The following is a 121,896-nucleotide window of genomic DNA, read 5'->3' as shown; positions in this document are numbered from 1 at the left end:
GGTCACGTGCATACTGTCCTGTCCCACTTACACAAACATGCACACACTACACACAAACATATAAACACACAGATGCATGACCACCACATTTGAAATATGCAGTAGGTAAAAGTGTGTGCACACAAGTACACACCTGTGGTTTCAGGCCAGCAGACACAGAACTCTTTAGTCTTCGAGCTGTCTGTCCCACTTAAAGTGAGCGCTGCTTGTGAAGAGGACCTGACAGACAGAGAAAACACACACACACACTGCGATGAGTACACTGCCGGAGCAGAAGACCTGACTAAGCTGAATTTCCCCCTGCTCCCCTTTCCTATTTTCCATCTGCCTCAGCGTAGGAGAACCTGTGGGGAAAAATAATGCCCACCATACACACTCTTCACTTTCTTTACTCTCGCTGTGACACTCTTTACGCACACACACACAGTGCTAATCCGCTCCGTCAATCTCTACAGTTTCCCTCTGCTTTCTATTCACCGATTTCTTTCCATGCAGCCTCTCAGTATTCTATCCTCACTCGTTGTCCCAATTTCCTCAAATCTAGCCTCATCTCTTTTTGGTACCCTATCTCCTCCATCTCTTCTCCTCACACCCTCCATCCCATTGTCGTTTCTGTGGTGCTGTGTGGTTGACCAACAGCCAGGGAGAGACAAGTGCAGGAGTGCCGGCCAAACTTGCCTGCCTCTCCGCCCAAATTACATGGGACAGTCCCAATTACCCTGTGGCCAACCAAAGCATTTCCTGGGTTAGCGTTGGTGACGCGTGCCCCCCCTTTGCTGTGGTTACAGGGGGTGTCATTAGCCGCTTGTTTTACTGCAACCCCAAGAACGTGCCCGCCGGCCGCATCCACGCCATGGGAAGCAGGACTGCAATGTTCCAATAACTTTGCAGAGGCTGATGGATGACAAATGGAAGAACGTTAGGGGTAATGCTGGAGCTTGTAGTAAATTCCTGCTGGCCAAGAGGGAGATGCAAAGGGAACATTGCAGGGAAAATAAGAAATTCTAGACAAGCTGCTGTGACTTCTGGGAAGCAGATAAGTGTGAGCTGTAATGTTTTGTGGGACTGAAAACACTGGGCTCGAATAACATCCCATACTATTCAAGGTGTAAAGCACAGATGTGGAGGGAATAAATAATATATTCTTAGAAGTGGGTTTTCACAGGAATGCTGGAAGTCGGAAATGTGACCAAACAGGTTGCAATAAATCATGCAGCTGTAAGAGATACAAATTATGCAAATAGAGAGGAGAAAATTTAGAAATGAGGAAAAGTCATGTTTTAGGCTTTATACCATGATCTTCATGCACACATACACTGTCTATGTATACATAAATGTGTGTGCAGGTCCATGAGTGAAGGAGTATGTAGACAACTGGTGAAAAATAACTAAGTAATATTTATTTACTAAGTGCAATTTTGGCATACTTTGCTTGAATATTTCCATTTGATGTTACTTTTATAATACAATTACTCCACTGCTCCTTAGTGGAGAATATTTTACTTTTTAACCATCTACATTTATTTGACATTCTATTTACTACTTGGCTATTACGTTTTTATTAAAATACCACCAGCTTATAAAAATATCATGCATTGTGATAGATTTAAGAGCCCAAAAGTTCATAAAGTAGAACAAATGAGCTTCACCTCAAAGCATTAAAATGCTAAATAATAAATATGATGATAATATACTTAAAAGGGCCCATTTCGCATAATCAGGGCTTTTCCTTTTGATATGTTTTGTTCATTTTCCTAATAAAACTTTTGTGCTTTTACTAAAGTAAAACTGCAGGACTTTCACTTGTAAGGGAGTATTTTAACATTGTAGTGTTACTTTGATTTGTGTACTTCTTCCACCACTGCATGTAACATAGCACAGTTTACATTATGTCATAGCAAACATCAAAAACATAAACCAAATTTCCATATATATATATTTTTAATTAGAACCAAACAAAGGAAAGTGAGAGTAGGGGAAGGAAAGAAAAAAAGAGAGAAAGAGATGGATCTCATGGAGGAAAGTAGGCAAACGGAGAAAGGAAAGAGTAAGCGACTGACGCACAGAGCGGGATGAGGGTTTGGAGGGGGTGTCTGGCGAGAGGCAGAGTGACGTAATGGATGAGAGGAGAGAGGGATTAGCTGAGTGACAGAGATGAAGGGATGCTCTCTGGTGTCACCCGTCCTCACTCTCACTCCGTCCATCATTCATCGGGAGCATCATGGGGCTCCAGAGTGTGTGGCAGCTGTGCACAAGTATGTGTAATCAATTTGTTTGCATACATTTCAAAGTCTGTTTATGCACATGTGTATTGTATGTATTAATATTCCCTCTGTCAATCTGTCAATAATAACATGCACCATGTGTCTGTGTACAAAGTTTGTTATATGTGTGTATGCCGTTAGTGTGTGTTTTGTATGTGTGTAGAGTGCGTCTACATGCAATGTGTCTACTTCTAGTTGCCCATCTGGTGCTGCTATGCTGTGCTGCTCAGCCAGCTCTCTAATAGCTCCAATAAGCTTGTGGTTTGCTGCTTCATACACACATGCTCACATACACACACGTACATATACACAGATATGTACACACTGGCGCATGAATACACACAAATACTTACAGTTAACACAAACCTTTACACACATGCTGCTCTCGCTGTTATTCTTCTTCCAAGAGAAAGAGGCCGAAAAATGACCATTTATTTACTTTGAGCTCTGGGGCTGCGGCAATACAGCCTGCCAGTACCAGAAAAAAAAGAGAGAAAGAGTCAAAGAGCGAAACAGAGGAGGGAGTAGGAAGGCAAAAGGTAGGCGAACAATAGAAGAGGACAGAGGGAGAAGCGGTGGACGAACAAGAAAAGAATGAGCCAGAAGGAGCTGCAGGTTGAGAGAGAGGGAGTTTGCTGGTGGATGTGGCGTAGTGAGCTGTGGTTTGGTTGGCTGTAGCGTTTGGTTGTGTTACAGTCTGGTTGTGGCTTATGTGGGTTGGGCTGAAAGAAGCAGGGAAACAAACCCGGGCAAGAAAGTAGCTGAATTCACTCTGAGCACTTGAAAACACACATTACAAGCGCTTAATGAACGTATCTTACAAGTGATTTCCGTTCATGTTGAGGGTATGCAAGTGTCTAGATGAGACAAATTAAGGTTCATCTCATACATTTCAAATATTGTGAGCCATATTTATGTTTGTCAAGTTCTTCTGGAGGGACGGAGCACTCTGCCCTGCCTGCTCCTGCTGGGGCTCTGTTCAGTAGCAGAGTGTCTTTCCAGCTAGCAGGGCTACACTGGGTCCAATTCCAACAAACTTATTTACATTCAGGGGGAAAATATGCCTTTTCAAATGTGCCTTACAAGTCATTTCTAGCCAGAGAAATATTTCTACGCATGTAAACAGGACAAATTGTCAACTTAACTTTGACGCGATTCCCCCTGGATGTGGTGGATTATGCTCAGATTCAAAGCCAGGTTGTTCCAGTTTATCCAACAAAACAGGTCTCTCTTCAACTAGATGTTTATTTGAATGCCCCTGGGAAAAGCCAGGTGTTGCCAGTGTACACAGGCCTAATGTGGTTTGGGGAGTTTACCTTAGAGTGCAGACTACAGGTGCTTGTAGGAGTGTGCTGCAGAGCTCAGAAGATAAGATGTGGTAGATGGGATGAGAGCATGTGTCCCACGACCCCTGAGCAATGTGGTCGTGAAAATGCAGACAGATAGTGTGACAGACTGACAGACGCAGGCATACGCACACACACACACACACACACACACACACACACACACACATGCATACGCATACATATACTGCCTGCCTACTCTGAAGGCCAAGGTTGCCACAGTTACCTGCTCTCTTTTTCTGTTCCCTCTTCCGCTCTTTTTCATCCCTCTCTCTCCCTCCCTCATCTTCTGTTAATCTGTTCCAGAGCATTGTGATCACATGGAAAAAAACATAGCAAGTGCACATATTTCCCCCTTAGCCAAGAGTGAAAAAAACACACACACACTGGGGTGGGGTGTGGGGGTGTGTGTGTGGGTGGGGGGGGGGGAGCGAAATAAACTGTTTATTCAAAGGCAGCGCTGAGCCCTTTTGTTGTGGTGGGGACCTGTCTTTTATTAGCAGCCTGAAAAGCCTTCAAAGGCTGGAAAGACAGAGGACATGCCAACAGACGAGTGTATACAAGGCAGAGGAGAGGAGGGGAAGGGGGCGATGGGAAAGAAAGGGGGGACGATGAAGGGGACAGGGCAAAAAGGTTTAGTAAGAGGCAAACGAATACAGTCTGGGGACATGAATGGGTAGAAAGGTCTCGGGGTGGGGCGGTGGAGGAGGTGATGGAGGGTTAAGAACTTGAGACTGTGCCACTGGCAGTGAGGACTCAGAGCGAAGGCCAGTGCAGAAGGAAAAGGGGGGTGCTGGGACACTTCCAGATGGACCATAATATGGGGAAACTGTTCAGAACTGTTCTCATATGTTTGCAGCTTTTTACACTGGCAGGACACAGAGGCTTGTAACTGATTTTGTCAGTGTGTGTGCATGTGTGTCTGTAGGGGAGGTTAAGAGGAGAATTATGTTTTATATCAGATCTTGATACTTTAAAAAAAGTTCTGTCAAAGATTATTTGGCATGTGTGTGTGTATGTGTGTGTCTGTCTGTACCTAAATCTGCACACAGTTATGAGTGTGTGTTTGTCAGCGTGCTGTGTGGTAAGTGTTTGTGTGCATAAACGTGTGAGGGAGATGGATGTATTTGGGGATAGCTTGGAGAGGCAAAGGAGACATTCCCTCATTGCGTAACTTCAGCTCTCTTATCTCTTCTTTCAAAGCAGACTGTCAATGCTGCGTTCCCCCCCCCTCCCTCTTTCTGGATCAAGTCACACACAACCTTTTTGCTTTCCTCCCCTCTCATCCTGCTTTCCATCTCTTCTCCTAAGTATTCAAGCTGTTTGTCTACTTTGGAAAAGTGCTGTTAAAGTGATGTGGCCACTATGATTCAACCTTAAAGCAGTGTGTGTGTGTGTGAGTGTGTGTGTGTGTGTATGCACTCAAAATATGTTGATGGTATGAACCGTACGTGTATGTATGTGCATAATGCGTGCAATCTATTTTAGTGTTTGTGTGTTGTGTGTATGCATGCGCTCGCCTGTGCACGTTGACCGCTCTTGAAGCTGAATCAAAGTGCTCTGCTTTCAATAAGAGTCACAATCAGCAAAGTGGCAGCAAGTAATGACATCACTGCAGCTGGGTCCCCAGCTGGAGCACAGAAAGGACTTTGGTAAGTCTGTGTGTGTGTGTGTGTGTGTGTGTGTGTGTGTGTGTGTGTTTGTAGACATATGTGTGTAACAGAGTCAAAGACCAGTGTACACATAGTTTATTTGTAATATGCATATTTCATGCAGCAAAATGCAAGCAGGTCTGCGCCAATGTAGAACCTTTCCTCACAGCGGTCATGAGTGTGTGTGTGTTTGTGTGTAGATGGTGGCTGAGAACGTAAGAGAGATTTCCAACCTCAGTCGTCCCCATCAGTCTCTCTGCACATTCTGTGCCTTGTTTCTATTGGAGCAGACAGTGCTGCGGTGAGAAAAACAACAGGAATTTCATCTGTCATTGATTAAGCCCATTAACGGTGGTGTCTGATGTCTTTTACACTCATTCCACACACACCAACATGCAGCTGCACTCACAAACACACACACCCTGACTCCCCCTACACTGCACCGCTACCAAGACTACCATACAGTAATGGACACACCATGGAATAGCATCAAGATCCACACCATTACTGTGTGTGTGTGTGTGTGTGTGTGTGTGTGTGTGTGTGTGTGTGTGTGTGTGTGTGTGTGTGTGTGTGTGTGTGATGTGTGTGTTTGTGTTGGGTGTGAATGGATTTTCACACGCTAAGTCATGCAAGCCGGAAAATACTGATCATAAACTTCCAACCAGCATGAGCAACCAACAACCCCACAGAGAGCCACACACACACACACACACACACACACACACACATGCGACTGGACGCACAAGCCACTGACGCGGTTTACGCACACACATACGCACACACACACACACACACACACACACACACACACATTGTAAACTATGCTCATGTGAACAAACCATGCTTTCAAACACACACACACATACAACACAGCCACTGAAAACACACTGCTACTGAGCATACCGCGCAACCAGACACTCACTAAACTCACTAAACAAATGTCTGATGTTGTCATTCTGGTATTTACCACTCCACCACTGTCATTTTATAAGCCAGCCTCACTGCTTTGAATGTGCAAGCATTGTGATTTTAGCTGCCTGCTGAAAGTGTAGCTCACATTATGTGACAGTTATTGGTTGAAAACAGAGCTGAAGTGCTACAGTTCCACTACATCAACGTGGTTTACGTCTCTGTCACTGCAGAATAAAAACAAGTAAAACACTTGTGTGCAAGAGATTCACCTGAATACTTGAAGTGTTGATTTAGACATTGTAATTTTCATCACAGAAGACATAATCTAGACTGTTCTATGCGGTCTCTACACAACCCCAAAGCCAGTTTCACCATATTGTGAAAACACCTCTCTGCAACCACTCTGCATCATATAATCTTAAAATTCAAATGATTCTGCTGCATACCAAAAGAACATGGTTTTACAAAGAAAACACTTACTAGCTATTTCCTGCATTTCGCTGGATCTAAAGGTGCAGCCAAAAAAATGTCATCTTGGGTTTAAATCTTTCATTCAGAACTGTAAATGTTGAAAACGTATGAAATACATTCTTTACAGTGCCAGAGAATGGGGCTACATGTAGTTTTTCAATAAAATCACTTCTAAAAAAAAATCACTTTTTTTACTGCATATTTGTCAACGGGCTGTAACATTATATAAAAATGAACCACACGCCTGCTTTCTCTGTCTCTGCATCCTATGTGATGAAATCGGGTCAGATATTTTGAATGCGCGCCCCTGAGCCTTTTGCCTACTCATTCTGAGCTGTACGCGCAGCAACAACACCGCAGCTAAAGATAAAAAATAAGAAAACAGGTTTATGTGCTGAAGCCCACCAGGCCAAGAGAATCAGATCAACGTCAGGTGAAAACACAGTCAGCATCATAAAGGCTTGAGGCAGGCAGAGACCTCTGCTTTGTTTTGGCACTGACACAGTGGCTAACGTTATCCGGTGTAAAATACTATAATTGTATTGCCTTCCACATTACTTCACCAGCTAATGCGACCCCTATTACTATCCTGTGTACGGTAGTATGTGAAAGTGTTGATTTTAGCCTGCAAGAAAGGATGTAATGGTACAAAGCAAATGTGGAGTGATATGTTTAACGTTATACTAGCTAGTAGTGATGCAAGGCAGGGGCAGACAGCTAACATAAACACGCATCTGTCGCTGTTTACTTCGTAATGTTCCATTTAGATTTATTGTGGTTTTACCAATACTCAGGCACACAGCTTCTCCATCGTCTCAGTCACTGTAACTTACGTGAACCCCATAATATACAATAAAAAACGTAAACATACTTTATTTGTCACATACATGTAGCGAAATTCATCCTCTGCATTTATCCCATCCCTGAAGGGAGCAGGGGGTGAGTGGAGAACCTACCTAACATGTTTTTGATGGTGGGAGAGACCGGAGCACATCCACACAAACATCATGCAATCTCCACACAGAAAGGCTGGGACGACCGGGGAAGGACCTTGAGGGCTCTGTGAGCAGCCGGTCAGCCTTGCGAGCTACTCCCGCCGGTTGGTGCGAGCTTCCTCCGCCACCACTTGCGGAGCTCCTCAACTCTGAAAACGTTTAAGCACATTTTTGATCCTCCATCAATTTTCGTAACACTGCCAGTATTAGAAATCTACACAGTTGATTTCTGAAAACTTCTCAGAAGTGGATTTAGTGAAATGAAACCTACAGAAATTGTAAAATATAAAACTTTCTGTTGCTGGCCTCTTTCTGGCACGCGCAATGATGATACAGTTAATGGTGACGATTCTCTCTGACCAATCAGTGATCTGTAGTGTTGTCACGTCTCATTTTAGCATCACCTCAGCTCGATTGGAACCTCAACGGAGGTGATATGAAATAAAGTACGAGATAACAGGTACAGGTACAACTTTTCTCCAATGGAAAACCAAAAAAGGCTAGTAGAGCTGAGGCGAGTCGAGCTGGTATCATGCAGTGGAAAAGGGACAATAATGATACAGGACAACACCACGGTGGAAGACCTATTCACTACAGTAATGTTACTTACGGTGATGTAACTGTTAACTGTTACGGTAATTAAACTGTTCTAAAGTGTGGCAACAACCTCTTTTATACATTTTATGCAAGCATGACATGCAAGCTAACGCTGACATATCATATCGGCCAAATGCAGTCCTTGCAACCTTGTCATCATGCAAGGAGCATGGATTAGTTCAGCAACAAACTGATAAAAATATTACTGTAACGTTGCAGTGGGAGTTTACCTGAGTTTCCAGCAAGTTGTGTGAAACTGTGTGTCCGTCTCTGTGTCGGAATCCGCTCGCTAATTAGTTTGTTTAATCTACTTAGATTTAAGAGTATCAGGATTCATGAGGTTAATCAAAAAGAGAAATAACATTTATCAGAATCAGAGTAAAACCAAAAAACGGTACATTGAAATTGAAATACAATGGTACGTAAATGTTAAATATACAGATGGGTGACATATTATAGAGGAAAAACAACATGACATGTCTTAAATACTGAGACACTACAACCCACCAAAACACTTTCAATGCCCATTGGCCACGGGTGTTTTGTTGTGTTGAGATAGTGAACCATGAAGCCCATAGCATATGATTCACATCATTTTCATGTTCATCAATCCATTCAGTGACCCCTCGTGCCCTCTGTGGAACCAACCGTTATCTTTCTCCATCCAGGTTTCTTTAACTTGTCCCTCGTCTGGATATGGAAAATGTCAGTTATCAGTTTTATAGGAATGTTCATAAAACTATGAGGCTTGAGTAAAAGAGTAGCTTCTTAATTGCTGTGCAGCATTTGAAAATGTGTGGGAATATTTTTTTGGCTTTGCTCAATACAAAGGAATTTAGATGAAGATAATTCATTTGTATATAACTTGAGTTTCCCTGCTCTTTTCAATTTTCACTGTTTTATCCAATATGTAGTTGTTTGGGTATTTATAGTCTCTGAAGTTTCCTTTCACTTCGGTCAGCGCAGTTCTCACCAGATCATTTGGGTCCAAAATAGTTCCCTCGTCATAAAAACACATTTTCCTCCAACCAAGCTGAATACAGGCTATTGAGCTGAAGAGAATAATTTAACCAAATGGTTGTCTACCAGCTGTCACTACTTGATTCATTCATTTTTTTATATTGCAGAAGCGAAATGGAGTTATGACTTTCTGGATATAAAAATAGAGCTTTCAAAACTCGTGAATTTATCATGACTGCAATTTAATCATCCAACAATACAACTCTGAGTTTCGAGCCGGTCAAAGCCAAAAATGATTATCTGTATCATAAAATATGCACGTATATGCAAAGCTCAAGCTAGTCAGTCAAAAAGTAGAATAGAATTCAATAGGGTAAAACAGAGCTGAACACAAAGGATACGGCAGCACAGCAGAAAAAGAGAGGAGAGTGAAGCCAACAGCAGAGACCTGGGGGAACAGAGCAGTGATGAGGGACGGCTACCAGAGACACCCAGCAACTCACATGGGTGTGCACAGCAACCCACACACACCAGTGCACATGGGCCATAAAGACACACATGATTATACACATAGATACACAGGCCAGAAATGGGCGAGCGTGCAAACACACACACACCAGGCCACACTTACAAGTAACGACACACGTCCCACATACGACACACCTGTAGTGCACATGCCTGCACGTCTTTGTTTCAACACACATTGAACACATAAACTCATGCTTGTTATCACGGATCCTTTCTTATCTGCTTGTTTCCTCTCATCTTTTCTCCCCATGCTTCCATCTCTCAGTCCTTCTTTTTCTTCATCAAATTCCAGAGATCGGTCTCATTCCATATTTCCATCACAGGAGACAGCCCCACGGCCCTGCCGCTCTCCATAACTCCAAAGGTCTGTCCAACACACCAGTCCGACTCCAGGATCCTGTCATGTGCTATAAGTTAGCTCTTTCCAGAACGCTTTACTTTCCCTCTGACTGTCACTTCCCATATATCACTGTCATTCAGCTCATCCGTTGGGGGTCTGGGAAAAGGGCTGTGGGTGACTGGCCAGAGGTGTCATCAGATTTCTGTCTCCGCTCATAACACACAGGCTACACACACACACACACACACACACACACACACACACACGCACAAAACAAACAATCACACATATCTAAACTAAGTCTGAATTACAAAGGGCAGAATGGAAAGGCAGGTGGGTTTACATGGAGTGAGAGGTTGAGGAAGGGAGAAAGTGATAGAAGCCAACGGAGAGTGTGAGCGAGGGGAAAGAGCGTGAGAGGAAGCGAAAGAATGAGAAGAAAAGGGAGAATAAAACAACAGGCAAAGTGGAAGAGAAAAGGAGAGAGAGAAAGCCTCCGGAGTGCTTTTTCGCTCCAACGGGACAAAAGGTTACAGCATGACGGGGGTAGGTGTCAGGTGATGTGTGACAAGTCCAAATTAAAGATGACATAATGGCGGGGGCCCGGATGGGGTCCAAACTGGGGGCTGACTGAGACTAAGGGTGGGGGCAGACTATGGCAACCAAGTTGATCTGGGCCATGCAGGGCTGGGCTAGGCTGGGGCTGGGCAGCAGGGGGCTACCCTGCAGGCTCCTCCATATGGAACGCGTTAGTCTAGCGATTGCTAATGAAATGCAGGCTGACGTCAGGCAGACACCCACCCATTGTTTTGCTGCTTAATTTGTTATAATATTTGTCTTACAAATGAGGATTTTGCCAGGACAGAGGTAGAATGAGGGGCTACAGTCGCAGATGAACAGAGGTGGGCAAAGGGTATTACAGTGAGAGCCTGATGTTAAGGCGGCAAATGGGTTTGAGCATTCGCAATAGCGGTAGAGTGCAGCTATGGGACTTAGCATAAGTGCTAACACAAGAAGGGCCAAGGCCTCAGCTGTGTGGGAGGTATAGTGACCGGAGGACTAACATGGGTGTGTGAGCAGGAAAGGGAGGGATGGCTGTAAGAGGCTGTGAGTACGTGTTAATTGCATATGGAAGTTTTTAGCATAAATAAACATTTGTGTATTACTCACAACAATTTGTTTTAGGAATGCATCATTCAGGCTACTCTTGCAGTTGCCTGCCTGTTTTATGCATCCTCATTCACATTCTTTTAGTAAGTGTTATTTATTATAATTCTCTCTCTCTCGCTCCCCTCCTCTCCTTCAAGTCCATTCACCCAGTTTCCAACACAAGAAAACCCTTCCTAAAATAGGCTCAGTGGAGCAAGTTTAAGAATGCTTTTGTTATTCCAAAAGGAGTTGTGCTGTAATTGACCACCACCTGGGCATCTGGCAGAAGTCACAGCGAGCCGGAGAGAAGGGGATGCAAAGGGAGAGGAAGTGCTGCGGATGGAAAGAATGAAAGAAACGACAAAACAGAGATGAACAAATGGAGACTGAGGACAGAAAAGAAAGGAGGAGAGATTAATGGGGGAGATGAATGATGGAAAGTGTGTGTGCTATGCCCCTCTCTCTCTCTCTCTTTCTGTCTCTCGCTCTGACATGTCAATTCAAAGGCGCTTTATTGGCATGAGTAATGATGGGAGGTGTTGCCAGGGTAATTACATAGCACATTAAAGGGTTTCATAAACATTACAGTTCCTCCTCTGCCCGGTGGCAAGGCTAAAGAGGCTAGAGGGGAAAAAAATTAATGAGAGAAATGGACACAGTGAGAAGGAGAAGAAGCCGCACAAAGGAGAGTGAAGAGGAGGATGGAAGAGTAAAGGGCACTTACTGGAGAGTAGGGGGAAGAGATGAACAGGAAAGATGACAGGAGTGAAGGTTGCCATGATCTTGGATTCCATTGCTAAGCACATGAACATGAAACAGGAAGAAAGAAAGAAAAACAACAACATCATGCCGGGATCAGCGTCCAACACAAGCCACAGCTGCAATTCACATCACTATGCATGGGCAGCACACTCTCTCTCTCTTTCGCACACACACACATACGCACACTGCAGCCGTGAAACACACACTTACCCAACGTTGTGCATACCCTTGTTTGCATATACTCGTAACCATTCACACTATAGCCACAAACCCCACACACTCTGCTCTGCACAGTCTGTCACTGAGGGTTATGACACTCTCACTCAACCAAACACACACAACCACAAGGACCGTAATTAAACAAACACACGCCCAGTCACTGAGCGTTGCATATTTATGTACAACCTCACTGGTCGAAAGCAATTAACTTCTTCATCTTCTTCTTCTACTCGACATCCTCATATCTCACACTAAACAGCCCCTGCCAATCAGCATCATACATCCTGCAGTAGCCTAAATGTTTGTCACTCAGGCATTTGTGTGTTTACCCCCTAGTGTTGTAGCAACTTATCTTTAGTTTTGTGCATCAAATGTTAAATCAATTGTTCAAATGGTCCCTGTTGTTGTTGAAATGGATTTCTGTCCTTGTTTTAATTTTATTTGGGATATTCAGAAGGGCTGAATAGTTGGCCCCTGCGTGGGGTTCTGTCATGAGTTCCTGGTGCTGCTGATATATGATCCAGGTGCATAAAGATGGCGCCTTCCAAGTTTGATTTCTTTATGGGTTTTTTTTTTTTACCACTTCATCGTTGCAAAGTGTCCAAATTTCAACAGGCGGTCTTGCCAGTTGGCACAGAGGTGAAGATGAGACAGTCTAGCTGCTGGATTGCATTTGTTGTTGGATTTAAGTTCAGTTTTATGTGGTTGTTTAATCTGAGAGGCACAGATGTTTTGTATTATTAGACATTTTGGCAAACCTCATCCACAACAATGACAATAAACTCTTGAAGCCACTGAAAAACTTCCATAATACCAATGGTACCATGTCTCCTGCTAAGAAGGCAGGTGTAGCCCAAAGAACACGACTACCTGGGCACAATTCACGCTGCAAAACTAGGCATTGGCCTCAGAATGACAAGCTAGATTGCATGAATAAATTACTCTGACACGAGTCCAATGCAGCATCAAACCCTCCAACTTGAAAGTGTCAAAGTAAAGTTATTCCAGTGCTTCACTGGGCTATGTATAGAGACAACAGCTGAAATGGATTCTGGGACGGAGGAAAGCAAACGTTCATATTCACGGGATTAATCTTGCTAAGCGAGAGAAGGGGGCAGGCTGTGAGCCACCAACATCGTCACTAATAAAAACAATATTTTGCTTTTCTCTTCATCTCAACTGCGCCTCACTATCGCACAAACGGCTCTCCACTAATTAATTCCTGCTCTTACTTAGTTGCAGCTGTCGATTCTCTCATCTCGCAGACGCGGACAAGTGGCGAACAGGTTCTCATTTCAAAACCCGGCACACTGTACACATTCTTTGAGTTCGCATGGGGCGCCTTGTCATCAAAGGGCCTTTATTAAGTGTCTCATACATTTACACATTGGGGAACAGTTTAAACTTGGCTCGTGATTAACGGAGTAGATATATCTATCCCAGAAACCAATGTTAGGCTGACATCTCAACATCTGATGTGAAGTTTAAGGGCCCATGTCTACAGGTATTAATCAAAGCCACAAGCCTCTCTCGCTCCAGAGATCCCACATATACACAGGCCTGCTTCCCCGGTCCCTCCGCCCATCCAAACATATACAGCCCATACCTCATAGGCAAAGCTAATTGGACACAATCCACTGCACTTGACATATCTGAGAACTGCAAATCTGCACAGTGTCACCCGAATGATGGATTGCATTTATACTGTTCAAAGTTTTCACAGTGTCAAACACTTCAGAGTACACAGCAGTGGGATGATATCGCTCGTCTGCCAACTTGTCTTTAACCGCATCAAAACTATATTGAATATTATTAAACCCGACTCTTCTCCCACACCTCCGCGCACACACACACACGACTGTCATAATGAGTCGACAACTGGCCTGCAGCTCAGAACGCTCCGAGCTCTGCGTTAGGTTCCACTCCAGTCACCCGTGACATAGAGTCCAGCACACCATGCCTCTCCTCCATGATGACCTTGGGGTCAGGCCAGAATGCCCTCATATAATGAGAGTGCTGTTTGGGGATTTGTTGGACTGTGATAGAGAAAGGGCAAGCACGCGCAATGCACCCTGGGTCTTTGTCTGGGTGTTGAAGGTATTGACGGGCGCTGATCGATGTTAATTGCTAGACAGAATGGCCATATTGACCAGGCTCCCTGGATGAAGAAGCCTGCAGGCCCAGTCAAAGAGAGAGAGAGAGAGAGATACACATAAAAAAAGCTGCTGGGCCCAGACCTACAGCAGCTACAGGGCCCTGACACACACACACACACGGGTCTCATTCACTTTAATGAGTCGAGAGAGGAGCACAAAGGCATAACGTCCATCAATGCCAAGTCTATTCAATACAACAGAGGGGATATGCAAAAAATAGGTGTCCTGGTGTGTGCCTCTTTGTGTGTGTTTGTGCACATGTGAGTACATGCACATGTGCATTTCTGAATAATGTGTGTGGCAAAGTTGGTCTGCTTGAAAGTAAGATGGTTTTTGAGTGTGGAGAAAAGGGAAGGGGACATTTGTGTACGTGAGGATGTGTGTGCACACAAGTTTGTGTGTGTGTCTTAGCTGAGGATCAATAGGCAGGAGCTGCAGAGGCAAAGACATGGGCAATCAATATGCTGGCTGCAAACAGAGGGAGGGCTAGAGCGAGCAGATAAAAAAAACAGCCGGGGAGATAAAAGAGATAGATAGGGAGGACAGAAAATGAATGGGAAAGAGTGATGTGACAGACGGAGAGAGGAAGAGGATGCCTGGCTGGTTTCAAATCTTTTCGCCCCTAACTTTGTAAATGCAGGTAATGCTTTGGTTGCATGAAATCCCACCTTTCTGCAAGTTGAGACACCTGTCAAACATCTGTAACCTTCATCAACTTCACAGCAGGAGCAAGCTGTAAGTCATTTTAAGACTTGCTTGCATGTGTTAAGTGAGGAACAAATCACAGTTGCAATTGAGGTATGAATGTTTGAGCAACAATATGTTATTAAAAACTGTCTATGGCTCCAGATGTGAATGGGGCTTAATTTAAGTCCTTTTATTTCCTTTTTGTTTTTCAACCAAAACGTATGTTCACACGGCTCAGCCAGATACACTAACTCTTGTTTCAAGGAGGAATCTTAGTGTAACAGATATTTTACAGATTTACAACTGGATTATTATCTCAGCATCCTTTTGGAAAATCTACTAACTAACTATCTAAATCTTCTACTTTTGTGTAAAGGATGTGAACAGAGTTGGGCTCATCTGCCTGCTATTTGTTACTCTACCATTGTACCGAGATGTGCTACATTCCCTGTTCTGAACTCTTCCATCTGGGTTTAGGATTACCAGACAGGCCCATACCTCATCACCAGAATGTGGTTCAAATCCTTCTCCACAACATTTACACTTGTGTCCCTTGCAGCAGTATGGTGAGCAGCGAAAAAGCACCGAGACACAGGTGCAAAGACAGAGAGAGCCAGTAGTAGGAAAGAAGGCCAGAGGCTTGTCTATGGAGCATGACTGGAAAGGCATTCAACCACAGTACCTCTACCCAGCCCAGCTCAACCCTGTCCAGTTGCAGAAGTGTGTGTGTGTGTGTGTGTGTGTGTGTGTGTGTGTGTGATTTGAAAGTACAATGTTGAAAAGAATAAGCCTACAACTGGAGCCAAGATAACTGTCCCTGATGTTTGAGGCCAACCCCCTCCCACTTCTATTACACACACACGTACTTTCTTTCCCTCTATTCTCTCTCTGTGCGCTGGTGTGTGTGTGTGTGTGAATGAAAGGTATGGCAGGAGTGTTGTGTTGGCTTGGCTGACCGTCTGCGGTTGTGCGGCGGTGAGAGGGAGTTTTGGGAGCGCAGAGCGGGCGTTGCTGCCGAAATCCCTGAGAAATGTTCGTTTTGGATCCGTGTCCGTGCTTACATACCGCCCTCCCGACTGTCTCTCATTCTCCGTTTCATTTTTCCCTCTTAAGGTTTAACTTAAAAGTTATGAAATGGGGAGTCAAAATACATCACTTGAAAGCGCGGCGACTCTGAAGTGCGTGCGTGTGTGTGTGTGTGCCTGTGCCTGTGCGCACTGCCCTCCACTCTCCATCATAATTTTGGGGCCACTGAGGCTGCAGGGATGAGTTTATCTTCAGGGGAGATAATGGTGGGCAAGAAGTCCGCTTGGTTTTAAGAAAGATGTTCACTTGACTGACGCAGGTGTCTTTGTTTTATGATATTTTCAGTTCAAAACTGAAAACGATTTTGCCACTTTCGGTCAGAGGCATTTTAAAGAGCCCAGTTCATTTGTTCTGAAATGCACATTAAACTCGTATTTTCTGGAAACGACTGAATTCCTCCCGACAACATGACATCATTCAAATTGTTTCCAATGCATTTTACTTGATTCCGGAATTTGCACAAACAAAATATGAGTTGAAACAAAGAAGATCCACGCAGATAACAGTCCAAAAAAAGTTGTTTTGCATTGTGCACACAAGTGACATTATCTTTTTTCAGATCGGAACACTTGTTAAAATTGTTTTTTTTTTGCAGTGTAAGTTGGGTCGGAATCGCATAGCGACTGACTAATCCCATTTTGATCCAATAAGTGTGCATGTGCGTGTGTGTGAGGCAGAGAGAGGGGGGTGGAGGGGGGGAGAGAGAGAGAGAGAGAGAGGTGGGAGGGAGTGAAGAGAGGAGGGAGGATTGATCCGCGTCTGTTAAAATCTTGTTCTGGTTTTTCTTGGAGTGAGGTCTGTGCCTGCCGACGCGCCTCTCCTGTGCAGCCCCCCTCAAGAAGAGCTTTTTATGGAATTTCTGAAAGGGAGAAGGATCTGCAGAACACCAGTGAAGTGGATAAAAAAAACGCACGGCTTTTTGCTTTTTCTCCTCTAGTGTCTGAATGAAGCAGGGAGGCAAATTTAAGGTGAAGAGGGACGGTGCAGGTTCTGGACAGTGAGTCGATCTGTCATTGTGCTTTGGGGTAAACACGTTTCCAGAGCGCCCGTTTTAACTTTTATTTCTTCTGAAACTGGCAAGCTCGACTCCTCTACTCTTGCAGCGGGGAGTTCGTTTTTCTCGGAACGAGGCGACTTTCGTGTTTTCCCCCCTTCAGAGAAACTGCTTAAACTTTCTACGTTTAAAAAAATAAATAAAAAGATCGGATTGCATTTTCCCCCTTCAAACATTTTGGAGGTGATGTCATCGTGCTGTGTTTTGGCTGGTATTGTGTCGAGAGGGTGCAGGGAGGACTACTGCAGGCAGGCGGTAACCAGCGGCTGAGGCGAGCGGGGAAGTCCGGAAAATCAGGTGCAAAGTGCGGCTGTTATTTCCTCACTGTGTCGCGGGTGGCTGAGTCCGCCACCCAGTCACAGCTGTTCCCATCCTCTCCAGTCACCCCTCCCTCCCCCGTCTTTCTTTCCCCTTTATTATCCCCTCCCATTCTCATTCAGCACTCTCCATATACCCCTCTGAGCTGGACCGCTCCGGGACCTTATCACCCTCCCCGTCGGACACAGTTGGTCGGTGTCACCTGAGCCACAGACCCGTTGAGCCAGCGTTGGGGCGCAGTCATGACCGAGGCCGCCCTGCATTACCCTGCGCCCGCAGAGCCCCCGTCTCCAGCCCGCCGTTTGCTCCATCAGCCAGCCCAGGTAGCCCACCTCAAACAGCTCCTGACCCTGCTCTGCTGGGACTAAACCTGCCTCCTGCTCCAGTCTGTGCCGGAACAAACACTGCACCACTTACTTTTAACATCTCACCTAGTACAAAATTCATTTTGGAGACCAGAAGCTTGCTGTCGCGCTGAAACGTTACGCATTGGATTACGCAGAATATTACGCACGCACCACATCTATCCACAGGGCCGAGCATCACTCTGAGGGTCAACAAGGTCGTTTGGAGTTGGTTATCTGTGACGCGTGAGCGCGCTTTCACCTGTTCCTCTCCTTGTCGGGGACGCGCAGCCTTAAAAGCCCCCCCCCCACACACACACGCCCATCCGTCTCTCCACCAGTCTGGACAGCTGTTAGAGGTTGCCCGGCGGTCACAGTGGCACAGTTACCCCGGCCTCATACCCCACATTGTCCGCGACCGCACATTTACCCACGCCGGGGGAACCGGGGCACACCGCCGCCGATGCCAACGGGAGTGTCCGTTGACTCTTTGACTCTGCACAACATCCCACAGAAGGAACTCTCCAGAATATCGGACTGGCTCAGACCAAGCGAGGAGACTGTCTCTGGGCCAAGTTCCATAGTGGAGGGGGGAAGCAATGTGGCCCCTTCTTTCCACGCTGACCGTCTTGTAAGTCCCTTTTATCACTTTATCATGTATCATCTTATCTTTTTCTGCAGTTGTTTAAACTAGTTTTATGACAGGCCTAGGTACAGCTGAAGATAATGGAGAGGAAGTGGCAGTGTCTAAAATTACATCACTCCTCATCAGTCCACATAGAAAACATGCCATGGAAGGGCCCTGTTTTGATTGGCTGACAGTTCAGGGTCACTGGGTCAGAGTCAGGGCCCTGTTACTCATAAAACCTGCCATAAACATCTCCATCACCATCTGCACTTACTTCAGAGATGGCCAAGCAAGCTTAGAAAAGGCCATTTTCCCATCGCCAAGAAAATGCTTTTTCCCCCCCTATTGAAAATATTTCAGAAGTTGAGTCAAATAACACCGGCTTTATCTAGTGGGATAGGAAAATGATAAAGTGCCAAGAGCAAATCTAAGGGAGGAGGATGCAGACTCAGGGGGCTTGAGTTTGCCCATTCGAGGTGTGTCTTGTTAAAAGCCAAGGCATTTATTTTTCTTTCTTTGTGTCGGCTGTACTTCTCCCAGATGGCAGTCATCTCCAGATACTTCTCATTCCTCACACAACCTGGGCAGGGTGTGTGCTGCTGATGGTGTCTGCCTGACTTTCTCTCTCTTCGTCTGTGTCTCCCTCACACTCTCTCCACTTACCCACCTAACTGCCTACATCTGTCTTCTTGTCTTGCTTATACCCCATTTTTCCACAGATACTTGCTCAGATAAAAAGTATGAATTTATAACTGATGAATGATGGCGCCCCTGGCAGTATCCGAGGAGGAGCAGTCTAACTGTTTAGTCTGCTGGTTTTAGATTTGGTCTTTCAGAGCCAATTGTCTCTCCATTCATTTCCCTCTTGCCTATCAGTTTTACCACAGCCACCTCACTTCATCCATGCTGTTTTACCAACATGATCATACTGGAAGTCTTTAGCTAGTGAGAAAAGCCAAGGCTCTTTACTGCAACCTGTTACTGCTCATCTGAAGCCACAGCTCGAGGCCCTCTGCTTCCCTAACCATTGCTTCGCCATGAGCCCTATTACTGCTGATACCATTCACACGCCCACTGGCCTAACCACTATTCTTCACCGAGGGCCCACTGCTGAACATCTGAAACTCTTGCATCGCCCCGAAGCCCACTACTCCAGTGTTGGCCTACCACGCTAACCACTGCTACACACAGCTGAAACCGCCGCACTGTGCTGAGTCCCACCAGGCTGACCGCTCTCACTCCACGCTGCTGCCCAGTCCTCGGTGCTGAGGCCTGCTAGTCTAACCGCAGCCTCCATATGGTAGATCTGCTGGGACGCAGGTTTATGATGTCAGACCCTTGCTTTTTTTGGCAGCCGGCCAAAGCGCACCGGGCTTTCCCTCTCTCCATACCTCCTTCTGTCTTTACTCTCCCCAACTTTTACTCGGCACTCTCTTATTCTCTCGTTTTCTCATCCCTCCCCCACCCCACGGCTGATCCTGTCTCCCTCTTCCCTCTCTCCTTCTCTTTCTCTCTGTGGCTGGCATAATATGGAGTGTCTGTGGTTTTTGTGGGAGCGGGGGAATCCAGTGCTGAGGCACTTTTCCTGCAGTGTCCTCGGCGGCAGTGCAGCTGTGGTGTTTTAACAGCTGAGAGTCCTCACAATGCACAGGCGCTCAGGTTTTTTCGTCTGTGCAGGCAAAATGTGAGGGCCAACACTCTAGTGCATTGCCTGGGATATCTGCATCTATTAGAGCAACTCAGAAATGTTGAGAAAGAGGGGAGAAGGGAAGCAAGATGGTATATCTGTGTATGTTAGTCATGAGGCAGTGACATGTGTTACGACGTGCATGAGTTGAACGCCTCCTCCTCTTTCATTCCCATTATTTATCTTTTTGTCTACTTCTCACGCCAGACCACACTCTGTGGTTACACTACTGTCTCTCATTTTGCCACTTTTTCCTCCTCCTTCTTTTGAGATGTAACATTAGTCTTTTTGACCCTCTCTCTTCCTTCTCACATCTGTGCATCTGCACATTCTTTCTGATTTTATCTATCACTTCTTTTATTATCTGTCAGCCTTCTCTTGCTTAATCTCCCCTCTATTTATTCTTACATCACCTTCCTCTGTCCTGCCCTCTCCCTATCCCTTTGTGTACTTTTCAGTCTACCTCTCTCTCCTCCTCACTATCGCCTTCTCTCAGCAGCACGTATGTCTTTTCTTTGGCCCAGCTGTCAGCTGCCTGCCCCTCCTGTACACACACATACACTCTGCACATCTGTGTGCTTGCCCATGGCAGTGTGGAGGAGTCACCCTGCTAACCCCAAACATAAAGGAAGATAGGAGGCAGGGAATGATAGGAGAAAGGTAGAGTGGACAGAGCGACGGGGAGGGAGAGATAAGGTAGAGGAAAGATAGGGAGGACAACAAGTCAGAGAAAGAGAGTGCAGCAGAGACAGAGAGAGAAAAAGAAAAGGCATGTAGAGAGATAGCAAAAGATGAGGTGGGGAAAGACAAAATTCGTAGAATTGCTTTTCAACCCACACAGTTGGTTCTGAACTTCATCAAGTCTTCAGCCACTAATTCGGAGCAGTTCAAGGACTGCCAGAATAGATTTTGCGCAACACAATCACTCCCTTACTAAAGCTGTAAATAACATTTGATACATCCAAGGTCAAGGTCTAAACTTCAATTAAGCTATGTGATGAAGTGAGAAGAATTTTAATTGTAACTGTAACCAGCTGCTTCAATCATAACTGCCTCAAAATGCCCAGATAGTCAGAAGGATAAGTAAGAAATAAATAATCCATAAACGTTATATCTTCATACAGACAATGCACAGTACTTCTACATGCTACTTCACCACAGCTACTCCTCATCAGTTGATTCGACCATAAATCATCTTTCCTCACGTTTTAGTAGCTCATGTTCTCACTTATTCATAGCATCTCTAAATGTAACCACAGTCAGCTGCTGTCCAAAGCCACATCATAGCGGAGTGTACACCTGTAGTCCAGCCCCAGCTGTCTACATACACCGAGCAGCCAAATAAGCCAGCCCTTTCCCTTAGATGTCCAAACCAAAACATGTTCTAGTCGTCTCGGCATGTTTGCCATTTCGCCACGGTCCAATCAGGTCATTTGGAGGCCAGATTTTGGTGTGGCGAAAGTCACAAACGGGTCAGAAAGTGGGTTTGGACAGAAGGCTGGTAGCGTAACAATAAATACTGTTCTGGGTGTTGTCTGTCTGCCGATCCCTGGACATCTGCCTGTCTGTATGTCAAGTCGCCGTGCCAGCCACACACCCAGCAGTGTGAGTAATCACCCAATAAGGAAAAGAGATGTTGAACAGAAAGAACGGCAGAGAAGAAAGAGATGGAAATGATGGTGTGACGCATGACTCTTCCAACATTCAGTGTTGCTTACATATTTCTAAACTCATCTGTTTCTACTTTTTCAAAGATGTATCCAGATGTTGCTGGTGATGTGCAATCCATTACAGGTGAGAGTCTGCATGCATGACAAAGGGGGATCATACAGTATAAAAGACAAGTTGTATATTGTTAGTAAGTGCAGTTTTTCAAGCATGTTCATGACTCTCTGTGTCTGTATGTGTGTGCCAACCACTGGGTGTGTGTCTGCCTCGGTGTGTGTGTTCCCAGCAGGTACTTGGTGTGGATGGGGTCAACTTCAGTGTGCATGTGGAGAACCAGACGCAGGTGCGAGACACCATGAGTCGGCGACACCACCGGGTGTACCAGCTCTACAGCCGCACCAGTGGTAAACATGTCCAGGTGCTGGGACGCAGAATCAGCGCTCGAGGAGAAGATGGAGACAAATATGGTAAGACACACACACACAGTGGAACACGGGCACAATCGTTGGATGCTTACTTGCAAGCACATGCACATTCACACCAACTAACGGCTGCAAGTACAAAGACTTGAAGGTTGACCAAGTGCATGCATGAACGGATACAGAATGCAACTGTGCAGGCACACTCACAAAAGCCTCCCCAGGCTTTGGCAGAGGGGCAGTGGAGCTTGTCTTGGGAGTACAAAGACCTCATCGACTGGCTGCTGACTCAATGATTCACAAGAGAGCAAAAGAAAGAGAGAGAGACAGAGAGAGAGAAGGTGTTAGAGAAAAAAAGTGTGAGTTAGCGGGAGAAGCCTGGCAGGTAGAGTGTCGGACCGAGTGTTAGAAACTCATCTCCTTCATCGATCCCTCCATTGATTTCTCATCCTCCCTGTTGTCTCCTCTGGATTTAAAACAGCAGGCTTCTCCTGCCTCCCTCCCTTCCTGCATCCTCTAACATCCCCCCCTGTCCATCCCCCACTACCTCCTCCTCTCCACCTTTCTCCGCCTATAATGATGTCTTAAACCATGCACAGAATCAATGGGCAGAAGAAAGACAAGCAGTAATGCTAGAGTTCATATTCCTGTATACTCCAGCGGTGGCTCATATTGTACATTCCGTCCATTCACAAACATGTCAGGTTGCTAACACGCCACTTCAAGCCATAGATGGGACCATAGATGCAAAAGCCTGTGTGTTTATTGACAAATACCACTCCTAAGCTGAACAATCCACCCAAAACTGACCAATAATAGCGATAAGGTATTGCACAGGGGAATCAAGAGCAGAGAGAGAAGAAATCAAGCAAAGAAGGGGCGGATGCATGAAGGCATAAACATGAAGCAAAAGAGCAGAAGGGAAACGAGAGGAGAGTTGGGGGAAGAGAGAGGAAGAGGGCAAGAGGGAGGGAGGTATTGATTTCTCTTGACCCCTTTGTTGACTAAGGTCATGTAGGAACCATTTTAGGGATTTATTTTTAAACAGGCACAAGGGCTCTCTGAAGATGTGTAGTTGGTGAAGCGATACTGCCTGGAAGGGTGAACATGCATGCATCTGCACACACACAAATACACAGAGGTACACGTGCAAACGCATACACACCTTAAAACAACAGTATCGCAGACACTCAGTCTGAGTGTTCTCCTGCTCTTCTCGGCCCCCCGTGCTCCGTCTACTCTTGGCTGTTATCTTTTTTACGAGGCCCATTTGTGGTCAGCAGTCTCACATCCATGTGTGTGACTGGGCTTATCTGACAACCATCTGTCCAGCCAGAGACATTTACATCTGCCTGTGATTTATCTGCACATTTAACAGCGACTATGAAACCTAAAAGTGTGACTCAATGTGAAGGCCTTATCTGGTTTAAAGCCAAATCTGATTTAATGGTGGATGGTAATCTGTGCAATTGGTGTCACACTACTTGGCAGTGGGTTTGTTCGTGTAAGCTTGAATGTGGTTCTTTGCTGCGGCAAGTGATCTCACACAACAAGAAAATAAGTGAGCTTTAAATACGGGTTACCTTTATCTTTCTCCATCTAATATTTACGTGATACAACCAGGCAGTAACCTCAGGAGCTGTAAAATGAAACCAGCATCGGCTGTTCCTCGAATGGCCACTTGAGGCTAGTTTCAAAAGCGAGTCAATCCCCATAGACCTCCATGTTAAAATGCCAAATTTTACAGCAGAAATAAACATGTTTACAGCCTGGTACATAAACAGTTTTGGTCTCTATAGCTAATGTCTCCCTTCATGACATATAACTTACCTGTTTATATGATATATGGCTAACTGCAGCAACCAGGCTTGATTCAGCCCCCCGTAGCTCCACTTTGCCCATTTTGGATTAGCCGCCCACATTGCATCACTTTTCAGAAACGGAGACAATGTTTTATACATTACAACATCACTTTTAGTTATTTAGCTGACGCTTTGATCCAAAGCGACATGTCCGAGGTCGCACGCTTCTGGAGTAACGGTGGGTTAAGTGTCTTGCTCAGGGACTGGGAATCGAACCCAGATCTCTCACACCAAAGCGACACAATGGTGGATGGGTCATAGTGGGAATCAGACCCGGATCTCTCACACCAAAGGCATCACTGTCCCATCCTCACCCCACAGTCTATGGATACAACCTAATAAACCTGTGGAATCCAGTAACTGTATTTCTCTGCATTGCCTGTGGCTCTAATGTCTGTCTGCCCCCTCTGTCTGTCCCTTCACAAGCCCAGCTTGTAGTGGAGGCCGATACCTTTGGTAGCCAGGTGAGAATCCGAGGAAAAGAAACCAATTTCTACCTGTGCATGAACCGTCGCGGCAAGCTGGTAGGAAAGGTGAGACTTTTTTCTTTTAGAGACATGTTTGTGAAAAAAATCTTAGTATCTTACAGTTTCCTGACCAGCCTCTCTTTGTTTTTCCCAATGTGTGTGTTTGTGTGTGTGTGGGTACCTGGGGTTTCTCTGCTCTCTCAGAAGGCCAGTAATCGAAGTGCTGACTGTGTCTTTGTGGAAAAGGTCCTGGAAAACCACTACACAGCTCTGATGTCAGCGCGCTACACAGACTGGTATGTGGGCTTCACTAAAAGAGGACGTCCACGCCGTGGACCCCACACACTCCCCAACCAGCAGGACGTACACTTCATGAAGCGCTTCCCGCCTGGGGAGCAGCCCGACCTCACCACACCCTTCCGCTTCACCACCGTCAGCAAGCGGGGCAAGAGGGTGCGCGCTACCGGGCCCCGCTAGCAGTGGCTAACGCTAGCACCCACTGTCTTCTCATCCAAAGCCTTGACCTGAGCCTGCCAATGGCTAACCCAGTCATCTCTTCTGTCGCACACGACTGAACACCTCCCCTTGTTGGGACAAACATTGACCAGAAACTTGATGAATCATTCATGGGGTTTAGCTTTACACCTACTAATTTGCCACTACAGCCTCTTAGTTAGTGATAATTCCTCTCAGTTTTAGTTCCCTTACTGGACCAACTGGACCTGGTCTGCTTCCCTTCATAGGCCAGAAATACTGACAGGAAACCTGACGTGCAGCCAGAGTCCCAGGCTCCACGAAGGCCTTTATTCCCACAACCACAAAAACCACAAGGCCTTCATGTCTCCTGTTCTGGACCAGCTGGACAATGTCAAGTGTGGGATTACAACTGGACCATACAGAGAGAGAACAAGGGTGGGAAAGACTGACTGAACAAGAAAGTGGGTGCTCAGCCTATGGATAAAGGGAAAACAGGAAGGAGAAGACAGGAAAGCGGCGGAGAGGACAAAGGGATAGAGTGATCTACACAGATCAAACGGACCAATAATGGATTGTTGACATGTGACGCACTTATTTGTCTCACTGCTAAAACTAGAACTTTGAGACTGTTGGATGAGTGGAAGGACGGATGACAAAAGGATGAATGAGGGAATGATCGAGTGGGTGACTTACCGAATAATTGGATACAAGAGTGTGTGTGTTTGTGTGTGAGGGTGAGTGCACCAACAACCGTGAGTGAAGCTGGATCACGAGGGACTCTGGAAAGGGAACATCCAGTCCCTGCATGAACCCGTGGCAACTCACCGCAGGGACTGTAGCTTCAGGAACTAGAATGTATAAAAACCAAGCTGCACCAAAAACAGCCAGCCAATCACAGCAAACCAAACCAACGACCGACCAAAGACAACTGGAGACCTTCTTCATGACTCTTCCCCGTGTCTGGCACCCCCACCCCCAACCTACCCCCTCCTGAGGACACTACACCCTTAGCTTATAGGTGCAGAGGGTGATGAGCGCAGGGGCGAGCATGGCGGGGAGGGTGCCTTGTCGATTAGCATTGCTATAGAAACGACCCAGGGGATGATGTTCCCGTGCGATACCGTGGATACAGAATGCTGCTACCAGGACATTCAGTGGAACAAACCAAAGTCTCATGCATACACAGGAGAAAAAATATTAAAGGGAACAATTTATTGAAAGTTATATATATTATATATAAAAGAAGACAGAAACCATAAATAAGCAATCTTACTATGATGGTTACTATAATTATTACGATAAAATTATTTCATTTATTTATTACAGCTCTGTGTGCAGCAGTCTTTCTCGACTCAGTAAACCTTACAGAAACATTTCCTGTGTCTCTCTGTGTCTTTAAACTGCTTCTTCACATGCTCCCTTTTCTGTCTAGGAATATATTGTAGGAAGAGATTCAAGTTCACCGAGGCTCCAGATGTTAGGTCGGGTGGCTTTAGTGCTCAGTTATATGACGAAAAATTTATTGGCAACAATTTGGATAATTAACAATGATTTATGTCGTGTTTTAAGCGAAAAAAAGACTAACATTTCCTTGTTCAAGCCAGTCTAATTTGAGTGTTCTATGGTTTTCCCTTTTATATCACTTCAAATTGCTTTGGATGTTGGATTGTTGGCTAAACAAAACAAGCCATCTTAAGACATTTCCTTGCAATCTGAAGACATTTATGCAGTAGCATTGGGCATTATGATGATATATACCATGATACAATATAAATTTGTCAACCATCAGAGATTGTGCCATACCGTTTTTCGAGATATCTATTCCCCTGGTTGCAATTTTGCAATGAATCACTAAATTGTGACTAAATTAATGCTAATAAGCATTCCCAATATTCTTTGGCATTTTATAGATGAAAAGAAAATGGATCAATTGAAAAACTAGATTAATCACTAATGAAACATAGTTAGATACAGCCCTTGCTGGCTTCAACATTATTAGAAAAGTACATAATACATTGGACAATATGCAAGTATCAATAACTGTCATGCAATTTAAAGAACTTCACTCTCTTCCCCTTGCCAGGTATGAGAGCCACTGAAAAACTATTTCTTTAAAATTTTATTCATAATTCACAATTCATCATACAAACTGGGAAAAGGTCCCTGGGAGACCCCTGCAAAACAGAAGATAGATAGGTGCAAGGACTTAAAGACTGCTAAAGAATGGATGCTGTAGTTTTCTTGTCAGTATAGGTTGAAGTAAATGGTCACTGAAGCTCAACTCCGAGACATTTAATTGCTTTAAAATATACAAATCTAAGATAACCCGCCTCATCAGGAACCTTGAAATTGCCTAAAAAACTGCTGAGCTCTAACTGTTGTGCAAAAATCAAGTCACCTTCACATTGTAAAGTTTTACCCTGAATACACAGCATGGAGGATCAGACAGAACAGTAGAAGGAAAACATGCAGTAATGAGATAGTTTCATAGCTACTTATCCTCTCATCCATCCTGCTCTTACCCCCCCCCCCCCCCTCCCTCCCCTTCTTTTCCTATCCTAGCAGGAGGTCACTGAAGAGATGTCGCTGCCAAATGACCCAATCATGCCGGCAGACACAAACAGCTGACTCAGGGGGAAAAAAAGGGTTGTACTGGAGGATTCCTATTGCAAGGCAGCAGGAATCTGTGCTGGAGGGGGGTGGTATAAGGAGACAGTGGGGTGGAAGGGAAACGGGGTGTGGGGGTGGGATCAAGAAGAGCGAGTAGGGGGTGCTGGGGTAAGTTGTTCATTTCTGGAACGTTGCTCCAGTTCCACTCGGGAATGATGGAAATATTCTGCGTAGCCAAACCCAGAGTGGAAGGTGTATGGTAATCATGTCGGGGAAGGAATGCCAAATATGTGCGTGAGAACGAAGCTGTGACCTGAGAGCTGCAGGAATTATGGGCCAAAATCCCACAGACCCAGAGGAAGCACACACACCCATATCCAACACATACAGACATCATATACTAATGGTGCTCCACCAAGCACAAATCCATCCCACATAACTTATTCCCAGAATTTGAAACATTTTACTACACTAAACTAAACCCAGAAAATTTAGAAAACCAACCCTCTCAGCAGGCAACTCCCCTCCTCCTAGTCGAGTGAATACACATTGTACAATAACCAGACGGATGTATTATAGAGCTCAACAACCCTGGCCAGATCTTTGTTATAAAAGGTGCCACTTTAAGCATCTCAAACATACATTTCTCCTTCAAAGTACAAGACTGAGTATGTGATCTACTGTAACAGGTTATTCAGACTTCAAACTTGACTACCAAAGAGTCAGAGCTCATAAACAGATCACACTGTGGGAGATAGCTGAGTTTATACTCCCACCTGGTGGCCATCCTGAACACACTGATCATTTCACTACACAGTAGTGTTTAAACTAACATTTGTTTCAAGTTAAATGGCTTCGGGTCAAAATAGTAAAAAAGTAACAATTATGAAAGTAAGTTTCTGCACACTGGAAAGTCTTACTGACAGGTGTGTAGAATCAAAACTGTTGACAGTGAATTTCTAACGCATATAAAATAGTTACAAATTAAATAAACTTGACTTGGATAATGTGACTTAGAGGATGAAAAGTGGCCATTAGTTATTTCCTTTTTTTTTTCTCCTTACGACTTTTGACAATGTTCTGTTCTGCATGCTTTCACTTATACAAGGTGGGTATTGTCTTTATTAACCTCTACATTTACCAAATTACCCAAAGAAGGTCTACAAGTACAAGTGATTTTTTGTGTTTTCCAGACAAATATGTAGAAAGTAAAATAATAGTAAAAAAAAAAAAAAAAAAAAAAGATTTCTGAACTACCTCCGAAAGTGCTGCGAACCATAAGATTGCCACAACAAATGCACCTACTTGTCACCCATAGATCATCATTTACATTTAACTGCAGCAACAGGATTAAGTTCCGCTACGAGGATCTTCACTGAGTTCTAAACCTTTATGACAACACACATTCCATCAGTTCTTTACAATTGTTCTCTAACTGATTGGAACTCAGTGAGCGTGTTTACATGGAGGACTAGTATCTTGACTTATGATCTGGTTATGGGAGGTTTTTTTTTTTTTTTTTTTTTTATAAATACCATGTCCTGGTTTTGAGAAACCTGATTCTAGAAACCAGGATAGTATTTGCTGGTACGAATAATGGTGGCTGAGAGGGTGAGAAATCAAGACATGGTCGTACACAGATATGGCAAAAACCTGGGTACTGTTAGAATCACATGCACAGGAATAAGGATAACCATGTTTATCGTGTTCCATGTAAACGCATCATCTCAAATAAGATCAAAATCGGGATACTACAACACATGTAAACACAGTTTGTGAAGCGTGAATGTTCTTTCTGGACCTTGGGAACAGCAGCTTGACCAAATAAAACAAAACAAAATAATCTTTACTCACGGTATTCTCTCCTAGTTTTTTCACTTGCAGATGGAGTTTGGTCAGTTGACTTGCTGACTTTTGCATCGGTCAACTGAGAAAACTCCACTCAGGAAGACCACAAGACGCTGTGATCTCCAGAAAAACAAACAAACAAAAAAAAAATAATTGGGTCTTGAGTTAAGATTTCAAACAATTTTCTTCAGTGTTTTCTGTGAAGAGACAAAATTACAAATAAATATCCAAGTTGTTTGATGCCTTACGGCCACTGGTTCCCTGCTGTTTGTAAAAAAAACCAGACTAAAGGCCTACCGAGGGTTTTATCTACATGGCAGATAAAGTCATAGCAAATCCACCCACACATACAGACAAGAACAGACAGACAATTAGACAATCATTCATGTTATAGTTGGCTCAACACTCCACCACTGTCAAGTACTTTATTCACAATAAGGTCATTTTCTTCTTTAAAAAATCATTTTTAATATACAACACAATTTTTGACAAGACAACTCCGTTTACAGCTAAATTTGAGCTCTTGAGTTCCAGCTTCTCTCATAACCAAAGCAAGCACGTAGATGACGGGTGGGAGAGAAGGATGGAGTGAAAGGGACAGATGAACAAGGGTCAAAGTTAGAAGAAAGAATGAGGAAAAAGACAGTGTGTGTGTGTGTGTGTGTGTGTGTGTGTGTGTGTGTGTGTGTGTGTGTGTGTGTGTGTGTGTGTGTGTGTGTGTGTGTGAGAGAGAGAGAGAGAGAGAGAGAGAGAGAGAGAGAGAGAGAGAGAGAGAACTACGCTTAGTATGATTTTTGTACTAAGAACCAAAATACTCAAATAAAATGAGAAAATAACAGTAATAAAAAACAGTAAGAAAGTAAGAGTTAAAGAGAAAAAAAAGCAGGTGTACCAGGATGCTGTATCCAAGGCAACCTCACATGCATGTCTGTCTGACGCTTCTGCTCTGTTCTGCCGTTTGACAAGTCCACATACACAAACGCACGCTCACGCAAACTTGAGCGTGAGCGCACCCCGTATTCCAAGCGAGTGTGCATCTCTGGGGTTAGAGGGGAGAGGGGGGGCGAGTGGGGGTGGAGAGAGAGAGACCGGGAGGTGTGAGAGGGAGCAGGGTAGTTTCTCCCTCGTTCACTCCCTCCATCTCCCATCCTTCCCTCCTTTCCTAGAGCTGAGTAAAGAGTCTGTCTCCCGCATCACAGCTCCGGTCATCCTCTGTCCAACTGTGCCACTGTGTATGTGTGTGTGTGTTTGTGTGTGCGCATGTGTGTGTGTGTGTAACATATATATAAATATATATCTATAAGCGATTCCATATCTGCTGAAACCTGGTTTGGCAGGGGTTAAAAACTGAGGAGCAGAAGCTGCTTGAAGTTTGTATCAAGGGGACAAAAGGGAGCTTGTGACTTACATATTGTCTAAGTTAATACTGTCATTAGTGTACTTTACAAAACATAAATTAGTAGTAGAAGGTGGACTTCTTGGGAGAGTTGCATTGGTTCTGTAGTAGGGAATCCTCATCAGTGTTGACCTGTGTGGGTGTGTGTGCATGTGTGTGCGCATGTCACGGTACTGGCAGGCAATGGGCACAAGTTCAAGAGTCTGTCAGAACGGGCAGGGAGGTGGAGAGGGCAGGGTGGCAGGTGGACAGAGATGACGAGGAAGAAGGAGAAGAGATGGGCTTCCTTTCCATGATGGACACACCCATCAGCCAATCAGCCCTGGGTTCTTCCAAAATATGGTGCCGTGGATGGCGCCACCTGGGGGTAAAAAAAGTCTGCAATCACACAAGGTTCTGATCAGCTGTACTGACTGAACAGAATTCTTTGAACTATGCGCACGACCTTATGTGTGAAGAAACATTTTTACAGAATCGGCCTTATTAAGTGTCAGTGTGTGTGAGATTGTACCTGCTATCTAGAAATGTAAGTGTAGGTGCGGGAGGGAGACCGTCCCTCTGACTGGCCATTGGTCGAGACGTTCAGGAAGTCCCAGATCAGAATGGTGTCGTCGTGAGAACTGCTGATGATCTGAAACTCATCAAACTGGAGACGGAACACGCGGCCAGAGTGCTCCTGAAAACACAATGAAATAATGCTATGCTATCAAGTCCACCATGAGCAAGCAGATGGCATTGGTCAATGTTCAGTGTGGTTTACAGCATTTGTCAATATGGGTAGACTAAACATTAGAATCCTCCAATATAATGCAGTACAATTCACAGCAACATGACCAATCATAATAAACTCAAAGCTGCACCTCAAAACTGTTTCAACAAAATTATGTCAGATTATGATCATAAAGGTAAGTTTATTGCAGGACTGTTGTATTAGCATTACTTTTAGCTAACTGTACCTAAAAATCTTTAATGTTTTTCAAAGTTGCAAGCAAGATAGACATTAGAAGTGAAATTAACTACTAGTTTTGAGTTTTTTATTTTACAATCCTATCCAGAATTGAAGAGTGCTAATAAGGAACTGTAGTTTGAGACACTTGTCACCTGGCTGACTGATGGAGCTCATTCACAACAGGCAAAAATCAGTGATACTCACCACTAGAGTGCGCAGACATAATGTGCTGGCGGGGGCTCGTGGGTCCAGGGCTGCCTGCAGGTCCCACACCTTGATCTTGCTGCAGGGAGAAACATGAGACGTCAGAAACAGAATGTGTCTTTGTGCACAAAGCTGTGTGTGTGCGCGCGGGAGACTGACCCGTCGTAGGCACCGCTGACAATCCTTTTGTTGTCGAAGCGAATACAGCGCACCAGCTCCTCGTGACCTTCCAGCACTCGCAAACATGCCCCGCACTCTATGTCCCATAACCTGGAGAAAGAGAAGCCTTAGCAAACACATGGCAGGATACAGTCCCTACACTGATTGTTTAGTTTTCACAGTAAGTATTATTTGAAACAGTGACATGTGTGTCATGAAATTGAACACTCAAAGACCGATTGGTCTTATGTGTATCTTAAATAAAAGGTCAATCTTCTTCTATAATTTGAAATACAAATATTATATAATATGCATTATAAGTCATACACCTTTAATCTCACTCACGTACCGGATTGTGTTGTCAGATGAGCCGCTGACCACCAGACGATCTCTGTACTGTAGACAGGCAATGCCCCGCTTATGACCATTTAGAGTGCGCACAAACTCACAGGTGCTGGTGCTCCATACCTACAGGGGAAACACGGAAAGCTTTTTAAAACAATGGCCTGTATTAATTCAAATGAGTAGAACAACCAATTTCAAACTTAGACACTCACTTGTAAGGTTTAAAACTATACAAGTTTGACATTTCTAGGTTAACTCGTACCTAAATACAACTTTCTAATGTCCACCTTTATTCTATTTTTCATACTGCAAGTTAGTCAATTTCTTTCTAGGCAGGCTTCTAATCAGAGTCTCTGGTTTGTACTCATGAATGGCTGCTACCTTGATGGTGCGGTCCCCTGAGGCGGACACGATGTATTTGTCGTCGAAGTCGACCACGTTGACGGCGGCCCGGTGTCCCACAAGGACCCGACGTAGGCTGATGTCAGTTGGGGAGGCCATGTCCCATACGGCAATTGAACGGTCCTTGGAGCAGGTGACCATCAGGCCGTTGGCAAAACGCAGGTGAAGAACTGCCTCGTTATGGTGGATCAGTGTGTTCAGTACCTCCCCCGTCGTCACCTCCCACACCCTGCGGAGGAGAGGGATGGAGGGACATGTGTAGGGACAGATGACAGGGTGGTCGAATGATGGGGTCAAAAGGTGACAGAGAGAGGAAAAGAAGAGGCGGAATGGGGCAGGAAGAACAACAGGATCGTGGAATGACAGAAGGGGTGTGAGACAAAGAAGGAAGAAATGACAAAGGGGTGAGAAAAGTGGAAAAGGACAGGAGGAAGAAGTGAGTGGTAAGAAGGTTGAAGATGGAGAGCGGAAAAGACATGTAATGGGAGCAGAGGAAAAAGTAAAACAATGAGACATGAAAGAGAATTATGTTTATTAGTTTTACAATAGAGAGTAACTGCAGAGTTCACACATGTGTGCAGCTATGAAGAACATGTTACTGAAGTGCACCGCCATTAGGAGTCAAATACAGAACACAGTGGAAAAGCTGACAACCAAAGCCTACAAACAAAGTGCCTGTCAAGCGGTTGCTAAGGAAGCGAAGTCACATTTTCCTTGGATACCGCCCAAAGAGTACGGCTGAAGTGTGAAGTAATAAGAGAATTAATGTTGAGCTTCTGTGTGCAGTAGCCAAGCAAGTGTCAACACACACACACACACACACACACACGCCAGGTCTTTAAATATCTGCAATAAAACACATTACACTATCTCTAGTACTGATAGTAAAAAAGCTTTAGATTTACTACCATTTGATATATTTAGGAGGGCTCTTTTTTATAAAGTTCTATCTTATTGAAATTAATTTTATATTCCAAATGTTCATTGCTTAAACTTTACCTGTTAGATACCAGAGATGTTTTTAGCATGAGATATTTTGCATAATGAAATGATTAAACACAACAGCCAATGTTTCAGGTTGTAAGAAAATGTCAGTGCATTTTGCTGTGTGCGTGGATGAATTATTCCTAATTTCTAGGGATGCAACGAAATAAAAATTCTTGACCGAAACCAAAACCGAATATAATGAAAAACTTTACCGAATAAGATTTTTTTTTTTCAACATTCTTTTCCATTTATTTTGCCAATTTTTTATTGTTGCATAAATTCAATAGTCAAAATGTGCTTTTTCCTCAGTGTTTTCCCACAGGATTTGGAAAGACTATGGTGGGTAGATCCGAGGCCTGAGAGGATCCAATAAAGTAAGTTACATGTTCCCATTTACTTTTAATGGACACATAATATGTTTTATACTTCCTGTGAATATAATCCAATTAATCTTATTTCCATACTGTATAGCCACCTTATTTTGAAAACCGGATGTTGCCACATGTGTATCCTCGTGCTAAATTCATCAAGTCCGACCCAATTTGATAAATAATGTTTGTGGTTCTCACGTCGCGCAACGTGAAGACTTCATGACCTCTCTTCAGGTAGGACTCTCATTCGGCAACACTTGTCTTTGTAAAGAGAGAAAATGACAGGATAAAGTCGCTAACCTGCCAGCTCGCACTGGGCCGTTTGGTCCAGTGGATTTACCATAAAGGCTTGAATATGGGTGCACTCCAAATTTAGGTGCGTCTCGCCTTCTCAGAAATGAGTGACAAACACTCAAAGCGGGTCAGACCGTTTGTTGTCTTTTCTCAGAAGTCAGCCACAGATGGGAGTGGATGTGAGAGGAGACAATTCAGCAGAAAAGTGTCTGCCAACGGGGAATTGTTGCATCTGGCTCTTTTAAAATTCTTACAGACTGCTCACATGTCAACATAATTGTTTGGTAAAATTTATTCAGTTCTTTGACTTACTAGGCCGAACACCGAAAGTGCTTTTTTTTTGCTATTTGCGGACGATTAATTTCGGTTGCCAAACATTCGGTGCATCCCTATTATTTTCTACAGATGCACTCTATTTCGACAATCTGGCTACTTCAATAAAAGAGGGGGAAAAATTTAAACCAATTCAAATCAAAAGACTCCACCTATTAGATGGGAAATATTAAGGATCTGTTAAAACAGATGGTCATGGATGTGTTAAGTTCCAGTTTGTATAAAAACCTCTATATTAAAAAACAGTCAAGTTAATTGCCCAGGTAAAGAAATACTGTATGTTCAACTTATTAGTCAAACTAAATGGCACTAAAATCAACAATTTATTATTGATATGTATGATTTTATCATTTAAGTATCTCTCTCTGTATCTGACTAAACCTGGTCTCCACTATGAAGCACTCCCTTCAGTTGGAGAACCCACGATGCCCAAGCTCAAGCTTTTATAGATCAACTATCCGGTTTGGTCCGAACATCTTCACCGCTGATGTTGTTGTCTTAGTGAGGAATCAACCCAAAAACAATAGGAAGATGAACATTAGTTTTCACCTGTAACCTGACTGCTATAAAAAAAAATTTAGCATAGCTGTCCATTTCTGAGGATAAGAAATATTGTATCTTTACAAGCCTATGTGCTTATTGTCTCATTACGTTGCCAAAATTAACCAAAGATTGACATGGTGTTCAAACTGAAAAAGCTTAATAAATAGATACATTTTTGGATATTTTTATCCAAATATTCTGTCTAATTAACACTGACACGTCTTTGAGTCGTTCCTTCTCTAACAAGATGAGTGTCGTACCTGACAGTTGAGTCTGAAGACCCAGTGACGATGACCCGCTCATCATACTGCAGACACAACACTGAGCCTGTGTGACCGGTCAGTATCTTCAGACATTCCAGAGACTGCTTATCCCAGATCTATGGAGGAGAGAGGACCGGAATAGGAGGAAGAGAAGGAAGGACGACGAGGGAAGCAGAGGGAGAGGGTGATATCGACAGAGGAGGACAGAGGAAAGGGAAAAATAAGTGGTTGCAGATTTGGGTCATGCTAAGAATGGCCTATTCTCATAGCAGTGTTCACGCTACATTTCCCCACTGCTTTGCTGAGCTGTGTCTGTACGTAAGAGCCATTCAGCTCTTCACTTGGTGTGCGTCAGCCTCCTCAAGAACAATAACAAGACAAATCCGCTCTTCTCCTCCCCTCCTCTTCATCATCTCCTTCTCTTTTCCCAAGCCAGACAGATAAGTGGAAAACACAACGGGTCTGGAGCTGAGCCCTTTTATCCTATAATTCACTTGTGTTTCGTCTCCATGTGTGCTGGTTTAGGTCCACGCCATAGACAATGAGATGATAAGCCATACTGAGCCAGAAGAAAATATTCAATTCATAAATACATAAACCAAGGTTGGAAGAAAACAACCACACACACACAGCATGCATGTCTTTCTCACAGTCAACACTTTTGACGTTCTCCGCTGCTGGTGCAGATGTTAATTACTTCTACATGTCAGTATGGGCTGGTAGAGCAGACCGACACATGTCTACCGCATGTTTTTACTGCCTGAAGAGCCCAACGTGTTACAAGTAAGAGTGTAGTAATATTCCAGTCTTCACAGCTATAACAGTCATAAAAGCTGAAAAGTACCAGGTACAATTCTAGCTTATGTACTTTTGGTTTTATCATTTTTCACACAGACTAAAAGCTGAGACTACACTGTCCTTAAGAAAGATGGACTTAGTGGTAGGGCAATTGCATTTTGTAGAAAAAAGATGCAGTTATCATAGATAATCCATGTGGTGTGGTGACCAAAACAGGAACTCACTACTTTGCAAACATAAAAAAAATAAATGTAGTTACACACTTATATAATGTCCAGTTGAGTATGACATGAAATCAATGCTAAAACAAATACATCCAACACACCTAGTAGCCACTAAACATGTGGAAATACAAAACAAAAATGTTGTTAAAATTAATATTCTGTAAACATGTTTTCTCACTAAATCCTGATGAGTTTCTCAGCCTGCTGCTAGATTGTGGTACAGAACAGGTGCCATCAGCTGTAATTCTAGGCAATGACTTTTTGTTTCAAGGAACTGTCAGTGCACTGCCCGTTCATATGCCGTCCCCTTAAAACAGTGATGACAGGAGTGATCTGACATTAGAACATATGGAAATTACAGCAGCCTTTCATTCATTTGTAAATCAAAGTACCTGCTAACGTGTCCACAATACAAATCTCTGGAGTAGTTAGACAAAGAGCCAGTGGGTGGCAAAGATGACAGTAAAGTGGGCCAAGTCATAATTTCACAGACTTCAGACTGTCCTTGATGTTCAACGCGCACGTACCTTGATGGAATTGTCTCTAAGGCCACTGATGATCTTGTCATCGTCGTACTGGAGACAGTAAACCCCTTTACTATTTTCTGAGCGACACTGAATCCTCTGCAAGTTGTGTCTGCCACATCGCCAATTAGCCTCAATAGTCTGGAGGTAAGAGGTAGGAACAATGACAAAGAAAAACACAAAGAATGAAGAAGGCTACTAAAGAGAGACAGAAAAGCACTGCAGTTCAACATAGAGGAGATGGAGACTAATATGTAACGTTATTAAAAGGGAAAAGAACCAGATTTAGTGACATCTACCGAGGTGGGAAGTGGCCATGAGATTACGGTAATCAGAACACCACAAAGAAAATTAATTTCACTTTATTAATTAGCTGTAATCAACATTTTCTACTTCAGTGTAGCAACATTTACAAACCAGTCTTTATAAAAAAAAGTGTGAATAAACTTGCTTCATATTGAAACAAGACTATCAGATCAGCCAATGGGATATGTAGTCAATAAGCCATTTCCCACGTGTCAAATGCGCAGGTCAGTAATGTACATAGTCTAAAAGAAAATAAATGTATTATATCAGTTATATCAGTTTCAGACGAGCTGCTCCATGGTTTATAGAGTTTTTGAGATACTATAATACAGTCCCTGCAGACGGCAAAGTGGCAAAATCTACAGAAACCCTGTTCAGTTAACAATAAAATCCATCTCGCTGTCTCTTACCTCTATGTCTTGGATGATCTTGGGATAAAGGGAGTGATAGTAGGAGTTGGGTGGGACTTCTGACGTGCGGTTCTTGAACAGATATTTCTCCCTGGGGGAAGAACAATGTCATCTGTTTAGTAACCACTGGAATTCCCCCCCCCCTTTAACCTACAACACTGGCACTCAAGACCAACCAATTGTAACCTCACTTCCTCCTCCTCTTCCTTTCATCTATCCCAAATTAAAAGCCAAAACACTGTGCACAAGTTTACCTCAAAAGCCATCCTCTTAATTTCTTCCTGACTGTGCTTTTTAGATCTTAAAAGGTAAACAAAAGTAAGACTGCTTACCCTGTATGTGTGTGTATGTGTAAATTGATCCATATACATTCTCACCACTGGTGTCTCTCGGACAGGCCTTTCCAGAGCGGGTCGGTGCGGACCATGCGTTCGATGAGCTTCTTCCACAGCATACCCTCAGAGATGACCCTCTGCCACTCCTTACAAACGAGCTCTGCCGAGCATAGTGAGCGTGCATCCAAAAAAGACAGGATGTTCTCTGCTATGTGATCCAAGCCTTGGGCTGGAGGGGAGGAAGAGAAAGGGCTGAGTGAGTGCATGCTGCAAAATTAATGGGATTTCATCTTGTCGATTTATCTGTGCCTGGGGATCATTATTTTTATTTTTTCTTCTTCAAAAGAATTCCGTATTCATTTCAAATATTTTTTTTAAAAATGGCTGTAAAAAGTCAGATAAAGAAAGTCAATAACAAAAATTTTAGTGAATTTTTAAGAAATACTTTCTTTAGTTTAATCTTTTTGGATGCAAGGCTTAAATCATCATCACAAAATAATCTTTTTTAATAAGCTTTTCATAAAACCAGGACATTTCTGGGAAATCGGTAAAAATGAAATGATGAGTCTTATGTGTGCTTTAGTGGTTAGTCAAAGGCTCACACTCAAGTGTTTGCTGCTGAATGTTGCATTTAAAATCTGTATTTGTACCTGGCAGCGCAGTGATGAAGTCCCTCTGCAGCATGGGTTTGAGGTAGGAGTTGATGTGGCCGTGCTGGTAGTGGCACATACGGGAGATCAGGCGCTCGACAAACTCCACCTGGTCGGCCTCCGACCACTGGTCAAACAGGGCGATGCAGTGTTCCTTCTCCTTCTCGTAGTTCCCCTCTGACGGACGCTTGCGGGACCCCACAACAGGACCATTACTAAGCTGTAACGATCAGTCCGACATGATTTATTAAATATTTAAAATATTTATTTTGTTAGAGTGAGAGTATTTTGACAGATTTATATAAAGCAAGTCAGTCATGTTGTGGCACTCTTCTAGTCTTCGGGTGTTTCATAGGAACTCATTTCAGATGTATTTCACATTTTCTTGGGCAGCATCATATCATCATGTGACGAGAATGAAGAGAAAACGTGGCGTCACCTCTAGAGAGTGTCGCCTGTAGACTGCCATAAAAATGCTTAGATTCAGGCTAGCATAAAATATGGAAAAGATCGTTTCAATTAAAATCTATAAACACAATATCACCTCATTTACTTTCAAATTTTTCCCCATTACTGAAATCAGTGTGTTAGATTAAAATAGGGACTGACTTTTGGAGTTACAAGTGGAGGCTCTTACTGTTGCAGAATGAACAAAGTTAAAAAAAACTATTTTCATTGCAAAGGGTTAAAGCTTGTTAAACCACTAGAAGCCTGCATTGGTGGGTGTATATGTGTGGGAAAAGGAAGAAACAGTTTAAAATAATTGTTGTCAACAGCATTTGTCAACATCAAGATGAGGTTTTTAACTTGAATACAGCTGCCAAGGGAACAGGATATCAATTACAAATATTCTGGTGCTACAGTATATTGTGAATCCAAAATAAATCGTTTTTAACATTGTTAAAATAGTGCTGAATATCTGGAAAAATTGTACACATTTTCAATGACTATAAAGTCTGTAAAAACATTATCTGCAATATTATTAACATATATATAAGATTTAAAGTATAAAATTCATACATTATGGATGCATAGCATATACACAGCTGAAATACTGTAAACTTAAATAACCTCGGTTGCAGATCAAGTTTTTTTTCAACCAAGCTGTGGTTATGGATACACACACACACACACACACACACACCTTGAGAACTGTGTTCTTCTTTGGCGACAGATCATCCACGTGGTTCTGTGACTCCATCCCTGATGTGTTCTGTAGAAAAAGAACAAAACAAAGAGACAGTGTGGGTTAGCGGTTTACTGTCTTTGCATCTGTGTTAAGGCACTGTGAGAGCCAGGGCAGCGGTGTGGACAGCGCTGGACACAAAGAGTGCCACAAACACAGCCAAGGAAGGGTAACCATCATGACTTCAGAGGCGTGCACGCACAAACATCCGTGCATACACACACACACACACACGAAGTTTTTTTTTAAAAACAACAACAGAGCACTGCAACAAAAGGAATCCATTTGCTTGCTTGTCTGTGATGTGGGCTAAATAGTCTGGACAGGAAATTAAACTGCAGCATCTTGGGTATGTCACAGACAGCAGCTCAGGCACAAATGTAATGAAACTAAAATCAGATAGAGGTCTTACAGCATATAGAGAGGACAGGAAAAAAACTGAGGTAACCAGATCCCACCCATTTATAGCATGATCCAAGTATTAGAATAATTTGAGTCCTTTACAAGTGCATTGCAAACAAGCTAGAGAGACCTGGGTCAACAAGTGCATGGTACAAATCACTTATTGACAGTTGCAGAGTGAGAGGCTGACCATTTTAGCTTATATAAATAACATAATAAACACTCATACCTAAATGGTAAATAGCAGGTTCTTTATAGACGGTCAGGCAGCAATATTATAATCTTACATTCATTATTACACACATACAAAACCAACACGGAGACCTTCTATCCTCTTAGCGGGCTCAGTGATTACTGGTTTTAGTTGTGACTGAGGATACACTGGGCCTATTGATGTTAAGAGACCCTCTTGAACCAACGTGTGCATAGTGTAAAATTAACATTGTCATCAAACTAGCATATTCCTCTCTAGACTCACAGCACACACTGCAACACCCCCAGAAATAAGAATAATAAAAGTAAAACCTTGTCAGAGCATTAACTACATGTGAACCACACCAAAAGGGACTTATGCATCATTATTATTTCCAGGTTAATTTGTCTAAACAATGTATATTCCCTGTTCCCAGATAAGTTAAACTAAACTGGGGGAAATGGGACAAGCGAGACCTTTACCTGGTAGACAGTCAATGCTATCATGTATCTGTGTAGGTGAAGACTGAGCCTTGGTCACAGTCTTTGAAAACGGCTATGTTGGCGAAAAAGCTAGAATAGAGGGCTGTATGTCAATATATTTTCACAGCTTATCTGTTCTCTCCAGAGGCTGTAAAGAGTTGCTATTGGTGGACCGGACCTGGGGCCTATCTTAAAAACAGGATTACTGAAGTTCTCTAGTAAAAGTAAAAAACAAAAGCTAGAAGCCTCTCAATAGCTGTTCCAGGTTTTCAAAACCAAAAGAGATGTTGTCTGCCAGTGGCTGGTCATAATACAACAAACAAACAAACAAACAAAAGGTTAGGTACCAACACCGAAGCAGACAGGACAAAAAGCCAGAATGGGCTTGCTGGTGTTGATGATCATGCAGAGCAGAAGAAGAGAAGGAAGGATAAATAAAAACAGACAGACCAGGTTTAGCCAGGCAGGCAGGCAAGCAAGCATGTAGCCTCTCAGAGCTTGAAGGAAGACCCCCCACCTCGGCCCTCACACCTCCAGGTAGAAGGGGAGAAAAATGTTACTCCTCAGTGCGGGGTTATTCTCTGGTACCCCCTACATCCTTCCTCCACTCACACCAAAGTACTTAGGAAATAATGTACTGTTGAAACTCATCTAATGGAAAAGTGTAGTTTTCTTTACACGGCAGTCACTGTTTGACTTTTTAAGAATCCTGGGGCCTAATTTAGATGCAAGAACTGATATGACATGATTACAAGGAAGTCAATTACAGTTTTTAAAGCTAAAATTCAGTTTCAAGCAGAGAGAGTTTGAGGACGCACCAGAGAAGAACCTCAGAGCAGTGTGCTTCAAACAGGGAGGAAAGGACAACAGAAGGTGAGGAGGTAGGAGGGTGAGGGGGTGAGTGGGCACTGTCCGCACCAAGGTGGTATGAGAGTCGTGTGGAGTGGGCGAAGAAAAGTGAAAGGTGTGGAGATGGCAAGGGAGGAAGGGAAGGGAGAGGAGGAGCAGCAGAATTAAGAGGAGAGAGGCAGAACCTGGTTGTGAGCCCGGGTGGAGGGGATGCTCTGCAGGCACCTGAGTGCACACAAACTCTCAGCCACCGAGGAGCAGCCCAGCCAGAGAGAGCGAGGCACAGAGCACTGTGTGAAAGAGAGAGAGGAAGGGAGGAAGGGAGGAGGAGAACGAAGTGGACAGGGTGAGGGAGGAAGAGAAAGGTAAGAGTGAGAGACCAGATATGGGAAGTAAAGGAAAAGTAGAGGGGGGGGGGGGGGGGCAGTGATGATGATGGGTGTTTATGAGGGTAGTTGGGAGGAGGAAACCAAAGGAGATGAGTGAATGGATGGATCGATGAATGGACAGATGGGCGGAAGAGGTGAGGAGTTGGTGAGGAACGGGGACAGTGTGGAAAAGTGTAAGAATACAAAAATTATGGGAAAAAATAAATAAACAAGGTTTGTTTGATATTGAGAAGAGGTGGGTGTGTTTAACCATTAAAAGGTGAGGAGAGAAGAACAGGGGGAGGAGGTGGGGGACAGTGAGGGGGAAAAACCAGTATTAGAGCTACACACACATTGGCACAGTGAGCGCAGGAACACACACTCCTTCACGCACAAGATACAGACTGATAAACATACACACAGAAGCATTATTAGACATGAACTGGGTGGGGATAGGTAGAAGAGAGGGAGGGGCAATGGGATTAATCGTCAATTATTGTCACTCTTTGTTTTGACAGAAACCCCACCCGCTGTTCTGCCATCCCCACTCTCATGAGTGGTTAGTGAATAACACTGGGACAAAAAATAAAAACAAAGTAAATACACAGACACAACCCAGACGAATTTTTTTTGTGTGTGTAGACCTGTAATATTACAGTCCCCATCCCCTGCACTAAAATATAATATCCATCCATTTTAATGTGGTCATTCTTCAATGCTAAGAAATAGAGAACTTATAATTCAAAATTCAACTCAGATAAATTGCTTTTCATTCTATATCAACACTAATAATCTGTCTTCAACATTGATTTTTTTTTTATTCTGTGAACGTGTAATAAGTTGCAACATTTCTGGGTTTTTTTATGTATTTAAAACACCAAAATAAAGATAAATCAATCAATCAATGAACGATTTGAAAAGCAGCTCTTACATTTTATTAATGTTTTCTGTCTTCACATTGTGATTTTAATCGGGTTGAATGTTGTAAACTTTTAGCCTGGTGACTTTCTGGCTTCATTAGTCATCTATAGTGGCATTTCACTTCTCTCAACGATGGCTATTCACGGTGTATACACATCTGTAGTGTTTCCGGATACGACACTTTTGGCAAAAAGCACAAACTGCTCACTCAGGTACGCATGTGTGTGTCTCAGAATGTGTTTCATCCAAATAATTTACTAAACAGTCCAGAATCTTACTTTCTAGGCCTAACTACCTTTGTCAATAGCAAGTATGGCGATACAATTGATTTGTTGTTGGACAAACTGGGGGCTGTGAGGCATTTCAGATACGGATGAATACCTGCCAAACTGAATATAAACTTTAATCCATCCACGTGTAAGTTTATTGACAAAACACATTGGTTCCTTATCTTAATTGACGTCTTCCCTGCGGCCACTTTGACCCCTGTAATGTTAAAGTTAGCTATTAGTAAGCTAACGTTAGCCTGTGTGGCTACCTTAACGAGATAGCTAATCATTTGACAAGAAAACTAACGTTACGTTACTTGTTGACCAAACGCGATAGTCTATACAGGAAAACGACATTATAGCGATATTTGTTCCTGGTTAACAAACTAGCACCCACATCAATTAATTGTTTGTATGGCAATGGCTGTCAAGTATCCCTAGCCTTTTTAGCATGCTAGCTGTTAAGCTAATTGCTACCTCGCTAATCGTGGTAACGCTATGTGAATGAAATGGCAATACACTTCCTTCTACGCACTTTAAAAATATAAACAGTCAAGCGGCACTCTGTTGATTTTAGCTACGTCCCGCTGTGTAATGGAATCTGTCTGATTGTTCCACACATCAATCACAATGTAGATTGTCTAAACATGAACTAGATAATATAACATACCCGTAAATTTACGTGGTTCATCGCCTTCTAGCCTGTGTTAGCTGGATGGCTAAGTATCAGGCAGGGCCCTGTTAAAGTGGCGCAGCGTCACCGCAGTGAGCGCTACCCCCAGAACCCTCAGCTGTCTTCGGCCGACGGCTGAACACAAACCTTTTAATTTCCCCGTTGTTTACCGATCCTAACCAAAACAACATGTGTTTTACATTTACCAGATGTTGACGTACAGGTCTAGTTTATGAATCCGACCAGTATGCGGGGCATTCTTAGCCAAATGTATCGATAATTTCAGGCCCTCCCTCTGATTTCTGGCCCCCCCTCCTCCTTTCTCCACCACCTCTCCCGACAAGCCGCTTCAGCCTATTCCTGCCGTCGAATCGAGCCTCGCCGCTTCCCCCCAATACAGGAGCGATACTGAACACTTCGGATGTTCAGGATGCCATAATGACAAGGATCTTACCATCAGCTCCACCGTTTTGTCCTCCATCTCCGGCTCCATGTAGGCGATCCCCCCCGAAACTCGCTCTGAAAATGGAAACCCAGCCCTGCGTCGGCGGCCCGCAAATGCAGAGACGTCATTCACTTTGCTCAACCACACAGCTTTGGTAGGGCAGTGTCAAAAGGGTGGGTGGGGGGATGGGAACGCCCATGCAAAAGACAAAAACGCGCGGATTGGACGGATTTTGTCAAAAGGGGAGTGTTTTTACGGTTTTGCCTTTTATTGATTGGCTAACCGTGCTACCAAGGCTTCCCCGGTGACTCCCACAAACAAAAGGGCAAATGGATGAAGATGCTGTTGCTATCCTAAAGAGGAATACACTAAGGCAAAATCAGTCATCCGCATAGCTTTGCTATGAGATGCTGCAGGATGTTGGCTATTTCAATATGTCGTGTGTGATTAAAGGCAATCGTATTTTAAATCCAGCGCAATAAAATAGAAACAAATTGTGACGAAACGATATATGGTTGTGTTACTGTAGCTTTGTGACAACAGGCTTACATTGTTTCAGCACATTTCCATCTTATTGCATATTTTTGTAAACACACACACGATGATGCTGCATGGTTAAAATGAATGCAAGGAGAGGGGTAATGTGGCATGTTATACCAGGGGCCTCTTGCAAAAAGCAGGGTCACAGAGTTTACTGGACAACATTGCACAGTAAAGCCTGAAGTGCATGATCGTGGACTGATGTAAGAAGACCTGTTCCAGGCTTTATTCAGCAAAGTAATACAGATTACTCGGTAAACAAGGCACTCGGGGCACAACTTCTGTTTCTGTCATACTTTACCTTGGTTCACCTTTGTTGATGCTTTCCTGCAAATCACAAAGGCACTTAATAAGGTTGACAGCAAACTTTTGAATCACTCACATCCTCAAGTCGCAGAACTTAATATTATCTTCCCAGGACAGGTTTTAATGCTGTAATTGGCAGGATGTATTGTTTCTTTTTGTTGTTTTTCTTCATAAAAGCTCCTGTGAATCCTTCTAAAGAAATCATTTTTTAAAAGAAAGAATGGATGTGTTTGGTGTATTTAGACAAAGGCCAACCTTTAACAGCTCCAGTGGTAGTTGTTTTCCACCATTTCTCCATGAAGGATTATGAATGGAAACATACTTCTTTTTTAGCTTATTTCCCTAAAATAAAAGCTTTTTTAAATTTCTAAATGACCAACACATCACATTTAAAATTGCATCCGCAGGATTGCACTGACAAATTTAGAGTTTAAACGGATTTCTGAATAGATGAAGCTGTCAGATTAATTTACAAATGTTACAGGTGGAATTAGTGTAACTGGGATTCAGATTCTTTAAATGAACACATCTTATATCAAGGGGGACACTAACGTATACCTACATCAAAAAGATTTGATACCTTTAAAATTTCAACATGAAGAGTTTGATCTTGATGAACCAATTAGACACCGAATCCCCTCAAAGCAGTCATGCATACTTATCACTCACACAGGACTGTCACAACATATTCATTTAAAGTCAGGAAATCAGAGAAACGGTCAGCCTTTCCAGGAACAGAACACGCACAGCACAGGATTGAGACCACAGCAGATGAGGAGGTAGCAATGGTTTTCAGCAGTTCAAATTTAATACTTTGTCCCCCTTTCTCTACAGAAACCCAGGTAAAAAAAATCCCCCACTCTCATAAAATACAACAGCAGCAGTTACCAGTAAAAAAATGAAATGCAAAAAAAAAAAAAAAAAAAAGGAGAGAGAAAGCATAGAAGGGAGGAGAGAGAGGGTAATGACATGATGAGGCAAGAAAGGAAAATATATTTTCTATATGTGAGGAGCGAGTCCAAAGTTCATCTTCAGACCGGGCTAGGGGCAGCGAGGAATCTGGGAACTTGCTGTTGTGTTCGTTCAAAATGGAGGGGAGGGAAAAAAAAAAAAAAAAAAATAAGAACAAACATGAGTCAAGTCCAATCCAACTAGGGGAAGGAACCAGCACTCTAAGGCAGGGATTTATTCAGGAAGGGCTTTCTCCCTCTCTGGATGAAAGAAAATCTCACTCCTCTTCAGCTTGTGTGATGTACTTTGTCATGTGTACAGATGAAATGTATGTGCAAGTTTGTGTATGCAACAGGTAAATTGGAAGGTGTGTCTGTCATATATATATGGTCAACACGGTTGCACCTCTCACTTGCTGCAAGAGAGGTGGCATTTTTCTTTCCTTATTTCTTCATTCATTCCTTTGCTTTTCTTTTTTTCTCCCAATATCAGTCCCCGACTACCTAGTAGTCATCCAAATCAAAGAACTCATCGTCCTCTCCTTGGTACTCCATGCCCTGGAAATCCACCCTGTACCGCAAGATGCCTGAGGAACACAGAGATGATAGATTAACAAGGGAAATGTGATGGCTGGCCGGCTTATGTCATGTTTGGTTAGATCGTTGCAGCATTAAAGGAAGAATTTGTATTAGGATAAGGATTAGGATATAATCCCCATTAGCTATGGGGGTGGGAGTATTTGTATTTTTAAAAAAAAAAAAAAAAACATGAATTCCTGAAATCCTCGTGCTGCATGTGCTACTTACTGAATTTTAAAACCAACGACATGACGTTTACTTTTAGGTTGAGGAGGAAATGTACAGGAACTAAAATATATATATTTGTTCATTTTACTAAAGCTGTATGGCCTGTCATCACTAGCTCTACATTTTAGATTACAAAGGATTTGCATGCTTGAATACTTTGATTGATCATGACACTATTGTTCAAAGTTATGACACAGAGCGATTGGCAAGATGAATCACACACAAAGCGTTCAAACACTTGGAAGGGATAATGTGAATCTCCATTGACCACAAAGGGATTTCTATTGTCTGCCTGTCCTTAAAAGGAGGACAATGCAGTGCAAATACAGCACAGAAACCTGGGGAATTCTGGGTGCTTTTGATTTGCCTTCACGATGCCTAATTTCTTTACCTCCCATTCAACCACGTGTCTCAGAAACTCAGTAGGGTGACCAAAGGACAGGAGGTAAGAGAATCAAGGAAACAAAGAACAGAACTGGAACAGTCTGTCCCTCTACTGTATCAAAATCCATATCAAGTGGCACAATAACAAGTAATATATCTAGTTAAAGTGCAGGCGTATATTACTTTACTCTAGGGTTACTTTAGGGTTATGTGTCAACAACAGGTTATTTCTAAAAGTAGAGCTGGACGATATAACCAAAAATGTTATCACGATAAAGTATAAGTTTGATATCTTTCGTTATCGATATTTATCACAATAAGTATCAGATCGTTATCTCTTTCAAATTTAAAGGCTGATTTCTGCTCCTGAGTGAACATTGGCTGATGGTTAATTGTGGTTTAAACTTTTCTTTATGGTCAACACTTGAGGCCAAACAGTGGATCACAAATCTGAGGTAGAACATTCAAAACATTTATGATAAAATCTTTGTCAACAAATATGCACAAGTAAAATTAAGTAAAAGCTATTTTGAGTCCTTTTCCTTCAACAAAATAAACATCTTAATAAAAAATGTCCTAATTTGTGTATGATTCCAGTGAATAAAAAACACTTATTGTTTCTTGAACATTTGTTATATTGTTATTGGAAAAAATTATATTGCGATAATTACTGTTTTTGTTTTATTGTCCAGCCCAGTCTGAAATGGCATCTTTTAAGCCGAATTATTCACAGCTATAAACTACTATGTATAGTTTACAGCCTGCAGTTCATGGAGATAAGCCAATGATTATTATTAACCTGTGATATTCTTGCTTCATATCACCATGGCTATCAATTCTAAACTTAGTTATTGCTGATGTTAGCATAACATTTAATTAGGCATAGCATCTTGCATGTGGTGTCTACAGCGTGGCTTACAACAAATTTCCTGAAAAGACACTCTTGTTTTTATTGTGACTAAGCTGTTGTGTGTCCGATAACGGAGAGGCTGATTTCGCTTCCTACACTATTCCAGGTTGCAAAGGAAAAGAGGGGGTAGAGAAGGAATAAGGAAAGCCTTTCTAAAGTACCCTCCATATTTTGACTATTGACACTTCCGCACTGTGGATATTTGGACACTTGAATCTGCCTCTAGTTGAGGAGCAGTACATCTAATCATTAAACAAAAGAGCTATACATATCCTCCATTCTTCCTAACTTGATGTTGTACAAACACACAATTCCAGTGTCTGTGTCATTCCAGTGTTGTCAAGTGTGCTCACCCCCGATGCCTCCAAAGCCCTTGACAAACTGGGACCCTTCCTGGCTCTTGTCTGTGACTATCTCCAGCGTGGCTCCAAATTTCTTGTAGTTGTTGGCAAACCATTCCAGGAGTGGCATGCTCTCAATCAGCTCATGTTCCTGCCCCGTCTAGAAAACACAATCAGAGTCAGGAACACATGGCATGATGGGTAATAGGTCTAACTTAAATCCCAGGGATCTGTCCTTTCTTTGCAGTGCTCACCTCCTTGTCTGTGAAATGAGACTTGTCTTTCTCCTGCTCTGGCGTTAAGTACAAAGTCTTCTCATCTAAAAAAACAAATATCAGAAGGAGAGCCAGGAATATTATAGCATCATAGCATATTTATTGCTTTGTTTCTCAGCAGTGGTAGATGTGATATTTGTGTACCGTTCTCTGCTCCGTTGCTCTCTGCCCCATGCACACGTAGAATGTAACGCATGGTGTCTAAGTTCTCGTACACTATGAGGATCTCCACTGCTCCCATCTCCAGGGCTTTGAGTGTGTCTTCCACTCCGAAACAGTACTTCCCCGTGTCCTGACTGATCTCATCAAAGTACCGCCCTACAGAGAACCAGGACAACCATTAGGAAATTCTCTTCAACAAAAGCTTTTGCTTCCTTTAGCCTTTGTTGGTGACACCTAACAACTGTCAATAAGAAGACTCACCTATGAGCTTCTTCTCCTGAATGAACTTGACATTAGAGAGAACCTCTGCTGAGAGCTCAATAGCCTGGTTGAAACCATTCTCTCCTCCGTACGAGATGTCCACCAGCTTCAGAACCTTGGCCTGTAACCTCTGTAGCAGACAAACACACACGTTTTACACTATAGAGATCACAGATGACATCAAGTGACATAATTAGCAGCATACCTATTATGAAAAGTCATTTCACTTTTTCCTCCAAACTGGCAGCTTAAGATACAAATATTTTCAATAAGGTCCCCAAGATCATGGTAAAGGCTATCAACAGAAATATGCTGACAACAATGACACATTATGCTGCAGGTTGTTCCCTACTAGAGCTATGGCAGGCCATCTGTGCAATCTGTGGAAAGCTCACTTAAAAGCTACCAGTGTTAAGATTGCTATTGCTCGAGGGTTAGTGCACCCCAAGAACTGCCGACCCAGTCTGGTAAATGCAGATCATTTTGAAACATGCTTGTTGTTTTTGTTGTTGCTCACATAAGTATTCTGTCCATTAACCAATATTTAATACTACATATTTTATATTTTGTCTTGTATTGCTTATAATGCGTCGGGATGTATTGTGGTAGTAGTAGTTAAACGAGACAAGAGCAAATTGCATGAAATGTCACAGCCTTAATTATTTTGCAATGTAAAGAGGGTTTTAAGAGGGTTGAGGGAGGTACTTTTCATTATGATATGGCTGTATACAGAACATAAAGAGTCTAAAAGACAGACAATTTCTAATAAAACGCTAGAAGTGCAAAAAACACCCAGTTAACCACTTTTTGTTTGCCAGCAATACAAAGATAATTTGGCAGATCTTTACCTAATGGATGCAGAAACTATACTAGTCTTTACACTAACCTAGATTAATAGTATATAGTATTTTTCTAAATCACAATATTAAAAGCTAGGGTAGGCAATGTATTTCAGAAGCATTTGTTATATTTGTTTTATTCCTCTTTACATCTCGACAGGAATCAATAAATCAAATGCTCCCACACACACAAAAAAAAGAAAAAAGGTGGCTGTCACAGGACTGTATGAATAAAATGGTTGGCTGGCCTACCGACTTGCACGCACTCTGCCCCGTGCATTCATTGCGCACGAAAATGTGTATTAAGACTTGTGCAGACTACACAACTTTCTGCGTCAGCAGATCGATGTGCTGTTCACACTGCACAACTTGCCATCTTGAGACACGAGTCTTGAAGTCGTTGTGGCGTTCACGCTACGTGACTGATCGGTGACAGGCATTTGGCATGCTAAATATCTGGCAGACGATGTGTCATAAATGTGTCGGGGAGACGTTTTGATGCGTCGTTGTGTAGTTCACACATAACGACTGGCGACCGCCGATCAACCGCTGATTTTCCCCCAATCACAGACCCAACGGTCACCGAGGTTGCCGACCCTCAAATCGGGATTAAAACTGTGTAGTGTGAACAAGACTTTAGGGGAGTTGCTTTGAAAGGAGGCCTGATTTTTTCAGTTTCAGTCAATTGTTTCAGTTCTTTCAAAGTCTGGCTGTCTCTTGCTTGTCTCTCCAAGCTGCCTATACTAGCTTTACGGTTATACGGTTAATTGAGTTTCTTAACCTAACATCTTAGTTCATTTAATTTTGTATCTGTTTGTATATGATGTGCATTTGTGCCTTTAAAAAAAAAAGAGAGGAACAAATCAATGTCGTTTTCGGGTATCTCTTCCCCACAGTTACCAGAGTGTTGTGTATGTGTAAGAAGTTAAACTGAGATTCTACTAAATTGCTTAGTAGTCCAGTTTCTGTATGATTTGTAAAGACATTAACATTAATCAATTACTGATATATTACACAAATACACACATTACATAGTAAATACTGAATTGGTACTGCTCTTTATCAGAAAACACACAAAGACTTACTGGGTCGAACATGTCAGACTGGCTGAGCTCAGTCTTGAAGTCGGCAGAGCCAGCTAATACCATTCCAGCCACATTAACTTTGTCGTTGGACACAAAGAGCTGGACGGCCGTCTCAGCCACTTTTCTCACATAGTTGTGTCTCTTCTCCATTCTCAGACGAGCAAAACGCAGAGCAGACTGCCCACCTCTGCCTGAAACAAAGATCGACAAGAGACACAATGTTTAGAATGTTTCTATATGGGAAAAGCTAAGGTCCACAAACTAAGAGTGATTTTTAATCCATTCTCTAACGATCTCTGCTTTGTATTTGAATATTTCAAAAGTTCAGTGTTGAGCAAGCTTTGTGGGTCAGTACCGTGCTTCTTGGGTAGGTCCACAGTGAACTTGTGTAGCACCTCTCTGGTGTTGCCCTGCAGTGTGCCAAACAGTGCCCCACTACCGTCGATCACAATAAAGCCAAACTTACTGTCATCAGAGAGCAGGGCTGTCAATGCCTGTGGTTGGGGGCGGGTGAAGAATGGATGATAAGAAAGTGACAGAAAGCAAGTATAATACAGATAAGAAAAGTTTCTTTACAAAAAAAAAAGTCAAATGCTGACACAGAAAGCCAGCAAAGGCTCTCACCTCGGTGTGGAACTTGTTGTCGCAGAGGTACAGGGAGGTGTTGATTGGCTTAAAAGGCTCAAAGTCGATGTTGACTTTCTTCTCCTTGCCTTCCTCTGTCACAATGGTGCCACAATACACGACCAAACCATTGGGTGGCACTGGAAAGAGAGAAAGGTCAGCGGACAGAAGATTAGACTTATATACTGAATTACCTATATTAGGTTTTTGTTCAGATGGATGAACAACATACAGTTTCTTGAACAGAAGTGATCACCATCAAGCTTTCTCAAAATATACCACTGTACATGTAGCTGAAAGGCCGTGATATTCTGTGTTAAAATGTCCAATGTGTTTCTCCTGGATTGTTTTTCTATTATAATCTAAAATGATTACGATGACCTGTGCACTGACACAGTACCATTGGGTAATACACACCCTTCTCCCATGCTTATGAGCTACCTACTTCGCAATTGAATGCTATAACCACCCTATCCTCTGCAAGTTAAATATTAAATAATCAGAAAAAATAATATTACTTGCTGTTCACAAGCTGCAAAGAGGTGCATAATAGACCAAACATACACATTTTAAAATGTATAAAACTAACATGCTGAGAAAGATGTTGAACAATTACATGTATATAATTTCCTGTTCAACCTAGACCTAATGTAACTGAAAACCTGTTTATGTTTATAAATGTAGACTTAACTGTCCACAAGCTTAACTGTCCAGATGCAACCTTCTATTACAGATGATTATTTAACAGCTTCTGTCACCACCACTTAAATTATATCTTTGCATCAGCAGCATCTGACTAAATGTCAATTCAACACTAAGATCTGACCATCTATCTGGCCTTTATGGGAACATGAGGGTAATTTTTGAGCAAGAGTTATACAGATATAAATGATTTCTCTCCAACTGCCCCCGAAAAACAAAATCCCACATGAAAGTCAGCAAGGTTTTATTTGGACTTTTATTGTAGCACATACCCTTGTTGTAGAGTTTTAGTCTTTGCTGTACAGAAGTGATGGCCCCGAGTACAGAGAGCCTGTTGACTCGGCTCTTGATGTTGGAAGCAGTGCCAAACTCATCGGCCAACATTTTGGCCACTCTGGATATCTGGTCCTTGGGGGGGATGATCAATGAGATCATACTGGTGCCATTACTATAGATAGAGAGAGGATTTAACGTAAGTACTTACATAAATGCATACGTACACACTTGATGCTATGGGATGCAGTGATTAACTACACACTAAAAACATGAGACCTTTACTACTACTACTACTACTACTACTACTAGAGTATGACAGGCTAGACACCACAACAACTAAATTCTTATCTATTTCAAAATGACAATGACATGATAGGAGTTCTCCACGTTAACACAACTTTGGTTATTTCAGACAGCAACTTCCCCTTTTCATTTTATTACCTTCAAGAGAACTCCACCTGTTACCCTCATGCTAATTTGTAAACACACAACACTCCCTTGCAAAATATCACCTTGACAAAGTCTGAATGGTTGAGGGACAGATGGGGTGGGTTTACAGTTACACAGCATACAATCTCTGCCCTTGAAGCAGAGGACTGAGTTTCACTTCCACTGCTCCACTCTCTCTCTCCATTCACTAACTATCAAGAGACAAAGCATACCAGCACAGGCTGACACTGCACAGCCACACACACAGGCAGGTAGGTAGCTGTAGCTGGATGAATATAGGGCAAATGGTCAACTGTGTGTAACATGGCAGGCGGTAGAGCACAGGACAGCAAATTCTGCGCAGCACTAGACAGCAGGCTGTCGCAGAACAAGCTACAAGCCAGTGTAGCAACACCCACATTTCACACGTCGTGTTTGATAATTCATGAAGGCCACAGTGTCCGTACCGGCATGCAACTGATTTCTTTTCAACTGACCATTTTATAGCAGGCAAAGCCTTCATGTAACGCTGAGCAGCTCGACTGTCATGAGGTAATTATCTGACTTAGTGAACTCTTTGGGGAATAAAGAAGCCCTGTCATATAATCTCCATGTAAAAAAAAGGCCAGAGATACGTCGTTTTAAGTTGTTGATGAGTCTAACGAAGCATGTGGAAGTCCAACTGTAAGCTAGCCGGCCTTCATTTCTCATCAACGTGCTTTCTAGTTAAAGACACACAGCGGCCTCTTTCCTGAGATGACGTCTATTAGCGGGTCTCATTAGCAACACAGCTAACATTACTGTTACTAGCTTTATACCGTTTGTGGGACTTGGGGAGTCATTCTTTTCAATGTCACACATAACACATATACGCAGACAAACCAAAACACACATCACTCTAAATTAACAAAATGTTTCCAACCTAGAGACAGACTGAATGCGACAGCAGTTGGCGCTTAGCAAATAGCAAGCTAGCAGCAAAGCTATGGTAAGCTAAGTTAGCTATGCTAAGCTAACCACTCCCAAATTCGGCCCCAATTATCCGATCTCCAGCTGTTGCGGCGGTCAACATTCACACCATCATCCGAAGCCATACACTTTAGTACAGCTGGCCCGGCCACTGTATCGACACACATCTCAAATCGATCACTCACCCACGGGCAGCTTCCAAACTTTTGATCAGCTTCTTGATTTTCCATATCTCCACGTTCCTGTCCGCCGCGCTGGGGTCGTCCGCCATCTTTCTGCTGTAATCGCTTCAGCACCTGAAAAGACGTGAAAAGGGAAGAAGAAAAACATATGCGGTGAACCAGCTAGTAACCAGCTTGGCAGATATACACCGTCTTATTTGTCTGACAAAATACTCGGTCTAACTAGCTGGAGTAGGTACCTCTCCAAACTAGTGGCGCGGTGTCCGTAAGGGACCTGACCAGTACTGGCAGGTGGACTAACCGTGGGGGAAAGACCCTTCCCGGGATGTCTCTGTCAGTACAGCGCGCGGAGAATAACAGGCCTACAATCTGCCAGGCCCTAGCGTCCACCCTGTTCTTATCTAATACGACCTACTTTCCCCGCTTTTCTAGCGATCAACGGTCAGCTTTTCAGTCGTTTAATATACACTGGTATAAATGGAAACGGTACGGTACCTGCCTCGGACAACGCCGCTCCGCTCCGCTATCTGTCCGCTGCGCTACGTCGAGTCGGTGGTCGGAGGAGTGACGTTGCCTTCCCGACCGGTTTCTCTCTCCTCCACACGCCGCGCGTGGTGCTATCGATGGGGCTCACATGTAGGAGGTGGTTAGAATTGTGGCGTTCACTTCCTGGAAACCGCCTAGAAACCAATGATAGTTCTCGGCTAGTACGTCAATCATAACTACCTAAACAACGATTGGACAGAAACTGACAACGTCAACGAGGCTGGGTGGGCGTCCGGAACTGGGGATCATGGGATTTGTAGTTAGCCCACTGTGACTCAAAGACTTCAGTTGAACTAACGGACATTTGTTTTTTACCGTTGCTTTTGCTAGCGTTTGTACGTTTAGCCAAGTACTTTATAACCTAACATTACGTAGGCCTATTAGGCTACAATGTTGTTAGCATACTCCTTAACTTCCCATAAGTAGCATTTGTGAGACTTTGAAAACATGTTTGCCTGATAAATTCTATCAGTGGCTTATCCACATGTTTAACTCTTAAATTACATTATTATAATCCTTAGGTTATGTCAGAAAATTAAAAGTACAAGGGAGATTTATTTGTCACATTACAACAGGTTGTAAAGTGAAATTGAGTTTGTAACTCCCATCTACATAGCAGACAATATACAGTAATACAATAGCAATCATAAAATGGTGGACAGAAATAAACTATATTCAGTGGAGCAGTGCTGAGGATGAATTTGAGTTTAAAAGTCTGATAGCTTGGGGGGAAAGCTGCTCTGCAGTCTAGTGATGCAGCAGCAGAAACCTCTCTTCCCAGAATGCAGCAGGAGTGAACAGGCTGTGGCTGGGGTGGGTACTCTTCTTTAATCAGTGTTAATATAATTATTATCCAGTATTTGTATCTTAAAATAAAAGCTTTAAAATAATTTTGACTTGTAATAGGGAGAATGGTGTCCCGGTCATTGGCCCTACGGGCGACTGGTATCAGAAAAACTTTATTGCACTATGTAACATTGGAATCCCGGGCAGGAAGTCTATCACAACAACGGTGCAATGCTTTACAACACTATGTCACACACCAACACAACTTTCACCAAGCGTTCTTTGGATGAAGCTAGCTCAGAATTCTCAGTAGGCTAGGAATGTCAGAGTCTGCGAAGTGACCGAAGAATATAGGAAGAAAATAGGAGAGGGTGACAGAAAAGAGTAAAAATTGTACTGGCTTTTTCTCCTTGGCATGAGCTAAAGCAGAAAGGATGCAGGACAGATGCTGAGCTGGCATTCTTGCTGTAGTAAGTAATAGGCTAACCTATTAGCTGGTTTGCTACGTCTTGCATTGTGGTGCTAGCTTGTTTGTCTGTGTTAGCATAGTTGTCGCCTCGAGCAAAATCAGCCAGATGTTTCAGATTGAGCTTTGTTGGCTAGCTCGCCACCCAGGTGGTGGGGAGCGGCACTGGTGTCATGCTGGGGCCAGGAAAGTGGGCCACCTTACCGTGCTCAGCAGTCTCTACGGAAATAACTGTTAGCTAATGGCAGAGGTGAAAAGACCAAAGAGGACATTGATGAGGGAAGTTAAGAAGAGAAAAAGATAGTGACCAAGCAAGAGGTTGCCAGACATTGGCGAGAGCTTTTTGAAATGAAAGGCTGCAAGATTGGTGCTGGCGTTCTTTGTGTACACATATGGATTATTAAGTAATATTGCTGTCTTGTATTGTTGCTTGATGTTTGGCTGTGTTAGCAAAGTATTTGACTTGTTAGTTTTTGATGATAAGTAATATAATCAAAACAAATGCAAGTGTATAGCTGTCCTTATTTATTACAGCAGAGAATTATACTCTGAAACGATAAGGGTGTCAAATCACACCAAATCTTAAAGAACCATATCATATAACAAACAACATTAATCCCTCTTGCTGAGGTGCTTAAAGGATAGGCAATATTTTTCTGCCCACGCCTTATTGAGTTGCTTTGCGAAATACTGATAACTTTAGTTTAGAAACCAATCACTTAAGCTTCACTGGACTAAAACACTGTCCAGCGGGAGAAACATTTGGCTTTCAGAAACAGCAGTGTGTAAACTGAGGGAAGGAGGCTAGTGACTCAGTTTCCTGAAATATTCAGCACTATTGTCTCATGACAATTCAAGAAAAATAACTTTGTAAAGGTCCAGTGTGTAATATTTCAGAGGATCTATAGACAGAAATGCAATATAAGATCCATTGCTATGTTTTCAGTGGTGTGTAAAGACCTTACATAATAAACCATTATGTTTTTATTACCTTAGAATGAGCCATTTAAATATCTACATAACCGCGGGTCCCCTCTTCCATGGACGTCGCCACGTTGCATCGTCATGTTTCTACACTAGCTGAAAAAGGACAAACAGCGCTACAGAGCACGTTTCGTCACTACGTTCTTCTTGTTCTACTTCTGGTAGAATTCAGGTAGTGCAGACACTCATCAGTACGCTGAATACGTATGTTCAAAGAAGAAGTAGTAGTAATGATGTACAGTAGGGGTAGGCAAATAAGTTTTGCATCGGAGCAATATTTTCAACCATTAGATGGTAGATGAGAATATAAGAGATAATATTTACCTGCATTGACATGTTGTTCAGTTAGCTCAGTTGGTAAAACACAGGTATGTCAAGCAAGCTACAGACTCTTTTAATGTCGTTCAGAATTTTTCAAAGTAAGAGCTCAGTTCAGCTCCAAATACTGCATTACAGTAAACATGCTTCTCATGCTTTTATTTTTAGGCAAAACCACTAAAGAGGAGGTGATTATGTTAGTAACTATTGCTGCCATGAAAGATCTATTTCAGCACCACAATCAAAGTATTAATTTACATTTTTGATGCTATCAAAGCACCAAAATCTGGCCACGGGCCAGATATTATTGCTGGCGGGCAGTTTTGGCGATGATCCATAATCACAGATAGAGTTAATGTGTTTCCCTTGTAAATGTTTGTCTAAAGTTTATCTAATGTGTGGTTTATAATGACAATGTTACACACTCTTGGTGTACATTTTCCATGTTATCTGTCAGTGGGCAAGTTGCATTAACATATGGTTTTACTGAATAATTAAGTAAATTAGGGATGCACAATTAATCCCAATTGCGATGTCATCATGTGCGATTACATAACCGCAAAAAGTGTGCAATTTAATAAAACAGAAAAGGTGTGTGAGACACTCTTCTGTGTGTGCACTGCAGTCTGCTCATTTGCTCTGCCCACACTGAGCTCTCGCATGTGCCCCTAACAACAGATAAGCCAACGTGCAATGAGCAAAATGTTTTATGAGCAGTGTGCTAGTAACTTTTAAGACAACGACCTACGTAACCCCCGCCACCAATCGTTCAAAACATAGTTGGTCTCGTCATCGGAGCATTTACATTTACTCATTTGGCAGACGCTTTTATCCAAAGCGACTTACATCTGAGATGAAACAACATACAAGCATCAACAAAGCATCAAATATAGCTTGAGATCTACAACTGACAATACATACTAGTAAGAGCAGCAATAAATACTAGTAAGAGCTAATAGCACATATCGCATCAATGGCGTAAATACCTAGGGAAAGAAGTTAGAGTTAACGAAAAATGTGCTATCAATACAAGATAATTGTAAGGGGATAGAAAAAGAAGAGCACAGGAAGTGCATGTTAGAGGTTAGGAGTTAGAGGTGTTATAAGAGGAAGTGTTCTCGGAAGAGATGAGTTTTCAAGAGCTTCTTGAAGTGGCTCTGAGATCAGTACGGAGCCCACGGATGGTATCAGTTAGCCATGGGTGGGACTGGTTTCGGGCGAGAAAGCTTGATGGATAGAGGAAACAGGCTATCCAGGCAGAAGCTTAGTGTAGAGCACAGAGACTGTGCGGCATCATTGACCTCGAGTGAGGAAAATGTGATGAGGGGAGGTGGAGCGGAAGCTACCACTGAGACAAAGTGAGTGGGAGACAGGTTGCGGAGGTTATGGCAGTGTGAAACAAACGGTGCTAGAACAATGGGCTGTTCCTGTAGGCATACCATGAACTGAATGAAATAGTGGTCCGACATATATAGCGGTGTGACTGTTAGGCACTCGTGGCACAGTTTTGGACAAGAACGAGGTCAAGCACCATGGCAGCTTTGTGTGTCGGGGTGCTGAGAACCCGTGTTAGATCAAAGGACTGAATCAGAGACAGGAAGTCTGCTGAGTTTGATTTGTCTAAGTCAATGTTCATGTCACAGAGGACAAGTAAGAGACAGTCATGCTCTGGGATTGAAGAAAGCAGTGTGTCTAGCTCGTCCACAAAGTTACCCACTTGTCCTGGTGGACGGTATATGACAATCACCACATAGACCTTTACCGGAGCGGACACCAAGACAGCATGATATTCGAAGGAGGCATATTGGTTCGGGGGTCGCAGCTGTGTGAATTTCAATTTGTTGGAAATTAAAAGCCCAGTCCCACCTCCCCTCCCAGATGGTTGGGGAGTGTGGACAACGCAGCGGGGTTAGCAGTGTTTTCTGATTTGATCCAGGTCTCAGTGAGTGCCAGTAGCCCAAGAGATAATGTGTTGGCATAAGCAGTGATAAAGTCAGCTTTGTTGACTGCAGACGACTGGCAGTTCCATGACCCAACAGAGAAGTAGAGGGTGGTGTCTGTTTTAAAGGCTAGAGGAGTGCCTTATTTCTGTGCCTAATGGCATGATACCTCCTGCTTGCACCGCAGACAACAGGAATAGTATGGAAGCACATGTCCTGACTGTAGTTACAGCCAGCAGTGATGCAGGTGTGCTTAGGAAAGTAAAAGCTACTCTTGTAGGTGCTCAGTAGACTCGCTGGTCTTTACTCAAGTTGGTCTTCACACAAAGAGCAGATGCTTCAGTGGTAGGTTACACTGAAATAATATGAGTCTAATTGCATACAGGTGTTGTGCATTAAGACTAATTGCACCCAGCTGAGATCGCCCTCAGCTAAAGTAGTAAGACAGAAGAAAACAGGGAGAAGATACAGAAGGTTTGGGTTTGGCTCGCTGGCCAATGTTTGCTGTATCGGTGCCTTTTGTTGTTCAACATGTTACTTTTCACAGAGTCGACATGCTTGTCAGTCACTTTTTGTCAACTGACCAATCACAGCCTGGATGGGTTGATGTGCTACAGCAAATCATTAAATGGTGAACAATATGATTATTGACAAGTTAGTACTTAGCATTAACAAATTAGAGACCAATATAGAGCCTTTTGCTTGCAAGGATACAAGGATTAAATTTTAAAAAACAACCCACAAAAATTAAACCGCTATAACTGGTTTTAATACTCAACAAGTGGTAAAAAAGTATACTATAATTTGAAATCCTAATGAATGTAGTATGTAATATTTATTGTTATACTAACTAAACTATTAACTTAACATTATACTCTCTATATAATACACTCATGTACCGTTCCTCCTCCAGGTTGTGGATAGAGAGTCTGCTTTAGATAGATGAACACTGACCTGGTGCCAGTCTGCCAATAATTCCTCCTCCGTAGAGCAAAACGCTCCCCTTGTTCTGTTTTACATCTGTTTTATTTGTTATTGTTATAAATATTGTTTAACTTTGTTCAAGGAGAGAAATACACATTTCAAAATGTCAGTATTTCGCGCATTCCTTGATAATCAAGCAAGTAGACTCATAGTACCATTTGTTCCATTATAATAGAATCGCAATTGCAATATTGTCCACAATAATCGCAATATGACTTTTTCTCCAAATTGTGCAGCCCTAAAGTAAATATAATTTCTTAATAAATATACCTTAAGAAACCTAATTTCTTGACTGGCTACTCTCTGCTGTCTCAGAAGACACACCTTTTGTGCTGTGTTCACAATCCTTACCGCTAGATGCCATGAAATCTTACACACTGAACCTTTAAAGTACAATTTATTATTGCTTACAGGATGTTCTTCCTAAAACCACCAGTACCCACCTACAGTACACGTTTGTCAGGTTGTCACTTACTTTAGAGGAAATAAAGAACATAGGAGAAAGGGAAACTGTTTTTTATATGATAAATGATCAAATATTAGTGAGATGTCAGCTAATGATGATCAACTGTGTGACACAGATGTCCCCAAAAGTAAATCCTTTTGTCATCAACATAATAAACATTTCCATTATTTTCAGTACCAGTTCACTTCTTCATCAACCTGGCAACTGCCACATTTTGTGATGTAACAGGTGTCTTGAATGTTACAATATGGGTGCTTTCCTTTGTATATCCAAGTCAGCAGGGTTCAGCCATCCTTTTAGCCTGAGTGTTGCAACAATGTGGCTTTCAAACTGCTGAGTGGGCTATTTCAACCCAGAGAAAGGTCAGCTGTCCAATTAGTGTGACTGGCACAAAAGAAAAATGAAATCTGTGAGATGTTTCAAGCCAGGTGGCTCAGTAATCTAATTATCTTCTGGTGTTGAGGTGGATGATAAAGGTGCAAATTATTGGTTGAGATGCTGGATGAGCTATGTGTAAGCCTAAGATTACAGAGTGAATACAGTGTAAGTACAGTGTGGTCTTATAGGTCACTCTGCAACACAGCAATTAACTGCTGAAATATATCAGTTTCATCTTTTTTTTTCTCTAAGATTTGTTATGTCCTCAATAACATTTGTTACTTTCTACAGGAGTAAAAAACATATGTACCCTATATATACATGTGAAGGAGGCAGTGAGAGCCTAAATCAGATGCAAAAATGGTAGGGACAGAAGCATCCCCTGCATTTTCCTTTTACACGGAGCAGTGAAATTACATTAGAGCATTCACACATTTAGACCACTAGATGGCAGCATCGGTTAAAGCACAAATGAATGCCTTCTACACTGTCTCTCTTGTTTTTATTAGTTGATTTTTTGTACACACACTTTTGCTGATTTATTTTGTTTACTTGATGGGCTGTATGAAATGAATCCATACAGTTCATTAGACACACACACCCACACTCACTGTTTTTTTGTTTTGTTTTTTTATTATTATTTTTACTTAAACACACACACACACACACACACACACACACACACACACACACACACACACACACACACACACACACACACACACGTGTTTCCTGTTTTATTTATTTTATTTTATTTATTTAACTGTATGAATTGTTCCTTTGTATTTTCCCTAAAGCTTTGGCAATACTGTTCTAGTAACATTCATGCCAAAAAAAAAAAGTATAATATCCCTGGAGCTTCTTGTTTTTTGTATTGCTCGATGGGACACTCAAAAGGTCTTGTCTTGTTGGGTATAATTGTACCATGCAGTTTGTTAGACTTAGGCCGCCATATGCTGTATAGTCAATGTCTTAATAGAGTTGTGTTTGTTTCTCTAAGAACAAACATCTGTTTGTGCAAGAAGCAACAAGCCCAAGAATCATCCCTGTGGTATTACCCATCTCTGGTGAAATGGGGGAATGGAGAAGGTAGGTGGAGCTTCTGTCTGGATTTGGCAGTCACTGGATGGCTACATCATCAAGAAAAAGTGATATAGCAGTTTGTGCAACTGACTCCCTCCAACATTGTCCAGCACAGGTATGAGCACCAATTCATCACCATCTGTCGACCATCAGAGCTGTTATGATCTGTCGCTTGGAAATGGATGGCCCTCGCTGTGCGGTGCACAGGAGCTGTCCTGGCCAGGGCCACTACTCCTCATTTCACCTGGTCATCACACATGAGCATTCAGATGAGCAGAGAAGGTTGACAGGTTGTTGAATCCTCAGCATTCTAGGTAAATAAGTAACTGCATTTGTTATCGTAGCAGTAAGCAATACAATCAGCATAAAGGGCTATATCAGGGGTTTCAATCCCCCTTTTTTGGCCTGTGGCCCAGATAATCTCACAATCCCAGCAGTTAGTCAGATGTAAAATTGTTGCATAAATCTGATTAAGTTATAATTTACTATTTCTGTTTTCAAGGGATTTGATAAAGCTTCATACAGACATTGAACAAAATATTTCAAACCTTCGTAGTGTTTTTAAATTAAAAATCTAGCAGATAAGTCAGCGAATCAACACGGATCGCCTTATCATAAAAAGTTATAAAAAAGGTTTCCCATGATCACACCTTAATTGCTGCTTTATTGTTTTTTGATGCACCCATACATTTCAGATGTTTCATGCTTTTATCTTGATGCTTTTAAATTTTGTCAGTTTTCATACTCTTGAGCAGAACAATATTTTGTTTAAACTGTTTTTGTAATAAAAAATACAAAAAAACTTTAACTTCTTGAGACTACTTACACACTCAAACCGGTAACTAAATTAAATTGTTACTAAATACTGGTATTTATTGGGTAAATCTATTAGGTGAAGCCTAAATGTGAAGAATGCTGAACTCTCTTAAAAGAATCAGTCTGAGAACATTGTGGCTTTATTTATGTAAATTTAAAGCATAGCGGATGACTTGCACTCAACTTCATCACTTATGATTCATGTGTATGTAATGGTTACTTTACTCCCATATAGCCAACTGCATGAAGTACTACATGTGTATCAAGACAGACCTTTCATACTCTATGCAGGGCATGATGTCATAGCAGAAGTGGCTAACAGTCTGCTTTGTCATAGTGACCAGGCCAAAAGAAGGAAGCGCTCTGTGTGTGTGTGTGTTTGGTGTACATACTGTAGGTATGCACGTGGGAGCGTTATAGAGAGCGTGGCCTGAAACAGATGCCACCAGGTTCACGGGGCTCTGTTTTCCCATCTGTGGCCATCTGCTTAAGTAGAGATGAGGGGAGAGAGGGATGAGTGAAGGTGGAAAGAAGGACTCTCGGGGGTATTCAAGGACATGGTCTTGCTTGTCATCACTAAGAGATTTGAGTAGGGTAAAAAGACAGAGGAAGTGAGGATGCATCCTATCAGACACTTCCAGAAAGAAGCAGGCAGTTACATAATCAGAGATACATCAACATGTTGATAGGAGGTTGTGAAAGTTTTTGGCTGCCTATCAGAGGGTTAGTCAAAAACAAATGAAAAGACTTAAACATTAAACAAATCAGAGCTCTGTTTCCCTGACTCTTGTAACCAAGCTGTCACTGACAGGTTAAAGCGTTGATGCTTCCCCTCCTATGAAAACATCATCTGCTCCTCAGTGTGTGCAGTGCAGCTCTCAACACAGATGAGGAAACCTTTGAACTCCTCAGAGGGAATTAAGCGGCACATATTCTCTCTGCTGACTAGCTAATCTGTGACTCAGTATGTGTCTGTCTCTCAGGCTCTCTTTCTGTGTCCTCCCCAGTGAAAGAGAGGATCGTAATCGTCAGCACTTCAATAGCTTGCTTATGACTTAAACCAATCTTCTTAGGACGTGCTGTATGGGTATGAGAATGTTCAACTGTTGGTGTCTGCCAGCCATCTGCTGCACCACCGAGTTTTTTTTGGTTCTGGGACAAGTGTAAAGATTTGGGACTGCAGCAGCAGGGGTGTTTGGGTATGTTCTTTTTGGGTTTTTTTGCAACACTCAGTTGACATTCTTTTCACATCCCTGGCTCTCTTACTGCTCTCCACAGAGGCAGAAGGAGATTTACGGATCTCCGTCACAATATTAAGTGGATTAATCAGGAATGGAGAGTTGAGGTTGTCATAAATATAAATGAGGTCTTTTGAGGCATAGGGCAAGACATACTGCATTTCCACATAGTGTAGGCTATTAGGAGTTTATCGGCGCACTGGATTAAGACCAATAACCTCAATTTAGAGGCCAGGACACACAGTCAGTCTTAATGATGCATTGGAAAGGGGTTAAACCCAAAGGTAATATGGACCAGCTGGCCTGCCTACACCACTCACTGACCCAGGGCATAATCCAAATGTCTTTCACGCCTCAGGGAGCAAGGAGTTCAATGTATCTTGGCAGTTTAAGTCAGATTTTAAGGGTTTTTTTAAGCCTTATTTTCTGTTACTGCAATGCGGACTAATATATATTAAAAGAAAAACAGAATTGCTTGAGCAAACAATGTGCTACCTGCCTATGGTAGCCTGGAGAATAATGTTGTATTGCAGTCAAAACATCCAGTTGATAAAAGGATGCCACCTATCACTCCCCAAGGAGAGATTAGCAGATGCTCTCATCAATCTCAGTGCTTTCCCAGAGCCTGATGGTATAACCTGTTTGGCAGCAATCTATATCAGAGAATCAGAATGAACATACATAATTGTACATCCAGAAAAATATATTTTTGTGTATGCAAAAATTTACCAAATGCAGCTGTTCTGGAACATCTGTTGCCTCAACGCCTGTTACATGCATAAACAATGTAGTACGTCATCCGATGTTTGTGCCCCTTTTGGCACAACTAACAAAGATAGTAAAGTAGCAGTAGAGAATCACGTAAGTCATGCTAAATTGTTACAAATGGGTTTGGTGCCGTTTTTAAATAATGAATCTACACCAGAAAAGAGCACCAGTACAGAAACATTTACTGTAGTGGTATCTGTGGACACCAAAGATGCTGAAGTCTTGGTTGTCACTCACCAGGAAAATCAAGTTTTCATAGCAGTGAGGCCAGTACATAGTGGTAATCCATGCCATCGTTGCATGCAGCGCACCCTTAAACCAGGCTGAAATCGTGATATCAGAGCCACTACCATGACAACCTCACAGATAGACTGATAGGGAAAGGATGATGGGATGGTGATGAAACAGGGCAGAAAGATGGTAGAAAATTGATTTTCTTCAAGCTGCATTAATCAAATTACTACAGAAAAGGGCATTATCAGTACAATGGATTTAATACAGTGTATTAAATGAAGACAAAGGCGTGTCTGCTGAGGCAAGCTCACTTTGAGGGATGAAAGGAATGATCAAAAGTCAATGTCATTTGGATGACATACACAGGTCTCAGTGAAATAATTAAAAATAAATAAATAATATATACACATAAAAAACTCTCCTAAATACATTACTCACATTCACCCTAGTATAAATGACAAATTGAGTGGGTTGTATTTCTGCAGGAATGTGCTCAAGTCAATGTATGCAACTGCATGTGTGTGCCTGCTCTGGTGAATGCAAAAGTGTTGCAGTACTGCATGTGTGTCTGCTGCTGGCACACGCAGACTGCTGTTGTTGAAATGAGGACACTGAACAGACAGCATCAGACAGGGAGACTTAAATGTATTCAAACATTGTTGAACTGCCACAGTAAAGCCAAAACATTTTCAGCTCAGAATATCAGCATTTCATTAGAATTTTAAAATAAAAAAAAAAACACACTCACTATGGTTGCATGGAGAGAGACAAAGAAAGGTTTTTGCAAATGTGTCCATTTAGAATTGCATTTGTAAAAGACAGATCTGCTATATGTTTTTGTGTTTTAGGATTATTGTGAATGTTTATGTGGGTGTGCCTATAGCCCCAGACAACTTCTCTTCATAGCCAAAGGGTAAGACAATAGCCAGACAGGATATGGTAGCTCCCGAACGACAACATGCTAAATGGAGTACAGTGAGGATAGAGGTTATGCTCATTTGCTATATTTGTCTATTGGATGAGCAAATCAATATCTCACAGTATAAATACAAAAGAGAAATTGATGAAATTGAATCAGTGAAAGAGGGCCCCCCTGTAACAAATGTCAGTGAAGACTGGTTGAAGGTGAAGACTGAGTGAAGAAGAGAGAGGAAGCCCTACAGGAAGGAAACAAAAGCATGAGATTGATATGGAAGGAAAGGGAGGAGCATAAAATAGAAAGGTGGGCAGTAGTGTTTTTTAAATGACTGTAATTAAAAGTTTGTTGAACTAAAACTCTGCTTGACTTATTGGAGGGGCAGGAACAACCTCACTGACTGAGAATTAGATTTCTTTGTATTCTAGGTTTCGCATCACTAAAGCTGCTATTGTAAAATTTAAATGCAGGCAGTATTGTTTGTGGTGCCATTAATCAATTTATGACAGGCAAAACTATTCATGATTTATGAACTATTTTAGTTGCACACCAGTCTTCTAATAAACATGCAGTATTTTCCTGCTTGAGTAGGGACTGCAGAGCACATTTAACTCTCATCCAAACATTTAAGCCCCCACTCATGTGCCCATGGTGGCGCAAACCCGAAACATTTAGAGCTCAAGGACACTTCAACATGTGGTCAAGAAAAAATAAGGATTGAACCAACCCCTACGATTAGCGGACGACCTGCTGTACCTGCTGAGCCACAGCAGAGCAATTTGACTGACTTCCCAGTGCGCTTAACATGAACTTAAAGTTGGGATAGGCAATTCATTTCAGAAGCATTTTTTGGTATATGTGTTGAAATTCTCTTTACATCCTGACACCAATCAATACATCAAAAATGAAAAAAACATTCGGTATCTGTGGCTGTCTTAGGATTGTAATAATTCATTAATTCTCTCAGAATGCTTGGCTGACCTACCTGCCGGTCTACCAAGGTGCACTCACTGCACATGAAAATGTGTTTTGGGTGAGTAGCGACCAGTTGGATACTTTCACAATCTAGCTGTCTACTGGTAGTTGTCTGTTTCCTACCCTAGCTTTAACAACAAACAAGTTAGTATGGTGCTTTTGATTCTTTAATGAAAATGTAAGATAGCTGTTTATCAGAGATTAAATAGTAGTGCACTTGCACTGCTTTTGATGTTATTATCATAGTAGCCTACAATGGGTTTTACCACTGCTACATTGTTTTTCTAAACTAAGCTAATCTAGTTAGCAATCCTTTTTACGCTCTCAGATTCTTTTCTTGTTTTTGTGCCTCTATTTAAAAAAACAACCACAGTTAAATACTGTTATTTCTGTTTGGATTTAAAGAAAAAGGCCATATGATGCACTGTGACGGCAGCAACAGACTGAAGCAGCAAAAACGAAATTAAATGAATATGTTCACCAAGAACATCATCAAGATAAATGATTAACCTTCTGCATTATGTAAGATGTATGTACAATATGTCTGGCCTCACAGGCTGAGACCAGATGATCTGATCATGACACACAAAGGGAAAACCAAGATGAGGGGAAAATCACTGGACAAATAAAAAGCAGACAGAGAAGTGCAAGTCCAGGGTTGAGAGGTCAGAGAAAGCAATTTCTGTTGGAATATAAAAGAGTATGATCAGTGGTTGTATAGCTGTTGATGTAGTGGGCACAGCAGGGTCACAGACATTTAGGCAAATATTATCAAAGCAAAAACATGGACTAATGGCGAGGTAGAATGACATTTCTCAGATGGCTGCTGGTTCAGCAGTGATGTATACCGGCCAAGTTGAGTCTGAACACATTTTAAAACATCAGAAGTCCTCGCAGGTTCGCAATTATCATTTCAATTGGTAAGACACGTGGTTTCTAAAGAGCCATATAAATATTCAACAATGGCCTCTTCACTGTTTCCGTTTGCCTCGCTCATTCTGTGATGACATCATCCCCGCTACCAAAATCCCCCGATGTGTCCTCTGCTGTATCCGCAGAGAAATAAACACAGACAACAACACATGAGCTTTCAAAGAGGCTGGCTGATTGCCTGTGATTGTTTGGTGTTCCTTATGTTACAGTCCATATATAACCCATCATCTCCTCGAGGGGAAATAGCTATGAGAGTTTGAGCTCAGAGGTACAAAAAAACCAAATAATGTCAATGCAACAACAACAACAAAACATTATAATGACTCTAGGATATTATGTATTCAATTGCATTATAATGTAAAGTCTTTTTTAACCCCAGAATTAGGAAGCATGTCTTTTCTGATTTAATATGCTTTAAGGCCAGTGGAATGATATGTTTTTATTTAACACTGTAATGTGAATGTGTTAATACAGCCAATGTAACAGAATTTGCATCCTGCGGCTGCAACGCCTACGAAGCTTTGTTTAAATTAAAACTTTAAATAAGTCAACTTTGAATCTCTTTCATATGGGACTTGAACTTCAGTCTCCCAAGTGAAAGTCCTGAGTTTACTTAACCCATCCATCCAGTTCACACATGGACATTTTTTATACTACATCACGTGATCTCTTCCTTTACTACCATCCTAGAGTCACCAGATGTCGCAGCCTAACAATAAACGTAAATATGGCTCGTAATATTCTGCTGCATAATCGACATATACGCCCATTTTTTCTGGTGAGGACGGGCTGACTACTCCTAGCACACCAGCTCACACAAGCAGATTAAATTCAAGATATACAGCATGGAGAACCAAAGTAAGCTATGGCTTGCAGAGAAAAGTTTATATATAAAGTCAATAAGACCTAGTTTGCAAGTAATGTTGGAAAAATATTTGCTAACATGTCAGCAAGAAAGTTCATGTACAGTGTGCTGTCTTTGAGGCCCTCTAGTGGTCAAAAATGCTCTGGGGACCTTTAAATACTCAATGATCTCTGTGCCACCCATACATCACTTGATCATGTGCCTCTAAAAGACAGTACACTTGTAACTGTGATGTTCACTATGTTTCAGTATAATGTTTAAAGTGAAGCTCTGCAGGCTGTCTCCAGCAGTCCAGATTACACAGGCAGAAAGATGACAGTCTCCCAGCACGCCACCTGGATGAAAGAGCTAACTCTGAGAAACAGAGATATTTTGCAAAGGGTTGGGCTGGAAAATTCCTGGGTTACAACAGTGGATGGATGTTTTTTTATGCACAGGAAAAGGGATGTCTTGTATTTTTGATTATCATTGATTAGTTAGGGGTAAAGAAGGAGGAGAGAAACAAAAACATGAAAGGGAGGCATGTTTAGCATATTGAAGAAAAAAAAGAGAGAACAGATTCAAACATGCTTCTGTGCATGTCTCCTCCACCTGTGGCCAAAGGTATCACAGCAACCACTTATCACTGTGAAGGCTACAGGACAACAGGACAGCAAGTCACCTTCAATAAGATCTACACAATTACACACACACACACACAACATAGAGCACAAAGCCCATTTTTCAAGCTGTGTATTGTGCGGAAAAGACTGATATGCTCAGTAATAAATGACTGGCCGATGGAATCTTTGTTAAGGATGTCAAATATGTGTGAGTTTATTCCTTTAAATCTAAGAAATAAGAACATTTAATATGTAGTGTGCACGTTTACTGTGGACCAAGTGACTGACAGCTGTCACTCAGGTAAACTGACCTGCGGGCCTTTTACTTTGAGTCTGGATAATATTTTCAGAAAGAAAGATGGTTTTACAAACCCTTTCACAAAACACGTGTTTTAACAACAAACACAAATAAAATACATTTTGATTTTCACTTTCCTTCCCTTTTCCACCTCATGCCCTCCCCATCCTTTCATCAAATTTAAAACATCAACATCTTCAAATGTTCCGTCAACAAAAACCTGTCCATGCATATCTCTTCTGCTTCATTCCTGCCCATCTTGCTGCCTGTCCATCCATGTCGTGCCTCTTTCCCTTTCTCCCACCATTCTCTGTGCATCAGGCTGCAGGAGGCAGCACAACCATTTACATTTTCATCACTTTCACTCCAACTCCTGCCGAGAATGTCCACTGACAATGTCCTATTTTAGGACGGTTTGAGGGTGTGGAAATGAGTGCAAGTTAAATTTTGTACACCACCATGTCTGCAAACCTCACTGTTCAACACACATTCACTGGTACTCCTTTCATTTCTTCCCCTCTTAACTCCAACCTGCATCCCCCCAACTTCATCATTCCCTCTGTCAGACTTCATCAGACTGTCCTTGAATGAGTCACAGGAGTTGAAGATGGGCTTCGTGCACAGCTAAAAACAAGTTACAAGTCTTTCAATCGTGTTTTTATCATCTGAAGAGCACCTGAAAAATTAGGTATTTTCTCCTCGACCTGATCTCGAGAAGGTTATACATGCTTTAATGTCATATCTGTTAGATTATTGTAATTAATTTTATTCAGGTTAAAAGCCAAAAAATATTTAATGCCTTGAGCAGGTATAAAACGCAGTTGCTCTGCTTTTAACAAATACTAGAAGACAAGAACATATCAGCTCTGTTTTATCCTCTCTTCACTGGTTACCAGTAAAGTTTAGAATTGATTGTAAGATTTTACTGATTGCCTTTGCAGCACTTTATGGTTAAGCTCCCAGTTATTCTGCAGAATTGCTTCTCCCCTATGAACCAGAGCGCAGCCTCAAATCCTCAGGCACGGCTCTGACTTACTACTACAGGTAACCGGGCTTTTGCAGTCAGGGCCCTTCAGCTTTATAACTCCCTACCTGAAGACCTGAGGCTTCTTATAAATGATAGTACACTGTTTTATCTCCAACATGTCCATCTGTTTTACCATTGTTTTATCTTACAAGTAAGTCATGGGATAGAAAAATTATGTAGGATGCAATGAAGGTTTGTGCTGTTTCCTTGGATTCTAATGCATTATACCACAGTTTAAAAGTACATTTTTGACACTTAAGGGTATGGGCACAAAAAATGCACTTACAAGACTCAGGGACAAGCTTTTGTACTCCACTGTGTCTGTTGGTCACAATGCCATGTGGGCACCTATTGTGGCTCAATTGTGGCTTGTGCCATGTTCCAGTGATTCAGCTAAATAGAGCCCAGAGTCCAATGTAACAACACTTTACTTTTACATTATTTTGCACTAGACTGTGATCAAATTGAAATAGGAATTTGAATGAAACAGTTTGGTGATTAAAGTTTATTTCACAGGACAGACAGATGTTAACATCACCTAATTCCAACTGAAATGAGCAAGTGACCGATGTTTTATTTTCCATGTGGATTCCTAAGCATACAGAGACGAAAATACACATAAATCTCTATTCTCTCTATCTGGATAAGTTTCCCCTTAGTCATGCCATCACACACAAACACTTATTACCCCCTACCCTCCTTCTGATTGCACATTCAAATGAAATGTTTCCCAATTCAAATACGCAGCTCTGTCAAGTGACTTTTATCTCTCCTCTTTCCCTAAAAACAGATATTTGTCACCACCACACTTGGCATCAAGTGTAAATACAAACAAGATGAACAGTAGAGGGCAGTAACGCAAAATAAATTGCATGCAGTCATTACAGTAAGTAACTCCAGAATTAAAATAAAGAAAACAAACAAACAAAAAAAAGGCACGCACACCCTTGCCACATTTATATAAAAGGTTTCCATTCCAGTGTTGGCTGGTGAGAAGTGGTATCCCAATTCATGGTCTACATATTTACCACCACATCGCATAGATGTTATTGGGAACCACTTATAAATGACAGTGACTTGTCAGGAGACTCCACAAGGAGAAGGGTTAAGTGGGAGAAACTGGTATGAAGTAAGTTATACCCACATACAGAGTAGATGCACCCACGTCCAGTGATGGAGCCAAAGCTGATTTCAGGTCTCTGTTGGCATCAGTGCAGGCTCACGCACACGCACGCTCGCACACACACACACGGAGGGAGATCATCATCAGTAAAAAAACAACAAACTTTCCATTGTCTAATCAAACTCTCCTTTCTCTGTAACGCAGAAAACACACAATCTGTTGCAAAGTCTTGACAGTTACCATAGGAACACAATCGGATAATTATATCTGACCTGCATATCTAGTTTGCGTGCGTGTATGTGAGAGAGTCTCTCCTTTGATCGGCAGCAGTAATTGACAGACAGAGACAACGGCATGTGAAGAAAACACAGGAGTCACTCCAGGAGATGTTACGTGTGTGTGTGTGTGTGTGTGTGTGTGTGTGACGGAGAGTGAGTGTCTGCAACACAATAACAGCTTATTGCCAGCTGGGACCACAAACTGGTCAGTTCAGTCACTGAGGCACAATTCTAGCCATGTATAGTAACAGCAAGTATTGATTATACACGCTAATATTCCCTCTTTTACATTTTCTCTGTTTGTCTGCCTCTGTTGTTCAGACACAAACTTAATTTGTTCACTTTGACACTCCCTCTACTCTTTCCTCCTCTGATTCTCCTGCTGCTCCAATCTCTTTAGACTCCGCACTGTGGCCCACGATGAGTCTCGAAGGAACTCTCTTTTCTGTTTCACTTGGCGTGACCCAAATTGTCTTGGACAGGAACGGCAGTGCTGCCTGTGATGGAAGTCCTTTTGCTGGGCAGTGAGTCAGAAAGCTGGGGCAGAAAACATTTGCACACTGTGGAGGCCCACACACAAAAGGACAAGATACACAGAGACAACATGTCCTGTTAACCGTTTCTTTCAGAAGCACAGCAGGGTCAGGCCGGCTTAAAGATGTCAGAGTCAGACACAGAACTGACATCAAAGTGGCTCCACGGGGAATACATGGAGAACACTTGTACATTCAGAGCACAAGGGGGCTTAATGGTTAATAGGGACCTTCAATAGAGGCCCCTTTGAGGGAAAGCATGAAGTCATCTTGAATGAGACACTGTCTGCCAAGTGGCCCTGTGGGCACTACACTGTGGCTGATCCTGCACTCTTTGAGATGACAGAGCAAAAAAAGAGTTCTGCACACAGAGCCATAAATATATTTGATCAATAACAGAATAAAGTGCAAAACAACTCAGACAGACAGACAGATAGATAAATAGATAGATAGAGCCATACATTTGAAATAAATAATGTACCTTTCTTTTCCTCCTTTAGGAAACCTGAAATTGGACAGGTCACTTACTACAGAGGTAGCTAACAGTTAGGATATGGTTTAATATGTCTTCCTGGGTCAAGGGAATGGTAAACCTGAAGGCTTTGCCATGCTGACAGTAAAGCAGAAGACAAACAGACAGCACACTCCCGCATATGAAAGAGCTTTTATAAAACAGGACAAGAGAGAAATGGTGAGGCGAGCAATTTATCTTTGCAGTCAAGATGTGTAGGTCATCCATCCGCCCTTTATGCACAAGTGTCACCATCAAATATGAGAACGGAGCAGATAAAAGGAGAGGCTAGGATGACATGGAGATGGATAGAGCAATACAGAGAGGATGAGGAAAAATGGGGAAAGTGAAATTTAAACAACTATGGGCACAGAGAATAGTGCTGGGTATCTGATTCCAACTATGCTTACGGATTCTCTCTCTGACAAAATCCTGGATTTAATTCTTGTAATATTATTTGAGTATGAAAAGAAAAACAAAATATGCTGAAAACAGAAAAAAACAACAGTATTTTTCCACAGATTTAAGTTGCCATTAACTTCATCAGTCAAAAATGAAAAAGCAGTTTGTAAAGGTAAACTAAAGGACAATTCAATGCTTTCTCTCTCACTCTCGCAATGCACATGCTGAATGTTCAACTTTTACTTGAGTTGGATGTGCCAGTATTAGCAGAAACTGGGGCATTTCAACTATGACTCATGCAATCGAAAACACTACACCAAACACTACAGCATCTTGCACTGAATGAACTATGACTCAATAAAAAGATGATGAGAGAGGTGGAAAGAGGTGCGGTAGTAGACATGGAGAAAGAGAGAAAGGTCATAGATAGACTGAGCAGTGAGGGTGTTTGCGTGCGTGTGTGAAGGCGCTTGTTTGTGTGTCTCAGGGCTTCACATGAACCCAGGAGGAAGCTGTAGTAAACAGTCAGGCAGGAAGGCGGCGTGTTTCTCATCAAACACACATTATTGATCTGATCCACAAGTCAGATATCAAACACCGGATCATTGCTGGGAATTACCCTGCCTTTCCTTTCTTCTGTCTTCTCTCCATCTCCGAAACGCCTGTGTCTTTCATGCAGTATTTGTTAATTGACAAAGCAAAGGAATCTCAATAGCCATATGTTTGTCACTAGATCACACACACGCTTTTTCGATTTGGTGACTTTTGAAGACACTGCTTTGACTCACATGCATTCCTTGAAGGCTTAAGTAACTGCAACCCAACTCCAATAAAGAAAGAAATAACCAAAACCAGCCATGTTTGTAACTACCCATTCCAAAACAGTCGATTACAAAATATAAATAAAAACTTACCTCACCCGTTCTGCCAGATAGGTATGAGCCAGTTGATCAGGACCTCTTTTAGTTGATTGGTGTCAAACACACAAGAATAATAGTGAATGAGAACTTGAATTACATGACTGCACTGCACACATCATATTGGACAAACGGAACAATTTACCAGACCAGTTCTGATCAAGATAGTTGTCTCCAAACTTTTCTTCCGTTTAAGCTTCTTAAACTTATTTAATAATGTTGAATGTCAAGAGGCACGCACCTGTTCTACAGCACTGACGTGACTGCGAAGGCGGAAAAGCTACGTGTTGGCCGTCAGATGTGTGTAACAGTAAAATAGATCATTGTCGATCCTTCAGATACATGCACAGATGCATTTTTACATATATATGTGCATAAATACAGTAAACACATTCATTTCACAACAGAGAAGGGTGTTTCAGAAAGATAGAGGGGGAGGTTTTCGTCATTTCTAAAATCAAGGACACTACCTGTTTTACCGAGCCTGCATTGGTGGTGACTTGTGTGGACTTTGGATAGCCAAGTATCCCAGAATGCATTTCGCCGCCAAAAAGCGGAAATGACGGACGAGAAAACTCACAAGTGTAACTTATAATACTGCTGTTCTTGTGTCACATATAGTAGTTTTAAGAGTTTTTTTATGCGGGAATACAGTTGTTTACTCCAAATATGTGGTTGATTTCTCAAGACAGAGCTGATTTAAATAATTGCTACGACGTTTTCGGAGATGTGAGGTCCCGCCGCTAACGGTCCGGCCGTCATCAAGTCCGCTGCTGTTCCAATTGCTGAATGACTGACTGCGTGCTCCCGTTCCTGGGAGTTTGTATCCCGAGCCGAACTTGCCAAGTCCGAGCTTTAAAGTACAGAAGTCCAAACTTGGCGAACTCTGTATTGAGAAACAGCTCATGTCTTGCCTTCAGTCAAGCATGGTGGTGGGAGTGTCATGGTCTGGGGCTGCATGAGTGCTGCCGGCACTGGGGAGCTACAGTTCACGTAGGGAACCATGAATGCCAACATGTACTGTGAAATACTGAAGCAGAGCATGATCCCCTCCCTTCAGAGACTGGGCGCAGGGCAATATTCCAACATGATTACTACCCCAAACACACCTCCAAGACGACCACTGCCTTGCTGAAGAAGCTGAGGGTAAAGGTGATGGACTGGCCAAGCAAGTCTTCAGACCTAAACCATATTGAGCATCTCAGGTCTCTAACATCCAACGGCTCCGTGATGTCGTCATGGAGGAGAGGAAGAGGACTCCAGTGGCCTGTGAAGCTCTGAACTCCATGCTCAAGAGGGTTAAATCAGTGCTGGAAAATAATGGTGGCAACACACACACACAATATTGACACTTTGGGCCCAATTTGGACATTTTCACTTAAGGGTGTACTCACTTTTGTTGCCAGCGGTTTAGACATTAATGGCTGTGTGATGTGTTATTTTGAGGGGACAGAACATTTACAATGTTATACAAGCTGTACACCAGTGGTTGGCAATAGGCGGCCCATGGGCCAGAACTGGCTCACCATATTATCTGGCCCACGGCCAGATTGCTTTGATAGCAGAAAGTTTCAAATAAATACATTGATAACAGCTGGTGCTGAAATAGATCTCAGTCATGACAGCTACTCACATAATCACTTCCTCTTAAGTGATTGTGAATACAAAATAAAAGCATTAGAACCATTTTTGCAGCAATGCTTTATGTCGAGTTTGAGCGCGTTTACTTTGAAATGTTCTGAAGGACATTCAAAAGAGTCTCTGGCCTGCTTGGCACACCTTAAAAAGCTTTCAGAAAACATGTTATTGGATTCCCGTGAAATGAAAATAAGCGTCTATAGGTTTATGAATGCGGATCAAACGCCGGGATGCGTACACACACTGCAGCACATTCTTTATTGTGAGCATGTGCAAAAGTGTCCTCATCAATTTGTTTAACAAGGGAGAAAAATAAATAAATCCACAGTGGATTGAGATAGAGTCCCGCACTCTATCGACTGAGCTAAACATACACATGGATATCAGAGGATTTGAATAAAGACAACTCGCCATTACTACAACTGTATGAACCCAAAATGAACATTTTGCTGTGATTAAATAGCAATAAATGGATTAAACTGATGCCGAAATAACTACAACATGATGCAGATTTGTTAAACATATGAATGAATGCTTTGTCAAGTCTGTCAGCAAGACAGCAGGACAACAACTTCTAAAATGTTTGTTTTCTGAATGGAGTTTGGATCGATCAGGGCTATTCTATGCTAACTTGGTCACAGTAAAGTACAATGATAGCTGGAATAAAGTTACAGACACATGTTTTCTGAACTCATCAGGTAGTTCAACTTCCTCGCTTCTTTTCTCCAAGTAATGTCCAGTTTTGTCCGGTTTTTATATAAATATTAAGTGGTAGTCCGACAGAGCTAACAATGCTAACAACAACACTGGAACCGGATGTGCACGGAAGCTAGCAGCTGAGAAGCTCCAGTGAAGATAAATCAACGTTGTAATCCCAAAAACTTAAGTAAAAAGCTAATTTAATAAAAACAGTTAACTCCGAGCTCCTACCGCGAGTAAACAGCGTAGTTGTTGTTAGAGCAGAATCCGACCGACTACGGGTGTTTATTTGTCCAAAGGTTGCAGCGCTGCTCGCTGCTCCTCTCCCCCAAGTTCAGCAGCTCTCAGCCAAACAGCAGATTTTCAATCCCCCACTCTGCCTCTCCACACATCGCTCTGAAACGTCGGTGACGTACGGACAATCTCAACACAGGTAGGCTATCGCGACTCAGCATCAGGCGACTTTCTCGCCTACGCGTCATTATTTCAATGAAACCCCTACCAAGATGTGTCGATATCAAAAGTGACCAGTAGGTGTCAATATGTGAAAATAAAAACACTTCCTTTTGAAATTCTTTTGTGACTCCTCTTGCCTAACTGCTTGGTCCCTCACAATCTCCATTATAAGGAACTTTGGATAAAAGGCACAGCACATCACAGGTGTACCAATGAAGCAGAGTCTGCACACATTTCATGCAGTTATGTAACTCACACTTGAGTCTACACAGAACAAGGTGAGGGAAATATTTGCTGAGACCGGATTGGTCATTTACCTTGATGATGAAAAGATGTGTCCATTAGGCAGCCATGTAGACACAGAGATGCCTAGTGACATTATCTAATTCAGTGCAGTACAAATCTAAAGCAATGCAAAATGCAAGATGGACTACTTCAGATGTAATTTAATAGTATAAATCTCATTTCAGGTAAGTCAGGGGTAAGAAATAGTTTGGACTAGTTGGACGAAAAAAAATCTAATTACACAATCGCTCCAGGAAGAATGAGAGATGAGAAGGGTTATGTAAATTCTGCCTGTGAGGGGCTGCTGACAAGTTTTACTATACACAAACATGGCTTAGCTTTCTCCACACTGTGCTTTCAGTTCCAAAAATTCTAATTCAAGACCATAATTCACACCCTTTCACCTATTTTTAGTGCTTGCTAATGTTAATTAAATTTGTTGACAAAGAACAGTGCTGTTCATGGGACATTGAATGATCTGTTTAGGAAGGGAGAAGGTGACAGAGAAAACCCTGGAGACAGTCACTGTCAGCATGCTGAAACTCTTTTTGTGGATTAATTTTGTATCAATGAAAGACTGTTTTAACACTTACTTATTAAGTAAAAAAAGAGAACAGGAGAGAACAGATTACCCCCCATTTTTCTTTACTCTGTATATATGGCATCTTCCCTAATTGTGTAAAATAAATAAGGTAGCATTGTCCTCTGAGCATGATTCCTTTATCTTTTGTCACAGTGAAAGTGACATGGGCAGAGGACAGTGAGAGCAATGGACAGCACATTAGTGAGGAATGAAGAGGTCGAAGCTTTAATAAAAAAGTCTTTTATTGTAGAAAATAAACATATCCATTTTTATATCTCTGCAGATTCTTAGTCATCCACGTCATCTAAGAAAGGTTAAATCAAGGGTAACTGGACTTGGTTTAAGATACTTGAACTTTAGAAGCTTCTTGGATGAGAGTATTTTCAGCCATGTTTAGCAGCCTTCGATTTAACCTTCCTTGGACAATTTTAAACAAAAAAAAAAAAGAAAAATCAAGGGCTTTACACACTTGGAGATGTAGCCTGAAAGTGAGAAAAAAAAAGTACAGTTACAAAAAGTTTGAGACTGACAGAAAGAAAAACAGAGTAGCTGTGGCCATCAAATCCACACACAGGGCTGGGCATTTCCCATGACCACCAGCTGCTAGTCTGCGCGTCCGGCTTCCTTTCCTGGGCTTCACACTGAGAGAGAAACAGCGGAAGAGACTGAGTAACAACAATAACCAGGGCGGGACTAGATACAGTTACTTATAAGGTTCTTCATTTATATATGCATAATCAACAAGCTGTGCAGCTGTGTGTCTGCAACATCATGTTAGTAGAAAAAAGTCTTAGCAGGGTACATTTTCTGTCAGGGTTTTGGTGTGAATAAATATTGTCTTTTAAACATCCTATGCTTTCCCAGTTTAAACCTGCATTAGGTATTTTTGACTACAAGGGGGCAGAAAGAATCCCAAAACAATCCTTTAATATGTAAAAACAAGGGTACAAATACAAGGGTGTTTCTATCACCAAACTTAAAAAATACTGGATTGGATGATTCTGACGATGTAAAATGTTTTGTTTAAATCACTAATGTTTGTAAACACAGAAGTAAAATAAGCCTTCATTTTAATTGCAATCAATACAAATCAGTCCCTCCAGGATTTCGCGATCGCAGCTATTAACACAAATTCAACAAATCCCAGTGAATTCAGCGCGACTTGCAATTTTGACCATGCACGCAATGCAATCATTGTCAGCTTGTCAGACATTTGTGATACCAACGTCTCACATTTTCCGACAAAAAACCCGAAAAGGAACTGTGAAAAACTGTATCCAGATCTTCTTTACCAAAGCGGGGGTAAACTGTTTTGCAAAGTATTATGGTTGAACATAAAAGGAAATCGAGTGGCAGAATCGCATGGAAGACGCCAGATGAGACACATCACTGAGACACAGGCTGTTGCATCCCGGTCAATTACAATGGCTGAGAGAGTCAAGGTAATGGCAATTTTTTTTTTAGAAAAGCTGCCGCAAAACTCTGGAGGGACTGACAATTGCATAATGCTCCATGACAGTTTATAGTCATAAAAAGCTGTGTTTTGCGACTTAAAATTTACTTTCTACATTTAGTTCCTTTAACATTATAATATATCATGAGCTGATTTTACCTCTGGGTTGGCTGCTTGTCATTGGAGCAGATGGCTGTCTGGTTGTCAAGGGTGACACAAACAACGTGAGGACAGCGCACATTCAGAGAGGTATTTTTCATACCTGATGATGAGATGCCAGAAAAAAAAATATAATCTGATTTACAAAACACACAAACAAAACCAAACCACACATTCATTATTATGCTGCAACTACATGGGGTTAAGGAATCAACTACCTCTTTCAAACTGTGTGTCTGTTTCAACTCTATCTGTGGTGTGTGATATACAGCACAGTAAGCACATGTAAGAGTCAGGATACTGTAAATGTGAAGAGCTGACATGGAGGACCTAATGTAAAACTGCAACCTTTATCTTGAGCTGGTGCCATGTGTTTTCAATTTCCCACCCGTGACAGATTAAGAATAATGAAATGTATGATGTTTCTATAGTATAGGAAATGTAATGACAACTTATTTTGGAACATCAGCGCCACTTTCTTCAGTCTTATGGTGATGTTATTGGTGTGATACTGAAGCACAGCTGGCTGGCGTTCAAGGTGAGAGAGATCAAAGCAGATCACTGACTCTCAGCATTATGTAATTTTACACTAGGCTAACAGCACAAACCCACTTTCAGGTGACAGGCGAAAAATGCAGAAAATAAATGAAGGTTGAAGAGGTTTAAGAGACAGTGGAAGTAAAATAGAGACAGATTAAACAGAGATGTAGCGGTTACAGTTCACACACCCTAGAGTGTAACAGCTACAAGACCAGAGGAAGCTTACAAGTAGGAGGAAGCCAAGCTATGACACTGGATATTAGGGCAGTGGTGTAAACTGTAGAAGGGTGACATTCCCACCACACCACTATGTTTGTGTGGATTGGATGTTGAAATTCCATCGCCCTTGCCTTGTCACATAACTTTCTTCTCTGTTTATACTCTTCAGATCTTTTCCTCTTTGGCTGGTTCCTGGAGTCCAGCACGTTCGAATATGCCAGTGTATAGAACTCTCTCTCCCATTACTCCTGTGCAGGAGCACTAACACCACCTGTTGCTGATTGGCTGGAACATTATTATGTGGCAAGATCCACACCACTTTCTTTGTTTTACATTTACAGAACCAGGGCTGTGTAGAAAAACCGCATCTTTTTTCAGAGCACACACAAAACGAAAAGCTAGTGAACCATGAGGAACTATTCACTGTATTTAACAAAAACTGGAGCAACTAGGGATTAAATGTCTTACTCAGATGGAATCGAACCTGGGTCTCACACACCAAAGGTGTGTGTGTCATCACCACCCCTATAATCACATACTATCTCTTTAATGCATGTGGTGCAGTGATGTTTGTGTCCATTTTTTTAACATGTTACAAACTAGGGCTGGCAATTAAGACTTTCAAAACAAGTTAATTGACTTAAAATGATTATTATGCCGCATCCCATTTCGCAAAAATGGTCTCATTTTGTCTTGTGTTATAAATCCAGCACATCCCTTTCCTTTACAGTGGTCGCTCTCGCTCCTCCCTAGAAGCTAAACCTAAAAAGAGAGCCGCCTTGTCTTAATTAGGGGTCTAATGGGTTGTTTTCTGAGCCACCGCTTGTGTCTGATGTGAACATCAACTAGTTCCTGACCTGATGACACACTCTCACTGCTGTTTACGTGTTAGGTTATTACTGTTAAATCACACTACTAAGTCTGCCAAAGACTCACCCATGATATACATTTTATATTAGTATTATTATCGATTATAATTTTTATCAGATAATCTTTTGCTTTCTCCCCTTTTCTGAATCTCTGAATCTTAACCTTGTTAAATAAATAAAAATGAATCATTAAGCTTTTACACATGCTATTCCTACATCCCAGCTTCACATCACTCAAGCTAGTAGAGTGTCTATTTCTGGTCACTAGGTATTGGGTTACACACAGGGACTCTAAAAAATAGATTACTATTGCAGAAAAAAGATGGAAAAAACGTTAGGAGGTGACAGATGGAAAATGAAACCCACACACATACAATAAAGTTGTCAAAGCTTATTTATGTACAATTGGAGAAACAGATCCATTGGGAAGTAACACTTGGTTATTTCGTTTCTTTATGCTGCATACTGTGTGGGTTGTAGGAAGTCAAAACTTTACACAAGCAAAACTGTGTCACATTTTCTAGAATGCAGCATATGTGGGGAGAGAGGAAAGATGCAGTGGCACTGATAAGAGGAAGAGAAGAAGAAGAACAGGAGATGTCAGGAGAGTAGACAGAGGAAGGGTAACGGAGATGAAAGAAGTGGCTCTGAAGAATGAAAACTACAAGACGGGGGACGGTTTTATCCATTTAAAACTAGCAATTATAGCGCTGGGATCTCTCCAGCACACTCAGTCACCTTGTACTTCCTATATTTCCTCATTCTCCCCTCCACTCTTCACCTTCCTCTTCCAATTCTCTATCTATCCTTCTTCCATTTACTTCTTTTCTTTTTCGTTTCATTAAAAAAAAACCTTCATGACATGGCATAACAGATTTCAGGTAATAGATTTCTCGGCGAAGATGCTAGTGTTACAATTCTGCTCAGAGTTCAATGAAACACGGTCCTGTTGCTGATAAATGAGAAAAAAAGCCAGAGGCAACCATGTGAGTGGGAAATGAGTGTGATGACTCTTCACCAGATGCTTTTTGGTAAATAAGGCTGAAAAGACTTTGAGTGACTCATCTGATCAAAGAGGAGGCAACTCAGCAATACAGGAGAGTGTTGCACAGTATATGTGAGTGTGTGGACTGCCATGGTAAAATGCTTTGGATTGGCAATGGCAATGCTCAGGGTACACCGTGTTACTCTAGTAACATTATGCTTAATTATAAAGTAAAATATTTCCTCTACTTCAGCTGACAAAGTGCAGCATAGTGATGTGTAACTAATTAAAAAGGAAAAACTACACTGACCCCAGTATGTCAAAACTTCTTCATAGAACAGAGTCCGTCAGTCTCTATGTTAGGTTTATGTAACCATTTCCCCATCAGCTTCATAAATTAGATTATGCTGTAGAAACATGAACACAGCGTTATTTTATGACACGTTTTGGGCCTTTCAATAGGAAGCCTGGGTACATATCAAAACAAATGCTGATTTGTCTAATGTAATGTCAATAGTTTTCCATGTGTACTGCAAACATTAATTGTATGAAATCATTACTTAATAAGAAAATAAATTTTTCAAGCACACGCAAGACTGATCTCAGGGCCACGACCAACGTAGAATTGATAAATTAACTTTTTTTGTTGGTGAAATGAGAACAAACATATTTTACCGTCACATTTGAATGTAAATTATTTTGATGAATGCGTGGCACTGAGACAATCAAGCTGTAAGATTATTAAGATGCTGGGTCTAAACTACAAAATTGCTCCATTCAGATATCCTCATCTGCAATGCAGGATTTAATTGGAAAGTTTAATTCAAAAACAAAAGTTTTTTTACCGCAGCACGTAAATGAAGTGAAAAGACAGCATGCTGAATATCAATGAAGGGTTGCTGGACTATCAATGTTTGTTAGGGCATTGCACAGACATCTGCTATACTGAAAGCCTTCATTAGTGTGACTTTCTAATATAGTGCATACAGAAGTTAATTGTAAACAATTATGTATTCATTAACTTAGAATTTGTAGAGTTGTTATTAGTTGTTATGCTGAGGCTTCTACTGCTGTTGTGCTGGCAAAATATAAGTGACAGCTAAAAATTGTGTGTTTGGTGTAATACATTATGTATTTTGGGGTGGCTGCAGCACCACAAATATGGAAGGAGGGACTGGAGATTTATGCAAATGCACACTGAAACTAATTAATCATGGCCAATTAGCTGCAATGGTAGGTGCAATTACATCTGTGATTTAATATCTGCAACAACAAAAAAATTGACGCATTGTTGAAGCCTCGGCAGCCATTAGAAGGATCATCATTGTGGTTATGATAGTATAACTTAATCTGACAGCGGCTCAGGACATTTTACTTGGTAGGTGGTGGTGGGTGGTTGGGTGGGGGGGGCATATGTACGTAACTTTCATAACTGTTACAGGTATATTGCTCACATTTAGGAGGGAAAAAAAAGAGAAGGATAATGATAGAGATGTGAGTAAACATTATAGTACATGATAATGAAAACTACATAAATGAAATGCAGAAAAGAAAAATGCTTGAGATACACTTTATGGGAGTTCTTTGTTCAGCTCCACAAAACTGCAACTCAAACAAAAATATCAGCACCGAAATAACTATTATTTTTTCTGCCTTATTGCTGTCCCTCAGTTGCTTTCTGCTTGATTATGTATTTTTCCTGACATTAAGCAACTCATAGTAGACCCGGTTCGGTGTTTATGTATGATGACTGAATCTGCCAATCATGCACTTTTTATTTATTGGATTTTTTCCAGCAGTAATTTGAATTTCAAACTGTCATCATATTCATCATGGTGTTCTGTAAACAATAGCAAACACAGAAGCAGGCGCTGGCACAGAAAAAGTCGGCACAGTCATGAAATCATAATGTAAAGCAGTATGGACGATTAGTAATAGTTTAGTGCTTTACCTACAAATACTCTTGTTTGTCCCTGACTCAAGGCGTTCCCTAACCTTCATTTCAAGCTCCGTGATGATCCAATCCTCGCTTATAGGTTACAGCAACACTTCAACCCCAGGCTGCTGGCAGAAAACATTATAGCCCAAAACTTTAAAATTTCATCACAAGAAAGGTGTGAAACACCTTTTCCTCCCTCCTGCAGTCATGTACTTCTCTATTTCTTTCACACCTAATGTACCTTCAGACAGAAACTGAGTCTAAAAGAGAAGGATAAGATGAAACACTCTTTGTGAGTCCTCTAGTACTGGACGGAGGCCAGCACTGATTGGGTAATAAAGATAGTCAGAGTGCAAGAGAACAGGCCACTTTGCCAACAAGCCCTTTCAGAGACAAGAAGGTGGCCTCTAATGAATTACTACGGAGCTGGACAAGGGTGAGTGGGGTGTTTTATTACACTATGCATATGTGTATTTTTGTACTATTATCTTCATGAGAGTAAGTTTTAATTTAGTTTCAGATCTTCAAAGTGAGGACAGTTTTGGTGCTGTGAAGTGACTTTGGCCAGTCCTCATTTTTTAGATGTTAGCTCTAAGGTTAAGAAAAAGTGTTGGCAGTGAAAGGTCTTCCTAAGAGTATAATATGGAGGGATTATTTGGTCAGAACTAAACCTAAAGGTCGAAAACTAAAAGTCGAAATCCGAAACTAAAAGTCAAAATCAAAAACTAAAAGTCGAAATCGAAAATGAATTTGGTATTTAGAATTGGGCATTTAGTCATTTAGCCATTTAGGATTGGGGATTTGGTATTTAGGATAGGGCATTTAGTCATTTAGCCATTTAGGATTGAGGATTTGGGGATTTAGGATTGGGAATTTGGGGATTGAGGATTGAGTTGTGTATGCAAATGAGGAGGCATGGCCCAAAGGCTGCAGGGAGGGTTTGGAACAGCTGAGGCGCAGAGGCACTTTATGGACTGCAGGGGGAGCTCTGACTGCCAGCACACTGCCATGAAAACAAGCAGAGGAAGTCAGCAAGGCTGGAGGGAGGACATCCATCCATCCAACCATCATCAACCGCTTATCCTGCGTACAGGGTCGCTAGCATGCATGTTTTTGGACGGTGGGAGGAAGCCGGAGCACCTGGAGAGAACCCACGCAGACACAGGGAGAACATGCAAACTCCACACAGACCGCTAACCACCGCACCACCATGCCGCCGGAGGGAGGACTATCATTTATAATACCATAACTAAAAGTGTACAGTATTTCTGTCCATGTGGCCTCACACACAAAGTGTATTATAAAAAAAGTGAAAGGAATGCTATCCATCTGACAAGAAAGCAGTGGACAGTACAGCAGGTAAGATATGATAACATTACCAAGTTAGCTATATTAGGCTAACTGTTGCTGATATGCATGAGTTACGTTTGTGGTCGGTACATGCAGGTTTTAAATGCGGCTATTAACCCCGCTGAGGGCTGTGTGTATAAACTGTAAAGATAAGGTGTAGAAGCTGTGTTTCTGGGTAATAGCACCATGCTGGCCAGGTGACAGGTGTGTGTTTAGAGTGTTTGTTTGCTCTGAAAAACATAACAGCACAGCTATAAAGTCTCAGCCGGCAGACCTAGTATGGTATCATTACTACACACATATGGATGTAACGTTGAGGCCTGATAGACATCCGCTAATCAGTAACAAAGGACACTACCTGCATCACTGCCGATGTCATTTGACCAGGGAGTGAATGATGATTTATGCGATTGTCATCAGTTTTTTCCTAGTGTTTGTTTTTGCCCCATGCTCAGCTACATCTACACACCTGCACTGGGTTGCACTAGCTCTGTATTATGTGAGGTTAGGTTCATAACACAGGCACCCCCTTACATATTGTTTAGAGTGTCAGTGTACAGTTTCTTCATGTATTGTTTTGTGATACTTTTGCTTTTTGGTATTGTTTAATTATGTATTGTGCTCCAGTGTCCTGTACATAAGCAGGGCATTGTTAAAAAGTAAGTGTTAGATCCCACTTTTACCACAAGAGGAGTATACTGTTAGTGAGTTATGTTAGGAGCAGCCTCAACAAGGCAGTGCAGACCATGCTCATAACAATGTACCGATCTGTTTGTGTATGTTGCAAGCAGACATAATATATGAATGGAACATACACAAGTAAGTAGACGTAAATAGTCCATGCATCATCCGCTTAAGCCTTAATAAGAAATTGTGTCTGTAAAGCCTGTAACATGACTGTACATGCAGCTGTAATAAACAGGAGCTACAATACTAATCTGTATAATGTAGGAGTTGTGCTAAATGTTTTCCTTTATTGGTATACTGTTAGTGAGTTATGTGAGAAGCCTCAACCTAGCAGTGCATTTCTGTAACTTAACGTGAGTCTGAACTGACCATGCTGATAACAATGTTTCGATCTGTTTATGTATGTTGCGGATTTTAGTAAAGATATTCAAAGCCACACTGAGTTTTTATTCAGATGTGCAACAATTACTTCTCTCCTAAGTTAGGGCATAAACTCGACACTAGAGGCTAGTAACTGCTAGTTAGATTTGAACAAAAACAGTAAACAAAATTGGATGCACCATGATTAACGTTGGGTATGGACTAATTGGAGTCCCAAAGTCTTTGAACATCTACAGATAGTCTTCAAAATGCATGTAAAATAGAGTAAATTTGAACCTAGATGAATTTTCAACTGCATATCACCACAGTCTTTATTAACAGATTGGACTGTGACTTTACATTCACAGGTATTTGAGTAAACTGTCGTATCTGTTTGATTCATAATTTCATCTTCAGTTATTGCCACCTGCATTTTGTCCCCATCAGCTAAATAAATCCAATGCAGCATACAGAAGGATATCAGCACTTTATTAAACAATGGATGTGCTTCACTGAATCAAATGTAATAGTGTTGAATCATTAGTCCTTCCTCCACTACAGTTTTTTAAGATAAACAAAATGGTCCGTGTTAGTATGAATTCATATTTCTAGCGCCACTGGATTAAAATGGATACTTCGCTCTTTATTTATTCATTGCCATGGTGAATTGTAGTTTTCTTTTCATTCCCCACGTACTAACTCAGTGAACACAATCAGGGTTGATTGAACTAGTTTTGATCAGCTGTTTAAGAACTGAAAACTCAGTTTCACATCTCAGGCTCAATCAACTCAGAGCTCCTGCCTCATCATCTCTCCTTTGCTTCTTAGTGTTTTCTTTGTGACTAACCTTTTGTTTCTTGTACCTCAGGATCACCGCCTGCTCCTCTGCCTCACGTTTGCCTTCTGCTGGACAGCCAGCCATGCGTCCCCCATTCGCCATTGCCCACGTCATCTTGTCTGACAAACGTCCTTCAGAAACCTTCAGATATCCAACCCTAGTCATCTTTTGTTCATATAAGGTATAGCCATAGACTGGGTATAGCACAACACTTGATCATAGAAACTGTGCAAGTCCATAGGCTGTATGATCATGTATACTAGTTAAGATAAGACTGCACTAAAGGAAATTCAGGTGCAACAGCAGAAATTATATATGGTGAAAATAAAAGACAAGCAGCACCTCCCGTCAGACTGCACCTCTGTGCTATTTAATGCATAATATAATGAGCAAAATAAAACACAGTAATTATAGATCACATAGAAACTCTGCAAGATAAAATACAAGCCTTTCAATGAAGAGTAAATTATGTCTATGTGACAGAAAAAGTCCTGAGTGGATCCAGAGGTTACTGAATCAGCTGTAGCTGTAATTTCCAACTTGTGGTGTGACCCAGTGGACTGGGACTCTGCTGCAGATGGCTGATCCAAAGCTGTAACACCAAGTGGTCCTTCATGTCCAAGTGAAACATCTTGTCTGCATTAGCGGATGTCTATCAGGCCTCAACGTTACATCCATAAGTGTGTAGTAATGATACCATACTAGTTCTGCCGGCTGAGACTTCATAGCTGTGCTGTTATGTTTTTCAGAGCAAACAAACACTCTAAACACACACCTGTCACCTGGCCAGCATGGTGCTATTACCCAGAAACACAGCTTCTACACCTTATCTTTACAGTTTATACACACAGCCCTTAGCGGGGTTAATAGCCGCATTTAAAACCTGCATGTACCGACCACAAACGTAACTCATGCGTATCAGCAACAGTTAGCCTAATATAGCTAACTTGGTAATGTTATCATATCTTACCTGCTGTACTGTCCACTGCTTTCTCGTCAGACAGATAGCATTCCTTTCACTGTTGACTTTGTGTGTGAGGCCACATGGACAGAAATACTGTACACTTTTAGTTATGGTATTATAAATGATAGTCCTCCCTCCAGCCCTGCCCACTTCCTCTGCTTGCTTTCATGTCAGAGCTCCCCCTGCAGTCCATAAAGTGACTCTGCGCCTTTGGGCCATGCCTCCTCATTTGCATACACGACTCAATCCTCAATCCCCAACTCCCCAAATCCCCAAAACCCCAATCCTAAATCCCCAAATCCCGAATCTTAAATACCAAATGCCCTATCCTAAATACCAAATGCCCTATCCTAAATAGCAAATCCCCAATCCTAAATACAAAATGCCCTATCCTAAATACAAATCCCCATCCCCTATCCTAAATACCAAATCCCCAATCCTAAATACCAAATGCCCTATCTTAAATACCAAATCCCCAATCCTAAATGGCTAAATGACTAAATGCCCAATCCTGAATACCAAATTCATTTTCGACTTTGACTTTTAGTTTTTGATTTCGACTTTTTGTTTCGGATTTTGACTTTTAGTTTTCGATTTCGACTTTTAGTTTTAGTTCTGACCAAATAATCCCTCCATAGTATACGTAAGCGGGTACATGTTTCTGTTTGCTCATTGCTCTCTGATGCTTGTTTGCCCAGGTCCTAATAGCAATTAAACCAGTTTAAAATTAAATTATTGAGAACTTCAAAAACTGTTCCCAAATGACACATTACAGACTGCTATTAGAAATATTAGCATTATTTTCAGGCTTTGATAAACATATTAAAAAGGCATTTCTTCTTTCAACTGGGGGGCTACACAGAAAAAAAGAGATGCAGAGAGAACAAACAGATCAGGGAGAGATAAAATCTCTTCGCTTTGTGAATGGGTCAGACTGTTTGGCCTGTGAGAGGCACTGAAGCAAAGGATGACAAAGAGGAACGATGGAGGGATGAAAGCACAGAGCACTGTGGGGAGATAAAGTGATAGAACAAATTTAATATCCAGAAAATTAAGTATTGACGTGGCTACTTTCGTTCTTTCCTGTGGCCACAAAACATGCTCAAGTATTCATGTGGATGAAATCAAGGACTGGGAAAGATAAACAGGCTATTTTCAATTTGATTAAAGAATAAGGCCGAGTAAGAGACTGCAGTTTTTCAGCTATTACTTGTGTTTTGTGGTGCTTTGCAAATGGGCACACTCACTAGAAGCACAATATCAAGTGCAATTTCTACCGAAGTGAATTATCTAATTCATGGGGAAAAAAGATCTGTCGACGTTTTCTCTTCTACAGTATCTCACAAAAGTGAGTACACAACTCACATTTTTGTAAATATTTGATTTGTGAGATGTATATGCCATCTCACTCACCTTTGCAATACGCATTAATATCTGGCATATTAAAGCAGACATGAAGAGCATAAACAGCTTTTACACAGGGATGCCATGTCATTGGTCTCAAGCATTTCACAAAATTCTGCTCCAGCAATGTGTGCTCAAATCAATAGTTCTAGCTCCAAAATAAACTGGACAAAATCTAAAGCAATGCCTTAATCAATAAATTGTCCTCCAGTATTTAGAATCAGCTGGCTGTTTCAACAGATTCCTTCAAGCGTGGTACTAATCTCATAACAGTCAATGAGAAATAACAGCCAACCTTCAACCCACATACAGTATTAATTGTACCATTCAGAGCCTCCTAAATAATTGAAGGAAATTGAATACATTCATATCGTGTCATCTCCATAAAAATCTACAAAAACCTACAGAATCTACTGCCACTCACCCTCTAACCATCAAGAGTACAATCATCTTTGATTTGGCACATAGCCGTACTTTGCCAAGGAGAGCACAGGACTCTCTTTCTAGATCAGACTCATAGGACTTGTCATATTCACTCTCACTGCAAGCAAAAAAGCTACTTGCCACACTACAGAGAGCCTGCTTTGGGTTTTAATAAAATGTCTGATCTCTTTCCAATTGATGGATTTCCTACACAACAAAACCAACCTTTTGGAGTTTTTTTTTTTAATGCGTCAGAGCTTCATATTTCTATTTTGTAAGTGATGGGTTTGAATTTTTTGGCAGCCACATTTTTGCCATATTTCACCTGCGGCCATGAAAACGAAAGACCACAATGCAGAAGATGAAAGACGGGGCCCTGCCAGTCATACATGTCAAGCGTTATCTCGAAATTGTGCCTGAAACTGTTAAGAACGGTGTGTCAAATGTAGCAAATGATCTGTTTTTGGCACACACACACACACACACACACACACACACAAACACTAATGAGAGAAAGCCAGTGTGTGGACTACAGAGCAGTCAAAGGCTAATCACATGACTTTAAAACTAATCCCAAAATCTATCCTCCAAATGAACACAAATAATACCTATTTGCATTTGATAATGCTTAAGATCACTTATCAGATCAACAATTAAGTACACGTTAGTTTGATATTACGCAGTAAGCAGGCTGAACTCAAACATATACACCATCCACCAGCGACCTGAGAGTGCATAAAACCAAGCATGTATTTTAATCACATGAGGTCAGAGAGAAGGACGCAAGGCATCGACCAATCAATCACTACCCTGGGTTTGAGTTAAGCCAAGCAGGGGCTGTTCTATAAAGCAGGAGGCCTGTCAAGGTTGTGTTGATGTGGTGAATGGTTTGGACATTCAAAGGATTCATAAAAAGACATGGCCTAGCCCGTGATTCTGTGTGTGGTACGTGAGCTCAAGACTGATGCTCAATGCATTTGACTGTGTGCTCATGCACGGATGTGAGTGTGTGTGTGTGTGTGGGGGGGGTTCTGTCTTTCTTATCACACAGTCATGTTTAATAACAGCTACACTCTGAATCCCAGAGAGAAAGTACATTGACTTCAGAGAGAAAAAAGCTTAGCTGCTGACAGACAAGGTTGGAGAGCTGCCTTTACCTTTAGTTCAATGACGAAAAATTCATTGACAGAATACAGATGACTGATAGTATGTCGGAGACATCTCATCTGTGTGTTCCTGGCTAAAACGTGGCCTGAGTTGCCTGCATATAACTGGTCTGGCTTTGTCCTTGTAGTAAACTTAATCACTTTCCACTATCACAATTTCATATTATATCCTGTTTATTTCCTGACTATGTTAATAGCACGTACTAACATATGCAAAAATTTTGTTATATTAGTTATGTAGCTCCTCAAATATAATTTCACTTCTTTCATCTTTACATTTCTATCCAATCTCGAGCAATCAAAGCATTAGTTGTGGCTGTGGTGAACACCGCAAAGAGCAAGGGTTTGGTTTCCACTCTGTGTTTTTCTACACATTGAGTGGCATTAGCTTTCTATATTGGAAGGGTGGCTACCAGCTGAAGAGATGCCTGCCCTTGTCATAACAGAGTGCTAACATGACCTTGTTTTATGCATTAAATTACTGGGTTTCCTACAGAGTTTTATAGTGGAGATGAGCCATGTCCTTATCATAAAAATCTAATACACTTTTTAAAAATAAAACCTCAATCTTCAAAAAGAACAGACTTTTTTTTACAGCAGATATCATATTTATTGAGAGCGTCTATTGTTTATGCTTTTATCTAATTCATTGATTATAGGATGAGATACAGTGTCAGGGTGTGGGTGGCTTACTACCTCAGCTTAACAGTTTTGAAGGTTGCATGACTCTTTGTTGTGCAGAGTAAAGGGGATTCCAAAAACCAGACACGGGGTTAGGGCAAAAAACCTCTACCCTCATTCTTGTTTATTTAACAAGAATGAGGGTAGAGGTCCTTGGCGCGTGGTGAGAGAGAGCGGCAGGCAGGCAGGCAGACAGGCAGGCAGGCAGGCAGGCAGGCAGGCAGCGGAATCCAAAAACTCAGAGACAAGTGGACGAGCAGAGCTTCCACAAACAGCGGTCCCCTGGGACAAAAAACAAACATTAGATACAAGACGAGAAAAATACGACCAGAGTGTAGGGCCTGAAGCTGGGTTTACCACACGGGTGAACGGACGATCTGGCGAATACTGGAAGGATGAACCGGGTATAAATCAGCCGTGGTGATTAGTGGATTGGATACCGGTGTGTGGGAAAACACCAGGCAGTCACGCTGCCGCACACCTGCCTGAGGACCTGCAGACACACTCACACAACAGACAGAAAACACACAGGGACGGGGGAAGAGAGAAAGGACAAACTAGGGGCTGGGAAGGGGAATCCCGGATCACCACACTCTCTGCCTGACAGGGTTCTCCAAGTTAAATTTAAGACTTTTTAAGACCTTTATAATACCGCTTACCATACATTTAATACTAACTTTACGGCCATAATGGCAAATGTATGAAGGATATAATGAAAAATCAGTATTGATTTTAAGCCCTAGATTTACCAAGTACTTGAATTTAATAAAACATTTTATTATAATACTCACATTATTTTGTGTGTACTAGTGTGACTTTCTGTCAGCTCTACAGTACTGTTAACTTCATCGCCGATCTCCTTACAGTGCTGTTTTAGCTGCTTTGTACATACTGTTAATTGTTTTTACTGTTCGCTTTTGTATAATGTGTTCATTCCGATAGCCTAATCACCTCTGTGTTTTTAGAAAGTGAGCTAGCTTAGCTAGTCAGCTAGTCTAGCTAGCAACTAAAATAAATTATAATAATGCATTGTCGGATTGAGAATACAGACATTTCATAGGATGCAAACATAATGAAGAATTATGTGTCTATTGTCACTAACAGAGAGTTTGGTCTGCAAATCCACACACTTCACTGATTACAGTTACTCTACACAGACGTGTAGAGTAACAGTATGCTGCATGAGCCTACAGCCAGTGTCTGTTCTCGACTGTTCCTGTCAGTGTTGCCAACTCCTCAGTAAGAAAAGTAGCTATTGGCTGTCCTAAAAGTCGCTAGAGGTCGCTAAATGACATCATCGCCTAATTTGTGTAATTGTCGATGTGCATGCAAGTGCGAGACGCTGTTGGAGAGAGGAATAACGTTGTGAGAGAGACAAAAATTTAGTAAAAAACCTAAATATGTTTAGAACTACAATCATATAGTCACATGGGCAATTCATTTGCCTGCTCTTCTCCTGCTCTGACTGCAGCTGAGAGGGACTGCTGCGTGAGGACTGTGAGTGCCTTGGGACAGGAGAGGGGCCCACGGCAGCTGCTCATTGAGAAGAGTATAAGAACGATACGTGCTTTCACGTGAGAGTCTCCAAAAGTCTCCAATAACACCAGAAAAAGTCGCTAGATTTGTCGCTAGATTTGTCACTAGTTGCGTCCATGAAAAAGAATCGCTAGAGGCAAAGTTTGCAACACTGCTTCCTGTTTCCAAAATGCCTGCTACACACCCTGCACCGATTGGTGAAGGTGAACTTCTCCGTTCTAATGTTAACTTCCCATTTCACCCTTATCTCAGCATCTGTTGCAGTGAGAGCTCACAGAGAGAGACTCTGTAGAGCTGACGGTACTGCTCATAAGCTTGACGCTGCTACCTTCATTTTAAAAGCCAACTAGGCTAGCTGACTGGCTAAGCTAGCTTGATTTCTGAAAACACTGAGGTGATTAGGCTAATCAGAAAATTCAAAACACTATAAACAAAAACGAATAGTAAATACGATTAATAGTATGTACAAAGCTCACTGTGAAAGTGGCTAAAATAAGGATGATACAGCCCTGTAAGGAGATCGGCAGTGAAGTTAACGGTACTGTAGAGGTGACAGGAGGTCAGCTGACGTGCAAGTAGTCAACGGTAACATTACACACAAAAACATTTTATGCATTTGACAGTTATTTATGATGGTATTTACATAATCTTATTAAAGGACAAGAAAAAAATTAAGGCCTTAGTAAACAAAAGTCAACACTTTTAAGGCCTTATTTTGAGAATATTAATTTCAATGCTTTTTTCATACTTTTAGGACCCCACGACTCTGACACACTGCCCTCTGTCTGTGTCCCGCCTCTCCGCTCTCATGCTGCAATATTCTGTATCCTTGATTAACATTATGCTAATGAACATCAGAAAGACACAATGCCAATGGGTCAAAAGATTGATTCTTTGGCACAGATGTAATTCCCCTATTGCTGCTAGAGTTTAACAACGCTAGACACCATGCTTTAAATTCAGCCCTGTGTTAATTAAGGCACAATCAGTGTGACTGGGAAGCCATTCTGGCTGCAGGCTCTATGTTTCCTCAAGAGATAGTGCAGGGCTTTAGGGCTGGCCTCCAAACTCACTGCAGATACACAACTGAATGAAAATATCTGTTTCTTTTCTTTCAGCAGTGTTGCAACTTTTTCTTCCACCTTATTTATCACGCACACAAACACACCTCTCTACTTTCCCATAATCAAATGCATGGCATCCTCGTGGCTTGATTAGAACTTAATTGACTTTATCTCCCTTGAGCAGTCTGCTTGCTCAATTCACAATGCCTTATTGCTTCTTTCCTTCATTTTCTCTGTATTGTTTCAGTGTGTGTGTGTGTCAGTAGACACCGTGTTGCTGATTATGTGGGTAATGTGATGTTGGGGTACGCCTCCATGAAGCAGAGTGATGATAATAATCACTGAGGTCGAGGTCACGGATGTTGATATTGAGTCACTGTTTGTGAATCATTAAAACCAGAGTAGTAAACAAGTGTAATGACGGAAAAACAAGTTACAAACTATCAAGATATAAAAATTAATTTGTCCTCGCTTCATTTAATACTTTGTCCAGTCTGATTTAGACTCTGAGCCTCTAATTGTTATTTACTGTGTTCTTGGTGTCATTGACTTTCTTTAATTTTCTTTTTTCTTATATATTATGACATATCCAGTTCTAAAAGGGAGGAATTTGAGTGATTACACGCAGTATTTTTTTTGATAGATGTTAAGAAGACTTTAGCTCTTTGCTCTCCCTCTGAACAGAAATCTGGGTGGGATTAAATAGTTGCTGTGGTAGATTTGAGCAGTGTTGAGATTTAAGTCAAGAAATGTGTGTGCACATCAGAAATACATTTGTGAACCTTAATGTTTTTCTCACATGGATTTGCCTACATTTATAAACAATAACTATCTTGTGTGAATTGAAAAATATTTATGTGGAGAGAGTCATAAAATAAATGTGCGATTCGATGAAAGGAACTTAACTAGCTTCCTGGATAGTATTGGCTGTTAAATAGTCTTACTTAGAGAATATATAAGCAAGATATACTGACATGGCATCAGATTACGAACAAGTAAAAGTACAGAGTAAATTAAACCGCAGGAGACGCATTACATGTAATACTCATTTTGTCCTCTTGGGGGAGCTCTGGTCCCATGAGGAGACTTGGATAACTTTGATAATTTCTTTAAACAATCATTTGCTCAGGAGCTGGGGAAATTAATTATTTAACACAGGATAACATTTTGGTTATATATCATTTCATTTTAAGTATAAGAAGTCAGAAGGAGCTGGAAATAAAGCGATAAAATATATAAAAATAATTTATAAAATAAATCAGTTACAACATCACTTAAAAGAACGTCAGGAATCATTGATGAAGATTAAAACACTGCAAAATTAACTTAAAATTATCTTATGGATTTTTATTTTCAACAACAACAAGAATATGGTAATATAACTGCTCAAGATGGAAGTGGAAAGTACTATTAAGTAACTTGATAAAGATTATTTACTTAAAACAATAAGGCAAATTTATCAGGAGACACAATTCTTGTCCCCACAAGAATGTGAGCTGTCCTCCTCTGTATGATGGTATTTTTGTGTCTTTTTAAGGCACTGCAATCAAAAATTAAGTTAAAAATACACAGGCTTTTTTGTGTCACAAAAAGTTTTAATTGCTAATTTGTCCTTATTGATTGCAAGTTAGAAAGTTTCCCTTGCGAGGCAGAAAGTTTTGCAAGTTAATAAGTTTTGCAATTTAAAAAGTTTTGCAAGTTAAAAAGTTTTCCTTGCAAGTCAGAAAGTTTTGCAGGTTCAACCGTTTTGCAAGTGAGAGAGTTTTGCCAGTCAAAAAAGGTCTAAATAAGATATGCTATTGGTGGTTTGACTGACCAATCATGGGTTTGCATCGAACGCATGGCCACGCCTACAATCCCCTCGTTCCATGGGCTCCGACCACTTTCTGGAGACGGAGCAGTAGCGTGTACAGGCCTTTTTATATACAGTCTGTGGTACAGGCTAGATGGAGGTAGTTGACGTTGTGTCGCTCATTTCAATAGAAATGCTTTTTAAATGTAGTATGGCATGATTTAATGATTATTTATATTTACTGTTGGCAAGGTCACGGAGTCGTTTTTTAGAATGACATGTATAACAGGTAGCTAACGTTAGCCGTCTTGGCATGAAGCTTGACTGGCAGTGTATTTGTGCACTCAGACATGACGAGCTAGGCTAAGGTTAGCTACTCATGTTTAAAACACATTGTACATGATATCCAGCTAAACTACTTTTTTGTGACTGTGGTAACTGAAGTTTATGGTCACACAGCATACACTGTAATACACTTTAGACAGCTAATGTTATACTGGAAATATAGCCTGTTATCTAGATATTTTGAAGTGTTGCTGCCTTGTTAAGTTTTCTCCTGTAACGTTAGATGTGACAGAAGAATTTATTACACTCATTTATTTTACACCCATATTTGCAGTGTGGATCATTGGTGACAGCATTGTGGCCAGAGAGCTGCAGAGAGCTTAGGAAGCATCTTCACCCTGCCAGATGTCTCTTGGTCTGGCTGGCAATTTGTGGTTTCCTGCCCTCCTTCCAAAAGAGTTCTGATAGGCTGTTCAGGAGAAAGTTATTTTCTGGTTAGTGTTAATATTGTAATTTTAAACAGTCAGGCACCGAGTCTTATCTCGGCTTCACCAAAGGTGGCAAGTTTTACGATCAAACTGCCCAAAACAGCACTTAGGGGTAAACAAACCTTTCACTAGGTCAGGCTGTCTTTGAGGGGGAAATTTCTCATAAATAATAATAATAATCTTTATTTGTAGAGCACTTTTCAAAAACAAGTTACAAAGTGCTTTAACAAGTGTAAAGACAATAATACCCAAGAGACAATAATACAAAAACAATACAAGATAAAAGGATGAAAACATTGAAAAGACTAAAATACACGTTTAAGATAAATATAAAATTAGTAAAATACAATAAAATAAAAGGGATAAAATAAAGTCAAATAAGATCGGGAAAGACTCTCCTATAAAAGTATGTTTTAAGAAGGGACTTAAAAGAGTTCACTGACTCAGCCGACCTGATTTCCTTGGGCAGGCTGTTCCAGAGCCTCAGGGCCCTGACAGCAAACGCTCTGTCCCCTTTAGTTTTCAGTCGAGACTCTGGAACAGATAGCAGACCTCTGCCCGAGGATCTCAAGGTACGTGCTGGTGTGTATGGGACTAAAAGTTCAGAAATACAACAAGGCGAGAGGCCATGAAGAGCTTTAAAAGTAATCAATAGAATTTTAAAGTCAATTCTAAAACATACTGGGAGCCAGTGTAATGAAGCTAAAACAGGAGTAATGTGGTCATATTTCTTTGTTCTGGTTAAAAGCCTGGCAGCTGAGTTCTGGACAGTCTTGAGTCGATCAATAGATTTTTGGGTTAAACAGGTGAAAAGGCTGTTGCAATAATCCAGGCGTGATAAGATGAAGGCATGTAAAATGGTCTCGGTATCCTTAAAAGTTAACATAGATCGAATTTTTGCTATATTTCTAAGTTGATAAAAACATGATTGAACAAGCTTTGTGGTGTGCTGCTCGAAATTTAAATTACTATCAAACCAAACACCAAGGTTCTTTGCCACAGGCTTAATGTGATTTACTAGGGAACCAGCAGATGGCAGTATTGCAGTATGCCATCTGCTGGGACCCAATGACCAGGATTTCTGTTTTGTCAGAGTTCAGTTGGAGGAAATTATTTGACATCCATTTTTTAACTTCACAAAGGCAGTTGTTAAGTGAACTCAGCATTCCAGGGTCTGTGGATCTGACGGGCAAGTACATTTGTGTGTGATCAGCATAAATATGAAAAGAAATGCCATGTTTATGGATAATATGTCCAAGGGGAAGCAGATACAAGGAAAACAAAATGGGTCCTAAGACCGACCCCTGAGGCACACCATATTTAACTGGACAGAATGAGGAGACATAGTTGTTTACAGACACGCAAAACTTCCTATTTGACAGGTAGGATGAAAACCATTCTAGGGCAGTACCAGAGATCCCCACCCAGTGCCTCAGTCTGTCTAACATGATGTTGTGATCAATGGTGTCAAAAGCAGCACTAAGGTACCAGGACTGAGCACATGCCTTCATCAGCAGACATTAAAAGGTCATTGGTGAATTTAAGCAGGGCAGTCTCAGTGCTGTGGTACTTCCTGAAACCAGATTGAAACTTTTCAAATATTTTGTTATTTTCCAGTACAGTGAGCAGCTGTTTGGACACAATTCTTTCTAGAATCTTTGCAATAAAAGGTAGTTTTGAAATTGGTCTATAATTATGTGGGAGGGAGGGATCTAAACCAGGTTTCTTTAAAAGTGGGTTCACGCAAGCCGTTTTAAAATAATCAGGGACACAACCAGTAGATAGGGAGCTGTTGAAAACAGAGATCAAATGGGGCCCAACAGAATCCATTACTTTTAGTAAAAACTTTGTAGGTATTACATCAAGTGGGCTGGAGGACACTCTCATTTGTGATACTGTTTTTAAAAGCTCAGACAAGTCGATGGGATAAAACTGGTTAAAACTCTCTTGTTGCTGGTCAGGAACCTCTGAGTAAGAGGCAGTGGGGGTAATAGAGGCTCTGATTGACACCACCTTATTGGTAAAATAAGATAAAAACAATTCACAGTCATCATTACTTCCAGCTGAGGCACAAGGAGGGGTTGGGTTTACCAGCTGATCCACAGTCTTAAACAGAAACCTGTTTATGTGTAGTAATGAGTTCAGAAAAAGTGTGTTCTCGCATCCTTAACCATGTTATTGTAGTTAATTAATAAATCCTTCTGACTAAGGTAATGGACTTGGAGACTGGATTTTTTCCATCTGCGCTCTGCTTTCCTGCATTCCCTTTTGAGGCTGCGAATGCTGTCATTTATCCAGGGTTGCTTACTAGCTTTAGACGTAGGCCTAACCTTTAGAAGAGCAGTAATATTTAGTGACGACAAGCAGATATGATGGAAGTGATCGACCAGATTGTTGGTGTTGGAATCAGACAGGTGTTGGCTTTGGCTCTGAAAGAATGCGCAAAACTTTGAAACACTTTGTTCATTAAAGATGCGAGAACACACGGAGCTTGGTGAGGCGGCATGAGTAACAGGCGAATCGCAGCTAAAAACAATACATCTGTGGTCAGATATGGTCATGTCCACTAATTCCACAGAGGAAATGCTGACACCCAGGGTAAAAACCAAGTCCAGTGTTATGTGTTTGCCCTTTGACATGTTGTTTGAAGTTAAAAGAAGTGGCCATATTTAAAAAGTCAGTTGCATTAACATTGGTGGGGTCATCAACATGAATATTAAAATTGTCATAAAGAACAATTCTGTCATAATTTAAAACCAGAGTAGATAAAAATTCAGGAAGTTCTGATAAAAATCCTCCAGGCGGTTTTGGGGGGCGATAAATTATAACAAATATGATTGCAGCCCTCCAAGTTTAAGAGTGAGAACTTCAAAGGAGTTAAATTCATCACAGCGTACTTGATGACATTTTAAATATTTCCTATACACGCTCACTAGCCCACCACCACGACCACTGACCCTCGGTTAACTAAAACAATCATATTGAGGCGGACACAGTTCAGCTAGCTGGCTATAGTCATTCATTTGCAACCAGGATTCAGTTAAAAACATAAAATCTAGATTTGCAGACAAGATAAAATGATTTAAGATAAAAGTCTTACTTGACAGAGATCTCACATTGAAGAGAGCCATTTTAAATGTATTTGTTCTAGGTGCTGGAGTTGGTGCAGTTGTCCTAATTGTAAGATAAATATCTTACAAGCCAATAATAAATGTGTTTTGGGATATTGCTAACGGTCATTAATGTTAATAAATATCTTATTAAGGTTCTTAAGGTATATATAGCTTGTTAACAAGTTTCCAGTAAGTGCCCATAAGGATGCTAATAAGAAATTAGAAATGTGTTCATTCATATTTTGAGAAAATACTTTTAAATTCTTATCAATTTTAATAAAAATGTATTTTATAAGCTGCCTATAAACATTAAGATTTTTTTTAAAGTTCACTACAATTGTCTTACATGGAAATATCAACTCTGTTAATTTATCAATAACCAAACCTTATAAAGTCTAATTAATGTTAATAAACATCTTATTAATGTTTATGACAGGTATATATACCATCAACAAGTTTCTAATAAGAGCCTATAAGTGTCTTATAGTCAATAATAAATTAGTTAATTGTGCTTTAGTTAACACTTATTTGTGTTTATAAGCATCTTATAAGGTCTTATATGTGTTTTAGTATTTTTTAATTACTGCTTATTAACTGTTAATTACTGCTTATTACAGGCACCTCAAAATAAAGTGTTACGCTTTGGCTAACTGTCCTAATGGCTGAGATGAAGTTATTTTGTCAGCATTGTGTTGGCTAATCCCACGCTGCTTTGAAAATGACTTGTAGGTTACTTGTACTTGAGTATGAGTTGTGTTCTCCAATGGCCACCTCTGATCACCATGGACTCCGTAAATGAGTCCAAATGAGTACACTGATTCACTTGCACTGGTACACTTACTCACGGCACATACCAGTCAGCTGGTTTGGGGGACCGTCTGGGCCAAAAATGCCAAGGATGATTTTTTTTTTGCGTGTGGCACTTTCCCCTTTTGAAGTCAATGCATTGGTTAGAAGTGCCAACTCTGGGTCAACTCAGAAAATCTTGATTCAGGTACAGCCCTGCATGCACTGCTGTCAGGCATGTTTTCTGTCGCCGCTCTTTGTATGTGCAAATGTCTACTGTGTGTTCTGGTTGTGTCTCGGTGCCAGTTCGACATTCCTCTGCTCCCGGCTGTGACAATGGCTGCCATTTGCCATTTGTAATCCTTCCTTTGACTGCCTTCACCAGATAATGCATTGCATTTACAACCTCACAAATCTCTTGGGCATGCCGATAGACCCAAAGAATGAAATTTGCCTTGCTGACAGCTCAACTCTTACGTGCTCCCTATGAGTCTTCTTCCTCTCCTGTCTCTCTGGACAACCACTATAGATGGGACAGAGCAGAAAATAATGCAGAGGATGAAGACAAATCAGAGTTTGATTTTGGGAGAAGGGTGCACAAACCTTGAGGACACAGGGATCCAACACCTCGCAATGGACTGAGCGGGTACAGAATAAGGTGACATTTCATGTGTCCTTGCATTACTCTCTTTGCAGTGAGTGCATGAACTTGTTGTGAAGTCTGTGAGTTTGTTTTTCTCGTCCACGTATATGGGAAATTATGTAAATTTCAGGACAAGGCTGACATTTTAATGACTACAAGGCAGCTGCTCCAGCCTGAGATTGCCATAGTCAGTCACACCTGGGGGGCAGAGAGCAAGGGCAACCCCTCGTGTGTTCGGTTTTAAGTTTGTGCGTGTGAAAGCCTTGTGCAGAAATAGGTATGTTACAATTAATGTTTGTGTGATCCCTGGTTGATTGAACATGTTGTCGGCCCAATAGAAACAAGGGGAAGAATATAAGGTCATGATCAAATGGATAGTGCTGTATTAGGTTGTAAGGTTTGGACAGTATTCGGTCCTACCACTCGAAACAACATTTCTGCCATATGACCTTCCTGCTGAAGATTAGTGACAGTCGTCTGCGAGGTACTGATCTACAGTCAAGATCTCAAGGCAAGATCAATCTCGTGATAACAGTGTTACCTCTAAGGTTTGAAGACCTTATCTGACATCAGTTTCTCACACAAGCACTGAAGCTACAACTTCAATCCAACCCTCCATCTCTCTCTCTCTCTCTCTCTGTCACTATCTGTCCACACATGGGTGTGTTTGTCAGGGCTGCCCTGTCCCTAAGTGTGAAGCATTACTTTCATTAACAGACTGTCAAACCCACACACACACACAAACGACCTGCTGTAGTTGGCTACAGGCACCATCAGCTGAATGTCAAATCAAATGTGCTGGCCAATAGGCCATTGCCATGGCAACACAATGATATTTAGCAGTGGCAGTGAAGTATTACAGAGACTGTATACAAACGCAAACAGTTTAACATTTCAAAGATTGTGTGCAGCAGTTTTACAAGTGTTCAAAGTGTCAAAAAGGCATAATTGAGACATCACTAAGGGAAAGTCTCCCACCGGTTCCCCTTTCTATGTCACTGACCACATTTGCTTAAAGCAAGACCATTTAACTCTGAACAGGAGTGACAATTATTGGGTGAACGTAAAACGTACTGTAACAATAGCGCAAATAGAAAAGAGTCTAATATTGCTAACATTAGCTAACGTTAGTCACCATACGCAGCTAAACCCCTGAGTGTATTGAATGGAGTTGGGGTGTCCCCGACTAAGGATTTACATCCTCCATGCTCCTTATTACATTAAGTTTAAAACAGACGGGGTCAACCCTAGAATGGAGCAAGGGTGCATTTTTTTGCTGTTGAATTGATTTTTTTATCTGTAAGAGGACGAACGTGTTGTTTCTTCTTTCAAAAGATACATAGTCCTTCTTTAAAGGCTTCTCCCATAAGTACATACACACAACACCAAAGTAGGAATGTCTAATCGTAAAAGCACTGTCTGGTTTATTTGGACTCGTCAAAACCAGATATGATTGTGACCAGCGTTTGCAAGTAGACATTGCTTCAACTTAAGACAAGCCAAAAAGGTTGGGAATCACTGATGTAAAGAACTGTTTTAATAATAACACATAAAAATACATGCACCTGAAACACAAGTAATAAGCCCTCATTACACACACATATATATATATATATATATATATATATATATATACACACACACATATATATATATATATATATATATATATATATATATATATATATATATATATATATATATATATATATATATATATATATATATATATATATATATATATATATATATATATATACATACATACATACATGCATACACACACACACACACACACACACACACACACACACACATAAAAACTAATATATAATTATTAAAATTATTCATATTTGGGGTGAATTATTCTACATATTCCTTGATGGTGCCTGCCAATCACATGACCATGAAGATACCAGGTACAGTAAAAATAAGCACACCCTGTGTGAGTGAAACAAGAAAGCGGAACATTAGGGCAGAAAACATAATGCTAAAAAGAAACAAATGGAAGAAACCAGCACAGGTTTTTGACTCCATATTAATTTTGAGCAGTGACACTGTTTGGTCTGAAAATATGACAAATAAAACATCCGGTCTGATAATCATCACTACAAGTGGTCACAGCTGTCCTGTTTGTCGTATGTTGGATCAGGCAGAGTGTCTCTGATGCTTCACAGGCAAGAATATACACAAATATTTAAATCTGATCATTTCATGGAGTCACACACACACACACACACACACACACACACAGGAAAAAAAGCAACAGATTATCCATACATTTTCAGCCAAAAACTTAATAAACGCTGTGATATTTTGTTTGGGCTTGAATTCAAATGAGGAGAAACTGGGCAGATGGTTACAGCACTTGTTTGGTCTAATGAAGATTCAAAGCAATGCATAAGAGGCTGATGAAATAAAAGACTGGTGAGATAATTATGAGCAAACCACTTTGTTCAACTATGTGTGAAATACATGCAAATAATTATTTGCTAAATCCCCAAAGTCTCTGGTTATATTGACTCACTGTCATCGATCGACTGGAAAATAATTTAAGTGTCTCAATACGTAAAAAAAATATGAGGTTTCTCAAAGAAAAAAGAAAACATGGAGGAGTGTGGAGGATAATAAGTCAGAGAGGGGAAAGAGATTTAATACAGCTGAAAAATAATTATAGGAGAGGGGATAATCAGATTCTAGAAAAGTGAGAGAAAAGATACAAAGAGAGAATCCTACGAGAAAGGCAAAGAAATGTTAAAAGATAAAAAGTCATATACAAGAACCTGCATAAAAGTTGTGCATTCAAAAATGACAGAACATTTTCCTTTGTTATCAACTATCTGTATTTCTCATTTCCAAACCGACATATGTTCCCCAACAATAATGACAAGCAGCTCAGAGAACCAAAAACTATTTTTTAAGCATATTCTACTGTAAAAATATGCCATCATGTGACTAAATCATGATTTTAATAGCCATAGAACAGCAGCAGAAGCCATTATTACATATTCAGTCAGTAAACACTCCAAGATGAACCACACTAAGGAGCTGAGGTATTGCTTCTGATAAACTGTGGGTTTGGTTAACTATCTGCTCTGTGAATATTGATGAAAATATTTCGGAACAAGGCTGAGGCAGACAATTAATCTGATGTGCAAACAACAAAAAGAACTGGATTTAGTAAAACAAACTGTCTGTGACAGAAAGTGCTTGTTTTAACAGAAGCCCTGTGGATTCAAAATTACGCCTGGATTTAGCTGCGGTTAGGATGAATTCATACAACTTAGAGCCACAGGAACAACAATTTCCCAATGTGTAAATTGTAGGACTACTCTTGTGAGACTGAGCATAATATATGTAAGATTACTTTTTAACATAAAGCACTATAAAAATTCTTTCTGGTCACTTGGGTGCAGCAAAAAAAGCCGTAAACACACAAGGCTTTTCCCTGCGTATAGAATTATGACGCAGCCGCTGACTCAAATTTCGTGCTGCCTCCAGTTTTCCACAAAGCTCTGACGGTGTCTTCATGGAAAATCCTATTTTCTAACAAGGATCATTTATATCATTATCAGCACAGTGCAAAAAGTGCCAAAGAGGAAGAAAAGAGCTGCAGTTTTCCTCAAGGAATTTGCTATACAGACCATCTGTTTTTTTCCCCTCCAGCAAGAATGTGTCAGGCGGCGCCCTGATATTTCCTAGCTATTCGACAGGTGAATATTGTTCCTTTTGCATCCAAGCACTTAAAATGTTTCATAAATTAATGTTACATCCCATCAGTGTAATGTTTTCAGCTTTGCAGATAAGGCTTATAAAATCAGCGATTACTTTACAAAGCCAGTTCATGAGGAGGAGAATCACAAGGGCAAGTGAAACAGTGCAGACATCATCCGATTATTACAAGCAGTTAAAAATAATAATAATTAATTAATAATTTGTGTTACTGATGAGATGTGGTAAATTTATCAGATCTGAAAGTAGTGCACAACTACAAAGGACTGGTGATGGAGAAGAATAGAGTTCAAGGGTTTTCAACTGCCATGTCATTAAGAGTGTATTAACGCAAAGCTGCCATGATTTTTCAAAAGCATTGTACCCCCATGCTGCAGGCTTTGTGAGACACGCGTCCTCAAACTGCAGGCTGGATACCATAAAATGTTATAATAAAGTGGCAGGAGAAAAGGAGAAAGGAGAAACACTTTTACAAAAGCTTTACTCTATAAGTTACAAAAAAGATACAACAGTTGTTCTAATAGATGATTACTTTATTGTTGCTTTAGGGAGAACACTGCAGCATGCCAAAGCTGCACAAGTGGACATGGACCAAAATAATATATGTGAATGCCTCAAGCAAAAGTGGCCCCACCACACCAGCTATGAGCCCATTATTCGTTTATTTAAGCGACTGAGCTGTGCTTATTTTGATGGTTTGAATATGAACTCTACAGCAATTTCATTACATGATTGTAAATTGAACATCTCCACATAATTACATCAAGTAGGCCAAGCTAATTACTTTTCTGCCCCTAGGCCAGCGCCACCAAATATAAAAGCAGCCACATCATTGGTGGAATGGTGGATATCATCGGCCAGAGTTTGGATGACCAGCTGGTGGCAGAGTTGCTGAAAATCCCCAGTGTGGGTATTAATGGTTGATGAGACCACTGACATCTCAGTCACCAAACAAGTGGGTCTTTCTGTGTGGTTAGATTGTTTTCCACAATTAATTAAAATTGATATATATTCTGATTAAAATTACTCTCTTTGTTTGGGACCTGGAAATCCTACCAGCCCTCCAGCAACAGCACCAGCAGTCTTAAGGACCCGGAGAGACTTTTTGAACTCTCCCAAATCAAACTGCAGGTTAGGAGTAGTCAGTTCTAGATTGTTCACATATTTACTTTTGCTGTCATTATTAAGCTCATAAATGAATTCTGAAGGGTGGAAACACTAATAGGTAAGAGCAGGGCATGACAAAAAAACTCAAATTGGACCCCCTCTGCGCAGCTGTTGTCACCACTTCTCTAGGACTTAACTGTCCCATCAAAAGCTTTACATAACTCTAATTAAAGGCTTGCAAGTGTCTGGCTTCTTATAGTTCAATATTAGTACTACCACAATATTTACTGCTGGTGATTTGTACATGCAAGTCTGCATACAGGATGCAGTTCACTATTTGCTTGTCAAAAAAATTGCCCTTCATGATGGGAATAATAAAGTCTGTATCTATGGATGTCATTAACGATCATAATTCAATCTAAATGAATTTATCAAACTGGATTATTTTAATATAGTCTGTAACTTACATGCAGGCTGAGGTAAGCTGCTGTCCAGCATCCAGTACAGACAGGAAGTTGTTTTTTATTTTATTTATTATGTGAGAAAACAATTTGTGTTTGAATTTTCTTTTTTTGTTATGGTAAAAAGAGCAAGAGAGACAGAGAAATCCCCACAGAGACCCTGGAATGATGTTTACTGGCATGTCATTAACACAATGTTGCTCACCCTCTTCACTGGGACAGGGAGGCTACAGTTATGGGGAGACTGGGGTGCTGCTGACTGATCTGTTGTTAGTCTGCTAAAAGGGGCAGGGACAATTATTTAATATGAATATCTTTCTAAACTCTTTCTTGTACTGATTAAATGTTGAGGAAATGTTGGCTAACACTAGTCTGTAGCTAGCTAGCTTATTTCACTGTGGATATTAAGCCAACAGGTTAACACCACTCACAGACTAAAGGCCGCCCACCTTTCTTGGGTTCCAGATTGACATCCTTTCCTTTGGCTTTCCTCCCTTTCCTTTTTTGAAAACCAGATTTTGGTTTAACATGCAGCATTGTTAACACTGTATTTCTGGTGCATCTACTGACTGCATCTAAACATGATAACTGATAAGTGCGCTACAGCAGGACCAAACCATTTCATGCAGATACAGGGGGGTGGTCGGTCAATATGGAAGTTTACTTTTTGGTCAATGGGGATTTTTAACTTTTACTGCCAAAAACAAGTCAAAAAAAAGAGATCATTCATTTTATTATTATATTTGAAATATATTTACTGAATGATGATGGTTTATATAATGTTTAATATAATTTGATATTAGTTTATAATTATTTTTTGGGGCCCCTGTCAGCCAAGGGCCCTTGAAATCGCCCTAACTTTTCCCCCTATATGGTGCCCATGGGTAAGAGTCCAGAATGAGCCAAAAGCTCAAGGACTGTATTAAGTGAAGGACCAGTTTTTTTACCCCTTCCCTGTGCCGAATGTAAATTGTATAGTCTTAGTCTCGTCTCAGAATCAACCACATTTTCCTCTCTCTCTTGTCACGGTCTGAAACATAGAGAACTTGGATTTTATTTCAAGACCACAACTGTGGGAATATCAATAAATTATCAGTGCATTGTCTGATTTATTTGTTTGCATTCCGACTTTGATTGGATGTAAAACCAACATGTTCACTGCTTCAAATACAACCAATAACCATAGACTGAAATTTTGTGTTACTGTTATTGGCTGTCACCCCTCCCTGCCCCGCTTCACACGCACTCTAAAAAAAGTGAATGCTGGAGACAGGAGAAGCTGTGGCTGTCTGGGATCGGGAGGATATGTCAGCAAAATCTTCATAATACAGTTTAGCTATCTAAACTGTAAGACAACATCCTCAAGAAAACCAGTGTTTCCTCTACCATTGTTTTAAAACAATGGTTATTTAGGGGTCTGAAAAATGTGACTACAAGTAACCATTTTGTTAACTGGTTGGCTGTTTTTGAACCAATAATTTGTGTCTTTCTGTTGTTTCTGCATTTGCCTGACGATTTTACCCATCGCTGCCAACAATCTACTCACATTTGGTGTGTGCTAATTTCAGAGTTTGCCCCTTCCCTAGTGAAAGGCAAAAAGATTTATCCATAATGGCACAAACTGTCCTTTTCCCTTAATTTTGTCTCCTCTCCAGCTCTAGTCATTTGCTAGTTTCCTCTCAGTCACTTTCCTCACTTCATCAAAAAAGGTGAATAATGACCTTATTCATGTTCCCTTAGCTGTCAGACTCTTACAAAGGAGCTCAAAAGACTTTACCTTACTTTACCTTAATCACCTTCTACACCTGAGAGTTATCTTCTCCTCACTGAAATCAAATCTCTTTCTACTCAAATTGTTTATTTTGTTCTATTCACTATTTCTACTTCTTTTTAGAGGGAAAAGTCATTCTAATCTAATGGTTGAGGAGTTATGCCGGATTCATTTTGGGTTATTTTAGGCATTTTTTCCCTGGCGACAGCGCTAGTGTTTACGAGGCTTTAGGTCTTTGTGAAATATTTATCCCTCCAAAATCCTTATTTGTAATGCGTCAACAAACCACACCACGAGACAAAATGGACGCCAAGTGTCATTAGTGTTATCATGTTAAAACACTGTAGGAGTATGCATAGGCATGCATGCGCCAGAGTACACCTGATTGCTCGAACAAGAACAAAACTCCCACATTGTAGAGTGTATCATACAGAGCATAATCATTTTGTTTGCCTTACTGAGAAGGCTTTTGATCTAAAAAAGAAAATCTGTCAGTGATTCAGCATGCAGTTATGCTGTGCCGCTCTGATCTGCAATCAGCTTGGCTTATCAGGTCCAGCAGTTCAACAGGAATTTAGAGACAGACTACAGTGATTTGTTCACCTGATTATCTCCCCTCCCCAGACCACTGATCTGCCCCATTGAGATGAGACAAATCACAAAGAATTAGCCTCCAATTACACTCTGCGAGCAGGCTAGCTTCTCTTCATTCGTCATCCTCAATTAGCCCCACAAGCAAATGTTTGAAGTTAAATACTGATTAGAGGGTTGTACTCTGAAAATGATTCCCCCTCTCCTCCCGCCTACACAGCAACCCACTATCTAATGTAGCTTTCAATGCTGTTTTTCCTCCAAGGGCATTGGGTTGGCATAGTTACAATCAAATTGGTGTATGATCAAAGTGTGCGTGTCAGCACCTGAATATTTCTAATAAATCACAGTTGCATGTTGCATGCGCTACAGATGGCAGTTTGGCTGAACAGATGTGTGATGTATGTGGTGCTGCAGAGGGATGTTGTGCTGGAGTAAATCTGTTGAAAATAAAGGTGGGTTTTGCTTCTAACACTTTTTTTCCTCTTATATAAATAATATGTCAAGAATCTGCGCCAGGATTTGATAACTCCAGAAATCCAGAAATGATAAATGATACTCTAACTTCAGCTTGCTGTTGCTGAGTCATTCAGAACACACACACACAAATATGCATTAATACAGTGATGGCTGTTCCAGCACATTGATACCCTTGTGTCAAAATCCAGAGCCAGTGGATTGTTTTTGACAATGCTTTTGGGCACGTGCTTCAGGAGCGAAACTGCTTCATCACCCACAGCTGGATCCAAATCATTACCCACAGCTAAAGGCCCCCTAGTTCATCAAAGTGGCTCAGCTGGCTTGAGCCTAGTGAAAAAGCTCTCTCTCCCACTGAGAACTGACAAAACAGCTCAGTCAGTCCCCAGATCTGGCTTTTCACAGCTCACTACCCATACCCACTTCTTTTCACCAGCAATTTGTCGTAGCCTCGGACCTCAAGCCTCCATTTTGTCAGTCTCTAACCTCAACCTCCCCCCAACCCTCATTCCTAGAGCACTGCTTTCAACATTTCACATGCACATTGACACTGACAGCCATGCAAATAACCATCAACACACATAAAACACAAGAATGCACCACTGATGCACCTGTTCACCCTGAGGCCAAATACAATATTCCACTAACCTGGCATCAAAACACACACACACACACACACACACACACAGACAAGTCTAGTCAAGTCTCAAGTCTCTCATGGTTATAATGAATGTTGTATCACCCGCTGCGTTCAATCCAGGCTGCTTATAAAACTACATAGCTATAAGGGATTCTGTAACTGTAACCTGTTTTTCATTTACAGAGCACAACCATGTAATGTGCACTGCCACAACTAATCACAGCTTATAAACTACTGTAAGTCAACACATCCCCCAGACTCTCAAACCAGTGAAACATTAATTAAATAAAACTGTAACGTGGCATGATCAACAATAAACCTGTAACCTGTTTACAGCCAACGTTAATAATTAACGTGATGGCAGCCATGATTACGTTAAAGACTACCACGAGTTTGACAAGCAAACAAACATTCATTCACCTTTCATAACGAACGACAGTCATTGTCACAAATAAACGTTCACAAGTCCCTCATCGAGTCCGAGTCAAGTCTGAAGTCTTTCGAGGACAACTCTCAAGTTGAAGTCACTGAGTGCGACTTAAAGTGCGACTTGAGTCTGAGTCTTAAACTCGAGTCCCCCATCTCTGGTGTTTATACTACAAGTAGCACCTTGTGAGAGTCATGTCTGTGTCAGCAGGGAGTAACATAACACTGCCACCTTTTTCCACTGGCTTAATATTACACACTTTAGTCGCACCATGCTGAGCTGTTATTATAGGTGTTGCCTCTGTGCAGGTGACAACCAAGCTGACCTGTGATATTGAAGTGCTGCTTATGAACAGGGCCAAACTAGACGTGTTTGGACTGCACATAATGCATTCCTATACTCACTTTTATACAACAGACATCATGTTTTCTACTTCACTCCACTTTCCCATAGTATATGAGCTGTACTTGCTGTGTTAATGCAATCAGGATATTTTCCGGTGTCGCAGGGGCACAAAAGCTTTCAACTGAGTCAACAGTGGAGGGCGTTAATTGTGAGGCAGCTACCTAAAAAAGCCTTGTCACTGAGGTCAGCAATCGAGTACGTGTTTGATTAAAACACATCTCGCATTACTAACTTTTTTCAGAACTTTTTTTGGTCAGAGGATCAAATGTGGCAACGGATGTGTGGTGAAAGACAAAAATAAACAGGCTACATGAAACAGAGAGAAAAGGATGGATGCAAAATGTCACATCAGGACAGGGCTTCATCTAGAAATTGTCCCCAAAAATGTGAAAATTGTCTCACTGAGTCTAAGTCCTTGTCCTATAATCTGTAGCTTCTAAGGTTTCAAGCTGATGGTTCTGTTGCCTTGACATAAAATAATGAAACACAATTAGCTACCTTCCCATCTTTTTCTTCTCTTATTCAATTATCTTTTTCAAAAATTTAATTCTATTTAGTGTGCTTTGTTAACATGAAAGTAAAGCGTACTAAAGTACTGATACATATTCAATATGAAAATACTCTTTTCGTCTTTGAAAGTAAATCAGTGTGTAGACAGTAAAGGTTCTGAGCTGTAACGTGGCTTCAAAAACTTTCAAAACTCCTCTACTGCACACGGTGAATCACTGCGTATGTGGACAAATGTTTCAAATAACCCACTATGAAAATGTGGTGGATATTTTTACAAATATATATGAGGCGTGACACCCTACAGTACATTAACAAATGAGCAGCTAGTTTGCTGAAAGTGTTGCTACAGCAAAAATAGCTCTCACTGGGGAATGCAGAGTGAATGTAAACAGACACAGCATGAGAAAACAAAATCAGAGCTATACAAGTTACATTCAGGGTCTCAAAAAGCAGATTTTCTATGCCAACATATTCCATTTAGAGATGGATGTTTCAGTTAAACATGAAGTCCCTTTTTATTTAACTAGAAACATCGTCTTGCTCGCCACCAGACTCTGTTGAAAAAAACAATAATTTTACCTTGCAGATCATCGTTAAAAAAAATACTTAATTCAAACTGAACAGAAACAAAACAAAACTCGCCAAAACTGTCTTTGTTAGTCTTTCAACTGTTCCAACAATCACCAACTCTGGTTTGGTAGAAACTAACCCTTAATTCACCGCTTTAGATAAGAACAGAAACAGACGTTGTATCGCTTTCCTCAAAGCTTCAGAGCGAGGGACTCACATGCACACGCAGCCAGACTGGCTACCAAACCAAAGAGCAGAGAAGCTCGGCTAACAACACACGCAGATTGAATGTGATGTCATTCTTTGCTCAGGACGCCATTACCACTATATCTTTACAAAATAGTTGTTTGCTGCAGTATTAATGTTCAGAATCTTATTGAGGGAAGCTTTAAATGGTTGCAGAAGAAAGAGGGATAAAGGCCAGATGAAAGACAGGTCAGAGAGAATGATATACTGTATGTCTATCAGATATATTACAACGCCCTGCTACTTATTGTTAACACTAAAGTCAACCCAGAGATTAATTAAATGGGAATCCGGTTGTGAGGGCGGTAGTGTTACCACTGCACTGCTGGACACCCCACACACACACACACACACACACACACACAGAAGAAGCCAGATAGCCTTATTTGATGTGACATGTAATTTCAAACACATCGAGGGCAAATTATACAGGCTGAAAGACAGAAGAGCAAAAAGACAGCGTATACAGAGAGAGATAAGTTCCAGGAGAAAAGAGACACATGCAGCTTCCTGTCCTTCCCTCATCTATTTCTATTCCTCAAATATGTCCTTACTGGTGGACAATAACACATAACTTTGAACAGGATATATTATGCCAATTAAGTGGCTCTTTAAAAGCAAGCTATAATGAATAAGTGATGCAGTGTCTGTGCATGTATTAGGGAATGGATTTAGAAATAATGAGAGTGAAATTTGTTAAACAGACAAGATTTCAAAACGGGTTAGGGTCGGATTATATCTTTACCATAACTTCTGTACCATGTGGATGTTCCCCAAACTTGTACATGCTTAATGTTGACTTACTCTTGAATTGTGGACAGAAGCATGCTGTCTGTACTGGAGTATGACAAAGCTTTTTGCAAGCTCTGCAGGGGCACTGCATTTTCATTAAGTTGAGGGACTAAAATAAACATTACCATGGGTCAAGCTCCAAAATAACTGAGTCCTGAAGTGTCTTTCATGAGACCCTCTTTCACACTCCATGCCTCAAGTTTCTAACATAGGCTTTCTTTCAAAGAAAATAACTCTAATGATACCATAAGGGTTATTTTCTTAGACTTTCAAAAGCTGCTTTGAGCCAGAGACCACATTACTTAATGTTGCGTAGTACTAATCGTGACAAGTAAACCGATCTTACAGAGTAAAATCATTTCCCCTTTACTGTGAAACTCCATCCCAGGACTGCAGCTGCAGTGCATGTTACGATCATATTGGTTGCTACTAGCTCTCTTATTATTCCGCCTAAGTCTGTGAAACGACCTTTCTTTTGAGAGAACCTCATTAATATTTAAGTATGCTAATTTCAAAAGCATTAACTTAGCCTTCCCCGACTTCGCCCTGATGTCGCTCAAACCCTTCAAAGTGATTACAGGAATATAAAACTGTCTTTTGTGATTATATCCTCTTTTTATCGCTCCTGTCTGTTTTCCCTCTCCCAACTAATAAATAACAGAGTTATGTCCGTGTACTTCATCCCTCTCCCTCCAAAACCTGGACAGGGAGGTGTGAGACAGATTTAAAATGCCATCAAAGTGAATGATGCTTTTGCCATCTTGTGTTACATTACGGTTGTCGGAGAGCCAGACTGTGGCAAACACAAATGACTGTTAAAAGCATTCACAGTCTTCCAGTCTTTGCTGTGATGGTAATGAAAATGAAAACTCAGAGAAGGAACTAATAAATGTACCCAGCAGTGGGCGGTGTGTAAAATTACATTAATGAACTAATAGTTTAACGACACATTCCTATCCTGCTGTCATCTGTCTAGTGAGGCCATGCAGAATAAATACCAAGATGTCAAACAGGATATAATCATCGAGTCACACAGGCTTGAATAAATGAACTGGACTGCAGAATGTTCTTGACTGCTCTATGAATAATAGGAACGGTATTTAAAGCAATTTGCCAACTTTCCGAAACTAAGTGAAAATCATTATGGAAAGAAAGCCACTACTAAGCCTATGATGACTTTATTAGGCACTCAGTGTGCTCAGTGTTTGTGCAGAGACAAGGCTTCAATCAATGAGTTGTGCCACTGATTTGTAAAAGCCAGATGGCACATCTGACATCCTTCCTGTGTTTCTGCAGGTAACATGAATGCGCTGCATTCTGGCAACAGCTGCTGCATCAGCTGGACAGGGTGTCCCAGGATACTGTGGGGAATATTTCAGTCCTCTGTATCCATTAGGTGATAGACTAGTAGGAGCCATTTGGTGGTAAGCTCATTTGCTGCTTTCATGGCACGGTTAAAAGGCAGATTTGATTTGGATACATGATACGTGCATGAATCTGGTCTGATAGATGATTGGATTTCATAGTGTCTGCCACGCACAGCTGCAAGATTAAAAAATTATCTCCCAAAAAGACTTGTCATTAAATCACTATCAACAAGCAGAAACTGGCCATGTAGATGATGAAAAGTTGTAGCCTTTACATATTATATATATTTAAAGTATTGTTATGACCTGGCTCAAAAGGCCACAACAAAAGGGAGACACACCATGGTAAACGGTTAACATATGTTTATTTAACGAAAATAAGCCAAATCAAGAGTTATTTTGAATGAACATAATTAAAGTATGAGGTATGTTGTCTGTGCAGGATGATGGCTGCATGAATGTATGTGTGAAGGTGTTGTAATATGCAAACAAGACAAATACCACAACGCAACAGTCCAACTAAAGAAAACCAAACTAAATGGAAAACCAGGGAGCCGGCCGCAGGGAGGTCTGATCTGGTCTTGACAGCAGCTACCTTTGCCGATGAGAAAACAATCCCAAATACTCTACAGGGCAATTAGCCCAGGTGCCGAGAGAGAGAGAGAGAGAGAGAGAGAGAGAGAGAGAGAGAGCGAGAGCAAGAGCAAGAGAGACAGGCCACACTCATGACCCCACAGGGCGTCACAGTATATATATTATATAATATCATATTTTGCTCATGTACATTGTGTATTGAGTATTTATTACAGATGCATTACAGTGTGCTCATAAGGAATTCAGATAATGTCAGCCTGTGTATATACAGTAAATATATATATATTGAATTCTCACTATACAAACTTTTCTTAATTGATAGACTAAGTTATTATAGCAGCTTATTATAGCATACTGAAAGTTTAATGTTCAGAGGCTTGCATAGCCTCAGTGCTAGATAATTATGATAGCACACACAAACACACACACACACACAACGCTCTCCTTAGCTTAAGGAGGCCACTAGTGAGTCATTACATTCAACTATGACTCCCAGTAAGTAGGTTACTTACTGTGCAACTACACAGTACAAATTAGTTCTCTGACAAGTGATGCTAATGCTGTTGTGTTCAAATATTAACACTGTCGAGACTTTGCAAAAGAAGAGATATATCGCTGTGGTGGAGGGAAAAAGCACTTGATAAAATCTATAAATCCACAGCAAATGATTGTGTCACTGTTTTGAATTGTGTTTATTTTGTGAGACACTTTGTATGAAAGTTCAGATTACTGTGACCTTGTCTGTGGTCTGCTCCGTGGACTTCATAGACCGGGTGCTTTCTGATCAGATGCCATTGTGCTGTTGCTGTAGGCGACATAAGATTCATTTCACATTGTACGGACTACAACATTAAAGAGTTGTTCTTCTCTTTTAGCTTGAAATAATCCCATACTTTGGACACTTTCTTCTTCATCCCTTGCTATTTTCTCTTTCTTCCTCCACTTTGCAAACAGCAGCATCATAAGCACGTCATGTTCACACAGCGTAAGTGCAGAGTGCGACAGTAATAAATGTCCGTGCGAAACAGTGTGCTTTATTGTTATATGGATTGATCAAATTTGCATCAATGCTTTTTAGTAATCAAATTAATCAAAAAATCAAAGCCAAGAAGCTGTTTAACGTTACACATCTGCCCAAAGCTACAACTACATAATCAATCTAAAAATTGTAATTAACAAAAACAATCCACAGAGGTCCACAACATTTCAGTAATTTCAGTAATCCTACATCCGGATTCCCTGTCATCTGAATGTCCTTTTTCTACCTCACTTGGAATAAGTTGCTTGGAATTTTTAATGTAATTCTTTTTAATTGCACAGGTTTTTCCTTTTAGTTGTCAAGTTGCCATTATCTGAACCCCATTTTGTTAAATAATGACTTGTGAATAGCGAAGGACAAAGGCAGTTTTCCTTATTCCATATATCCTGCCCCAACTCAATGCTTCAATCATTTGTGAGGAAAAACATGCACTTGTTTTATTCATGGGTCTGCAGTCTTGCCCAACTTCTTCCTTCACTCTTATTTTCCCCTCGATGTCTATCCCACATTTCCTCCGCCTCCTCCTCTTACTGCATTTCCTCTCCTTTCTTAACTGTGTAAATAGGTACTGGTCTAGGATCAGATATGTCCTATGGAGGTATTGGAATGAGACCGAAAGAGAGAAATGGAGTCTGATGTGCCAGAAAGATAGGCCAGCTTGGACAATGAAGCAAAGGATGTGCAGAGGGTGTTAAAAAGAAAAGGAGAAATAACGATTAGAAGAACATACTGAAGGAAATAAAAAAATATATTAGGTTAGCCCAGCTTTTTACAGCAACATTTGACAGTGAAACAGAGAGAAATTACTGTAGTAAAGGAAGAGCTCTGCACGTGTCATGTTGCATTTTGGGTAAGTGACAATCACTAAGCACAAAAAGTCCGGTAAAGTAAATTACATGTGTCTATTTACTTTTAATGTGCATGTTATTTCCATACTGTATAGACATCTTATTTTGAAAACCAGACCTTGTCACATGTGTATCCTCATGCTAAATTCATCAAGTCCGACCCAATTTGCTAAGTAATGTTCTATGTGGTTTTTTGGGCAACGATACAATATTTGCTGATATCACAAAGCCTGCGACGATACGATTTCGATTCGATTCAATTCAGGGGACTGCGATCGATATTAGACAATATCATATGGCCATTAAACACATTCAGTTAGATTTATTCCAATTCACAACAAATACAATTTGACAAATTTATTATGGAGCAATTATGGAACAATCTCTTTTTAATAAAAGAAAATAGATGACCTGTTGTTCACTATAGTGCCACATTTCTCATGCTTCAGTGCTAATGTTTTTTTAAATCAGTTAACTAACTTTAAAGAGCCCTTTATGATTTCTCAATTATGAACATAACCGTGTACATAATATGCTTTAGTACCTTGGATTTACAAGGTTACATCTGTGTGCTCACTCAGAGGTGTACAGATAATGACCTTTAATATGTTGCCATCTTATAAAAGAAAATTGAAATAACTTTAACTTCACATTTACAAATGAGTTAAAGCTTGTGTAAACATTCACTCATTTAGAGTCTCAAACAATATATTTTTCACAGAAACAAACAAAGGTCAGCATTTAAAGTGCAAATGCAGTACAGCCTTCCTGCATCATAGCTATCCACTACTACTTTGGGATGTAAAGTTTTCTTTACCAAATCAAAATATCACAACAAAGCAAATGTAAACAATTCCACATTTGTGCATATTGAACAAGTACAAATACTTAACAAAGTCCTTTGCATGTAGTCATCTGTAGTTTGATGACGACATGGATCATAGCTTACTATGGAAATCTCTACAACAGTCAAGTATGTCCATCAGTGTTCTTCTTTGAGAGGTTTTTCTTCAAAAAAACCAACTGATCGACATGTTCAGGAGACAAAACACTGCGTTCTGAACAGACAATGTCACCTGCAGTGCTAAATACACGCTCAGAAGGTACACTAGTACCAGGAATGCAAAAGTATGTTTTGGCAAGGTTTGCCAGGAGAGGAAGCTCAGTCTGTTGAACTTTCCACCAATCTAACACATTACCTCCCAGGATCAAAGATGCAGTGTCTTTATACTTAGCAACTTCAGCATGGGCTAGCTCTCTGGAGGTCTTGACTGTCTGGCTAGGGTCCACAGTGCAGAAGGTGTCACCAAAGAGATCTTCCAGTGCCTTTGACTTCTTGGAAGACAAAATATATTTTTCTGCACTACAAACATTTGTTAGGTATTATTAATTAACCATATCACTTCTTTATAGAATTGAGTCAATAACAGTTTCCACAAAGAGGAAAAATATTGTGTACACACACACACACACACACACACACACCCCTTGTCCAGTGGCTTGAGCCAGAGACACAGGCACCAACTCAGATTGATCAGCATAAGTTTGGTCACCAGATGAGTGAAGAGGTGTATTCTCAACATGTGCCACTGTGTCACTCTATAAATGATTTAAACAAAAATAAACATACACACACAAAAGCAAATTTAAAAAACAAAAACAAGCATGAACATTTTATTCATGAATAGTTTTGCATTTCTAAAACAAATAGACAAAATAAAATATGATCTTACTTTCTGGTCCCACAGCTCTGCAGCCTCACGGATGAGACACTGGAAGGTTGCACCTCTCTCCACCTCACTTATGAATGGCAGCTTCTTGAACCTTGGATCTAAGGCAGATGCTTTATGCAGGACTTGCTGCACGTCCACATATCGCTGTTCAAGCTCCCTGGCCATAGTCTGCTTTATCTCTGTAACTAAAGTGAAGTCTTCCTCTGAGATACTGAAGTGCTCCAACAATTTAGCTTTAAGTGGTGCAATGACAGACACAGTGGGCTGATGTTCCTCACACATGATGATGGTGGCACTTTTCACTGGTCCGAGTAGCTTCACAAAGTCTTCAGCTGTAGTGATGTCACTTTCGTTGAGTGTATGTATGTCATTTGCGCCTTTCCTTAGTTTTGTGTCCAGGAGTAAAGCACACACTGCAGCTAGTTGCTCCAAAAACCATCTTGTAGCTGCATTACGTCTTGTTTTAGCTTGTGTTCTGGAATTCCAAGCAACTTCTGCTTCTCTTACAAAACTGCAGCTGCAACCGCGCTTCGGTGGAAAAATGACACGGTCCGTCTCACTTTGCCCAAAAGACGTGCTGCACCAACACATTTCAGGCCCTTCTGTGTGGCCAAGTTTATACTATGTCCGAAGCATTTGATGTGCAGTGATAGACTTGCCTCTGCTCCGGCCACGGACAGGTTGCTGGCGTTATCTGTTACAAGCGTGGGTTTTTTGTTGCCTATATTCCACTCCTCACATGCTTCTTTCAAAACTGTCCCAAGATTTGCTCCTGTGTGTGAGTCGTTCAAAATGTGTTTCTGCAGAACATAGTTCTTCATTTGCCAGTCGGTGTCAATATGATGACAGGTCACAGTTATACGCTTCTGTTGTACATGATGTCCATCCATCTGTAGTAATAGCGACTCTTTCTGCGTTTATTAAGTCACATTTAATTTCATCTTTAACTTGATTGTACAGACCTGGTATGCACGTTTGACTGAAGTGCTGTCTCGACGGAATTGCATATCTTGGTTCCAGAGTATGCAATAGCTCACGAAAACGGTCATTCTCAACACTGTAGGGCCTCATGTCTTTGCAAATGAAATAAGAAATGGCAGTTGTTATACTCATTGCTCTTTTGGAGTTGTGGTTCAGTTTTTGCGGGAAAAAACTGGTCAGAGCTGGCGAGCAGGCATCAGACATTTTAACGCTGGCGCTAGCATGGGGGTCAATGCCGTGTTTCTTCTTTAGGTGCCCAGCCAAGTTTGTCGTGTTTCCTGAGTATTTTATCTCGTAATGTCATTGTTTGCAGATGGCATGTGCTTTGTCTGCTGACCCATCTTTTCTCTGAAATCCAAAATATTTCTATACCGCTGATTTATTCCCAAGAGGGGATTAAATATCTCCGTCCATTTCTTGGCTACCTGCCATGAACCTGGCGCTGCTAACATTGTTTAGAAAGGAGCCACGCGAACGGAAATAAAGACGCAGGGGTGTTATGGGGATTTCAAAATAAAGGCGTATCTTATAAACGATGATATGTATCGATGTTTTCATTTTAAATCGACTATAGTAGATTGTTGATTATTTAATCGATCCATATCGATGGATTGTTACACCCCTATTAATTACATGTGCACTCCAAATGTAGGTGCGGCTAGCTTAATCATCTTCTCAGAAACGAGTGACAGAAACACTGAAAGCGGGTCAGAATGTTTGTTGCCTTTTCTAAGAAGTGAGCCACAGATGGAGTGGATGACAATTCAGCAGAACAGTGTCTGCATCGGTAAAATTTAATCTTAAGTCTTTTGACTTATTAAGCCAAACAACGAAAGTGCTGTTTTTACTATTTTCGGCCGATTAATTTCGGTGGTCGAACATTCGTTGCATCCCTAAATGTAAGTATAAATAATATGTACATTTTAAGCTATGAGTAGAGGAAAAGTCACCTGGCTGCAAGGCTAATTTATGCAGTGCAAA

At 41.2% G+C, this 121,896-nt stretch overlaps 3 protein-coding genes and 2 long non-coding RNA genes across 10 annotated transcripts; 3 read left to right on the top strand and 2 right to left on the bottom strand.

Moving 5' to 3' along the window:
* The first annotated feature begins 16,805 nt into the window (after positions 1-16,805).
* Positions 16,806-30,324, top strand: LOC119889154. Its single transcript, XR_005442017.1, has 2 exons — positions 16,806-16,846; positions 30,238-30,324. It is a non-coding gene; the product is annotated as an uncharacterized LOC119889154 (long non-coding RNA).
* fgf18a (fibroblast growth factor 18a) lies at positions 16,921-26,424 on the top strand. Of its 3 annotated transcripts, none has more exons than XM_038700031.1 (5): positions 16,921-18,474; positions 21,913-21,952; positions 22,113-22,293; positions 24,534-24,640; positions 24,782-26,424. In XM_038700031.1, exons 1-5 carry the CDS (start codon positions 18,443-18,445, stop codon positions 25,049-25,051), a joined length of 630 nt encoding a protein of 209 aa, XP_038555959.1. In that variant the 5' UTR covers positions 16,921-18,442; the 3' UTR covers positions 25,052-26,424. The 3 variants fall into 3 exon arrangements, with proteins under 3 accessions (XP_038555959.1, XP_038555958.1, XP_038555957.1); XM_038700030.1 differs by having other exon boundaries at positions 16,923-18,474; positions 22,116-22,293; positions 24,779-26,424; XM_038700029.1 differs by having other exon boundaries at positions 16,925-18,474; positions 24,779-26,424.
* LOC119889150 (F-box/WD repeat-containing protein 11) lies at positions 29,892-44,937 on the bottom strand. 2 transcript variants are annotated; one of them, XM_038700023.1, is made up of 13 exons: positions 44,800-44,937; positions 40,147-40,215; positions 39,003-39,222; positions 38,395-38,581; positions 38,018-38,108; positions 37,305-37,442; positions 35,753-35,871; positions 32,944-33,193; positions 32,567-32,685; positions 32,218-32,328; positions 32,059-32,137; positions 31,417-31,581; positions 29,892-31,266 (listed from the first exon to the last, which is right to left on the bottom strand). In XM_038700023.1, the coding sequence occupies exons 1-12, from the start codon at positions 44,836-44,838 to the stop codon at positions 31,420-31,422; spliced, it is 1,584 nt and encodes a 527-aa protein (XP_038555951.1). In that variant the 5' UTR covers positions 44,839-44,937; the 3' UTR covers positions 29,892-31,266; positions 31,417-31,419. The 2 variants fall into 2 exon arrangements, with proteins under 2 accessions (XP_038555951.1, XP_038555952.1); XM_038700024.1 differs by lacking the exon at positions 44,800-44,937 and adding an exon at positions 44,343-44,593.
* A 1,483-nt stretch (positions 44,938-46,420) lies between these two features.
* On the bottom strand, positions 46,421-55,486 carry LOC119889151 (eukaryotic peptide chain release factor subunit 1). 3 transcript variants are annotated; one of them, XM_038700025.1, is made up of 11 exons: positions 55,328-55,486; positions 54,836-54,946; positions 53,249-53,424; positions 52,275-52,414; positions 52,006-52,144; positions 51,651-51,841; positions 49,727-49,856; positions 49,448-49,621; positions 49,283-49,347; positions 49,041-49,188; positions 46,421-47,173 (listed from the first exon to the last, which is right to left on the bottom strand). In XM_038700025.1, exons 2-11 carry the CDS (start codon positions 54,919-54,921, stop codon positions 47,091-47,093), a joined length of 1,332 nt encoding a protein of 443 aa, XP_038555953.1. In that variant the 5' UTR covers positions 54,922-54,946; positions 55,328-55,486; the 3' UTR covers positions 46,421-47,090. The 3 variants fall into 3 exon arrangements, with proteins under 3 accessions (XP_038555953.1, XP_038555955.1, XP_038555956.1); XM_038700027.1 differs by having other exon boundaries at positions 55,332-55,453; XM_038700028.1 differs by lacking the exon at positions 55,328-55,486 and adding an exon at positions 55,072-55,198.
* Positions 53,432-63,580, top strand: LOC119889153. Its single transcript, XR_005442016.1, has 3 exons — positions 53,432-54,233; positions 62,701-62,789; positions 62,894-63,580. It is a non-coding gene; the product is annotated as an uncharacterized LOC119889153 (long non-coding RNA).
* The last annotated feature ends 58,316 nt before the right edge of the window (positions 63,581-121,896 follow it).

The sequence above is a fragment of the Micropterus salmoides genome, unplaced genomic scaffold, assembly GCF_014851395.1.
Source record: "Micropterus salmoides isolate LMB-PRFRI ecotype aquatic unplaced genomic scaffold, ASM1485139v1 Ms_hic_scaffold_5, whole genome shotgun sequence".
Lineage (NCBI taxonomy): Eukaryota > Metazoa > Chordata > Actinopteri > Centrarchiformes > Centrarchidae > Micropterus > Micropterus salmoides.
The sequence above is the reverse complement of the archived record's forward strand: the minus strand, read 5'-3'. Positions and strand labels throughout refer to the sequence as shown.

Coding starts and splice junctions, on each gene's coding strand:
- fgf18a (XM_038700029.1), top strand. CDS start 18,443: ATGTGGCCCCTTCTTTCCACGCTGACCGTCTT. Junction 21,953..22,112: donor TGATGTGCAATCCATTACAG/GTGAGAGTCTGC, acceptor GTGTGTTCCCAG/CAGGTACTTGGTGTGGATGG. Junction 24,641..24,778: donor GCGGCAAGCTGGTAGGAAAG/GTGAGACTTTTT, acceptor CTGCTCTCTCAG/AAGGCCAGTAATCGAAGTGC.
- LOC119889150 (XM_038700023.1), bottom strand. CDS start 44,838: ATGGAGCCGGAGATGGAGGACAAAACGGTGGAGCTGATG. Junction 38,582..39,002: donor CTTCATCACTGCGCTGCCAG/GTACAAATACAG, acceptor CCTCCCCTCCAG/CCCAAGGCTTGGATCACATA. Junction 32,686..32,943: donor CAGGGGACCGCACCATCAAG/GTAGCAGCCATT, acceptor TTTCCCCTGTAG/GTATGGAGCACCAGCACCTG.
- LOC119889151 (XM_038700025.1), bottom strand. CDS start 54,921: ATGGCGGACGACCCCAGCGCGGCGGACAGGAACGTGGAGATATGGAAA. Junction 51,842..52,005: donor GGACCTACCCAAGAAGCACG/GTACTGACCCAC, acceptor TCTTTGTTTCAG/GCAGAGGTGGGCAGTCTGCT. Junction 49,348..49,447: donor GAGCAACGGAGCAGAGAACG/GTACACAAATAT, acceptor TTGTTTTTTTAG/ATGAGAAGACTTTGTACTTA.